This window comes from Mercenaria mercenaria, chromosome 8 (assembly GCF_021730395.1).
Source record: "Mercenaria mercenaria strain notata chromosome 8, MADL_Memer_1, whole genome shotgun sequence".
Classification (NCBI taxonomy): domain Eukaryota; kingdom Metazoa; phylum Mollusca; class Bivalvia; order Venerida; family Veneridae; genus Mercenaria; species Mercenaria mercenaria.
Window position 1 is genome coordinate 31705728 of NC_069368.1, and position 111946 is coordinate 31817673.

At 36.4% G+C, this 111946-nt stretch overlaps 4 protein-coding genes across 6 annotated transcripts; 2 read left to right on the forward strand and 2 right to left on the reverse strand.

The window, feature by feature from the left end:
• Nucleotides 1-6085: 6085 nt before the first annotated feature.
• Nucleotides 6086-69434, reverse strand: LOC123566648 (DNA mismatch repair protein Msh6-like). Of its 2 annotated transcripts, none has more exons than XM_053549678.1 (33): nucleotides 69188-69434; nucleotides 58507-58675; nucleotides 55670-55866; nucleotides 54967-55037; nucleotides 54076-54190; nucleotides 53601-53719; nucleotides 52960-53184; nucleotides 51429-51511; nucleotides 42080-42167; nucleotides 41710-41769; nucleotides 40897-40971; nucleotides 40323-40458; nucleotides 39382-39521; nucleotides 37393-37461; nucleotides 35733-36015; nucleotides 34337-34406; nucleotides 32607-32848; nucleotides 29459-29621; nucleotides 29026-29103; nucleotides 25684-25779; nucleotides 24917-25007; nucleotides 22637-22691; nucleotides 19435-19535; nucleotides 18482-18711; nucleotides 17516-17648; nucleotides 16665-16763; nucleotides 16129-16254; nucleotides 14795-14882; nucleotides 13813-13902; nucleotides 12694-12848; nucleotides 11466-11600; nucleotides 9997-10064; nucleotides 6086-7843 (listed from the first exon to the last, which is right to left on the reverse strand). In XM_053549678.1, exons 1-33 carry the CDS (start codon nucleotides 69348-69350, stop codon nucleotides 7786-7788), a joined length of 4071 nt encoding a protein of 1356 aa, XP_053405653.1. In that variant the 5' UTR covers nucleotides 69351-69434; the 3' UTR covers nucleotides 6086-7785. The 2 variants fall into 2 exon arrangements, with proteins under 2 accessions (XP_053405653.1, XP_045216870.2); XM_045360935.2 differs by having other exon boundaries at nucleotides 55676-55866; nucleotides 69188-69433.
• LOC123566649 (tigger transposable element-derived protein 4-like) lies at nucleotides 65451-67754 on the forward strand. The gene is made up of 2 exons (XM_045360936.2): nucleotides 65451-66281; nucleotides 66678-67754. The coding sequence occupies exons 1-2, from the start codon at nucleotides 65729-65731 to the stop codon at nucleotides 67703-67705; spliced, it is 1581 nt and encodes a 526-aa protein (XP_045216871.1). The 5' UTR covers nucleotides 65451-65728; the 3' UTR covers nucleotides 67706-67754.
• A 7346-nt stretch (nucleotides 69435-76780) lies between the features above and the next one.
• On the forward strand, nucleotides 76781-85529 carry LOC123566647 (BTB/POZ domain-containing protein KCTD7-like). The gene is made up of 2 exons (XM_045360934.2): nucleotides 76781-76919; nucleotides 80877-85529. The coding sequence occupies exons 1-2, from the start codon at nucleotides 76893-76895 to the stop codon at nucleotides 81576-81578; spliced, it is 729 nt and encodes a 242-aa protein (XP_045216869.2). The 5' UTR covers nucleotides 76781-76892; the 3' UTR covers nucleotides 81579-85529.
• On the reverse strand, nucleotides 85465-106679 carry LOC123566646 (rRNA N6-adenosine-methyltransferase ZCCHC4-like). Of its 2 annotated transcripts, XM_045360933.2 has the most exons (12): nucleotides 106525-106679; nucleotides 95863-96067; nucleotides 95104-95293; nucleotides 94678-94769; nucleotides 93525-93609; nucleotides 92391-92604; nucleotides 90565-90668; nucleotides 89031-89152; nucleotides 87702-87777; nucleotides 86964-87087; nucleotides 86147-86228; nucleotides 85465-85587 (listed from the first exon to the last, which is right to left on the reverse strand). In XM_045360933.2, the coding sequence occupies exons 1-12, from the start codon at nucleotides 106637-106639 to the stop codon at nucleotides 85527-85529; spliced, it is 1470 nt and encodes a 489-aa protein (XP_045216868.2). In that variant the 5' UTR covers nucleotides 106640-106679; the 3' UTR covers nucleotides 85465-85526. The 2 variants fall into 2 exon arrangements, 1 of the variants encoding a protein (XP_045216868.2); XR_006689459.2 differs by lacking the exons at nucleotides 85465-85587; nucleotides 86147-86228 and having other exon boundaries at nucleotides 87572-87777.
• Nucleotides 106680-111946: the final 5267 nt, after the last annotated feature.

Genomic DNA, 111946 nt, shown 5'->3' on the forward strand with positions numbered 1-111946 from the left:
AACTTGTGTCACCATAAGATCTTGGTTCCTTTTTTAAACCGGCCAGATCCCTTAATGGGTTCCAGAGTTATGGCCCCCGAAAGGGCCAAAATTAGCTATTTTGACCTTATCTGCACAATAGCAGCTTCTTTTATGATTTGATTTTAACCAGACTTGCACACAAGTTGTATTTCCAAAAGATCTTAGTTCCTTTCTTGAACTGGTCAGATTCCATCATGGGTTCCAGAGTTATGGCCCCTTAAAGGTCCAAAATTGGCTATTTTGGCTTTTGCAGCCATATAAATACTTCATTTATGGTTTTATTTGATACAAACTTCCAAAATATCTTCAACAACAATAAATCTTGGATTCCATGACAAATCAGATCCAATCGTAGGTTCCAGAGTTATTTTATATCTGATTACCTCCCCAGATTGTAATCAAAATGGATTTATATCAGTAAGTACTTATAGGACTTATTTGAAATTTCATTATTGTCATTAGTTGGACTGAGCCAAATAGGGTAGATAACTATGGACTGATTTTATGTCAAATTACCTCCCTTTATTTATCCCCCCACCAAAGGTGAAGGGGATATTAGAAATGCTCTCCGTCCGTCCGTCCGTCCGCAACGATATTTGTCCGGAGCATAACTCCAAAAGTACTTGAGGGATTTTCTTCAAACTTCATACACTGATAGAACACATTGGGAGGAAGTGCAGTGTGCAAGAACAATAACTCTGCCTTGCCTATTTTTTGAGTTATTCCCCTTTATCTTATTTTCTTAAAAAAATTTGTCCGGAGCATAACTCCAAAAGTACTGGAGGGATTTTCTTCAAACTTCATACACTGATAGAACACATTGGGAGGAAGTGCAGTGTGCAAGAACAATAACTCTACCTTGCCTATTTTTTGAGTTATTCCCCTTTATCATATTTTCTTAAAACATTTTGTCCGGAGCATAACCCCAAAAGTACTGGAGGGATTTTCTTCAAACTTCATACACTGATAGAACACATTGGGAGGTAGTGCAGTGTGCAAGAACAATAAATCTACCTTGCCTATTTTTTGAGTTATTCCCCTTTATCATATTTTCTTAAAGAACTTTGTCCGGAGCATATCTTCTTCATGCATGGAGGGATTTTGATATATCTTGGCACAAATGTTTACCACTACGATGCGGAATGTCATACGCAAGAACTAGGTCCCTAGGTCTAAGGTCAAGGTCACACTTAGAGGTCAAAGGATACAAGAATAAAAACCTTGTCCGGAGCATTTCTTCTTCATGCATTGAGGGATTTTGATATAACTTGGCACAAATGTTTACCACCTTGAGACGGAGTGTCATGCGCAAGATCCAGGTCACTAGGCCTAAGGTCAAGGTCACACTTAGAGGCCAAAGGTCAGATACAAGAATGACTTTGTCCGAAGCATTTCTTCTTCATGCATGGAGGGATTTTGATGTAACTTGGCACAATTATACACCATCATGAGACGAAGTGTCATGCGCAGTTCCCTTCTTTAGAATTACTTCCCTTTGTTGTTACTTTAAATAGCTTTTATTGTAACTTTTTCATTACTAGTCGTAGGGAAAAATCGAGACCACTTTTCTGTAGTACAACAAACATGCTAAATCCAGTTTTGAGGTGTATTTTGACCAGTCTCTTCCTGATAAAGATTTTTGTGTGGACTTGCAATTTTTTTTTTTTTTTTTTTTTTTTTATATAAAGATTAAACTTCCCTTAGTTGTTACTATAAATAACTTATATTGTAACATTTTTATAATTGACCCTAGGGAAAAAACAAGACCACTTTTCTGTGGTACAGCATAGATGTTACTGTCCAGTTTTAGGTGTATTTTATTAATTTTATTATATATAAGGTATCTCTACCTAGTAAGGAGTTTTTTTGTGGACTTTAAAAAACAAAAGACTTACAATGATTACTAAACAACCACAAAATTAACATGCCATTTGCAAATACAGCTGCTAGAGTAAAGAAATTTGCTTTGACGGGCATATATTGTGACATTCTGGCACTCTTGTTCCCTGTTAGCTTTCCATTCCTTCTTTTTACAGTAGCCATATAGAAAAACATCATAGTTATACTCTTCATGAAAATTAATAAAATTTAGCAGTAAACCACCTCACTACTGACTTATTCTTTCTTCCACATCTTAAAACCCCTGATGCGGACCACATCCTTCAATTATGATATGCCCGGTGGGGGGATTAGCCATGTCTGACATGGCTCTTGTTTCAAATTAAAATGGGTATATCTCCGTAACTAATGAAGATACTGATCTGAAATTTCATTTATGTCAACAGATTTATTTGGCAGATCCTTCTTTTGTTCACTTACAATAATTTTTTTTTAATTACTTCCCTTTTACGTTACTATAAATAGCTTATTTTTAGTAACTTTTTTATTATTGGCCGTAGGAAAAAACCGAGACCACTTTTCTGTGGTACAATATGGATGGTACTTCCAATTTTTAGGTGTATTTTGACATATCTGTACCTTATAAGAAATTTTTTTTTCTTTTTGGTTAAATTTCTTCCCTTTGTTGTTCCTGTCCTTTGGACTTAGATATTTTTTCTGAGGACCTTCTTGTCCTCAAGTGCAATGATAACAGGTGAGCGATATAGGGCCATCATGGCCCTCTTGTTTTGAAATCACTCCGTAGATTTCAGAGTTTGAAACACCCACCCACTTAGCTCAATAAAGAGAGCGCAGATCTACGGTTCATGGGGTTGCGAGTTCAATCCTCGAGAGAGCTGTAACTATGTTCTCAGTGACGATTTGCTAAGACACTGTGTCTGAAATCGCCCCATGTGTTTCTGGGACGATCTGTGTATGAAAAGAATTGGAACCACTGCCTTACCCTTGCATGATCGTAAGAGGCGACTAATAGGGTCTTAACACTTGGTTTTGCAGTAACTCTGTGATTCCAGCTGGTATGCAAATTTTGATTCCATACCTCATGTTTTATTTCGATGTAAATGAGATGTGGAACCAAAATTTGTAGTCCTGTTCGGCGCCATATAGCCTATACTGTGTTGGTGCGCCATAAAACCCAAATAAATAAATAAATTAATGTGTCTGAAATCATTCGTCCTTCACCTCTGATTCATGTGAGAAAGTTGGCAGTTACTTGTGGAGGACAGGTTTGTACTGGTACAGAATCCAGGAACACTGGTTAGGTTAACTGCCTGCTGTTGCATAACTGAAATACTGTTGAAAAACTGTGTTAAACTCAGTTGCTTACTTGAACAAATTTCTTTGCCAAAGCTTCAAAATTGAAAAACTAGGCAAACGGGTCATGGTAAAAATTATGCAAGATAACTACCGTACTGAAGTCTGTTAAAGAATTACACAAGTGGTCCGAATCTCTTTGCTGTAGCTTCAAAAACAAGACGAGATAGAGTGATCTTGGCGCCCACCATTGAACCATTTTTGAATGTTCCAAATTTCAAGACTTGCTCAAGGTCAATTTTCATTTCAGTACACAACACTGTGCATGTGGTACAAATTTGAAAGCTGTGGCTTGAGAAATGTGAAAGTAGGTCACTAGATCAATTTCAAAGTCAAAGTTCATTTCGGTAGACAGAACTATGCATGTGCTTCAAATTTGTAGGCTGTAGCTTGAGAAATGTGAAAGTAGGTACCAAGTAAGAATCCATGTCAAATTTCAATTCAGAACACAAAAATATGCATGTGGTCCAAATTTGAAGCCTGTAGCTTCAGAAATGTGAAAGTAGGTCACTAGGTCAATCTCAAGATCAAAGTTCATTTTGGTACATAAAATTATGCATGTGGTCCAAATTTGAAGGCTATAGCTCGAGAAATGTGAATGTAGGTCACTAGGTCAAAATCAAGGTCAGATTTTATTTCGGAACACAAAACTATGCATGTGGTCCAAATTTGAAGCCTGTACCTTAAAAAAATGAGAAAGTAGGTCACTGGGTCAATATCACGGTCAAAGTTTGTTTCAGTACACAAACTGATGCATGTGGTCCAAATTTGAAGGCTGTAGCTACAGAAATGTAAAAGTAGGTCACTAGGTCAAGATCAAGGTCAACTAGTGTCAAGGTTCATCTTGCCACTCAAAACTATACATTTGGTCCAAATTTGAATGATGTAGGTTATGGACATGAAGATTCTAAAAGTTTTTCCCTATACAAGTCTATATGAACCATGCGACGCCCAGGATGGGGCCATATTTGACCCTAGGGGGATAATTTGAACAAACTTGGTAGAGAACCACTAGATGATGCTACAGTACAAATATCAAAGCCCTAGCCTTTGTGGTTTGAACAAGAAGATTTTCAAAGTTTCCCTATGTAAGTCTATGTAAACCATGTGACCCCCAGGGCAGGGCCATATTTGACCCTAGGGGAATAGTTTGAACAATCTTAGTAGAGGACCACTAGATGATGTCATATACAAAATATCAAAGCCCTAATCCCTGTGATTTTGGACAAGATGATTTTCAAAGTTTTTCCCTATATAAGTCTATATAAACCATGTGACCCCTGTGGTGGGGCAATATTTGACCCCAGGGAAATAATTTGAACAATCTTGGTAGAGGACCACTAGATGATGCTACATACCAAATATCAAAGCCCTGGGCACTGTGGTTTTGGACAAGAAGATTTTCAAAGTTTTTCCCTATATAAATATATGTAAATTATTAAAATAAACAAAGGGCCATAACTTACTCCTAAATTGATGAACCAGTCTGATTTTCAGGGGGACACATCTAGGGTACCAATACATCATTCTGACAAAGATTGGTCAAAATCCCCCCAGTAGTTTCTGAGGAGATGCGATAACGAGAAATTGTTAACGGACGGACCACGCATGCAGTAATTTGAATAGCCCACCATCTTATGATGGTGGGCTAAAAATTGGTAATTGTTAAGAATATTGAATATGAGCATTGAAATAGTTATCAAAAGTTGGTCCAAATTTCTATGCTGTACCTTCGAAACATGAAAGCGGGTTAGTATGTCAAGACTATTAAAGTTGAGTAATGAAATCTGCATCAATCATTATACAGGTGGTCCAAATTTCTAAGCTGTACCTTCAAAAACAAGATAGCAGGTCATGATTAAGAAGAGTGTTGAAATCTGTATCAAACATTATACATGCAGTCCAAATTTCTTTGCTTTAACTAAAATCAAGGAAGTAGGTCATGATTAAGACTATTCAAGATGAATATTAATATCTGTACTGTATCAAACATTATACAAGTAGTCCAATTGGTGACAATGTTTGTGGGCATAGTATCTCGGCCAAGTTCGATAACCAGCAAAATCCCCTTCAGGCTTTCTGGAGTTATGGCCCTTTAATTACTCAAAATCTGCAAATTTAGCCTTGTCCGCTCTCTAAGTCAAACAGTTTTCATCCGATCTTCACCAAACTTTGACAAATTGGGCATAGTATCTCAGCCAAGTATGATAACCAGCAAAATCCCCCCGGGCACAATTTCTTTCAAGTCAAACAGTTTTCATCAGACCTTCCAACTTAGTGACATTGTGGGCATAATATCTCGACCAAGTTCGATAACCAGCAAAATCGCCCTAGGCACTCTTGGATTATGGCCCTTTAATTACTCGAAAATCTGCAAATTTAGCATTGTCTGCTCTCTTAAGTCAAACAGTTTTCATCCGATCTTCACCAAACTTGCCGACAATGTTTGTGGGCAAAATATCTCAGCCAAGTTCGATAACCAGCCAAATCGGCCCAGGCACTCTTGGATAATGGCCCTTGAATTAGGCCAAATTTGATGACGGACGTATTTTGTGACAGTCTGCCACTCTTGTTTAGAAATTTAGCAGTTACATAGGTTAAAGGTCAGTTACTGGGCAGTTGTCAGCTAATGTAGTTTTCAGCTACTGATCAGTTGTCAGCTAATGTAGTTTTCAGCTACTGGTCAGTTTTCAGTTACTTAGCAGTTGTCAGCTAAAGGGCTGTTGTCAGCTAATGTGGTAGCTACTGCAGCTGTTGTCAGCTATCAGTAGAATTGAGCTCGTTTGAAACGAAGGAGTATTTGTTATTCACTTTGATCACTTTTACAATACTAGTACAACAGAACTCGCACTGTTTATAAATCATTTATTTTATACCAGAAAACAATCAACAATTCATAGCACATTGTGTACTGAAAGCACAGATATATCATTAAAAATCTTAAGCAACTTGATAAATGCATTTAAGGTATGACAGATGAAGAAAAAAAATGAAATCATGAAAACAGTATACGAAAGTAATGAATGAAAAATTTATATCCTGAAGTCAGTGGCATCTTAAACTAGAACTAGAGACTGCTTCAAGTAGAAGCACATGTCTCCCCATACTTTTTCGTTGCTGGACATGATCGAGTCTGCCTTTACGACCAGTGTACATCATGATCAGACTGCACTGTTCGCCATTCAGTATCTTTCTGGTAAGCACCCCTTTTAACAGTAAATGGCACTGGCAAAATTGAAAGATGGATAGGTTTATTGTAGAAATTCAGCAAGGTAAGGGTTAACTGATAAGCAATACCCAGCCATTTGACATTTTGTGAAAATAGAAAGAGAAATTACCGAAATTGTACATAATCTCAACTAATCAACAATATTAAACAACAGCTGTTTGTAAAAACATACCAGTATGCCACCTCAAAGGAGACAAGATCCTTTACCATGCTAAATTTCTAAAACTGATCGGTCTATCATTCAATTTGGTTAGTACCATTTATTGTTTGAAGGGGTGTTCAATGAAAATGCAGACCATAATCCGTGCAGGCTGGTCTTGGTTTGCATTGGTCGCAAAGGAAAAATCGTTTACTGCCAGCAGACGAAAGGTTAAGTATGCTGTCAGCCTTAAGAGAACCATAACTCATTCAACAGGAAAATACTGACAAGTACACAAAACTAGCCATGACACTATACCTCACTAGGGAGATTTATTATTTATGGGACCGGAAGGCTCCAGTATAACTACATAGTTCAAAACAACATTGAAAACTGTCCTTCAACAGTAAATTAAGTTCTCTTTGAGTTGAACACAAATGTAATTTTAAATTTAACTAAACAAAAATATAAGTCTCCTTCATCTCATAAGATTTTCCTGCAGTTTTTAATATTTATGAAAAGACAATTTGACTCGGAACTCACTACTATTAATAATTTTAATGTTTTGTAATTACATTACCTCCCTTTATTAACTTTTTGGGGGTCAAAGTGTATCATGCTATTAATCTAGAAGCAGATAGCAGTAGCAAAACCGGCATCTAAACCAAAATGCACTGTTTCAAAAATAACAGTATGCATAATTAGCCATGATACTGAGCATCCCTAATAAGTTGGGTTGAAAGCCAACCAGTAGTTACACAGGAGTAGTTTGTACAAACTTGTGACAGACAGGACAGAGACAGACAAGACAAATTCAATATATCTCCCCAGAATCACATAATCAGTTGATTTTGTCTTTATATGATATGTAAGGCTGCTAGCGTGCATGGCAACTCTACAAAAACTTTACTTTTAACCTCCATCATTTATACATTCCAGAAACACATTCAATGTGTAAATATACATGCTTAAAACAAGTACTCGCAGCAGCCTTTATTAAGAAAACTAAGTTTAGTGCACCAATCCTGGTTCCTTAACATACATCAATGTTCAGTATGTCAACCTTTATAAAATGCAGTATGTATATAAAGTTTGCATTCTTGCAACACAAAATGGCAGTGGTAACTATTATGTGTCATGGTACAATCTTCACGCAGGACCTTTTCCCCCCTCCTTTATTCGATCACGCAGGTGTCTGTATGGCCTGGAGTTTCTCTTTTGTGCTGTCTTTCCACAAGTTCCTGTAGGGAAATAAAACAATTTCACTTTCTTGTTTGTTATATTTAACCAATATTTAAGCTCTCACTGTATAACTGTTTGGCATTTAAATTTCCATGAAGTTCTTGTTTAAATATAACAATTTGGGGAAAATCTTTCTGGACGGCAAGTCAACAAAATTGCAACAATTTGTGAACTGCATAAACAAACAAGAGGACCATGATGGTCCTGAATTACTCACCTCTTCCCACATGACCCAGTTTTGAGTATGACGTCGGTTTTTCTATTATTTGACATAGTGACCTAGTTTTTGAGCTCATGTGACCCAGTTTTGAACTTGACCTAGATATTATCAAGATAAAAATTCTGACCAATTTTCATGAAGATCCATTGAAAAATATGGTCTCTAGAGAGGTCACAAGGTTTTTCTATTAATTGACCTATTGACTTAGTTTTCGAAGGTACGTGACCCTGTTTTGAACTTTACCTAGATATCATCAAGGTGAACATTCTCACTAATTTTCATGCAGATCTCATGAAAAATATGGCCTCTAGAGAGGTCACAAGGTTTTTCTATTTTTATATCTACTGGCCTAGTTTTTGACGCAGGTGACCCACTTTCGAAACTGACCTAGATATCATCAAGGTGAACATTCAGATCAATTTTCATGAAGATCCATTGAAAAATATGGCCTCTAGAGAGGTCAAAAGATTTCAATAATTTTAGACCTACTGACCTAGTTTTTGACCGCAGTTGACCCAGTTTCAAACTTGACCTAGATATCATCAAGATGAACATTCAGACCAACTTTCATACAGATCCCATGAAAAGTATGGCCTCTAGAGAGGTCACAACGTTTTTTTATTATCTGACCTACTGACCTAGTTTTTTAAGGCACGTGACCCAGTTTCAAACTTGACCTAGATATCATCAAGTTGAACATTCTGACCAATTTTTATGGAGATCCATTCATAAGTATGGCCTCTAGAGAGGTCACAAGGTTTTTCTATTTTTAGACCTACTGACCTAGTTTTTGACCACACATGACCCTGTTTCGAACTTGACCTAGATATCATCAAGATGAACATTCAGACCAACTTTCATACAGATCCCATGAAAAATATGGCCTTTAGAGAGGTCACAAGGTTTTTCTGTTATTTGACCTACTGACCTAGTTTTTGAAGGTAGGTGACCCACTTTCGAACTTGACCTAGATATCATCAAGGTGAACATTCTGACCAATTTTCATGAAGATCTCATGAAATATTTGGCCTCTAGAGAGGTCACAAGGTTTTTCTATTTTTAGACCTACTGACCTAGCTTTTGACTGCACGTGACCCAGTTTCAAACTTGACCTAGATATCATCAAGGTGAACGTTCTGACCAATTTTCATGAAGATCTTGTGAAATATATGGCCTCTAGAGAGGTCACAAGGTTTTTCTATTTTTAGACCTACTGACCTAGTTTTTGACCACACATGACCCTGTTTCGAACTTGACCTAGATATCATCAAGATGAACATATAGACCAACTTTCATACAGATCCCATGAAAAATATGGCCTTTAGAGAGGTCACAAGGTTTTTCTATTATTTGACCTACTGACCTAGTTTTTGAAGGCATGTGACCCAGTTTCGAACTTGACCTAGATATCATCAAGGTGAACGTTCTGACCAATTTTCATGAAGATCTTGTGAAATATATGGCCTCTAGAGAGGTCACAAGGTTTTTCTATTTTTAGAACTACTGACCTAGTTTTTGAAGGCACGTGACCCAGTTTCAAACTTTATATAGATATCATTAAGGTGAACATTCTGACCAATTTTCATGAAGATCTTGTGAAATATATGGCCTCTAGAGAGGTCACAAGGTTTTTCTATTTTTAGACCTACTGACCTAGTTTTTGACCGCACGTGACCCAGTTTTGAACTTGACCTAGATATCATCAAGATGAACATTCTGACCAACTTTCATAAAGATCCCATGAAAAATGTGACCTCTAAATTGGTCACAAGCAAAAGTTTACGGACGGACGACGTCGCCGCGCGATCACAAAAGCTCACCTTGTCACTTTGTGACAGGTGAGCTAAAAACACAATTACTCCCCACATTGTAGCTTACCACATATATTTAAACAAAGGAGAATTTGCCAGAAATACATGAAATGTTACCTACCTGAAGCACCTAATAGTATCCACTGAAGATTCAAACTCCTTTGCTTTTTGAACAGCCACTTTGATCACCTACAACAGTATAAGTAAATTTTGTATTTTTCTGAATATATGGCAAATATGCTAACAAATATCAATAGGGAGGTCAATAGTTCTGGGTCTTCCACAACCATTCTAAAACATATTGCTTTTAATGTCACATCGACACAATAATGGGTCATTTAGCAACTTTCCAGCTTTATATGTTGGTTTTTGTTTGTTACAACTTCCCCACATGAATCAGAGGTGGAGGACTAATGATTTCAGACACAATGTCGTTTAATAGTCGCGGAGAACATACGCCCTGCCCGAGGATCGAACTCGCGACCCTGAGATCCGTAGACCAACACTCTACCTACTGAGCTAACCAGTGCCCCCATGGGCATTATTTCGCCACAAGTGGGGACTTTGGATAAATCACTGACCTTCCATAAGCCAGCACTATGCCCAAAGAGAGGCTCAAACCCACCATGTTGAGGGGCAAATGATTTGAAATCGGCACTTCAACCACTTGGCAACAGAGACATCTCTTAAATTAAAACTTCAGGAACTTACATAATATTTTTACCTCAAGGTCAGTTATATTCAAACAGAACAGATCAGTAAGCGAGTTTCCATGATCCTGCTTTTTACAACTACAGGCAGATGTGCAATGTTTCTATATACGAGTGCTGCTGCGTTAAAACCAACATCAGGACTTTGCGACCTGGGCCCAGTTGTTCAAAACTTTAACAGGCGATTAAGATAATGGTCAATTAACTTTTAGAGTTTTATTTCGTCATTTTAGAAAACTTAGGAAAACTAATGGTTGAGTTAATGAATATGAACACTAAAATGTGTTTACTGTAAAACTATTAAATCGTACTAGTGTTTCCCAACATGACCAGTATTTTGAATCAAAATTTAACAGCCGGTTAGTTTAATAGCCTGTTAAAGTTTTGACAACTGGGCCCAGTAACGTTTCAGATCAGTGAACATCCATACTTTTATCAATTTCCATACTTGTATGCAACTGATAAATGAAAATAATGGATTCAGATCATATTGTACAAATTTTCAAGCTGGTCTGGATCAGTTATGATTGCAAAGACCCTTACAGTTTTCACATATTTATTTAGCACAGTTAAGTCCAAGTTTCAGTCTGTAATTGTTGAGGAATACATTTAACAAGGTAAGAACTTTCCTTAATTTTTGTCCTTTCAAAAGACCTTTAGATACTAAAGGCATTTGAGATGATTTTGGGGTAAAAAAAAGAGACTAAATTCAAAGACTCAGGTCCCAATCTTTCTGTTACTACACACTAGCATTGAAGGAATCAGTTCAGCAGCATTGTACATTTCGTTACTTAGCAGAGGTTTTCAGAATTTTCAACAACCCAGATGAAAAGTCTCAAAACTGGCACAAAAGAAAAGACTTTACAACAAAGGGGAGTACCTCTTCTGGTAGATTAGCCAGCCTGGCAGCATTGAAACCATAACTTTTAGGACACGCCCCTGAGGTGAACTTGTACAGAAATGTGATCGTCTCCTGTGTGGGGTCCTCTTCATCCTCATTCTCAACCATACATGCCTGGAAATACAAAATTAATCAGTATTATTTCGCAAAAATATGTTATAAGACATTATTAAGTCCAAATCATGTTTAATTGTAAGACTTAAACCCGGCCATGGAACTTCACAAAAGGAGGCCATAAATGCCTCAAGTTCTAGATTAAATGAAAAAGTAAAATTTAAAGAAACTTTGGGTTAGCATGTGGGTGGTTGTGTATGTGTGTCTGGCAGTGTGTGGTGGTAGTGACAGAAAATTGAGCCTTAGCATATGAAATCAAGTGGATTTATTTTCTTTTCTTTTTTTTTTTTTTGGTGGTGGGGGTGGGAGAAGCAGTAATGTAGATATTTTGAGAGAGGAGTAAAGTGGATTGGTGCAAAGCTTAAATCATCCTTAACCTGCTGGCGGCAAGTGACTATGCCTTTGCAACCAGTGCAGACCAAGATCAGCCTGCACATCCATGCAGTCTGATCATGGTCTACACTGTTCGCTATTCAGTCAGTAAATTTTCAGCGAACACTCCTTTTAACAGTTAATGGTTCTGTCCAAATTGAAATATGGACAAGTTCATTATAGAAATTTAGCAGGGTAAGGGTTAAAATATTTATTAAGTCATGCTCTGGACACAAATTATTACAGACGTATGTGCCATCATCACAAAAGTCCACCATTTTTCCAAAATGGACACATAAGAAGTCAAAAAAGCCCTTTCATGGCATTAAGGAAATTTTGCATGTACATGTTTCTCAGTAATCACTTGACTATATACTTCCAAACTCAAGATTTTGACACCATGAAAATACTGAAGCTACTTTATAAAGCAAGGTAATGTAAGTGCTACTTTATACTCTATGCTACTACAATAAAATGAACTCATTGGCCAGATTTTGTAACTCTGTCTCACATTTTAACTAAATTTTAAAGTTTGATAAGTAAGCTGGTTTATCAGACACTTCTGAACCACATGCTGTCAAACTGGACAAGTCTTGGACATACTAAAATCACTTAACAGAGCTTAACTCTGACAAACTTTTAAACAAAACTATGAACGACTAGATATAGACATAGATGGAAACTACTTAAGTGTGAACTGATACAATACACAATGAATTACCATATGTCCGAGCCGAATGTTTGGGTCATGTGAGAATTCCTCAACGAGACTGTGGTAGTGTGTGGAGAACAAAGTTCTACATGTGACATTCCTCGACAGTTCCTGAACTACTGCACAGGCTATAGCTGTACCATCATAAGTCGCAGTACCTCGTCCTGCAAGAGAAGTAACATAAAGGGAACATTTTTAGTGTAATAGTTTTTAAAACATCATTAGTTCCTATTGCTGTATTGCATTCAATCAATCAATATATTGTGACATCATTAAGTTTAGTGGGTATGGAATTTCATTGTGTTATAGGATTTCAAGTTTTGAATAAGAATGAATGGGAATTTTAATAACTCATTTGGATCCCAATTCGCGAATTGATACAACCACAAAAATTAGTCAAACAGGCATTGCACATAGTATTTCTATTAAGAAACTGAGAAGGGCATTATAATGGCAAGTCACACTGGAAGAACAATTCACATTGTACCCCTTAAATTCACTGATGTTGGAACATTCGTGTTTGTCGCATAAAACTGATACTATTTCAATCACAAGGTGAGCAATTTTCGCTTGTTTGAAAACTCGTTTCATAACACCTCCACATATATCTTTATGTAATCCTTGATACTGTGAAATCATTTTAATTCGCTGGCATGAAATTTCGCGCAAACATGAAAAAGGACTGTTTCCCGCCGGCTTTAATTCGCGCATTTTCAATAATAATGACGCGGTCTTAAATTCGCGCATCGGTCCTAGCGCGAAATCCGCGAAAATTCGTCCTACGCGAATAAAAATGATTTCACAGTAGCATCTGCATCAGTTTCTATTTAGGTTTGTTTTGTGTAGCAATGACATAAGTGTCAGTCATATGGCAACTGTCCAGCTTTTAATAATGGAGGAAGGCTCCAGATTATGTCAGCTGCAGGCTAGCACCTGATTGGAACCACCAACCCTCTGCATGCAAGCAAGTGGTTGGCTTCAATTCTACATCTAAAGCTTTAAATTTTATGAACCCAGTGGCTGAGGTCAAGGGATTCAGTTAAGGACCATCATTATTCACATACAGAGGCCCTTATTTCTAGTTAATAGTAACTTGTGTGTCTAAATTGAAGGAAAAACTGTACATACCAAGTTCATCTACAAGGACAAGAGAATGCCGTGTTGCATGTTGAAGTATGGCTGACGTCTCACTGAGTTCTACAAAGAATGTGCTCTCACCTAAAAGAGAAATGCTTCCTCATTATTTTCATTCGAATCAGCTTCAATGTGAATAACCAGAAATACACAATCCCCATCTTTCATTAATGTCGAAAAACTTTATCATATGTGTTTTAAATTCTACATATATGAATTAATTGTGTATGTGGAACTATATTCTTGATTGAATGTCAGGCAGTAACAGCTGACTGTTAGAAAATCCAGTTATTTTTAGTGGTTGTAACCATTTTTACTGTGTTAGCAATTTGTATTAAGTGAGTTCTATTTTACACTTATTACATAGTACTTTTCATACACATAAACATGTTTAATTCAATGTCTACAAAAACTGTACATAGAGATTGTTCATATTTACAATTACGAGATTTGGGTTTAATCTGCCTTTAAACGAAATACTGAACTAGATGCTTTTGTAGAAAAGCGCATGTCTCCCCCCATGCATCGTCATATAGGTAGGAAGACAATAGGGGAGAGGAGAGACACTGATGGTTGGTTGCAATAGGGATCATCTACTTGGCATGTCTAATCATCCAACTAAGTTTCAACATTCTGGGCCTAGTGGTCCAACATTTTATTAAGTTTCCTGTGACCTTGACCTTTGATAAAGTGAACGCAAAAACACTAGGGTTGTCCACTCTATACGCCCTGCCAGCCTATGAAGTTTGAAGGTTCTCGGTAAAATGGTGCTCCAGTTATTGATTGGAAATGAAGTGTGATGGACAGAAGGACGCCTTTACTCAGTACCTATGAAATCTCAACCACTAAATAAATTTATTTCCTTCAGGATAAGTGTGCATTCAAATACCACCTGTTTACTAACACATTATGAAAAGTTGATCTAAATCGTCCTATGTATTTTGATATGGCAGCTAAAACATTTTCCATTTCTTACCAGCCATGATTCTGTCACTGGCACCAAGCCGTGTAAATACCCTGTCTACTGGTGTTAACCTACACTTCTCTGCTGGTACATAACAACCCTGAAATAAACCTTTATACATAAGCTTCAGGAAAGGGCCACACAAAAGAGGCATCACAGACTGGAATTTTTCTGCGAGACTTAATTTAATATATAAAGTCTTCAAACTAATTAGACAACTCTTGCTTTAGGCAGAGAGATATATTTGTTTCCTTCCCTTGCAATTACACAACTGAGTGGAAAATGAAAAGGGTTTTAGACATATCATATTTTTTTTTACCACAAAGACAGTAAGGATATATTCATATGTGTCTGATTTATCCTTAAGAACTGCTTTAGATGCATTTGTCAGCTTATTTATGGTAAACAAGAGCTGTCTCCGTAGGATGACACATGCCCCCGATGGCACTTTGAATGAATAGTTATGGCCGATGTTAGAGTTTAGGACCTTTGACCTACGGACCTGGGTCTTGCGCGCCACACATCGTCTTACTGTGTCACACATTCATGCATAGTTATTTTAAAATCCATGCATGAATGACAAAGATATGGACCGGACATGCCCATCAATGCACTATCATGAAAAATGATCTTTAACGTCTAATGTGACCTTGACCTTTGAGCTACGGACCTGGGTCTTGCGTGTGACACGTCGTCTTATTGTGGTACACATTCATGCCAAGTTATTTGAAAATCCATCCATCGATGACAAAGATATGGACCAGACACGCCCATCAATGCACTATCCTTTAACGTCTAAGTGTGACCTTGACCTTTGAGCTACGGACCTGGGTCTTGCGCATTGCACGTCATCTTACTGTGGTACACATTCATGCCAAGTTATTTGAAAATCCATCCATCGATGACAAAGATATGGACCGGACACGCCCATCAATGCACTATCCTTTAACGTCTAAGTGTGACCTTGACCTTTGAGCTACGGACCTGGGTCTTGCGCACTGCACATCGTCTTACTGTGGTACACATTCATGCCAAGTTATTTGAAAATCCATCCATCGATGACAAAGATATGGACCGGACACGCCCATCAATGCACTATCCTTTAACATCTAAGTGTGACCTTGACCTTTGAGCTACGGACCTGGGTCTTGTGCACTGCACGTCGTCTTACTGTGGTACACATTCATGCCAAGTTATTTGAAAATCCATCCATCGATGACAAAGATATGGAGCGGACACGAAAATTGCGGACAGACCGACAGACTGACAGACCGACAGACGGTTCAAAAACTATATGCCTCCCTTCGGGGGCATAAAAATTAACCTTCACAACAAATTGCCCTTACCATCTGTGCCATAATAACCACCAAGCCAACTTGTCTCATCAATGTAGATTTACCTCCCATGTTTGGTCCTGTTACCAAGACAACCTGACTGTTCCCATGGCCGTCATCAGCGTCATTTTCATTTTCCTAAAAATTCAAAATAGGAACTTCTTTGCTTTTTTTATTTTAAGTTTTAATATTTCAAAACAACATTTCCCAGACATACCGGTATATCACATTTTCAAAGGAATTCAATTTTTTAAAGCCTATTACATGACCTACATTCCTCTAATTCTTTGTCAGCAGAACAAGTCACAGCAAGGACAACTTTCACTCTAAGTAAACAGCTGAAGTCATGACTGAAACTTCATAATCTGAACACCGTGATATTGTATAAAATTTTATAATTCTCTCACAAATCATAGGTAGGAGGAAAGCCTACAACAGTGAAATGTCTTTAAACATCTGAAAACTATAAACTGCACATGTGAAATATGGTTCAGAAATAGCTTCAGAGGAAGTACAAATTACTTGTATCATACAGAACTTATTCTTACATCTTTTATTCCTATGACTGTATCATTAGGTATAAAATCGCCTCCAGTAAAGGTCCGGCAAACACAAGGATGTCTCGCATCGCGTATCTCAAGGAAGGGCTGAAATGCAAGAATGTACATGGTAAAACATTGGGTGCATTTGAAGTTTGCACTTGCTAGATTTGTTTCTACAAACTTTTTTTGCATATGACTTTTTGTTGGGTTTAAAATGACACCGACACTTAACTTCAAAGAATGACTTTGGCGTTACTGATTAAGATCCTAGGTGCCATTCTGAGGATTATTTCCACCAAGGAACTGCATTTCAGTAGAACCACCGACTTTCTGTAAGCCAGTGAGCAGGATGGCTTATACAAAAGAATTAGACACCTGTTGTGCAATGTGAGTGAATGACCTGCAAGCAATAACTTATCAATCCACAGCTACTTCTGCACAAGTTTAACTGGGAACTTGCATAGTTAAAATCAGAATATAATCTCTACAATGGCAGCTTTTCTTATTCAGAGTACATGGTCGGTTTGTTTGCTTTAGGTTTAAGTCAGACAAACACAGTTCCAGACTTGTCAGCTTTTGATGGTAGAGTAAGAGCCCAATGCATGTGCCTCCCAGGGCATTATTTCAGGCAGATGTAGTTGTGTAGAACCATAGAGCCACCGACCTTCCATATGCCAACATGATGGCTCCTTGATGTAAGAATTCTACAAAGCGAGATTTCAAGCCGACTGCGGTGACAGGCAGGTGAATTAATCAGCAGCTTTTAACTATTTTGCAATGAAGGTCGCCTTCCTGTGTTTTTAGTCGTCATTTTTATTTAAGATTTAAATGGGACTTAAAACTGTTTTTTAACTAACCTGTTGGTCATCATCTGGTACAACTATCTCTGGCCTGCAAACCACTCCATCAGCACACCGACTGTACTGAGCCATCGACAATAACACATCCAACACGGACATACACTGCACTGCAGTATCCCACATTTTATACCTGATCAAACACAGAAACTATATAACAAAACTGCTACAGGCAATGTATGTGTTTATTTACATGATATCCTTGAACATGTTCCAATACCTGACCCGTCTTACAGTATCTATGCAGTTAGCTTACATAGAACATGTATTGAATAGTGTGGTAGGTTAAATGATCTTAAGATAGTTCTGCATGTCTGATGAAATGAAAGTGATGGTGTAACACCTGTAACAATACCCAACAGCCGTTATATCAGTAGGATATATGTTGCCAGGAATCTTATATCCCACGTATTAAAAGTTTAAGAGTTTGTGCTACTGTTTTTCTTAACCAAATATCAAGCAAATAACCTCATCTTTCTTACTGGCTAAATTTTCTTCTGACACAATGCTTAAATTTTTTTTCTCTATTATAGAACAACATTTGTTTAAAACGAGCAGATCTACCTTAAGATACAATGTTACAAGTAGTTGGTGACTCTTCAAACGGAAGGGAAATCAAAATGATTATCACAAATATTTGAGCCGCGCCATGAGAAAATCAACAGTGGCTTTGCGATCAGCTTGGATCCAGACCAGCCTGCACATACGCGCAGTCTGGTCAGGATCCATGCTGTTCGCTTTCAAAGCCTATTGCAATTAAAGAAATCGTTAGCGAACAGCATGAATCCTGACCAGACTGCGCGGATGCGCAGGCTGGTCTGGATCAATGCTAGTCACAAAGCCACTATGCTGAAGTTCTCATGGCGCGGCTCATTTACATCCAAAGTAAATTACTTTAATAATAACAAGCTGTATTGTAATGTCTAAAGTATTTTTCACAAAAAATCAGCAAAGAAAAAAACTGACCGTTTATCAAAATTATGAAAAATTCTTCTCATCACATCCTTCAGTGCTGCGTCTTTCCTTTCCTCAGCATCAACCAGTTCCGCTAACATCTCTTCTATATCAGTTGTTCTGAACCTTTTAGCTCCCTTCTTTGATGACATCAGCTGAAACTCATTTGGCACATTCCGTACTGCACTCTCTGGAATTTCCATCTGGTAACGATTCTTTCCTGTTCCCCAGTATACTATCGACTGAAAACATATGTGACATTTCAATAATGAATTCCTAACTCAATTCTTCTAAATCTAATCAAGAGCAAAACTGTAGGCACTGGTACCTGTTTGGTTCACCCGATCTGTAACAAGAGCTTTTCTGTTAACTGCAGCTTTTTTCTCTTTTTTTGCAAGATAAAGATGTAAACTACATATAATTTCTAAAGGTCTCTGGCGTAGTAGTAAGTGCTGTTTAATTTTTTAAAATATCTTTAATAATGTCAATTTTATGGCTTTAAATGTGTTTTTCCCTAAATAAAAACCTGGAGAAATAAAAAAGTTTCGAAAAGTTTTTTCCCAGCAATTATACCCCATCAAAAATACTTTTTTTCTTAAGATAAATTCATTCAGAATTATGTATAATATCAATGGTATTGCCTTATATTCAAAGACAAATCAAGGAAAAACCTTAGTATGGAAAAGTGAAATCACACAGCAGGATGCATAGAAAAAAAGTTGCCAGAAACATCAACTTTTAACAAAGTTGCTACCTACTGCATTCATCAACTATGACAGGATTCATTGATGATGGGCAAGTATTTTAAAGACAGCAACATTAGAAACCCCCTGAGTCATCGAAAGCTCTTTAAGCAACACCAAGCAAAACTTAAAAGGACTAATATTTCTACAGTATACAATCTTACTCTTTTAAAGCAAGTAATGCACATTCTAACATTAGAAATTCTATACATCTATACATACCCTACATCCTAACCTAGTTTTTTGTTTATCGAGATACTGCTGTAGACTACTCTGTGTTGATTCTATATCTCGAGTGGCTTTATCATAATCTGGATCTACTCCTAAAATTGTAAAATAAAAATGTGATCAAATGTGCTGAGTATGAACAACATCCCTCTCATCATTTTATTTCATGGGCACAAAATATGTGGTTTTGGTCAAAATGGCTATCTCATGGGGATATGAATTCGTAGATTTCAGCTTTTGAACATAAAATGAATTTGAATTTTACTTCTTAACTGGAATTAATTTTTTTTTTTTTGACTGACTCTGCCGTATGATGCGGGAAAATTTGGTCCCCCATGAATATTCACGATTTCATAGTAGCTAGGTGGTCAGAGGGATAGCACTGAAGAATCTGTGACCAAGCTTGACAGTAACAAGAGCTGTCTCCATAGGATGACACATGCCCCCGATGGCACTTTGAATGAATAGTTTTGGCCGATGTTAGAGTTTAGGACCTTTGACCTACGGAGCTGGGTCTTGCGCGTGACACGTCGTCTTACTGTGTCACACATTCATGCGTAGTTATTTTAAAATCCATGTATGAATGACAAAGATATGGACCGGATACGCCCATCAATGCACTATCATGAAAAATGACCTTTAACGTCTAAGTGTGACCTTGACCTTTGAGCTACGGACCTGGGTCTTGCGCATGACACGTCGTCTTACTGTGGTACACATTCATGCTAAGTTATTTGAAAATCCATCCATCGATGACAAAGATATGGACCGGACACGCCCATCAATGCACTATCCTTTAACGTCTAAGTGCGACCTTGACCTTTGAGCTACGGACCTGGGTCTTGCGCATGACACGTCGTCTTACTGTTGTACACATTCATGCCAAGTTATTTGAAAATCCATCCATCGATGACAAAGCTATGGACCGGACACGCCCATCAATGCACTATCCTTTAAAGTCTAAGTGTGACCTTGACCTTTGAGCTACGGACCTGGGTCTTGCCCGCGACACGTCGTCTTACTGTGGTACACATTCATGCTAAGTTATTTGAAAATCCATCCATCGATGACAAAGATATGGACTGGACACGCCCATCAATGCACTATCCTTTAATGTCTAAGTGTGACCTTGACCTTTGAGCTACGGACCTGGGTCTTGCGCGCGACACGTCGTCTTACTGTGGTACATATTCATGCCAAGTTATGTGAAAATCCATCCATCGATGACAAAGATATGGACCGGACACGAAAATTGCGGACAGACTGACAGACCGACAGACGGACAGACGGTTCAAAAACTATATGCCTCCCTTCGGGGGCATAATAAAAGTTGAAATGTGAAAATAATAAAGAAACAGTTTATTTTTTTCCCGAAGATTTTATTATTCAAGGGAAACATTCTGACCAACTGAAGTAAGATTGGGCCAAAACCTCATTGTGAGTGCTTAGAGTATTAACAGTAAACTGTTCATGCCACACAACAGGTGACAGACATAGGGCCATCACAACAAGAGCTGTCGGAGGACAGCAATGCTCGACTATTCAACAGCCTTGTCGATTGAATGAATACTAAAGTCGAAAAAGGGGCATAGTTTAGTAAAAAAGCAAAATAGGGTTATGGAACCTGCATAGTGCTTATCAGCTCATGACAGTGGACAAGTGTGTGAAGTTTCAATCTATTCCCATTAGTGCGTACTGAGATACCAGCTCACATATAAGAATTTAACCCAAAACTCCTAAGTTGAAAAAGGGGCATAATTTTGTAAAATGTGAAGTAGAGTTATTGGCCCTTTGCACTGCATGTCATATCATGACAGTGAACAAGTGTGTGAAGTTTCAATCCTTTCCCATTAGTGGATACTGAGATACCAGTTTACATACAAAAACTTAACCAAAAATTTCTATGTTGAAAAAGGGGCATAATTTTGTAAAAAAGCAAAGTAAAGTTATGGGACCTGCTTTGTGCATGTCAGATTATGAACAAGTGTGTGAAGTTTCAATCCATTCCAATTAGTGAGTACTGAGATACCAGCTTACATTAAGTCGAAAAAGGGGCATAATTTTTGTAAAAAAGCAAAATAGAGTTATGGAACCTGAGCAATGTAAGTCAATTTATCACAGTAAATAAGTGTGTGAAGTTTCAATCCATTTCCACAAGTGGTTACTGAGATAACAGCTTACATAAAAAACCTTAAGGTATAGATCCATGTTTCAGAGAAAAAAGTTTGAACGTCATCAAATCATAGAAAGAAAGCATTGTTTTACTTGAAAATATAGCGTATAAAACATTTATATTATTCTACAAAACCAATGTCAATTTACCCATATATGTATTGAATTCTGGAAAGGGACTGCATGAAGGGGCCACACTTCTGGACAGTTCAGCGCCTTTAAAAACTCACCATTTTTTAAAAGCTGCTTCACGTCTTCGTTTTGATCGTGCGAGTGTTTAAACTTTACATAATTAGGTAAAACATCGTTTTTGACAATTGTTTACATTTTTTCTTTACAAATGGCATTCTTATTTAAAGGGGGACAACTCAATAAGAATATTTTCAGTATCCAACTCTGTGGGACAGAACAGTAAAACATGTATTGGACAGTTAAGTTGTGTGTCAAGATGCTGTTCATTCGTTAAAAAAATCTGTTGTTTTGTGATATACTGCTAAACCTTAACCAAAAATTCTAAGTAAAAAAAGGGGCATAATTTTGTGTGTGTGTGTGTGTGTTCGGGTTTAACGTCTTTTTCAACAATTTTGTAGCAGTGAGCACAATGCCCAACTTTATAGTGCTGCCTCACTGGAACATCACGCCGTAGACACGTGACATGATACCCCACCCAGTCACATTATACTGACACCAGGCTGACCAGTCCTAGCACCATCCTCTTAGTGCTGAGCGCCAAGTGAGGAAGCTTCTAGTACCATTTTTAACGTCTTTGGTATGACGCGGCCAGGGATGGCATAATTTTGTAAAAAAGCAAAACAGTGTTATGTAACCTGTGCAATGTAAGTCAGTTTATCGCAGTGAATAAGTGTGTGAAGTTTCAATCCATTCCCACAAGTGGTTGCTGAGATACCAGCTTACATACAAAAACTTAACCAAATCAGGACGCGGACGCATGGGCGATTCCAATAGCTCTACTATTCTATGAATAGTCAAGCTAAAAATTGGAGAAAAAAAAAAAATCACAAACCTTTACTGGGTACAATGACTCCATCTTTCTTTGCCTTGTTGTGATCAAAAGCATGCTGAAAAAAATACAATTACCAACGTCATGAAAAAAAAAAAAATTTAATGCCCATTCTTTTTATGATTGTGCAGAAACATCATGAGCTGTTACCGTAATTTGTGATACTGTAAAATCATTTAATTTCGTGGGCATAAAATTTTATGGTTTTGGTCATTATGGCAATTTTGTGGAGATATGAATTCGTGGATTTCAACTTTTGAACATAAAATGAGTGGGAATTTTACTTGTTTGTTGGGATTAAATTTCATGAATTGTCTCAACCACAAAATCCACAACAAGTGGACCATGATGGTCCTGAATTGCTCACCTATCCCCACATGACTTAGTGTTGACTGAGTATGACGTCGCTATTTCTATTATTTGACATAGTGACCTAGTTTTTGAGCAACTGACCTAGATATCATCAAGATAAAAAATTCTGACCAATTTTCATGAAAATCCATTGAAAAATATGGCCTCTAGAGAGGTCACAAGGTTTTTCTATTATTTGACCTAATGACCTAGTTTTTGAAGGCACGTGACCCACTTTTAAACTTGACCTACATATCATCAAGATACACATTCTCACAAATTTTCATGAAGATCTTGTAAAAAATATGGCCTCTAGAGAGGTCACAAGGTTTTTCTATTTTTCGATCTACTGACCTAGTTTTTGACCGCACATGACCCAGTTACGAACCTGACCTAGATATCATCAAACTGAACATTCTCAACAATTTTCATGAAGATCCATTGAGAAATATGGCCTCTAGAGAGGTCACAAGGTTTTTCTTTTTTTTGACCTACTGACCTAGTTTTTGACCCCACGTGACCCAGTTTCGAACCTGACCTAGATATCATCAAGGTGAACATTCTGACCAACATTCATGAAGATCTCATGAAAAATATGGCCTCTAGAGAGGTCACAAGGTTTTTCTATTTTTAGATCTACTGACCTAGTTTTTGACCCCACGTGACCCAGTTTCGAACTTGACCTAGATATCATCAAGGTGAACATTCTGACCAACATTCATGAAGATCTCATGAAAAATTTGGCCTCTAGAGAGGTCACAAGGTTTTTCTATTTTTAGATCTACTGACCTAGTTTTTAATCCCACGTGACCCAGTTTCGAAATTTACCTAGATATCATCAAGGTAAACATTCTGACCATTTTTTATGAAGATCCATTGAAAAATATGATCTCTAGAGAGGTCACAAGGTTTTTCTATTTTTAGACCTACTGACCTAGTTTTTTACCGAACGTGACCCAGTTTCGAACTTGACCTAGATTTCATCAAGGTGAACATTCTGACCAATTTTCATGTAGATCCATTGAGAAATATGGCCACTAGAGAGGTCACAAGGTTTTTCTATTTTTAGACCTACTGACCTAGTTTTTAATCCCACATGACCCAGTTTCAAACTTGACCTAGATATCATCAAGGTGAACATTCTGACCAATATTCATGAAGATCTCATGAAAAATATGGCCTCTAGAGAGGTCACAAGGTTTTTCTATTTTTAGACCTACTGACCTAGTTTTTGACCCCACGTGACCCAGTTTCAAACTTGACCTAGATATCATCGAGGTGAACATTCTGACCAATATATATGAAGATCTCATGAAAAATATGGCCTCTAGAGAGGTCACAAGGTTTTTCTATTTTTAGATCTACTGACCTAGTTTTTAACCCCACGTGACCCAGTTTTGAACTTGACCTAGATATCATCGAGGTGAACATTCTGAACAATTTTCATGAAGATCCATTGAGAAATATGGCCTCTAGAGAGGTCACAAGGTTTTACTATTTTTAGACCTACTGACCTAGTTTTTGAAGGCACGTGACCCAGTTTCGAACTTGACCTAGATATCATCAAGATGAACATTCTGACCAACTTTCATAAAGATCCCATGAATAATGTGACCTCTAGAGTGGTCACAAGCAAAAGTTTACGGACGCACGGACGGACGACGGACACCGCGCGATCACAAAAGCTCTCCTTGTCACTTTGTGACAGGTGAGCTAAAAATTAGGACCCCCACCCCCCAAATATTAATGATTTCACAGTATACAAGTAAATTATCTACCTGCAAATATATACATCTGCTAAAAATTATACAATGGAAATATCCAATGCATTCCAAATCTTCTTCCAGCTTTCTATTACTTTATCAGCATTTGGTCATCCTGGATCTATTAATATCTTCAAGCATTGAGATATCTTGTCAAAATGTTACTTACATCAAAGAACTTCAGTTCATCAGCTAGATCTGGAAATAAGCCACCTTCACTTTTTCCTTCGATGCCCAAAGTTTTTGAAAGAAGTTGTGCTCTGTAAAATCAGCAAACCCAAATTGAGTGAACTTGGAGTTACTTTCAGTTGTAAACAATATAACATAAATTCCACAGTTCCAAAGAAAGTTATAGTTTCAAACACAAAATTGCAATAAAGTTTGGCACTGTTACATGTGCAACTTTGATATGGCTTGTGTAATAATCACCATGTAATATATCTTACAGGTATCGTTTAATTCTTAAATATGTGTTTAATTTTTGGCTTTCAGTAGGGCTGGGCTTTTTTGTTGGGTATAACATCACACTGACACAATTATAGGTCATATGGCGACTTTCCAGATTTTGATGGTAGAGCTAGACCCCTTGCACCCCATCCATGCATCACTCCATCATGAGCGGCACCTGGGTACAACCACAAGCCTCTTAGCCAGCCGGACAGTTTCCTCACATGAAGAATCCAAAATAGTGCACAACATCACATCCTCAATGTCAAATGCTCTTTGAAATATGCAAGACAAATCTGGATGGACAGACGAACTGACATACAATGGCAAATACAAGTGCACCGTGCCATCATGGCACAAAAATGGTAATTGTAAAACTAACAACAGAAATGTTTGACTGAAAGGACATATTTTGGCCCTTTATCAAATCATATACCAAACATTAACAGTCTAATATGGCCACTGCTACAAAAGCATAATGCAACTTACTTGAAGTTTGCCACGGCATTCCCGAATTTCTGTGCTATTTTTGCAGCCACTTTAAAACCATCTAAGGTTGCCAAGAAGTCTTCTATCTTCCTTTTACTGTTTAAAAGTAAAATGGTAAAATATTACTGAAATCTTTCCTTTTACTGTTTAAAGGTAAAATGGTAAAATATTACTGACATCTTAACTCGAGACATCTCCAATAAAATACCTCTTTCTCTTAATCTACCATGAAGCCATTTTACTAGCATTTCAAAAGGCACGAAATAATGAACTTCTGATCACAAAGTCATTTCCAGGAACATGAATTCGAACTGCTGTGAAGATAAAACTAGAACTGTCACAGGAGTGACTCATACCCCCACCATACAGTCTTGTCACAGAAGAATGGCAACCATAAGAAATCTTAAAAATACTAAGTCTTAGTCTTTGGAGTACTTCATCCTGGGCTTCCACATGTAAGTAATACTAGTATAATACTAGCATAGTAATACTAGTAAATATATTAAATCTCTAATATTAGAGATACACTAAAAGTGAATACAAAAAAGTGTCTTACCGACCCATGTTACCACAGAAAAATGTATTTACTTTTTACATAGGACTTATAATAAAAAAGTTAGAAAAATACCTAAAATATTGAAAATCTAAAAATAGGATTTCTAAAAATAGACTAATTCCTGGAATTTCAGGTGAAGAAACTCCATACAAAAGTTAAAAAAAGGTTACTTCCCTTTGGCTCTAAGCCAATCAGAATGAGATATAGTGAAAATACATCAAAGCTAACCTTAAATTCTAGGTAAAAGGGGACACAATTCAAGAAAAATTAGTGTCAGAGTTATGCACCTTGTGTCACATGATGTGGGTGATGAGGTGGAACATCTATTTTAAGTCTGAATCAAATCCATTCAGTAGTAACTGAGATATAGTGAAAATACATAAAAATTAACCTTAAATTCTAAGTAAAAAGGGGCATAATTCATGAAAAATTGGTGTCATAGTTATGCACCTTGTGTCAGATGATGTGGGTGATGAGGTGGAACATCTATTTTAAGTTTGAATCAAATCCATTTAGTAATAACTGAGATATAGTGAAAATACAACAAAATTAACCTTAAATTCTAAGTAAAAGGGGACATAATTCATGAAAACTTGGTGTCAGAGTTATGCACCTTGTGTCACATGATGTGGGCACATGATGTGGATGATGAGGTGGAACATCTATTTTAAGTTTGAATCAAATCCATTCAGTAGTAACTGAGATATAGTGAAAATACATCAAAATCAACCTTAAATTCTAAGTAAAAAGGGGCATAATTCATAAAAAAAATTGGTGTCAGAGTTATGCACCTTGTGTCACATGATGTGGGTGATGAGGTGGAACATCTATTTTAAGTTTGAATCAAATCCATTTAGTAATAACTGAGATAGAGTGAAAATACAGCAAAATTAACCCTAAATTCTAAGTAAAAGGGGACATAATTCATGAAAACTTGGTGTCAAGAGTTATGCACCTTGTGTCACATGATGTGGGTGATAAGGTGGAACATGTATTTTAAGTTTGAATCAAATCCATTTGGTAATAACTGAGATAATAGATTTCGGGACGGGACGGGACGGGACGCAACAAAACTGACTCCTATATACCCCCCTCAAACATGTTTGGTGGGGGTATAATAAATGGTATGGTCTGTTGGAATTTTAACTTAAAAGAACTTGTAACTCCAGCGAAATCAAACAGTAGCATTCCAGTGTTATACACAACTAGATGTGGCAGTGATCCATCCTGTGAAGTTTTGTAGAATTCAGCAGTATAGACACAGCACAGTCCCAGAAGAAAATTATCAAACCGAAACATGCAGGTGATTATGCACTACTACACTTCACACTATTCACTAGTGACGTCAGGTGAAATTCAGTCAAATGGTTAACAGAAACTGTAAAATGCAACAAATCACGGACCACAACCTGATACAAATCTCTGAACCAGAATATGTGCATATATAAGCTTGCCAATGATAACTCAAGTAAGGTTTGGTGAAAATCTGCATAATGATGTAAGCAAAATATCATAAAATTAACGAATATAATGCCATAATTCTCCTAAAAATTACCGAACCAGAACATGCCAATAGTATGCACAATAAGACTTGTGGAAACCTGCCCTATTAAATGAGAAAAGTGGCCAAAATATCATAAAGTTTGATGAATCAAGGGCAATTTCTCTGTTGAAAATCACTGATCCTGAACATGCTAATGATATGCACAATTAGGCTTGGAAATTGTCACTTTTGTGAAGTTTGGTGTAATTCCTCCAAGAGGTATTGCAGTTTCCTGAACAAGGTAATATATGATAAATCAAGGGCCATACTCCACTAAAAATCACTGAACCAGAACATGCAAACAATATGCACAATAAGGATTGGCAATGATCACTACTTCACGGTTTGGTAGAAATCTGCCCAAGGGTATAAAAGAAGTGGCAAAAAGATCATAAAATTTCTTGAATCAAGGGCCATAACTCTAATGAAAATTACAAGAGCAGAAAATGCTGATGACATGTACAACTAGGCTTGGCAATGATCATTCTTGGAAAGCTTGGTGTGAATCCGCCAAGTGTTGTCAAAAAAGTTGCATGGACAAAGTTTGTGACAAACATGCAGACGCACAGCACTAAATCAATGACTCGCCAACTGCATGTGGGAAACAAGTATTATACATTATACCCATTCTATATTAACAAAAGCTATTTGCAAAACACGTATGCGTTCCATGATGGCCTGTCTGAGACCATTAGGTATGTAATTTTGTATACTATGACCTTGACCTTTGACCCATGAAAATAACACGTAATCTACTTATTACAGACACTCATCCTACAGTTTTATCACTAAAGGCTAAAGTGTTCTCCAGTTATTGATCAAATGATTCAGCTGAAACAGTTTGTCTCAAGTCACTGTGACTATTACCTTCTCTATACGATAGGGTTCATCTACTGACCAAAGGTAATCTTTCTATGAACCAACAGACCAGCAATTGGACCTTAGCAAAACAATATATCCCCTCTTCTTTGAAGTGGGTGGGGGCATACCTTAACCCTTTCACTGCTAAATTTCTATAATGAACTTGTCCATCTCTCAATTTGGATAGTACCATTGAATAGTAAAAGGGGTGCCTACCAAAAAGATACCGACTAAATGGCAAACAGTGCAGATCTTGATCAGACTGCTGAGATGTGCAGGCTGATCATGATCTACACTAGTTGCAAAGACAGAATAAATCGTATCCAGCATTATAAGGGTTAACCATGCAAGTTGCAATGTAATGTAATGAACTACTTCCTACCTGTATGTGACCTCCTCGTACAATATAGCTCTACCATCAGGATGCTTTTTGCTCTTTGCTGTACCAAGTGTGTGAATCCTGGAATCAAAAGAAACTCATTGAACACTATCAGAAGTATCAGGCAGTGTATTGTGGAATCATTAATAATCATGTGAGAGGAAGAGGGTAGGGGGCTAACTTTCATGGTGAATTCAATCCATGTTATTCTAACCTTAAGCCTCCTGGCGTCAAGTGATTCTGCCTTTGCAACTAGTGAAGACCAAGGTCAGCCTGCAAAGGCAAAATCACTTGCCGCCAGTAGGCTAAAGGTTAAATGTTGATGCAACCATTAAGTCAACAAAAATTAGTACCCCATGAAAATTGACACTTCCACATACAGTCTATTTCATAAAAGGAAAATTCAAATGACAACAAAAGAAATTTGTCAGCTTACCTGCTTAATAATCTTTCCAGGTCAGGTAATTTTTTCATTTTTTCAACAACTTCAGCGACCACATCCTGACAACCAATCAGATCTTCAACAGCATCCAGTCTGTCATTGATTGATGCTGGATTACAGAGCGGAGCACATAACCACTGCCTGAACAAACGCTTCCCTGTATGAAAGCAAAACATCACTGATAATAATACTATAAATACAGGTATCATAATATACAAGCAAGAAGATGGTTGAAAGTAGTAACAACATTGTTGTGTATTGCAAAGGAGTAACTAGAGCTATCACTAAAGGGGACAAATACCCCAAGACAGAGCTTTAATACTGGGAAAACAAGAGCTTGTAGAACACAAAATGCCCCCTTTGATACATTCAATAATTGCGCAAGGAACAGAAATTATTTGGTCACTGTGACCTCTGTATCAAATGTGAACTTAGACCAAAGCATTCTCTAGTTATTTGGCAAAAAAATAGTTCTACTGTTCTGGGTCAATGTAACCTTGACCTTTGAGCTACTGATCTCAACAAGAGGACCATGATGGTCCTGAATCGCTCACCTCTTCCCACATGACCCAGTTTTGAGTATGACGTTTTTTTCTATTATTTGACATAGTGACCTAGTTTTTGAGCTCATGTGACCCAGTTTTGAACTTGACCTAGATATTATCAAGATAAAAGTTCTGACCAATTTTCATGAAGATCCATTGAAAAATATGGTCTCTAGAGAGGTCACAACGTTTTTCTATTATTTGACCTATTGACCTAGTTTTCGAAGGTATGTGACCCTGTTTTGAACTTTACCTAGATATCATCAAGGTGAACATTATCACTAATTTTCATGAAGATCTCATGAAAAATATGGCCTCTAGAGAGGTCACAAGGTTTTTATATTTTTATACCTACTGGCCTAGTTTTTGACCGCACGTGACCCACATTCGAAACTGACCTAGATATCATCAAGGTGAACATTCAGATCAATTTTCATGAAGATCCATTGAAAAATATGGCCTCTAGAGAGGTCAAAAGATTTTAAAAATTTTAGACCTACCGGTACTGACCTAGTTTTTGACCGCAGTTGACCCAGTTTCAAACTTGACCTAGATATCATCAAGATGAACATTCAGACCAACTTTCATACAGATCCCATGAAAAGTATGGCCTCTAGAGAGGTCACAAGGTTTTTTTATTGTTAGACCTACTGACCTGGCCCCGTGTTCACAAAACATTTTCAGTCTCAGCTGAGTTTGATAACGAAGCTTTATTTGTTATTTATATCTAAATAGCATGTTTAAAACTAAGTTTGAAGTTAATAATTATTTCCAAGTGATTATTCAGTATTGATGATCAGATTTAGTTGGAATTTAACCTTGCAGTTTTAGTAATACTGATATCAAAATTTCAAACTCAAACTCAGCTGAGACCGAAAAATGTTTTGTGAACACGGGGCCTGGTTTTTTAAGGCACGTGACGCAGTTTCAAACTTGACCTAGATATCACCAAGGTGAACATTCTGACCAATTTTTATGGAGATCCATTCACAAGTATGGCCTCTAGAGAGGTCACAAGGTTTTTCTATTTTTAGACCTACTGACCTAGTTTTTGACAGCACATGACCCTGTTTCGAACTTGACCTAGATATCATCAAGATGAATATTCAGACCAATTTTCATACAGATCCCACGAAAAATATGGCCTTTAAAGAGGTCACAAGGTTTTTCTATTATCTGACCTACTGACCTAGTTTTTGATGGCACGTGACCCACTTTCGAACTTGACCTAGATATCATCAAGGTGAACATTCTGACCATTTTTCATGAAGATTTCATGAAATATATGGCCTCTAGAGAGGTCACAAGGTTTTTCTATTTTTAGACCTACTGACCTAGTTTTTGACCGCACGTGACCCAGTTTTGAACTTGACCTAGATATTATCAAGATGAACATTCAGACCAACATTCATACAGATCCCATGAAAAATATGACCTTAAGAGAGGTCACAAGGTTTTTCTATTATTTAACCTACTGACCTAGTTTTTGATGGCACTTGACCCCTTTTCCAACTTGACCTAGATATCATGAAGATGAACATTCAGACCAACTTTCGTACAGATCCCATGAAAAATATGGCCTCTAGAGAGGTCATAAGGTTTTTCTATTATTTGACCTACTGACCTAGTTTTGATAGCATGTGACCCACTTTCGAACTTGACCTAGATATCATCAAGGTGAATATTCTGACCAATTTTCATGAAGATCTCATGAAATATATGGCCTCTAGAGAGGTCACAAGGTTTTTCTATTTTTAGACCTACTGACCTAGTTTTTGACCGCACGTGGCCCAGTTTCAAACTTGACCTAGATATCATCAAGATGAACATTCAGACCAACTTTCATACAGATCCCATGAAAAATATGGCCTTTAGAGAGGTCACAAGGTTTCTTCTATTATTTGACCTACTGACCTAGTTTTTGATGGCACGTGACCCAGTTTCGAACTTGACCTAGATATCATCAAGGTGAACGTTCTGACCAATTTTCATGAAGATCTTGTGAAATATATGGCCTCTAGAGAGGTCACAAGGTTTTTCTATTTTTAGACCTACTGACCTAGTTTTTGACCGCAGCTGACCCAGTTTCGAACTTGACTTAGATATCATCAAGGTGAACATTCTTACCAATTTTCATGAAGATCTTGTGAAATACATGGCCTCTAGAGAGGTCACAAGGTTTTTCTATTTTTAGACCTACTGACCTAGTTTTTGAAGACACGTGACCCAGTTTCGAACTTGACCTAGATACCATCAAGATGAACATTCTGACCAACTTTCATAAAGATCCCATGAAAAATGTGACCTCTAGAGTGGTCACAAGCAAAAGTTTATGGAGGCACGCACACACGGACGGACGGGCGACGGACACCGCGCGATCACAAAAGCTCACCTTGTCACTTTGTGACAGGTGAGCTAAAAACAATAGGTGTCATCCACTCCATAAGCCCTATCATATTCTTAAGTTTGAAGGTTCTAGAATGAATGGTTCTCCCAATAATGATCAGAAATGGTGTGATAGATAGACCGGGCAAAAACAATATGGGGGAGTGGGGAGAGAAGACATAATTAAGCACATGACACTAAATCATAAATACCAAATGGAGTGTAGCACTGGTCCAGTCGTTCCAGGAGAGTGCCCTCTAACGTGCCTGAACTGCTGTTTTCTGTCACGTCCAAATTAGACAATGATACTCCATCTAAAACCATATGTTTTGTACCAAAGTCAAAACTGGTTTTGCAAGATTTGTCAGCTGTTTTAAGGTTATCCAGTGGCTCATATTTTTCAAAGGTTTTCATGGACAGCAATTCCTCGTCTAAGAGAGAGTACTGTAAATACCTGAAGCATAAAACCAGATTAACTTTAAACTTCATTGTTTAGCAATCCCATGTTATTAAACTGGTATTTTCGACAGTATTTTTTCTTTTTAATACATCTGCATCAGCACATGTGACTTGACTTTTGAACAGGAATATTAATTTTTAGGAAATAAATCATAGTACCCACATGTATAATAAAGATACAGGCATCTGTTTCATAGTGCTTCAAAAACAAAAGTTTGGCACAACATGGACATAAACTTTATTCCATCAGTGCACAGAACTCAACTTTATTCCATCAGTGCACAGAACTCAACTTTATTCCATCAGTGCACAGAGCTCAACTTTATTCCATAAGTGCACAGAACTCAACTTTATTCCATTTGTGCACTGAAGTCAACTTTATTCCATCAGTGCACAGATCTCAACTTTATTCCATCAGTGCACAGACCACGACTTTTTTCCATCAGTGCACAAAACTCAATGCACAGAACTAAACTTTATTCCATCAGTGCACAGAACTCAATCTGGTTTAACCAACTGATAAACATTCATTAAATATTTGACGAAAGACAATTTCTATGATGAAACAAGAGCTGTCTCCATAGGATGACACATGCCCCCAATGGCACTCTGAATGAATAGTTATGGCCGATGTTAGAGTGATTGTGAATGAATGACAAACATATGGACAGGTCACGCCCATCAATGCACTTTCATGAAATATGACCTTTAAAGTCCAAGTGCCTCCTTGACCTTTGACCTACGAACCTGGGTCTTACTGTGCCACACATTCATGCGTAGTTAATTTAAAATTCATGCATGAATGACAAAGATATGGACCTGACATGCCCATCATTGCACTTTTATGAAATATGACCTTTAAAGTCTAAGTGTGACCTTGACTTTTGAGCTACGGACCTGATTCTTGCGCGCGACACATTGTCTTACTGTGGTACACATTCATGCCCAAGAATTTTAAAATCCATGCATGAATGGCAAAGATATGGACCGGACACGCCCATCAATGCACTATCATGAAATATGACCTTTAACGTCTAAGTGTGACCTTGACCTTTGAGCTACGGACCTGGGTCTTGCGCGCGACATGTCGTCTTACTGTGGTACACATTCATGCCAAGTTATTTGAAAATCCATCCATGGATGACAAAGATATGGACCGGACACGCCCATCAATGCACTATCATGAAAAATGACCTTTAACGTCTAAGTGTGACCTTGACCTTTGAGCTACGGACCTGGGTCTTGCGCGTGACACGTCGTCTTACTGTGGTACACATTCATGCCAAGTTATTTGAAAATCCATCCATGGATGACAAAGATATGGACCAGACACGAAAATTGCAGACAGACGGTCAAAAACTATATGCCTCCCTTCGGGGGCATAAAATCCACTTTAACAGCTTTTACGGTGGCATAGGAACAGCAGGACTAAATTAATGCTCTAGTCAACCTTTTACAAAGCAAGAACCTTGACACAACATACCAAGTGAGAGCTCCTAGTGAGCTGACAGCCAGACTGTATTCTTCTGATGCTGTACGACCAAGGGCATCACCTACAAATTAAGAAAATAATATTCACTCAATGTAGAATTGTATATTTAAATAGTAGTCGAGCCTTCAGTCCACAGACCTTTATACGAGTTTTCATTTGCCTTTTAACAGAGGTTACTAGACATAAAAGGCAAACCCATGTAAAGACCTTTATTTCATCAAAAGTTAAAACATCTTAATCTAACAACACTCATATGGGGTGAATGCAAAATAAGCAAAAGCATGTAAAAATAAAGAAGCACTTTAGACCTCACACTCATCCCTGGAAATTTATATCTTTTATAAAACATCATTTTAGGCATACCACACTTTCTAATAAACTGCATTAAGGTTTCGATGGAGGCCTTGAGAAACAAAAATCAAACATCACCAAATCATAGAAAGAAAGAGTTGTTTGACATGAAAATTGAACAGCATGTAAAACATGTATATTACTTTACGAAACAAGTATCAGTATACTGATATAAACATTGAATTCCGGAAAAGGGCTGCCTAAAGGGGCTCCACTTCCGGACAGTTAAACGGCTTTAAAAACTCACCATTTTCAAAGAACTGTTACACATGTTCGTTTTGATGCATTTGCAATAGCGTGCGAGTGGTGAAATTTCGCGTAACAAGGTGGAACACAGTTTTCAGCAATTGTTTATCATTATTTCTTTACATATGGCATTCATTTTCAAAGGGAAACAACTGTTCCCGATTATTTTAAGTACAAATGGCATTCATTTTCAAAGGGAAACAACTTTTTTCGATTATTTTAAGTAATCTTTGAGAAAAAGTTGTCTCCCTTTGAAAATGAATGCCATTTGTAAAGAAAAAAAGATAAACAATTGCTGAAAACTATGTTCCACCTTGTTACGTGAAATTTCACCACTCGCACGCTATTGCAAATGCATCAAAACAAACATGTGTAACAGTTCTTTGAAAATGGTGAGTTTTTAAAGGCGTTTAACTGTCCGGAAGTGGAGCCCCTTTAGGCAGCCCTTTTCCGGAATTCAATGTTTATATCAGTATACTGACACTTGTTTCGTAAAGTAATATACATGTTTTACATGCTGTTCAATTTTCATGTCAAACAACTCTTTCTTTCTATGATTTGGTGTTGTTTGATTTTTGTTTCTCAAGGCCTCCATCGAAACCTTAACATTAAAACACCACTTGCTTGAAGCTGCCAGAGAATGAGTAAAATGCTCAAGATATCTTGGGTTTTCAAGCGAACCAAACGTGGAATATATCAGGAAAACAGCTGGGGACCAAATGAATTACTCTAGTTAGCCCTGCCGCCTGAGCAATCGGTGACAGAGTGACAGGCATTTCACTATACTTACTATCAGCCATCATAGCTTTCAGAACCTCTGGCCACTCCACATCGCTACTTTCCTCTTGCTTGAAATAAGTTTCTTCAGATAAAACACGCAGCGTTTTACTACTTTCCCAGAATTCAGTTTTTGGTGTCAATGCTTCTTTCATCACAGATGTTAAATTGTTGTTAATCACTTGTAGCGTGCGAGGAGACAGATGACCTTTCTCGTAAAGTATCTGGACTGGTGGGTAGTGTGCAAGCAGTGTTCGTAATCTAGAACTATGCCTGTCATCCAGAAACTGGCCTATCTGTATAGAATAAAGCAAACATTATAATTTTACCAACCGTCAGATAATTATCTTACATATATGTATACAGTGCCCCTAAAACATCTAAAGGCAAATGAGAAATATGTTTTCGTAAAAAATAGACGCCCTTATAAATTATAACACTGAAAAAGGATCTAACAGCATAATCTTATACAGTAAAGATTTGATTGTGAAATTAATATCAATTGGTTAGTCACAAAGAAAAAACATTCTCTGTTTTTGCTTTAGTTTGTTCAAGAGTAAACAAGGCAGAATTTTGGTCATAGGGCAACTTTTCTATAACTTTTATACAAACTAGAATCACTGAGATACAGCAAAACCAGACCATATATTTATTGCCTCTGCAAATCAAGCAAAGGTAAGGCAAAGGTTCCCAATCTTTTCATACACAGTGTCTCAGAACCACATGCGACCCTTTGCCACACAAATTTAGTCTGGTATATTGTTTAACAGTCAATTTTTGAAGAGACTATTAGACTACAAAGAAAAATTCATTTAATCTTTATTCTATTCCATTCTATCTGACTTTTAAAAGAGAAACAATCAACTTTTTTTTTGACTCTGTAATGTTCTCACCTGTCTATATACATATTTTATTCTAAACCAACATGAGTAAGTCCTTGGTGTTATATTTGCTTCTGTTCCACAGTATGCACCACCACATATTTCAGATCTTAGTTTACAGATATTAATTCATCCTTAACAAGAATATAGTCTTAAGTAGCTCAACTTTAGCAACATATTATCAAGATATCTCGCTGTGTGTTGACACTGTTTGATATGACTGAGGTAAACTTGGCAATATTTCATTTTTCATCAACTGACAAAACAATTCATATTGTTTAGTCAAATTTTATTTGAAATTATGTTTGAAAGTACCTGTATTCTAACTTTTAATATGGATATTAACGGAAATATCAAAAATATTCTGGTGCACATAGTAAGTATTTCAGCATGTCCTGTGAACAATAACACTGGTAATACCAGTACAAACCAGAAAATATTAAATCATTTTGATGGGTTTAACGTCACACCGACACTATTATAGGACATATGGCAACTTTCAAGCTTTGATTCATCATGAGCAGGCACCTGTGTAGAACCACTGACCTTCCGTAAGCCAGCTGGATGGCTTCCTCACATGGAGAATTCAATGTTCTGAGTGAGGCTCGAACCCACATCGATGAGGAGCAAATGATTTGAAGACAGCGACCTTAACCACTCACTCGCCTACGGAGACTCACACACCAGTTAACAGGAGTATCCCTAATGACCTACAATAATACCATCTGTATGCTACAGGATATTCACTGTATCAGCTATTACCGAGATGGAAATTTTAAACACTTTACTTACATGAAATTTCCCTATCGATGTATCAACAAAACAGACACCATAAGTACTGCAACTGTCAGCTTCCATCTCCTGTAATCCATGCAACAACAAATAACATGCTTGACTATATAATGACAAAAGCCTTTAGGTCTTTTTTGGTATTCATATTTCATGTATGGTGTATATGGTTTTCATCACAAAGCCTTTATTTCATTAACTTTTATACAGGAATACTGAATCTTTTGGAACACAGAATTCTGCATTTTCTTGACATTTTACACATTTCCTTCTTCATTTTGATTGTTCATTTTGGGTTAAACGCTATTTTGCCACAGCATTTTATTTCAGTTATTTAACAGCGGACAGCTAACATAACCAGTTTTCCTGCATTCTGTACCAGTAAAAACCTGTTCTCCACAGGTACCTACCAACATGAATCAGATGGATTTGTTTGTTTTGTTTTGGGTTTAACGCCGTTTTTCAACAGTATTTCAGTCATGTAACGGCGGGCAGTTAACCTAACCAGTGGTCCTGGATTCTGTACCAGTACTAACCTGTTCTCCGCAAGTAACTGCCAACTTCCCCACATGAATCAGAGGTGGAGGACTTATGATTTCAGACACAATGTCGTTTATCAAATAGTCACGGAGAACATACGCCCCGCCTGAGGATCGAACTCACGACCCCACGATCCGTAGACCAACGCTCTACCTACTGAGCTAAGCGGGCTGGCTGAATCAGATGGAGGACGACTGATTTCAGACAAATAGCCTAGGAAATATGATCTGATAATTTTTAAGCATTTTTTTCAAATATAACTCATTTAACAAGTGACACCCAGGGCGGGGCCTCTTTTAACCCAAAGGGCATAATTTGAACAATCTTGTTAGTGATCCACTAGGCAATGCTTCATACCAAATATCAATGGCCTAGGCCTTGAACTTTCAGACAAGAAGATTTTGTTTTCCTATATATATCTATGTTAAACTTGGGACCCCCAGGCCTCTTTTCATCCAAGGGGAAAAATTAGAAAATTTTGGTACAGGAACACTCATCAAGGCAACATACCAAATATCAAAAGCCTATGACTTGCAGTTTCAGGCAAGAAGATTTTTCAAGTTTTTTTCTACTTAGTCTATGTAAAACTTGAGACCCCCGGGGCAGGGCCTCTTTTTACCCCTGGGGTATAATTAGAACAATTTGGTAGAGGACCACAAGGCAATGCAAAATACCAAATATCAAAAGCCTAGGCCTTGCAGTATCAGCCAATAAGATTTTTAAAGTTTTTTCCTATACAAATCTATGTAAAATTTGAGACTCCCCTGGGCAGAGCCTCTTTTCACCCCTGGGTAATAATTTGAACAATTTTAGTAGAGGACCACAAGCCAATGCTAAATACACAATGTCAAAGGCCTAGGTCTTGTGGTTTCAGACATAAAGATTTTTATAGTTTTTTTCCTATATAAGTCCATGTTAAACTTGTGACCCCCCGGGACGGGGCCTCTTTTCACCCTAGGGGCACAATTTGAACAACCTATATAGTGGCCCATTAGATGATGTCACATGCCAAACATCAAGGCTCTAAGCCTTCCAGTTTTGGACAAGAAGATTTTTTAAGTTTTTCTTTTTGGTTGCCATGGCAACCAGAGTTCTGATGGAATTCAATTCTTTGAACAATTTTGAAAGGGAACTACCCAAGGATCATTCCTGAGAAGTTTGGTGTAATTCTGCCTAGTGGTTTTCAAGATGATTTTTTTTGAAAATGTTGACGGATGGACAACACATGACTGACTATGGACATTGCGGGGTCACAAAAGCTCACCATGATCCTTTGGCTCAGGTGAGCTAATAAAAGGGAACTGTATGTTTATTAGCTTTATATGGATTGAGGTAACTATAAAATCCACAAAAAAAATATTTAAGAATAACAGCATGTCATTTCAAAATTAACTTTTTTACTTGATAAGATGCTCAGATAATAATTTTAGACAAAAATGTTTCCCAAAATACCTTCTCTGCAATAGCCATTAGATATGTACTCTGTGAGTCAGCACATTCTCCTGACAGGAAGCTGAAAGTTTTAGTCCCCTTTGTTGTTATCCTACACACCTCTCGTTTTACAACTTTATCAAACTTGCTCGGCTTGCTCACTATAAATAGTTATATTTTTGTAAAACTAACTGTGTAAAGTATATCAGCACACCAGTACAAAACAAATCTACATTTAATACTAATTATCTGTAGGGCTGGGACGATTTCAAAATTTTGGAACCGGTTAATCATTTGTTTGAAAACGAATCAAACCGGTTAATTGGCCTCCATATTGAAAATGCTGTTTTCTTTCCTGACGACCATATCAAGGTACTTCCAGCAGCTGACTTCATTAGGAACTTACCGACTTTATCGTTTGCAAGCAGTGTGACAATTAATAAGTCATATTTTGGTGTATTTTATTTTAAAGATATCACGACATGCAAATCCAAGACTACTGATTATGTTCCGAGTTGATGTGTTTTAGCGGTTATATACTGTGGATCTATCAGCTTTTCAAAGAAATGTATAAAGATAAAGCACGACTCTTGATGTTTATTGTTTGAGAGCAATTACCGGTTTTGCAAAATTAAAACCGGTTTCACCTTGTAATCAAATTGGATCCAATTAACCAAGTAATTGTCCCAGTCCTAATTATCTGCTGTGTCAAAGACAAATTTCAATCTCTTGAATCTTTATTACATCAAGGATTAGAACCATTAAAAAAAGATCAAAATTAATAAACTGTTTTTTAATACACCTTGAGAATAATGTCCACTATTCTGCTCTCCGCAGAGAGGTCTTTACATACAGATTTTTCGGCTGTACCTCTAAAACAAGCAACAACTTCAAAATAACTACCGCTCAGCTAACCAGCATGTTCAAGTTTATCACAGTACAAAAGTACAACAATAACTTACAATTTTTACACCTCTCATTCATCATATCCGGTGTCTCGGTTTGTTCTATTCTGGCAACTTTATACCCTCGCTGTACCAACGTGTCTGCGTAACGTCCATACGCAATCTCTGGAAATCCTGAATGAGCATAATCACCCTGTAACAGATAATCATGTAAGCCTCAACTTATCTGTCTGTATGCAGCTGTCTCATTTCAAAAACATTAAGATTATTGTGTTTTGAAATATTACTATAAAAAATATTTCTCTATGTTCATTTAACAAAGAATAAATATATTTTGCAAAACAAAAACTGTGAAGCAGTCACTTGTTTTTCAGTCAGCTTTTGCAGTCACTTGTTTTTCAGTCAGCTTTTACAATAGTTCTAACACTACCTTAGGAACTTATAACCAGTCTAAAACTTTGGTTGAATTAATATTATGTATGAGGATTTTATATCAATGTCTTCAGGAATGCTGAGCATTTCAAACATGTTACTAGTCCAGAGTTTCAGTAATTTCTATCAAAGCATTTGAACCACGGTCTTATTTTCTAACTCCACTTTTTCTAAATTTAAAACATGGTAAAGCACAAACCTTCATGTAAATAAGTCCAAGTTCATTGACAGCTATTGTGGCATCCATGTGAAACAACTCATAAAATTTTCCCATCTGGAAAAATAAAATGGCTTGATTTTAACTATTATAAACAGACATTTCACTGGTTTACAATCTGTAAATAAAGATGTCTAAAATCCAAATATCTTTTTTTTACAGTAATTTCTTTAAAAATCAGTTCAAACAAACGGTGAAGGCATCATACCACTGCTTTCTTTACACACTTGACGAAATATTTTTGTTTAGCTGCATGACTAACTTCTCACAATTAAAAGCCTTATCCAAATTTTTCTAGACAAATTTAGGTCCAATAAATCACAACTTTTTAATACCTTTGAGCATTATTTCAGGCAAAGACGGGCACCTGACAAGAACCATCTACCGTCCTAAAGTCAGCATTATAGTTTCACATGAGAAAGTTCTACATTCAATGCAGTGTTTCAAACCAACAGAAATGAGGGCTATGAAATTCTGAGTCAGCAACCACAGAGGCTCCTTAATTTTTGTCAAATGTTTTATGTAACAAATATAGGTGGTTAAGTACTTAGGACTTAACACTCATACTTCTGTAGGACTTCAGGGAAATTAGACCTGAGATTTCTTAAGGAATGGAAAGCTTGAAAATCTACTTTCTAAAGCCTGAAAAATGTTGGTTTTTTTTGCCTGAAAAATATTTTCTTCAGAGATAATTATGGAAATCAAAAGCATGAAAACAGGATCATAACTGGAGAATTACAGGCCTGAAAATGTGTGTTAAGTTAATTTTCAAAAAAAAAACAAAAAAAAACTGACCTTGAAAAATAACACAGTATCAAAATGGTGTGACTTTATCTCCCACCACTGCCTCATTGCCTGAAATGTAACACATTGAAATATCAATCACTTTCACTACCATCCAGGTACAATTAAGGCCTTTATGTTTTCAACATACTTATTCTTTTGAACTTAAATTTCAAGCATAATTTTAAAAGTTAAGTAATTTTCTGTGAAATACAAAGCATATAGCAAGTCTTTAAAAATCTGAAATTTAAATTCCTTGTTTGAAGACATCAATTTAAACATCTTTTGTCTCACAAATATATAGAATTTTGGTTTAAATAATAATCAATTGACATTTTTCTTATTTAAAAAGTTCTGCAAGAAAATACCAGTAACGACTTACAGGTGTGAATTTAGACTTCTCACTTTCGGGTATATACAATGTTCTAGGATCATATCCCTCATCTGTCTTCAAACGCTTATTGCCATCTCTGTAAAATATGAAACAAACATACTGTGAACTCACTTTATAGGCAGGTGACTAACAGAGAGATTCCACCACTGAATCAATCTAAAAAATTATACATAAACAAAAATAAAATTGCTATTTGTTTAACCTACACTATGTCCCAACAAAACAACAACAAACTAGAACTGTCACAGAAGTGACTCATACCCCCACCATACGGTCTTGTAACAGAAGAATGGCAACCATAAGGAATCTTAAAAATACTTTGGAGTACTTCATCCTGGGCTTCCACATATAAGTAATACTAGTATAATACTAGTATAGTAATACAAGTAAATATATTAAATCTCTAATATTAGAGATACACTAAAAGTGAATACAAACAAGAGGACCATGATGGTCCTGAATCGCTCACCTATCCCCACATGACCCAGTGTTGAACTGAGTATGACGTCGTTATTTCTATTATTTGACAAAGTGACCTAGTTTTTGAGCATATGTGACCTAGATATCATCAAGATAAAAAAATTCTGACCAATTTTCATGAAGATCCATTGAAAAATATTACCTCTAGAGAGGTCACAAGGTTTTTCTATTATCTGACCTAATGACCTAGTTTTTGAAGGCACGTGACCCACTTTTAAACTTGACCTAGATATCATCAAGGTGAACATTCTCACTAATTTTCATGAAGATCTCGTCAAAAATATGGCCTCTAGAGAGGTCACAAGGTTTTTCTATTTTTCGACCTAATGACCTAGTTTTTGACCGCACATGTCCCAGTTATGAACTTGACCTAGATATCATCAAGCTGAACATTCGCACCAACTTTCATGAAGATCCAGTGAGAAATATGGCCTCTAGAGACATCACAAGAATTTTCTATTTTTAGACCTACTGACCTAGTTTTTGACCGCACGTGACCCAGTTTGGAACTTGACCTAGATATCACCAAGATGAACATTCTGACCAATCTTCATCAAGATCTCTTGAAAAATATGGCCTCTAGAGAGGTCACAAGGTTTTTCTATTTTTAGATCTACTGACCTAGTTATTGACCGCATGTGACCAAGTTGAACCTGACCTAGATATCATCAAGGTGAACATTCCTGACCAATTTTCATAAAGATCCTATGAAAAATATGGCCTCTAGAGAGGTCACAAAGTTTTTCTATTTTCAACCTACTGACCTAGTTTTTGACCGCACATGACCCAGTTTGAAACTTGACCTAGATATCATCAAGGTGAACATTCTGACCAATTTTCATGAAGATCCATTGAGAAATATGGCCTCTAGAGAGGTCACAAGGTTTTTCTATTTTTAGACCTACTGACCTAGTTTTTGAGCCCACATGACCCAGTTTCGAACTTGACCTAGATATCATCAAGGTAAACATTCTGACCAATTTTCATGAAGATCTCATGAAAAATATGGCCTCTAGAGAGGTCACAAGGTTTTTCTATTTTTATATCTACTGACCTAGTTTTTGACCCCACGTGACCCAGTTTCGAACTTGACCTAGATATCATCAAGGTGAACGTTCTGACCAATTTTCATGAAGATCCATTGAGAAATATGGCCTCTAGAGAGGTCACAAGGTTTTTCTATTTTTAGACCTACTGACCTAGTTTTTGACCCCAAGTGATCCAGTTTCGAACTTGACCTAGATATCATCAAGGTGAACATTCTGACAAATTTTCATGAAGATCTCATGAAAAATATGGCCTCTAGAGAGGTCACAAGGTTTTTCTATTTTTAGATCTACTGACCTAGTTTTTGATCGCACGTGACCCAGTTTCGAACTTGACCTAGATATCATCAAGATGAACATTCTGACCAACTTTCATAAAGATCCCATGAAAAATGTGACCTCTAGAGTGGTCACAAGCAAAAGTTTACGCACGCACGCACGCACTGACGCACGGACGACGGACGACGGACGCCACGCGATCACAAAAGCTCACCTTGTCACTTTGTGACAGGTGAGCTAAAAAGTGTCTTACCGACCCATGTTACCACAGAAAAATGTTTTTACTTTTTACGTAGGACTTATAATAAAAAAGTTAGAAAAATACCTAAAGAACTGAAAACCTAAAAATAGGATTTCTAAAAATAGACTAATTCCTGGAATTTAAGGGGAAGAAACTCAGTACAAAAGTTAAACAAGAGCACCGCCTTGCGGGTGCTGACGCTCATCTGATTTTTTTTGTGCAATAGAAATATTGTCCTACCCATGATTTTCTAAGTCTAAAAAGGGCCATCATTCTTGCAAAAAGCAGGATAGAATTATGTTTCTTGATGTACAGTGTCCACTTATGATGGTGAAAAACTGTTGCAAGTTTTAAAGCAATAGCTTTGATAGTTTATGAGAAAAGTTGACTTAAACATAATACTCAACCAAGAAAATGATTTTCTAAGTCCAAAAGGGGCAATAATTATTGCAAAAAGCAGATGGAGTTATGTTGCTTGCTGTACAGGGTCAGCTTATGATGGTGAACAAGTGTTGCAAGTTTCAAAGCATAGCTTTGATAGTTAAGAGAAAAAGTTGACCTAAACATAAAACTTAACCAAGAAATCTGATATTTTTTAAGTCCAAAAGGGGCCATAAATCTTGCAAAAAGCAGGACGGAGTTATGTTTCTTGCTGTACAGGGTCAACTTATGATGGTGAACAAGTGTTGCAAGTTTTAAAGCAATAGCTTTGATAGTTAGGATAAAAGCTGACCTAAACATAAAACTTAACCAAGAAAACTGATTTTCTAAGTCCAAAAGGGGCAATAAATCTTGCAAAAAGCAAGATGGAGTTATGTTTCTTGATGTACAGGGTCTGCTTATGATGGTGAACAAGTATTCCAAGTTTCAAAGCAATAGCTTTGATAGTTTAGGAGAAAAGTTGACCTAAACATAAAACTTAACCAAGAAATCTGATATTTCTAAGTACAAAAGGGGCCAAAAATCTTGCAAAAAGCAAGATGGAGTTATGTTTCTTGCTATACAGGGTCAGCTTATGATGGTGAACAAGTATTCCAAGTTTCAAAGCAATAGCTTTGATAGTTTAGGAGAAAGCTGACCTAAACATAAAACTTAACCAGGCAACGCCGACGCCGACGCCGACAACCGCTCAAGTGATGACAATAACTCATCATTTTTTTTCAAAAATCAGATGAGCTAAAAAAGGTTACTTCCCTTTGGCTCTAAGCCATTCAGAATGAGATATAGTTAAAAAAAACATCAAAAAAAACCTTAAATTTTAGGTAAAAGGGGGCCCAAAAATTTAAAAACAAAAGGACCATGGAAGGGCCGAATTTACCAAACCCCTTCCCACTTTACCCCTTTTGAGTAAAGACGCGTTTTTCCCATTTTTTGACATAGTGACCTATTTTTTTAGCTCATGTGAAAACCCCCCTTTTAACTTACCCAGATTTTTTTTTTTTACAAGATAAAAATTCGACCAATTTTTTAGGAAAATCCATTGAAAAATATGGTCTCTAGAGAGGGCAACCCCAAAGGGTTTTTTTACTATTTTACCTATTGAAACCCAGTTTTTTAAGGGACGTGACCCTTTTTTGAACTTTTCCCAGATATCAAGGGAACAAAATCACTAATTTTTATGAAAATCTCATGAAAAAAATGGGGCCCCTAAGAGGTCACAAGGTTTTTCTATTTTTTTACCTACTGGCCTATTTTTTTACCGCACGGGCCCATTTTCGAAACCGACCCCAGATATATCAAAAGGGGAACATTCAGGGTCAATTTTCATGAAGATCCATTGAAAAATATGGGCCCAAAGAGGTCAAAAAAATTTTTTTAATTTTAGACCTACTGACCTACTTTTTACCGCAGTTGACCCAGTTTCAAACAAAATCCCCAGATATCATCAAAGATGACCATTCAGACCAACTTTCATACAGATTTCCCCTGGGAAAAATAGGGGCCCCTAGAGAGGTTTTAAAAAAGGTTTTTTTATTTTGACCACTGCCCAAATTTTTTATGGCACGTGACCCAGTTTCAACCTTGCCAATATCATCAAGGGAACATTCTGACCAATTTTCTTAAGATCCATTAAAGGGGTATGGCCTCTAGAGGGTCAAAAAGGGTTTTTTCCTTTTTCAAGCCCTATGACCTATTTTTTTGACTGCAGTGACCCAGTTTAAAACTTGACCTTATTCAAAAGATAAACTTTCAGACCAACTTTCATACAATCCCATGAAAAATTTTCCTCTGAGAGGTCACGTTTTTTTCATTATTTGACCTCTGACCTCTTTTTGATGGCACGTGACCCCCTTTCGAACTTACTTAGATACAAAGATAAACATTCGCCCAAAATTTTTTGGAGATCCTTCCAAGTATGGCCTCTAGAGAGGTTAAAGGTTTTTCATTTTAGCCCTACAACCTATTTTTTGACCGCACATGACCCTTTTTCAAATTAAACCTGATATCATCAAGATGAACTTCAGACCAATTTTCATATGCCCATGAAAAATAGGGCCTTAGAGAGGCCAAGGTTTTTTTATTTGACCTACTGACCAGTTTTTGAGGGGCACGTGACCCACTTTGAACTGACCTAGATGTCATCAAATGAACATTCAACCAACTTATACAGACCCATGAAAAATAGGGCCTTTAGAGAGTCAAAAAGGTTTTTATTTTTTACCTACTGACCTATTTTTTTGATGGCACTGACCCACTTTAAAACTGCCCCTAGATATATCAAGGTGAACTTTTGCCCAAATTTTCAAAAGATTCATGAATAAGGGCCTTAGAGGGTCAAAAGGTTTTCTTTTTTTTAGACCTCTGACCTAGTTTTTGACCGCCGTCCCCATTTCGAACTTGACCTAGATATCACAAGATGAACATTCTGACCAACTTTCATACAGATCCAATGAAAAAAATGGCCTTTAGAGGGGTCACAAGGTTTTTTCTATTTTTTTGACCTACTCCCCTATTTTTTTTGATGGAGTGACCCACTTTCGAACTTGACCAGATATCATCGATGAACATTCAGACAACTTTCATCAGTCCCATGAAAAATATGGCCTCTAGAGAGGTCAAAAGGTTTTTTTCTTTATTTGACCTATGCCTAGTTTTTGAGGGCAGTGACCCACTTCAAACTTGACCTAGATATCATCAAGGTAAAAATTCTACAATTTTCATGAAGATCTCATAAAATATAGGCCCTTAGAGAGTCACAAGGTTTTTTCATTTTTGAGCCTATGCCCATTTTTGACCGCACGGACCCAGTTTCGAACTGACCTAGATATCATCAAGATAACTTCGCCCAAACTTATCAACCCAAAAAAATATGGCCTTTAGAGAGGCCAAAAGGTTTTTTCTATTTTTTGACCTATCCCTAGTTTTTGATGCTGTGCCCATTTCGAATTGACCTAGATATCATCAAGGTAACTTTCTGACCAATTTCAGAAGATCTTGTAAAATATATGGCCTGAGAGGGTCACAGGTTTTTTTTTTTTAGACCTACTGACCATTTTTTGACGGCACGTGACCCATTTCGAACTTGCCCCAGATATCTCAAGTTAAATTTTTGCCCAAATTTCATAAAGCCCCATAAAAATGTGACCTTAGGTGGTCACAAGCAAAATTTACGGCGACCCGCACGCACCACCACGAGGACGACGGACACCGCGCGATCACAAAAGCCACCTTGCACTTTGTACAGGTGAGAAACAAGAGCTGTCCATAAACAGCCAAGTCGACTATTCGAAATATTTCACAGAACTGGAAATTATTACCCAAAAATTAAATACAAAAGAGTTTTTTAAATTAAAGGGGGGCATACAAGTTTGGACTTGATGCATCAAATAGTTTTAAAACCCCGAAGAAAAATGTTAAGTTTTCAATTTAATATCGCATTTGTTTTGGGGATAGTAACTTTCATGTAAAAATTTAACCAGAATTTTCTAAGTCCAAAAGGGGGGATAATTTGCTCAAAATACATGTTAAGAGTTATGGAACTTGACCCAGTGAGGTAGGTAATTGATCTAGAAAAAGAATAAATAAGTTCCAATCTATATGCCTTTTAGTAATAGCTGTATGTACTTGCACGCAAAACTTTAACCAGAATTTTCTAAGTCCAAAAGGGGGCATAATTTGGCCAAAATACATGCCAGAGTTATGGACTTGACCCAGTGAGGTAGGTAATTGATCTAGAAAAAGAAAAAATAAGTTTTCAAATCTATATGCCTTTTAGTAATAGCTGTATGTACTTGCACGCAAAACTTTAACCAGAATTTTCTAAGTCCAAAGGGGGCATAATTTGGCCAAAATACATGCCAGAGTTATGGGACTTGACCCAGTGAGGTAGGTAATTGATCTAGAAAAAGAAAAAATAAGTTTCAAATCTATATGCCTTTTAGTAATAGCTGTATGTACTTGCACGCAAAACTTTAACCAGAATTTTCTAAGTCCAAAAGGGGCATAATTGGCCAAAATGAAGTCAGAGTTATGGGACTTGGTGCTATCAACTAGTTTTATAACCCCGAAGACACATGTGAAGTTTCAATTCAATATCTGCATTAGTTTTGGAGATAGTAACTTGCATGTAAAACTTTAACCAGAATTTTCTAAGTCCAAAAGGGGGCATAATTTGCTCAAAATACATGTTAGAGTTATGGAACTTGACCCAGTGAGGTTGGTAATTGACCTAGAAAAAGAATAAATAAGTTTCAAAGCTATATGCCTTTAAATGATAGCTGTATGTACTTGCATGCAAAAACTTAACCAAGGTGTGACGCCGACGCCGACGCCAGGGTGAGTAGAATAGCTAGACTATTCTTCGAATAGTCGAGCTAAAAATTAGTGTCAGAGTTATGCACCTTGTGTCACATGATGTGGGTGATGAGGCTGAACATCTATTTTAAGTCTGGATCAAATCCATTCAGTAGTAACTGAGATATAGTGAAAATACATCAAAATTAACCATAAATTCTAAGTAAAAAGGGGCATAATTCATGAAAAATTGGTGTCAGAGTTATGCACCTTGTGTCACATGATGTGGGTGATTAGGTGGAACATCTATTTTAAGTTTGAATCAAATCCATTTTGTAATAATTGAGATACAGTGAAAATACATCAAAATTAACCTTAAATTTAAAGTAAAAGGGGACATAATTCATAAAAAATTTATGTCAGAGTTAAGCACCTTATGTCACATCATCTGGGTGAAGAGGTGGAACAAATATTTTAAGTTTGAATCAAATCCATTTAGTAATAACTGAGATATAGTGAAAATATAACAAAATTAACCTTAAATTCTAAGTAAAAGGGGACATAATTCATGAAAACTTGGTGTCAGAGTTATGCACCTTGTGTCAAAGGATGTGGGTGATGAGGTGGAACATCTATTTTAAGTTTGAATCAAATCCATTTAGTAATAACTGAGATATAGTGAAAATACAACAAAATTAACCTTAAATTCTAAGTAAAAGGGGACATAATTCATGAAAACTTGGTGTCAAGAGTTATGCACCTTGTGTCACATGATATGGGTGATAAGGTGGAACATGTATTTTAAGTTTGAATCAAATCCATTTGGTAATAACTGAGATAATAGATTTCGGGACGCGACGGGACGGGACGCGACAAAACTGCCTCCTATATACCCCCCTCAAACAAGTTTGGTGGGGGTATAAAAATTGCCAATGAAATTAAATGATTCACAGTGATAAGACAGAAATTTGCTGCTTCACACTGCTAACAAGACTTCTCTATTAAGCTTGAGGAACGGTCCTTTCATAACCACTAACTATCGTATCTATTCGCTAATTTACATTCAATGACAAAGCTAGGAGGAAAAAAATTGAAATTTATAGATTTACCTGAAAGTAGTCATTTTATAAGATAAGTGTCAACTAGAGCTGTCTCTAAAGGTGATGAATGTACCCCCCGCATGCACTGACACAGTACATTGCAATCTGACGCACACAAGACTGCATAATCATGTGGACTGTATGTATATAGACTGTATGTATACAGTATAGTAACAAACAAGAAAGGCGGCAATGCCACGAAACCAGGTTTTCAACACTTTTCATAAGAATAAAAAAGTATACTGAATCACAGTGCACCACTTTAAAGCACAACCCTAACCCTAACCCTAACCTAACCCTATTTTTAGTAACAATGACCTTGACCTTAATCCCAGAAACCCCAAAATCAATCCCAAGCTACAACTTTATATACACCAAGTTTCATCATGATAGCTCATTCCTAAGTTAAGTTATTGACCGGAAACCCTTTTTCTATTTTAAGTAACAGTGACCTTAACCTTGACCCCAGAAACCCCAAAATCAATCCCAGCCTTTGTCTTGATATAAGCTACAAACATACCAAGTTTTATTCAAATATCTTTACCGAAACAAAAGTTATTGACCGGAAACACCAGTTTGACGCCGCCGCCCATCCGCCCGCCCGACCAACGACATACCCCAATCTAATAACTCAGGTTTTAACAAAGTCCCATAACTATGCAGAATATTTATCTAAAAGAATGTAACATGCACCATGCACAACTAGGGTTGGTACTGATCACTTGTGTGAAGTTTCATTAAATTGTGTGCAAGGGTTTGGTAGATTAGGCACGCACAAGATTGCATATGCAGACTGTATGTACATAGTATGTTAACAAGAAACAAAGTCCCATAACTCTGCAATTTTTGTCGCTAAAGAACCTAACATGCCCCATGCACAACTACTGTTGTTACTGATCACTTGTGTGAAGTTTCATTAAATTGTGTCAAGGGGATGAGGAGAGATGGTGCGCACAAGATTGTGTCTATGTATATAGTATAGTAACAAAAAAACAAAGTCCCATAACTCTGCAAATTTTTTTTCTAAAAGAACCTTACATGACCCATGCACAACTACTGTTGGTACTGATCACTTGTGTGAAGTTTCATTAAATTGTGTCAAGGGGATGAGGAGAGATGGTGCGCACAAGATTGTGTCTATGTATATAGTATAGTAACAAAAAAACAAAGTCCCATAACTCTGCAAATTTTTTTTCTAAAAGAACCTTACATGACCCATGCACAACTACTGTTGGTACTGATCACTTGTGTGAAGTTTCATTAAATTCTGTCAAGGGGATAAGGAGAGATGGTGCACACAAGATTGCGTCTACGGACAGACGGACAGACAACCTGAAACCAGTATACCCCCCCTTAAAACTTTGTTGTCGGGGGACACAATAAGGAGACAGAAAATATACTTCTTTTTTACAAAATCCACTGACTGTGGCAAATATGTAGTCTCGAAAAAGCCTTACTTGATTTTATCTGGTTGTAACCATTCATATTTACAGTGCTGGTAAACTATTTTGTCTTCTGCACTGTCACCATTCTGTCCAACCTGAAATAGGAGGTAAAAACTTGTTCTATCGAAGCAAGAATTTGTTAAATCTGCTGCCTAGTTTCCTTTAAGTCAGAACAAGCTACTACTGATGTCATTTTTGATTTTGGTATGTTTTGGTTTCTATCAGTTGTACGTATTATCAGTATATATTGTCCAAAACAACATACCAGTTACAATTATAATCTAAGCTTCCTAGACAAGATGCAGTGGTCCGCTTAACAATGACCACGAAAAGCAAGGGGCTGTCAGTCCGAGCCGCCTGTCTTCCAGCTAAAAATATTAACACTGGGATTAAATTCCAATCATGGTGCTTTATGCCTGGCACTTTACAAAACCAATACCCCTGTAGCTTCTAGAACTGAAGTACCTTCTGTATCTTTCTCTATCCTCCAACTAATCATTACCCAGTAACAATCTTCTGGAGGAGTCACCCATATAGGTTTTGGCGTTGACAACAAATATTGTCACAACCAAACTTCTGGTTTCCAGTCTGGATATCACTGTGTTTCAGTGTAACAGACTTAAGAAATCATCATTAGGGACTATATTCAGTGGAACACAATCAGACTCGGGTACTAAACTTCAAATGATCCATTCCATTTATATGTACAAAATATGAATTCCTTACAGTTATTTTTCAACAACTAAATGATGTACTATAAAATCTCATTTAATTTCGTGGGCATGAAATTTCGTGGTTTTGGTCAAAATGGCAATTTATTGGGATATGAATTCATGGATTTCATCTTTTGAACATAGAATGAATGGGAATTTCACTTGTTCCTTGGGATTAAATTTCGTTGATTGACTCAACTACAAAAATTAGTTCCCCATGAATATTAATGAGTTCATAGTACATCAAGTCAGCCACTTTTCCTTACTGTTAACAAAACCTAGATCTTCACTATAATACTGAGACAAAAGAATAAATAATACTGAGACAGAAGTATATATATGAGTTGCGAATGAAGCTTGTTTGCATACACTGGCCTTCCAATGCTGCCTTGGGGGGATATCGGTGTTTCGATCCTGAAAAGCTTCTACGTGGAATTTTCAGCAACTTGTCTCAGGTTTCGCATCCCACTGAGGTGTAGCTGTCAAAACCCAGGCAATCTCGCATGATCAGATACTATACAATGGGGTTCAAAAATGCTGTCTATGAAAGAGCTACAAGTAGCCGGATAAGCCTGTATCTGATTTCTGATCTCTCTGTCGTGGGGGCTTTGTCTCACTCTGTCCCTCTGGTCAGATCGCTCTGTGTCTGTACTAGTAGAGGATGAATTATGCGCCCTATGTGGCTGCATTTGAACTATGTAAAGCGCCTTGGGCGCTATATAAATCTGGTAAAATTTAATGTACAACGCCAGTGAATATACTATGTGTAAAATTAGGCGTTTAATCAAATAAAGCAGTTTCAGTTTCAGAAGTATACAAAATCAACTTACAGAGTCACTTGCTGAGAATGCGGCAAGCTTTGATTTCGTAACATCACTAACTTTTGGAGATGCCACTTCCGATTTTAAACTGCTGCCTTTTGGTGGGGATTTATCCGGACTGTTATCTTTAGAGAAGCCTGACAATGCTTTCTGAACCGACTTTGGTGCAGATTTTCTTGCAGACTTTGGTCCCCATGCAGGTTTTGGTGCTGGTCTTTTTCGCTTCTGAGGTAGCTGTAAAACAGGCATATCATTTTTCAACTGACAAATACCTTGATAGAATAGTTAGGGTTCAAAAATGCTGTTTTATGAAAGGACGTCTATAACATCATCCTCATAATCACATAATAAACTACATGCCTTGACAGGATGACCTTGATCAAATGAAATTACTAATCCATAAAATATCATCATTTTATACACATGTATCTGGACCAGAAAAATCTGGTTCAGAAACATTTAATGAAATATCATCAATGCAACTGCTAGCATCATCATCATCATTTAATTAACAACATGCCTTGACTGAAGAATCTGGTTCAGATTTATCATATGGAAAAACATTATCTTCATCAATGCCAATGCTATCATCATCATCATTATCACAATTTATCATGATCATCATCATCATCATTTTTTACACTACATACCTTCATTGGAGAATCTGGTTCAGAAGCATCATCTGATGAAACATCATCTTCATCAACACCACTGCTAGCATCATCATCGTCATCACTCCCTTCCTCAGCATCTGGCTTAAATTCATCACCTACATGTACAGTAAATTACATTAAATAAAACTTCTGGTGGAAACATTTTTAACGTATTACCACAGCTTTATATACCCAAGAACGAGCAAATACCTCTCACACTATGTGCTACAGATGTAAATATGACTATATACAATTACTGCATAACAAATTCAGTTTTTAGTACAAAATGATTAATATCAACTAAAGAACAAAGCATTACAAAGTTTGGTGTTGTTCTAATACTTTTTTATGTAAAGTCTTCCTTGTCTTTTTCTGTTCACAAAGTATCAGTGTCTCCTAGACCTATATTAAGCAAAAGAGCTACTTAATTTTGAGCAAAATGTCAAACGGCCAATAAAAACTCAGCACTTACCCGAGTCGTGTGCTTCACTATCTTCATCATCCTCTACAATGATTCTCCGCCTCTTGGCACGGTTTCTTTGTGACCTTCTACCTTTAGCGGGCGACTTGCGTGGTGTTTTCTTCACCTAAAAAAAGGATAACATCCCTTTTCACTGTTTTCTTATAAATGTTGTTTCCAAATTAGAAAAATAATGAGTTACTTTTCGATTGGAAAACAACCAAATTTTGGCTCCTGTAAAAAACAACTTTTTACCGATAGAAAAAACGCCCTTTTTCAGTAAAAATACCCTGGACTCATTACTGCACGTGGACTTCCCAATTTGAAAGGCAATGTCGCCTCTGCAAAAATTATTTTTCCAAATTTTTAACAAATCTTCCCTCCAAAGATAAATATCTTTTAACATATTCTAACCAAAAGTGTTAGTAAATCCTCATAATTATGTAAACCATTCCATTGACAAAGTGCTTTTCAACTACAAATATGTGGATATTACTGTTTTTCATTACAACACAGTTCCCTCATTTTTAGTTATTACAGCCCATAATTCCCCTCCTTAACCTTTAGCCTGCTGTCGGCAAGTGATTCTGCCTTTGCAACCAGTGCAGACCAAGATCAGCCTGCACATCCAGTGCAGACCAAGATCAGCCTGCACATCCATGCAGTCTGATCATGGTCTGCACTGTTCGCTATTCAGTCAGTAAACTTTCAGTAAACACCCCTTCAAATAATAATGGTACTGCCCAAACTGAATGATGGACCAGTTCATTATCGAAATTTAGCAGGGCAAAGGTTAAGATTCCTACCATCCTTCCCCCAAAACTGAAAGAAAACCGTCTGTATTTATAACAAGTCTGTCTGACACCTTCAACACCAAAACTCTAAGTGTAAATTGTAACATACCTTCTCTTCCCCTATATCCATGTTCTCTTTGCTGTTATCTTCATCGCTCATTTCATCATCAAATATTTCTGCTACAATACACAAGAGAAAATACTCAAAGTGAAATCTTACCTCATGCTGCTTACCTCAAACTGGTTACAGACTTTTTAATTTTTACATCTTTATAGTCAAATTTACCATGGATCTAGATTTATCCCATTCAATCCAAGTCAGCTGTAGATTTTCAAAAAAATCAAACTTCATCACAAAACTAGTTCTATGAAATAAATTCTAGTTGAATAATACAATAACCAAAGTCATACATATGATCGACGAAACAGTGCGAAAATGAATCTACCACACCTTTTTTCAGACAATTGACAGCTTTGGAACTGTTTTCAAATCCTGTCTGTACAATTTTGGATTGGGGCAGTTTTTCAAAAAGGTAACGCGAGTCAGTTAACCCAACTAGCATTGTTGGGTTATATACTAGTACCTCTCTCCAAGCTTTAATCAGAGGTAAAGGACAAATGGCTTCAGGTATATCGTCTCCTGTCATGACAGAGTAGTCCGACTCTGGGATTATACCTCCAACCTCTTTATTAACTGTTACCGACTCTACCTCCTGCGGTAATGTGGCTTGCACTTGAGATTGATCATGAAACTACTGGTATGTTATCAGCAAAGTTCAGTTATGACCCGATATATTCATTATATTTATTACACTTACGATCTAGATCCATTTCATCCTCTTCATCTGAAGGCTGTAGCTCTACAACAAGTCCAAGACGATCTTCTCGGGAGAGTTTCATAGCTTCATCAGCTGCCTCTGCACCCTTAACAACCGGCGCACTGTTGGTGTGGAACATTCCACCTTTCTGAACCTGTGCATCCTCTGATCCCTTGTATTCATGACAATTCCTGTGATTGTTTAAAATAATACAGAAGTGTTTTCACCTTATGTTGAATTCATATTAAGAGGTTCCTGGCTTTTTTTCCCTAAGGAAACCTTTCATTTACAGAAAAAATGCTTTCTTTCAATAGTGACCTTACGCTACAGAAAGCTGTAGAAATCCTACACTCCTCATTAAAAACAAGAGCTGTCTCCATAGGATGACACATGCCCCTGATGGCACTTTGAATGAATAGTTATGGCCGATGTTAGAGTTTAGGACCTTTGACCTACGAAGCTGGGTCTTGCGCGCGACACGTCGTCTTACTGTGTCACACATTCATGAGTAGTTATTTTAAAATCCATGCATGAATGACAAAGATATGGACCGGACACGCCCATCAATGCACTATCATGAAAAATGACCTTTAACGTCTAAGTGTGACCTTGACCTTTGAGCTACGGACCTGGGTCTTGCGCACGACATGTCGTCTTACTGTGGTACACATTCATGCCAAGTTATTTGAAAATCCATCCATGGATGACAAAGATATGAACCGGACACGCCCATCAATGCACTATCCTTTAACGTCTAAGTGTGACCTTGACCTTTGAGCTACGGACCTGGGTCTTGCGCGCGACACGTCGTCTTACTGTGGTACACATTCATGCCAAGTTATTTGAAAATCCATCCATGGATGACAAAGATATGGACCGGACACGCCCATCAATGCACTATCCTTTAAAGTCTAAGTGTGACCTTGACCTTTGAGCTACGGACCTGGGTCTTGCGCGCGACATGTCGTCTTACTGTGGTACACATTCATGCCAAGTTATTTGAAAATCCATCCATTGATGACAAAGATATGGACCGGACACGCCCATCAATGCACTATCCTTAAATGTCTAAGTGTGACCTTGACCTTTGAGCCACGGACCTGGGTCTTGCGCGCGACACGTCGTCTTACTGTGGTACACATTCATGCCAAGTTATTTGAAAATCCATCCATCGATGACAAAGATATGGACCGGACACGAAAATTGCGGACAGACTGACAGACAGACGGACCGACAGACCGACAGACGGTTCAAAAACTATATGCCTCCCTTCGGGGGCATAAAAATGTTTTCTACAATAAATAAGGCCACATTTAAAAAAGCCTTTGTTTGCTGTCTCCCGACCCTACATTTTAAAGTTGGGTAAGTAGGTACCGTATTTTGGTGTGTATAGGTCGCACTTTTTCTACCCATTTTGCTGCCTGAAAAAGTTCCTGCGACCTTTACGACAGAACATTGCCAGCAGTTTTTTTTTCGGGCCAATTTTCTGACCGTAGCTCTCGCAAAATTACGTGCATCTGTTACGAACGAACAAAATGGATAAAAAATATCAATATCGGCGGCTTTTCAACCAATAGCGGTTACTTTCAATAAAATATATCAAAAATAACCCATACAGACTATTAAAATTACGAATGACTTTAATTCAAAGATGTTTTTGCAGTCTGAATTACGTTTGTTTCTACTTTCGTTTTACTGGACGCCATTGACATGTACTCCGGGTTGGATAAAATCCGGACAGATCCGTCCTCCATTCCAAGCATTGTTTATACTAATTCTTAGCGTATTAAAAAACTTGAATGATTATTTTTTACTTTTGATTTTTAAATAAAAGAAAAAAATCCAAAAAGAGATATTTTGTTAATCTTTTTACTCAGAATCAAAAGAACGCGGTTAATTACATGACACGGAAAGGTGTTGTAATTGCTGTGCAAACAATTCACACTTAAACTTGCATGATAACAGAATGTAAACGCAAGCCGTCTGCTGCCAATTAGTGTCAAAAAGCCGCTTTTCTTTGATGTAGTTTGTTACCGATACTACTGTTGGTACGAAACGGTTGGGAACGAAAATAACACAGTCCGATTTCCACCAATCAGGTTCTGATAATAATTCAGTCCGCGGCATCAATATGGCCGCCGCCATAACTTTTTTGCCGGTAAATATTAAATATTGCTGGGGAAAAAATCCGAAATTTAACTGCGACTAATACGCTAGAAGTCAAATTTTCCGACCATTTCCAGAGCAAAAATTAGATGCGGACTATACATTACCGCGACCTATACACACCAAAATACGGTAGGCAATTTTTTTTTTTTTTTTTTTTTTTTTTTTTTTTTTGGTGGGGGGGATTATACTTTCACCAGTAGATATATAGGATTGTTTCGAACAGAATATTTGTTCTGTAAAATTAAGACAAATCTGTATATGTTGTATAAAAGGATGAAATTAAATAATACAATTTAAACTTTCTTACTTATTATTTTGCTTACTTTAAATCTATGCGGCACGTCATATCGCAACTTAAAAAAAAAAAAAAAAATGACCAGCATTGTCCAATAAAAACTTTTGGGGCGCAGCATTTTAAGTGGGTAGGTAAGGAGACAGCAAACAAACATATTTTTAATTTTGACCTAATGCTAATTCCCATTTTTTAATGACAATGCTTTTTTCCTTCGAGATTTGATGCCAATAAAGATAAAGTTGTATTCCTGCAGCTCAGATAATGTATGAACCAAATCAATCAAGAAAACTAGTGCAAAATACAAAATTTATATCTCATGCATGCACAAATCACCCGACCATTATATGATACCTAAAACATTTCTTACTTTAGTTTGATCCAGGCTCTAGAGACAGGATTGTCAAAGAACTGTACATGTACTTGTGGATTTTTACCACCTTTGAAATGAGTGTTCTGAGTAGGATGGTTACAGATGAGGCTCGGCCACCATGGATACCCCTCTAGTTTACACCACAGCAAATCACCAACTTCATATGCTGAAAATGGCATTAATATTACACTTTTTGGACTAAATAAAACACATGCTATCATTTTAATTCATATAAAACCACTGTTCTGACTATGCTATTTGCTGAACACTAAATGCTATAATCCTTCGGCTTCAAGGTGTGCTCTACACAAACAAGCTTCTGGCCGTGCGCATTTCTCGAAAACATTCATAACTTCATGTAAAACTGGAGCTGCTTTTGAGAAAAGTGCATGTATTCCACAACTGCCTTATCATCTAGATTGGCATTTCTTCTCCATTATGTATCTGAGTCAACCATGCATCAATACATGTATCACTGGCATCTGTGTATAGAGCAATTTTCAGTAATTCAAGGGCCATAATTCTGAAGTGCCTGGGCCGATTTGGCTAGTTCTTGAACTTGGCTGAGCACTTATTGGCAAACACGTTTTGTTCAAATTTGGTGAAAATCAGATGAGAAATGTTCAAATTAGAGCGTGAAAAAGATATGCGACAGACAGACAGACATACACACACACAAAGACAGGAGTAAATCCATATGTCTCCCACACTACTGTGTGGTGGGACCGTGGGAGACATAATAATACCAAAACTGCTCAATGCTTGTTCAAGGCACAGCTCTGGCAACAACAAGACTCAAGTATGACCTTTTACTTTTACTCTAACTGTGCCTGTTTAGCCAATGAAATCAGATGTATCGGTTCAATTCCTGACTGAAAATAAATTTAAGGAAGTTCCAACCAAACTTTCCTCAACAAACCGAGACCAATATTTTTTTACATTTACATAGAAATGATTTTAAAGGTCCAATACTAAGGAAAGTGAACATTTTAATTTCTTTTAAAAAGCACAGAAACTATTTCATTTTATTGGAAAATGAAAGTTGGTATGTAGAAATTCGAAATAAATCGCAGTATATGTACAATTATTTTTCTATGAAGTATGAAGAAAGTTAAAAAGACCTGGGGGGTCATTCTGTCGATTCATTGAAATTTCAACATAATACACATACATTTCTTTGAGTTCCAAAGACCTTCTGTAAATTTTGACCTGCCAATCTTCATTATTTAGTGTCTTGCAGAAGTCTATGCACTGGCTATGAAAAAAATTGCCAACTCACTTTCCCTTAGTAATGGACCTTTAAGGTCTCTCTTTTTTTAAAATAATTTTCTACTTTTTGACTGCTGATTGTACACCATCATGAATCTTTTTGTCTTTTCCATACTGTAGCACTCCATAGACAAACAGTTCTGAAATTTTCTGTGAACATTTTCTGCAATATGAATACAGTGAGTCACTATAGTAGTACTAAAGTCATGTTTAGAAAAAGGACATGATCTAGTAAGAGGCACAGAAGCAGGTACCTAAAATTCGTCTTTTTACATCACCGGTGTAGATAAAATCGGCACCTTATTTTTTTGCTGATATTTTTTAAGTTGTTAACAGTGGCTTTGTGCATATCTGAACCCTGTAAATTAATGCATTTACTTGTATGGTCAGCGTAGTACAATAGCAAACAAACATTCTGCCAGATAACTGTATTTGATGGGTAAATCACAAGTTCACTTAAAGCATACCTGGGATTGTTTCTTACCACTCTATGCCTGCTTGCCTAGTTGGAAGAGCATATATAATAGAAACCCATGGGTGCCTTCTCAAGACCCAAGCATGCATGACAGAAGCAGAATCCCTCTATCATTTTGGAAGCTATTTTTGTAAACAAATAAAATTTCCAAGTAAAAGTAAATACATTAAATACTTGTAGACTTTGAGTTTGATAACATTTTCAACCATTTTTGAATCTGAAGCTTTCTGACCAATGATAATTTTCATTATAATTATAACAAAACTGCACGGTTATCTGTGCAGCAATTTTATCTCCCCAACCAGTAAGCTGCCAAATTACAGAGCTGTAGTCCATCCTAGGATATATTGTGTCATACTTATGGGCAATATCTCCAATCACATCAAACACACTAAAAACCAAAATAGTGTCCAGAGGAAATGTCTGATGAAATTGTCATCGCTGCAGATTTAAGTTAAAATGCTGATTTTGTTGTGAATATGAGATAAATTCAAAGTTTAAATGTATCAAAAGGGGATTCAATTCCTCATTGATTTATTTAAAAAATATCATATATAATTTCAACAAGAGGACCATGATGGTCCTGAATCGCTCACCTATCCCCACATGACCCAGTGTTGGACTGAGTATGACGTCGTTATTTCTATTATTTCACAAAGTGACCTAGTTTTTGAGCATATGTGACCTAGATATCATCAAGATAAAAAATTCTGACCAATTTTCATGAAGATCCATTGAAAAATATGACCTCTAGAGAGGTCACAAGATTTTTCTATTATTTGACCTAATGACCTAGTTTTTGAAGGCACATGACCCACTTTTAAACTTGACTTAGATATCATCAAGATGAACATTCTCACTAATTTTCATGAAGATCTCATGAAAAATATGGCCTCTAGAGAGGTCACAAGGTTTTTCTATTTTTCGACCTACTGACCTAGTTTTTGACCGCACATGACCCAGTTACGAACTTGACCTAGATATCATCAAGCTGAACATTCTCACCAATTTTCATGAAGATCCATTGAGAAATATGGCCTCTAGAGACATCACAAGGTTTTTCTATTTTTAGACCTACTGACCTAGTTTTTGATTGCACATGATCCAGTTTCAAACTTGACCTAGATATCATCAAGATGAACATTCTGACCAATTTTCATGAAGATCTCTTGAAAAATATGGCCTCTAGAGAAGTCACAAGGTTTTTCTATTTTTAGATCTACTGACCTAGTTATTGACAGCACGTGAATAAATTTCGAACCTGACCTAGATATCATCAAGGTGAACATTCTGACCAATTTTCATAAAGATCCCATGAAAAATATGGCCTCTAGAGAGGTCACAAAGTTTTTCTATTTTCAGACCTACTGACCTAGTTTTTGACCGCACGTGACCCAGTTTCAAACTTGACCCAGATATCATCAAGGTGAACATTCTGACCAATTTTCATGAAGATCCATTGAGAAATATGGCCTCTAGAGAGGTCACAAGGTTTTTCTATTTTTAGACCTACTGACCTAGTTTTTGACCCCATGTCAGTGTTCGAAATTCACGGTAGTCCGACAGCCCGTGGCTACCAAATTTCAGCTCGGGCTACCGATTTTCCACAGGTACAAGCCCGACTGGGCTACCGAATTTTCCTCATTTGTTTAAAAAAAACATTCTAATTAAACGAGTACTGCATCGTGATTTTCCAGACTGAGAAACGCTTATGGAATTATTGGTTTTTGCACTCTTACTTGTTGACAATCAAACACAGTGCCAAAGACGTAACCGCAGCTCTAATTGGCTGAATACAATCACCTCTAGCGTAACGGATAATTTGATTAGCTTTCACACTTCTCGCGAAAATCTCACAAGTCCCTGCAGTAGGCAGAGCTTAAATTATGCTATCAGCGTGTGTGTAAATGTGTATTCAGCACTCGGTATTACATCTTACAAATTGTCAACAGTCCGAGTTGCAGTAATTGGCGAGTGCGGATCCTAAAAAATCGGGCATAACAGTTTATATTTCGTTTTGGCAAGGAGTGTCATGTCCGATGCTTTTGGACTCTGACGATGCTGATCTGGACTGGAGTATTTCGAGTTAAAATTTTTCAAAAACATGGCAAACATATACTGTATGTCTTTTTTATTACTTCAAACATGCATAGAGATGTTTGTAAAACAATATGTTATATGGTGCAAAAATTATGTATTTTAAGGTGTTAAAAGTTCGGGCTAGTGAAATTGGTGTCGGGCTTGGAAAATTTTTAATCTGGTAGCCCCAACGGGCTATTGGATTCAAATCTGAATTTCGTACACTGCCATGTGACCCAGTTTCAAACTTGACTTAGATATCATCAAGATGAACATTCTGACCAATTTTCATGAATATCTCATGAAAAATATGGCTTCTAAAGAGGTCACAAGGTTTTTCTATTTTTTAGATCTACTGACCTAGTTTTTGACCCAACGTGACCCAGTTTCGAACTTGACCTAGATATCATCAAGATGAACATTCTGACCAATTTTTATGAAGATCCATTGAGAAATATGGCCTCTAGAGAGGTCATAAGGTTTTTCTATTTTTAGACCTACTGACCTAGTTTTTGACCCCACGTGACCCAGTTTCGAATTCGACCTAGATATCATCAAGATGAACATTCTGACCAATTTTCATGAAGATCTCATGAAAAATATGGCCTCTAGAGAAGTCACAAGGTTTTTCTATTTTCAGATCTACTGACCTAATTTTTGATCCCACGTGACCAAGTTTCGAACTTGACCTAGATATCATCAAGGTGAACATTCTGACCAATTTTCATGAAGATCCATTGAGAAATATGGCCTCTAGAGAGGTCACAAGGTTTTTCTATTTTTAGACCTACTGACCTAGTTTTTGACCGCATGTAACCCAGTTTCGAACTTGACCTAGATATCATCAAGGTGAACATTCACACCAATTTTCATGAAGATCTCATGAAAAATATGGCCTCTAGAGAGGTCACAAGGTTTTTCTATTTTTAGATCTACTGACCTAGTTTTTGACCCCACGTGACCCAGTTTCGAACTTGACCTAGATATCATCAAGATGAACATTCTGACCAACTTTCATAAAGATCCCATGAAAAATGTGACCTCTAGAGTGGTCACAAGCAAAAGTTTACGCACGCACGCACGACGGACGCCACGCGATCACAAAAGCTCACCTTGTCACTTAGTGACAGATGAGCTAAAAATTCTGACCAATTTTCATGAAGATCCATTGAAAAATATGGCCTCTAGAGAGGTCACAAGGTTTTTTTATTATTTGACCTACTGACCTAGTTATTGACTGCACATGAACCAGTTTCGAATTTGACCTAGATATCATCAAGGTGAACATTCTGACCAATTTTCATGAAGATCCATTTGAAAGTATGGCCTCTAGAGAGGTTACAAGGATTTTCTGTTTTTTGACCTACTGACCAAGTTTTTGACCGCAGTTGACCCAGTTTCAAACTTGACCTAGACATCATCAAGATAAACATTCAGACCAACTTTCATACAGATCCCATGAAAAATATGGCCTCTAGAGAGGTCACAAGGTTTTTTTTATTATTTGACCTACTGACCTAGTTATTGACCGCACGTGACCCAATTTCAAACTTGACCTAGATATCATCAAGCTGAACATTCTCACCAATTTTCATGAAGATCCATTTGAAAGAATGGCCTCTAGAGAGGTCACAAGGTTTTTCTATTTTTAGAACTACTGACCTAGATTTTGACCACAGTTGACCCAGTTTCGAACTTGATCTAGATATCAACAAGATGAATATTCAGACCAACTTTCATACAGATCCCATGAAAAATACAGCCTCTAGAGAGGTCACAAGGTTTTTTTATTATTTGACCTACTGACCTAGTTATTGACCGCTAGTGTCCCAGTTTCGAACCTGACCTAGATATCATCAAGTTGAACATTCTGACCAATTTTCATGAAGATCCATTCAAAAGTATGGTCTCTAGAGAGGTCACAAGGTTTTTCTATTTTTAGACCTACTGACCTAGTTTTTGACCACACGTGACCCAGTTTCAAACTCGACCTAGATATCATCAAGATGAACATCCAGACCAATTTTCATACAGATACCATGAAAAATATGGCCTCTAGAGAGGTCACAAGGTTTTTCTATTTTTTGACCTACTGACCTAGTTTTTGACGGCACGTGACCCAGTTTCAAACTTGACCTAGATATCATCAAGGTGAAGATTCTGACCAATTTTCATGAAGATCTTCTGAAAAATATGGCCTCTAGAGAGGTCACAAGGTTTTTCTATTTTTAGACCTACTGACCTAGTTTTTGACCACACGTGACCCAGTTTCGAACTTGACCTAGATATCATCAAGGTGAACATTCTGACCAATTTTCATAAAGACCCCATGAAAAATGTGACCTCTAGAGTGGTCACAAGCAAAAGTTTACGGACGGACGGACGCACGGACGACGGACGCTGCGCGATCACAAAAGCTCACCTTGTCACTTTGTGACAGGTGAGCTAAAAATTATGAATTTTCTGGTGATTTAAACCTATGTAAATTTACTGCACACAATTCAAGTTTAACATGCAAAAACACGTCTTCAGGGCAATAGGAGAAATCGCCGCAACGTCACGCATTAACACCTGTTTATCTGGTGGTGGGCTAAACAAATGTTTTTACATCGTTTGTGTATGGGATCCGAATTTTTAATAACTTTCTCGTTAATTTATGGATTTTAAAAATTCGAAAAGTTTTGAAATGCTTACAATTTTCATATTTAAATATCTTTTTAAAATGAAAAACCATTTTAAATGACATATGATTTAGTAGCGGCGTAACGATGCTCCAAACTTTTAGAAAAACACTCTAAAGTCAACTGTTCATAATTAATTCATTTTATTTCGAAAAATAATTAAAAGTAATCAATAAATTGCTTGTTTTATATCCTTTCTATTGATCAAAAAATTACAGTCAATATTGTGGATGCGACCACGTGTCCTCAGCGACCATTTGTCTTTAACGACCACTTTGAATTCCCCCCGAACAATTTTACTATTAAAATATTTGTGCTAAACGACTTTTGTCTAACGCGACCAGCGACCGCTGATTTTCGGCAAAATTGACTGATCTTTTTTTGTTAAGCGACCGCTAAAATTTAACTATGTCCATATTAAATCATCTTTACATCAAACACTGCCGCCGATTAATTATGAGAACGTGTTGACACTTAATTCTCGATTGCAAAAGGTGAGAAATGTAAGTAACATCTGATGGGATCCCGCAATCACTGCATAATTATTAGCGAGAGACCGATATGACCAATCAAATTCGTCGTTGTTTTTAAGATCCGCCCATTTTTTCTAAAAATATTTTGACCTTGATAAATATGGAAACTCGCATATCGTGTTATACATGTTTTTGTACTCAATATTGAAAGCTATCCTATGTGTAATTGATTGATCTTGAATATGTCTAAACGGAAAGTGTTAACGTTGGATGATAGAGCTCGTGTGTTGGAATTAAGTAAGAACAAAAGTGCTCGTAAAATAGCTGAAGAAATGGGCGTAGGAAAAACCCAGATCCAAAATATTCTGAAACGGAAAGCGGAAGTGTTAGAGGATATTGAAAACAATGTTTCAGGTGACCGTAAACGTGCGAGGAGAGTAACTGTTCACGAGGATGTTAACAATTTGGTATATGAGTGGTTTAAGGACGTGACTGCTAGGAGATTGCCCGTGTCTGGGCCTATCTTGTGCACTCAAGCTCTTAAGTTCGCGAGTGATCTTGGGGACATTAACTTTAAGGCATCGACGGGATGGCTTGCTTCGTTCTTGAAACGTAATAACATTGTGTTAGGGACAATGTCTGGGGAGAGGGGAGATGTCAATAAAGACACGGTAACTGACTGGAAATCAAAACTCCCAACAGTGTGTGATGGATATGATCCGAAGGACATATTCAATATGGATGAGACTGGTTTGTTCTTCCGAGACACAACAAGGAAATCGTATCATTTCAAAGGTAAGAAAAAAAAAACACTCACCAATCGTTTAGGAAATACAATGTTTTATCTGCAAATTTATGCATTTATCGAAATAATATCATTTAAAATAATATCTTGACATAGATACGAAAATGTACGAGGTCACTGCTTCTCTGACGTACCTTGTGGGCGAATAAACGTAAAAAATTCATTTTATTGAGCATGTCAATAGAATGTTGTAAACATTCTTTCTACTGTATTTTCTGATAAAAAAAATGTTCAGTCTGGTAAATATTTAGGCCTTGCCTGTCCAAATGTCATGCCAGTCTCACCTACACTTGAGATGTCTAGTTGCCATTAATATTTTTAACCTCATTCATATTTTTAATCTCACAATTCTTCTTGTAGACTAAAGCTATTTTTTCATTTTATAGATTCAGAACTGGTTGGTGGAAAACGCTCTAAGGAACGCATTACTGTTTCGCTGTGTGCTTCTATGACCGGGGAGAAGCTCAAACCACTAGTGATTGGTAAAGCTGCACGTCCGAGATGCTTCAGCAAAATAGATCCGGAAAAACTACCTGTGACCTACAGAAACAACAAAAAAGCGTGGATGACCGGTGAACTCATGACAGAATGGCTAAGGACGGTTGACAAACAAATGAAGAAACAACGCAGGAACATCTTGTTATTCTTGGACAACGCGCCTGCACATCCGGACTTGAAACTTAACAATGTTAAACTTGTCTTCTTGCCACCTAATACAACTGCTCTTTCGCAGCCAATGGACCAGGGTATCATTCAGGCTCTTAAGTTGAAGTTCAGGAATCGTCAGCTCTCGTACATTGTGTCACAAATGGAACGTACGGATAAAGTTGGTTCACAAGTGTTAAAGGAAATTTCCATTCTAGATGCTATTTACTGGATTAACGGTTCGTGGAAGGAGGTGACTCCAACCACAATTCAGAAGTGTTTCGCAAAGTGTGGATTTGATCAGATAAGTGAAAGTGATCTTGTTGTTAATGAATGTGATAGTGATGATGATAGTGATGATGATGATGATGAAGTGCCCTTAGCTGTCTTAAGAATGTCTCATGAGTTGTTCGGGTGTGAATACCACGAATTGGTAGATTTAGATAAATCTGTTCCGACGTGCGACGAGAATAATTCCATTGTTGACTGGGATAAGAATGCAGGTGATATCTTAATTGAACTGCAGTCAAGCAAAGATGTTTGTGATAATGATGAGTGTGATGATGGTGTTGACTCAGACAGACCTGAAACTGTGATCACAATGTCTGAGGCTAGTGATATGCTTGATAAACTGAAAATGTTTGCTCTCAGTAAAGGACAGGATAAGTGGCTTGATAACATTATGGATTTGCAAGACATGTTTGTAAGTTGCCGTGCAGAGACTCAATGTAAGCAGACTAGAATTCATGAGTTTTTTGAAAGAAAATAAAAACTTGGAACTGACATAACTAACAGGCAATTGCAAGTTTGAAATTCAACTTCATATGACATGAAAACTGTTGTGTAATGTAATGAAATCATTTTAGATAGAAAATGGTGAAATTCAGTTGATTTTATCACACACTTTATTTATAATTACACTTCAAAGTTTTATTGATGTATGTAATAATGTAATGTAATGAAATCATTTTAGATAGAAAATGGTGAAATTCAGTTGATTTTATCACACACTTTATTACACTTCAAAGTTTTATTGATGTATGTAATTATGTCATGCATATGTTAATATTTCTTTTGAAACACTTGCATAAAATGAAGAAAATTTTAAACTATTAAACTGATATTAATAACATGTTTTTTATCTGCATCCTTACCCAATGTGTCTCTTACATACACCACGTGAAAACCGAGTGACAACTTAAGTCCAATATATTATGCCCAATTTCCGTACTTTGTCTTAAGAGACCGTTGTCTTAAGAGACCACTTTTTGCCTGTCCCTTGGGTGGTCTCTTAACACAAGATTGACTGTATTGATATCATTTGTGTAATAAGAAAGTTTAAGCCATTAGAAAAATATCACTGTTGACAAAAAAAAACATGGACGCTAGGCGTCTGCCCACCCGACCTTTGTCTTATCAGTTCTAAAAATACAACAGATTTGTATACAAACACGATCTCTCTTATATGCGCAAGCAATTAAGCCAATAACTTTACATGAGGGAGTACTGTGATTTATCCTCCATTACTTTTGTCCATAGAAGTTGATGGTTAGATTGCCCGTCACAAAAATATAAAAGGTCCCAGAAAAGTCACAAATTAGCTATATATCTTAATCTAGCTATATATAGCTAGAAGTAGCTATAAAACCAATACCAATAAGGCAAAATATGTCATAATAAGATGCAAAATGGTCATAATCACGTCCAAAAGGTTTGTAAGATGAAAAACATTAACACAAAACCAAGATAAGATCTTTGTAGTCACATTTTCAATAACTGCAGCAGTATTTTGCGATAAATCATCACTGAATTTTTCACATGTGTTAATCATCTTGTATATGACAAATTCATAAATGACTAATCGCAGAAATTCGCAACATGTGTTGAAACTGAATCTGCATAGATCTCCATTCTTTGTGATTGTCTTATGTCTCATAAACCATTTGAATGGGATAATAACTATTTTATATTTGATATTCACATATTTTGCCTTACTGGTATTGGTTTTATAGCTACTTCTAGCTATATATAGCTAGATTTAGCTATAGCTAATTTGTGACTTTTCTGGGACCTGTGTAACACAATTAAAACTGTTAAACTGTCAAATTATTTTTGACCAACAGAGCCGCAGACAGTAACTTGAACACTCCCCCATCCTCCTACCAACCAATGTCCTTCAGACCAGAGCCAATAAAACGAACAGCACACCTGGCAGGCAACAACAATAAATAACTTATGTCAATGAAATTACCCTTCTGTGACACTGAATCCGACACCAGTTTCGTTTTGTTTGGAGATTTCTTGGGTGCAAGCACATCGCCTGAACTCCGATCACATTCTTTCGGAGTGGAACCTTTGGCGAAGTATGAAAACAGAGTGTTCTTTTGCTTTGCGGGGGTTGCTTTGGGTCCCATTTTATGTTTTATTTACACTTTTGCGACATGCATGGAAATTATCCCGCGAAATGTCCGGTGTGTATCATGAGAACTTAATCACCGTGACAAAAGTGAAATTCAAGGGTCGTCTAAAATGTACGTATCTACAGGGTAGGGATAGAGTGCGAAATGGACTCCATTTCGCAAAATGGACTTTACGTCTACGAAATGGACTTTTATTTTCTTAACTGTGACTTTAATGAAAAAGTTATAGTGTATTTTCTTCCATAGACATGATAGATAATAGGTAAAACTAAATATTGATCACCTTTGAAAAATCATTTTTCTAATTTATAACCAAAATATTGCAATTTATCAAGACCGCGTCCTCCGCAAATTCTACAAAATGGACTTTTATTTTCTTAATTATGGGTTTAATTTTGATGAAATATATATTTTTATAAAACGATATGATAGATTAGAGGTAATACTAAATGTTGGTCACTTTTGATAATATATTTTTCTAATTTTTAACCAAAATATTACAATTTATTAAGACCACGTAGTCCGAAATGGACATTTTCGTGCCAAAATTCAACGAAATGGACTTTTATTTTCTTAATTGTGGGTTTAATCTTTAAGATTTTTGTATTTTCATAAGAAGATATGATAGGTTAAAGGTAAAACTAAATATTGGTCACCTTTGATAAATTATTTTTCTAACTTATAACCAAAATATTACAAGTTATTAAGGCCGCGTCCTCCGAAATGGACATTTTTGCGCCAAACTTCTACGAAATGGACTTTTATTTTTTTAATTGTGGGTTTAATTTCTATGATTTTTATATTTTCATAAAAGGATAAGATAGGTAGAAGGTAATACTAAATATTGGTCACCTTTGATAAATTATTTTTCTGATTTATAACCAAAATATTACAAGTTATTAAGACAGTGTCCTCCGAAATGGACATTTTCGCGCCAAACTTCTACTTTTATTTTCTTAATTGTGATGTAATAGGAGAGATCGCCGTGACGTCACGCGTTAACATCTGTTTATCTGGTGGTTGGCAAAACAAATGATTTTAACACCGTTTGCGTATTGAATCAGAATTTTTAATTTTTAATAACTTTTTTGCTCATTTATGGATTTTCAAAATTCAAAAAGATTTGAAATACTAACAATCTTCATATTTTTGTATCCAAATATCTTTTTTCAATGAATAACCGTTTTAAATGACATATAATTTTAAAAGCGGCGTAGTGATTTTCACAACCTTTAGAAAAACAGTGTAAGTTAAGCGTTTCATAATTAATCCATTTTATTTCGAAATAACAATTAAAAGTAATAAATAAATTGCTTGTTTTATAACCTTTCCATTGATCAAAAAATTATTTATGTTATTTGTGTTTTAAGAAAGTTTAGACCGTTAGAAAAACATCACTGTTTACAAAAAACATGGACGGTCGGCTTCTGCCCACCCGATCATTGTCTTATCAGTTCTAAAAATAGAATTTGTATACAAACACGATCTCTCCTATTATCAATGTTATCAGTATTTCCATAAGAAGATATGACAGGTAAGATTAAATGTTAGTCACTTTTGATAAAATATTTTTCTGATTTATAACCAAAATATTATACTTAAGACCGCGCTAAAGTTCTGTGAAAAAAATTACGAAACGGACAATTATTTTCTTAACTCTGGTTTTAATTTCAATGATATTTAAGTTTTACTTGCCATTGGATAAAAAAAAAATTCGAGGGAGGCGCTTCTTAAACAGTGGTCATTTTAATTTGTTAGTGGGCGGGATTGAGTAAAGCCTTGAAAATTAATCCGTCATATCTTTTAATAATAAACGTGTTAGGAGAATTGAATGGTACTGCATGTGAATATCGAATATTTCTTGTATAGATTTTTTATCACAACTCGGAGGAATCTTATAAGTAAAATTATATTCCATACATCTACAAATTGATAACGTGTAATATTTAAGGACGATATATTTTGTAAACACATATCTCGAACGACAGTGCTAAATTACATATAATATTAACGTAACTAATAGGTAAAAAGGAACATTGTCTGTACTATTTGAATGTGTGTTCTTACTTTTTTTTCTCAACTATATATTGAGGAAATATATGATGTCGGTTACTAGGGTGATCAGTATAAGCTTCCGTGATACGGGGCGTACTTGAGGGCTTTAATAAAAATAAAATTTGTAGGGAAAATTAACCATTTTTCGCGTGAATACCCCTGGATTTAATGTGCCATGTCTTACAGCTCAAAGGATTGTCATTCAAAGACTAGATTAATGAATAAGTCCGTCCGCTTTGCTCAGTAGGGAGAGCGTTTGTCTAAACCCAAACAAACAAAGAATAATGAATAACACTTGTTGACAAATACGAAATAAGAATGCACTTCTAAAAACAATAAATTAATCAACATGATAATTTTAATGGAAGCGATCAGATTATTTTTTTTTCTCTTTTATATGTACAACAAAATAAAGAAATATATCATAGATATTCACTTGTTTGTTATTAATGGCACGTATAACAGGCGGACTATTTTTACTAATTCTTAGCAATGAAAATTGAAAAGTGTTTGTAACTGGACGAAGACTATTTTGATTATAAATTCTATATATTTAACATACTAAACTCAATGTCTTCCGTGGCAGCGGGAAAGTTTTTTACGGCTAGCATTTTTATGATTGTTCATCTTCTGTTATGATTTTATTTAATTGGCATTTCTCAATTTTATAATTGTTGTTATTAAACTTACCTTTGACTGTTTTGATGTCGGAGTGAACAGACATCCATGCCGCTCTAATCAACGATAATTAGTAAGGTGACAATAGTAAAGATACACATGTGGTCATGCAAGAGGCACTAATAATATACACGTGCATGCACTGATTAGTAAGGTGTGATAATCCAATCATCGGGCAATTAACGCGAGAAAGGAAAAAGAAAAAGAAATAACTGCAGCAATTCAAATTAATAGTAGTTTTTATAATTACAATTAAATAAACTCTTTATGACTTGGAAAAACACCGTCGATAAATTTTGAAAGTATTTCTTTGTAACTTATAAGGGACATATCTATATCATAAAAAATAAAGTCATCATTTAAACTATCTAAACTGTTCCGTATAAAATATCATTGAAATTAAAACCACAAGAACACTATAATTCGTACAATATTTTGTAAAATAATTGTCCGTTTCATATGGTGTTATTGATATATGTGGGCTTTACAATATGAGAAGATAATCTGTGTTTTATTAAGGTAAAACCGATATATACTTGAAATTAAAACCAAACTTTACATTAAAAATATATTTTTGGCACACATTGCGTGATTCAAAAATAATCAACGTATAGGTTTATCTTTTATGTTTCATATCTATTTCATGAATTACCAATATAATTGCAATTTAAGACACAATGAAGAATATATAAGTCCATTTCGTAGAAGTGTGGCAGGAAATGTCCATTTCGCGAGGAGTGGTCGCAATAAATAGTAATATTCCATTGAAAAATTAGATCGACATATTATTAACAGAGCCAAACATGTACCTTAAACTCCAGTCTATCATATCTGTTAAAGATAATACCGATATCATCAACATTAAAGTAACAGTAAAGAAAATACAAGTCCATTTCGTACAAGTTTGGCACGAAAATGTCCATTTCGTTAGACACGGTCTTACTTAATTTTTATTATTTTGGTTATAAATAAGATAAATATATCATTTAAAATGACCAATGTGAAGGTCTGTCTATTATTTGAAAAATATCTTCAAGAAATTTCATATATCCTTGAAATTAATGCCGCAATTAAAAAAAATAAAAGTCCATTTTGTATAAGATTTTGCATGAAAATGTCCATTTCGTAGGACGCGGTCTTGATAAAACGTAAATTTTCTTTTATTAACCTGACCAATATACCATCAAAAATAAACATCACGTAGGTTTAACTCCCCTCTATCATATTCATTTAAGAAAATACAGATATATTTGAAACTAAAGCCGTAATTTAGATAATAAAACTCCATTTCGTAGACGTAAAGTCCATTTCGCGAAATGGAGTCCATTTCGTACTCTATCCCTACCGGTATCTACACGATACTGCCTCAGTGCACGGAATATTTCCTTAGTGGAAAAAAAAAACAACAACAAAAACATATAATGTTACATTAGGCCTACTAACAAGAACATTACTAACAAGAGACTACTTTTAAAAAGTGCATGCCCCCATACTGCTTCATTTTGACTGGAAGTGGTAGGCTAACTCATGAAATGTATAAATATCTGGGTAAATATCCAATCCATCCATGACGGGTTCACACGAAATCTTGATAGACATTAAATAAATGAAGACAATTTAAAAAAAGTAAGAAGGTAAATTAAGGTCAATGTATATTGGACTTCGTTTAAATGTACTTCGATATAATCATTGTGTGCAATTTGCACCTACTTCCTAATGTAGTTTTAGAGTTATGTCCTGAAAAAAAGAACATAATTAAAGAGAAATAACTCAAAAAAGGAAGAAGGGTAGATTTATCGTTCTTCCACAAGACACATCATCATGTCGTGCTTATCATAGCCGCCAAGTCTTTTTGAAATCCTCCCATGAATAACAACGTTACAGACCTGACACGAAATCGGGATGAATGGGCGGAGAGACACTGCAATTACAATATGCCGCCCTCAGGAGGGGTGCCACCGTGGGGGTGCATAGAAAGTAGTTAAACTCCCTTCACCACCCAATCTTTTTGCAGTATCACTCGGTCATACATCACTTATCCAGACAATACGTCTATTCAAAGTGTACAAGTAAAGGACTTTTGTAAAACCTCGATTATTTAGAAGACCGTAACTCGTTAGTTTGTGGTCAACGTTCACTTCATACAGGTCGTTTACTTCATACAGGTACACTTCTGTATGTTTGAACTAAACCTAAATGAAAGCGGCGTAATCTGCAAAAACTTTTAATCTTATCATGGAAAATATATTGATTTGTAAAATTCAAAAGAGTTAGTATTCCTCAACAAGGCAAGGCCGAGTACATGTGTGTGTCTTCACAATTACACAAGTTTATGAAAACTAAGCTGTCAGTTTGTGATAGACCCCTTTAAAATTGTACGAGTTAACTGAATACTGGTAAGCCATTCATTTTATCTATCTATTCATACTGCAGCACTCCTCTTTACGAGTATTATGTGCAGCTGCGCGCCTGTACAAGAAATTTAAAAGACGAATGGATAGGAGGATAAAAGTAATACACGATGTGTATTGCAAGCATGAATACAGTTGATAGTGTTAAAAACAAGAAGGATTTACAAATAAAAGCAGTTTAAAAACAGGTCTATCATGTTAAGCATTGTGTGCAAGTTTGGTCACACCCTGCTTAAACTGGTTCAGGGTGGGGGTTTGCACAAGTTGTACTGGAAGGGAATTCCAAAGCACTATGGAGGGAGTGGTACAGCAACCAAACCATTCACTATTTTGTAGAACATAAGGAGGAGTGAATCAGATCTCCTATCTTCAAGGGTACGCCATCTCAGCTGACATAGCATGTTTGTGACACTGCTGTAAGGGGAGTAGTCACGATTAACCCATCGCGTTGGCCTCCGCTGAATCATTTCGATCTGGGGGTGTTTTGTTGGGTATAAGGGTTCCAAACACAGCTAGCATATTCCAGCTGTGGCCTGACTAGGGCTTTATAAGCTACTTCTCGAACTTTTAGGTTTTTTGCATGGGATATTTCGCTTGACGGAGTTACGTGTTCGGGTAGCTTTGCATGTGACTAAATTGATGTGTTTATTCCACTTAAGATCTGAGGATATAGTGACCCCAAGGTACTTTGCATCATGAACTGTTTCCAAGACTTGGCCATGGAGTGTGTACTTTGATTTGAAAGGTTTTTTTTGACCTTGTTATGTTCATAACTGTGCATTTTGAGGGGTTAAACTCCATGTCCCACTTACTTTCCCATAGCTGTAACCTATTTAAGTCTTGCTGGAGGATGTTTTCTTGGGCAGGACTATTTACAGTTAAATAGACAGCAATGTCATCGGCGAATAAGCGAACCTGTGAAATCAGATTTTCAGGCAGGTCATTAATATAGAGTAAGGACAGAAGGGGGCCTAGGACGGAGCCCTGTGGGACTTCGGGCGTTACTGGAGTTTCCTCTGATGTTTCACCATTCACAAGGACAGATTGGCGCCTGCCAATCAAGAAAGACTTGACCCATTGCAACGTGGTGCCCTAAACACCATGTTGATGAAGTTTCTATAGAAGTTTCAGATGGTTAACCTTGTCAAATGCTTTAGAGAAGTCCAGAAGGATTAAGTCCGTCTGGTGGCCTTGAATTAAGTTTCGAGATAGATCTTCTACAAGTTCGAGTAACTGAGTTTCGCATGACCTTTTCTCTCTGAACCCATGCTGTAGGTCATAGAGGACATTGTTAACCTGGAAGTGCTTGGTAATATTAGAGGCTATGAGGTGTTTCAGTAACTTACAGAGAATACAAGTTAGGGAAATAGGCCGGTAATTTGCATGATTGCTTTTGTCGCATTTCTTTTAAACAGAGGAGTGACATTGGCTTTGGACCAGTCAGCTGGGATAGTGCCCGTGTCAAGGGACCTTTGAAAGAGCTTAGTGACTAGTGGTGAGATTTGTTCATTAAGATTTTTAAGAAGGATAGGCTTTAGACCATCGCGACCACATGCTTTATCTATTTTGAGGGACGAAAGAAGTTTCTGAACACCATTTATGCCTATAGTGACCTTTGGCATTTAATATTTTGGCTGGTAATCAGTTGGTATGGAGAGTACATTTTACAGAGTTGGCCCAATTTAAGTGGTGACACTGAGGTGAACACAGATTGGATTTGACGATTGAGGATATTGGCCTTCTTTTTATCATCCGTATAAAGTTGACCTTTTTCCAGAAGAGGGGAAATGCCTTGGGAGTCTTGCTTGGCATTTTTGGCAAGAGAGAAAAGTTCCTTACGAGAGAAGTTTTGAATGCAAAATTTACAGCGAGCAATAACACCTAAACCAAGCAAGGTACATGTTTGTACTTCAAAAATAAACAAGTTCATCTCGTACACTGACACATTTTTGAATGTTGGGAAATACCCTGTGAGAAATGTTAGAAGTTTTCAGGATGGACTGAAAAGATAGGTGGAAGAACAAGCTAACCGCAAAAATCCTTGTTATCCGTGCTCCAAAGTATACAGACAATAAATACCGTTGCCTAAATAGTGCAAAAAAAGACAAGAATAATGGCGTACTCAAATAGTTATCTTTTTTGTTGTTGTTGTTTCAGTAGAGCTATTTCATTTTACTCGACATTAAGGTAGCAATTTGCTGCGTTGAATGCAACAGCAAACTTGGCCGTATCAACTACATTAATTTTGTAATGCCCCTCTCCAAAGAACATTCCGTGATTTTCCGTAAGTTACGGAAAACCGCGATTAACTGAAGTAGGTCAATACTTGTTTGTAAACAAACTAAAAGGTTGGAGAAATAGTCTATTAACCTAACGACTCCAGTTGGAGGAAATGGAGGAAATAGACGAAAATTCGAAGGTAATTAAGATTCATAAAATATATGTAATTTTGTCACAATTTGTAGGGGAATATTTTGAGTTGCAAGTGAACAATTGGTATTATAAATCATTTAATGCATATACAGTACATGTACACTAGTTGTAAATTGCAATACACTGTTGATACACAACTGTAACCTAGGGCGGTTTGTTACATACCATTAAGGATTAGTGCAAATTTGACAATAAACAAATTTTATGGCAAGCACATGTCAAAGCAGCTTTGTGGACTGAGAAAAAAACGTACATTAGAAATAAATGATCAGTTTTGGCTGTTCTTCAGATTCTGGCATCATGCCAATGTACACCACTCAATGTACATGTATGACTGATAAGCTGCTATCAATATTATATTATTCAACAGATGAAAGTTTTCAAGGTCTCAGCTCAGTCAAATGTATAAATAAATGTATTAATACACATAAAAGACATATATGATTTTTATAATATGAATGAAAATAGCTATAAAATGATTACAAAATTCTTTGATTCATAATGATTTAATAGATTTTTTTTTCTTAGTCAACATTCTACAGTATTTGGATGGTCTTGTAGTCAATGTGTTTCTGTGTAGTGCCATTTTACTATTTTGGTAATATCATGTAGTCTTTTTATACGCCCGTTTGAAAAACGGGACGTATTATGGGAACGCCCCTGGCGGGCGGATGGACGGTTGGGCAGGCGGCGTCCACAGACCTTGTCTGGAGCATATCTTCTACATGCATGGAGGGATTTTGATGAAACTTGGCACAGTTGTTCACCATCATGAGACGGAGTGTCATGCGCAAGAACCAGGTCCCTAGGTCTAAGGTCAAGGTCACACTTAGAGGTCAAAGGTCAAATTCAAGAATGACTTTGTCCGGAGCATATCTTCTTCATGTATGGAGGGATTTTGATGAAAGTTGGCACAATTGTTCATCATCATGAGACGGAGTGTCATGCGCAAAAACCAGGTCCCTAGGTCTAAGGTCAAGGTCACACTTAGAGGTCAAAGGATACAAGAATGAAAAATTCAAGAATGACTTTGTCCGGAGCATATCTTCTTCATGCATGGAATGATTTTGATGTAGCTTGGCACAGTTGTTCACCATAATGAGAGGGAGTGTCGTGCGCAAGAACCAGGTTCCTAGGTCTAAGGTCAAGGTCACACTTAGAGGTCAAAGGATACAAGAATGAAAACTTTGTCCGGAGCATATCTTCTTCATGCATGAAAGGACTTTGATGTAGCTTGGCAAAATTGTTCACCATCATGAGACGGAGTGTCATGCGCAAGAACCAGGTCCCTAGGGGTAAGGTCAAGGTCACACTTAGAGGTCAAAGGATACAAGAATGAAAACTTTGTCCGGAGCATTTCTTCTTCATGCATTGAGGATTTTGATACAACTTGGCACAAATGTTCACAGCATGAGACGGAGTGTCATGCGCAAGAACCAGGTCCCTTGGTCTAAGGTCAAGGTCACACTTAAAGGTCAAAGGTCAGATACAAGAATGACTTTGTCTGGAGCATTTCTTCTTCATGCATGTAGGGATTTTGATGCAACTTGGCACAATTGTACACCATCATGAGACGGAGTGTCATGCACTGGTCCCTTCTTTAAAATTACTTCCCTTTGCTGTTACTATAAATAGCTTATATTGTAACTTTTTCATTACAAGTCGTAGGGAAAAATCGAGACCACTTTTCTGTAGTACAACATGCATGTTACATCCAATTCTGAGGTGTATTTTGAGCGATCTCTACCTGGTAAGGATTTTTGTGTGGACTTGTAATTTTTTATTTTTTTTTCTCTTTAAAGATTAACTTCCCTTAGTTGTTACTATAAATAACTTACGTTGTAACTTTTTTATAATTGACCGTAGGGAAAAACCAAGACCACTTTTCTGTGGTACAACATTGATATTACTTTCAAATTTTGGGTGTATTTTAAGGTATCTCTACCTGGTAAGGATTTTTTTTGTGGACTTAGAAAAATAAAAGAATTACAATAATTTCTAAAAAAAACAACATTGTAAACAACTAGAAAATTAAAATTCCATTTGCAAATACAGGTGCTAGTGTAAACAAATTTGCTGTGACGGGCGTATATTGTGACATTCTGCACCCTTGTTTTTATATAATTAATTCATTATTTTTGTAAAATCATTAATTCATTCATTTATGGATATCACAAATTCCTTTAATGATAACATTATAATTAATTCATGAATATTTCAAGTTATTCATTCATTTCGTGATACCATTATACATGTAGGTACCGGTAGTCTATTACATTTAAGCAACATTTTATGACATTTTTCATTTTTTATTCTTTCAAAAGGATAAAAAGGACAGTTACATAGAACAATATCCTGATAAGAAAAGTTATTTTTGTAAACAGTAATGTTTTATAAATTTTATTTAAAAAAAGATAACCCCTACCCCCTTTAAAATGAAAGGATTTAAAAAGTTGGGTATTTCTTTTTATTTCAGTATAATTTCTTGTTTTATTTTTGCATTTGATAGATATATACCAGGTATTGTGATCTTTTAACAATCTGAACAAAACAGCAAGTTTTAAAACTATGTGCACGTTCTTAATTTGGTTGCGCAATCAAGATAAGGCTTAAAAAAAAATTTCTTTGTTTCCTGTAACATGCTCAAAAAATTTTTTTTGGGAATTTTTTTTTATTAAGGGAGACTTTTCGGAAATTATTTTTTTGTCAAAAAATGATTACAAATAAGGGGGTTATGCCTTTAGAGCATCACTAAGTTGATTTCTAACATCACTGGGCATATTTAGCATAAAAAGTGCAGTTTTGCATCTTTTTGTTAAAAAGTTGAAAAAAATATTCTCCAAGGCCATAAAAACATTTAGGGTCGGGCCGAAAATTTAGGGTAGGTCGGGATACCGGAAACAAAGAATTTTTTTTTACGCCTAAGCAAACTTGACGAAATAATAATTTTTCAAACTTTTCCATCGTATTTGGTCCACTGAAATTGTAAATGTAAGCCATGGTCATTCCTTGACAAAACTGTCAAGTTGATTTGCAAGAATTGCATGGCTTCGTTTTAATAGAAATAAATGAAAAACTTTACCTACCGATTTACAGCTGGGTTACATTTCCAGCTGGGTTACATTTCCAGCGGGCGTCATGATAGCAGGTTATCCAGTGTGATATAGGTAGCAGAGATTGGTATCTTTCAAGCAGTAGCTTTTTCAACTTTTTTTTCTACCCTGTGAAATTCTGTGGATTTCAACATTAAAAAAAAAATTGTGTGTTTGTTGACACATTTCACTACAAAAATGTCAGACTTTCCCAAGGGCATTTTTTTTGGTTATCGTTACATAAGTCACCTAAGCCTACAACAAAGTTTTAGCAGAATTGCTTCCATTTTTTCAAATATTTTACCCAGTCAGCTCAAACAAGACTCAAAAAAAATTCAGAAATTGATACATTCATTATTTTGTTAGACTGAGCAATGTGAGCACTGATGCAGTTATTAAACTGTTTGTAGTTTTAGTTCCACTGCCTACAAGACAGAAATTTGGAACCTGTGTTTTGCATGTAAGATCATCATAATGAGGTTTCAATCCATTCCAACCCAACATACATACAAAAACTCATGTCAAAAATGGAGAAAAACACTGTAAAAATGTTCATTTGAGTAGAGTTATGAAACCTGCACATTCCATGTCAGATCAGTGTAACAGCTAGTGAAAAAAGTGCGTGTTTTAAAAATAGTCTGATCAAATGTAACCAAGTTGCTCACTAAAAGTAAATGTACATAATAAACTACATTTACCTTTAGTGAGCAACTTGATTACATTTTATCAGGAGTCTGATGACCCGCTGGCACAGCAGTGTATATTAACTAATTTCTATGCATTTTAAGTCTGCATACAATGTATACATGTATGTAATATTGGCATAAAACTGCATCTTTTCTCTTTTACAGTTTCCACCAATAATAGAGTTGAATGTTGGAGGGAGGTTTTTCACTACCACACATTTAACGTTAACCAAATGTCCCGACAACATGTTGTCTGCAATGTTTAGTGGAAAGTACTCAGTTATCAAAGACAAAGATGGAAGATTTTTTATCGACGCAGATGGGGAAAATTTCATCCATATCCTCAACTACCTCAGGTACGGAGATCTTCCTCCACCACAAATTGCCGAGACGGTATACAGAGAAGCGGCATATTTTGGAATCCATGGTCTTGTAAAAGAGCTGGAAAAATTCCCGCAAATCATGGCAAAAATTCAGAGAAACAATTTCCGGAACCAGTTTCCTGGCTATGCCGAGTGCTTAGATTTAATTGTTAAAGCTGCTAGTGTTGAAACTTCGTCCCAAACATCGGAAGTTAAAGTACTTATCTATTCAAAACAAGTTGTCCCTCAAAATGAAAATTTTGATATGAATCATAAATGCACATGCGAAGGGATGAAAGATACCACATATACACCAGATGCCAAGCTGGGGCCTTGGAAAGGAAATAGCACTGAAAAAGATGTTTTGAACTGTTTAATATTTGACCTAGAATCACAGGGGTTCACAGTAACCTCAAGGTTTCATGGGCCATGTACATACGTGTGTGAAAGGATATGCTGCAACAGATCATTTTACAACATCTGTTTTCATTGGTGGAGATCCTGAAGAGCCAAATTCTGTGATAATACATGTAGAGACGTTGCAACTTCATACTTGTATATGTGTATAGACATGTGAGTTGTTAATACTTTTAAGACAGAATAAAAAGCATGATTGTGGTAAGCATTATGGGTGATGACGTAAATGTTTTTGTTGCAACCAAGAGAGAGCGCTACTATATTTTATCTTCTGTTTAAGATGAAGCCAAGGGCATACAAGAATTGAAATAATGTATAGCAAACTTGTGTTTTTCTTAAATTAATACACTCAAAATCGGTTATACGCCGCTAGAATAATTCACAACGGCTACTGTGGTATGCCATTGTGAAATTATTCCGCGGAGGAGCGGACGTATAACCTCTCGTTTATTAATAATGATGAAACATAATTTTTCTATACATTATTTCTTAATTCCATAAATTTACTTTAGTTGCTTGTTGCTGGTAAATCTGCATTTTTAATAGTTTTACAAAACCATCAGTTGAATGTACATGACTTCCTTATATTATGTTAATAACTTGAAAAGGTCTAAGGTATCAAAAATACCTCAGATGTTTTTTGAATGAATAAGGAAATCCTACTAGATATTATCTAGTACCCATACATGTATGGAATCACAACTTTCCAGTTGAAGAAGAAAATTTCGTTTTAAAGAAAATTTAGTAAAATGAGACCTAAGAAGTAGTTTAGCCTAATACATTTTTGCTGTTTACTTTTTAATGGTTATGTTAAGAATATTTTTAGATTTGCTGCTTTTCTACTTGTTGGTGTTAAATATCAGAGATTAAATGAATGCTAGTAAATCTTAGTCTTTTAAGGGTGTATATGGGAGAATTAGCTAGGACAAAATCATTAAAGAGGATAAATTTAACTTAAAATATTTCCTGGCAGATTTTGCTCAAAATACGTTCAACCGATATAAAACCTATGTTGCATTTGCAAAACTTTGTAATTACATGTACATCTCATTTTGAAATTTCCTGAAAATGTTATAGATATCAAGAAAGACTTAAGGGTATCCAAGAAGTGATATCATTGAACAAATACCTTTCTTATCCTATCTGTACCAAGGTATAAATCACAAGAACTCATTTACAAAATTCAGTATTCGAGATTTAATCCCCCTAGTATATCATTTCAATGTTAATCTAATCATAGCTCTGTTAGGAAGATTTATTGTTAGACATAATGAGCCGCGCCATGGGAAAACCAACATAGTGGCTTGGCGACCAGCATGGATCCAAACCAGTCTGCGCATCCGTGCAGTCTGGTCAGGATCCATGCTGTTCACTTTCAAAGCCTATTGCAATGAAAGAAACCATTAGCAAACAGCATGGATCCTGACCAGACAGCGCGGATGCTGGTCGCAAACCCACTATGTTGGTTTTCTCATGGCACGGCTCATATAGTAAATTGTACTGCTAAGCTATAAGGCAGGACTGTTTGATGCATTCAACTATAATTTATGGTGTTCATGTCCAATTTTGTTTTTATTTGAGGCAAAACTTTATTGTACTCAGCTGTTGAAATTTTCTTAATTCTGTCTGCGCACATATTGTTATACAAACTAGATATATTTTAATCTAGTTCTGGTTCCTTTGATCTCAAAAGATTGATTTTTATGCCCCCAGTGTCAAAGACCAGGGTGGCATATATAGTTTGAACTGTCCATCCATCGGTAATTCTGTACATCCATCAATCACACCTTCTGTTGTACACAACTCCTCTTAGTTTTCTTCCAATTCAAATGAAACTTGGTATACATGATATGAATCAAGTGGAAAATTAATGTGCATATTGTTGGGACTTTTATGCTAGAATACCTTTTTTTGAGTTATGCCCCTTTTGAAATACAACTGCACTGTGCAGCTCCAACTGAAATGAAATATTGTACATTTTGTATACATTGCCAGCATTAAGTGGACATGTTCATATTGTTGGAACTAACCTGTCTAATTAGGATTTTTTGAGTTATGCTCCATTTTTTGACTTAGGCATATTGCCAGTACTTCTGTACTTTGTGTACTCTTAGTTCCTCCAAAAATCAAGTAGCTTTCTGGAAGTTATTTTAAAGTTGATATGCTGAATACATGACACAATTAAGAAGTACATTGTATTCTGTAATTATTCAAGTTTTCCATTAAAAGACACCAAGTAGGATATCTTATAAGTTATTTGTCTGTTCGAAATACTTTAAGCTAATAAAGTTGTGGTGAAAAAGCTCTACTTTATAACTTGTTATGATAAATCATACACAAGGGGAAAAAATGGTTTCTAGCTTTTATCAGGTATCTTGATATACATTGTAATTAACTTCAAACCTAACTCGGGAACATTTTTTTTAACTATCCCAAGACCATATTCATCAATGATTTAAACCTGAAATCAAGACTTATATTGTTTTAAAGGGTCTAATTTCAGACATGTAGAATATTGATGAATACAGGTCCTAGGCATATACATTTTGTATTTTAAATGCAGCTTTTTCTGCAGATTGTTTCATTGTGTTAAAGCAACTTTTTATACATGTAAATATTTTCGAGTCACGATTGTTTTTCTTAGAGTCTATGATAAACAGTTTGTACCTGTGCTAAAGTTTTATACTGTTATAGATTTTATCCCTGATTTTCCTATTTTGCATTTTAAAGTAGTTTTAGTATTGTTAGATTTTAATAGTTGACGTTTTATGTAGATTTAGAATTGAGGAGTTCCAGTCATTGTTACTTGATTTGTTATTGTTTATGATGCAGATAATGTTTCTGACATTCCACTTTATTATTGCTGCACTATTTAGTTTAAAATATGAGCTGCGCCATGAGAAAACCAACATAGTGCATTTGCATCCAGCATGGATCCAGACCAGCCTGCGCATCCGTGCAGTCTGGTCAGGATCCATGCTGTTCGCTTTCAAAGCCTATTGCAATCTGAGAAACCGTTAGCGAACAGCATGGATCCTGACCAGACTGCGCGAATATGCAGGCTGGTCTGGATCCGTACTGGTCGCAAATGCACTATGTTAGTTTTCTCATGGCGCGGCTCATATGATTATTACAGTACATTTTCAATCGACAGCCAGCCATTTGTATTTGAAGTTGGTAACAAAGATATCCTAGAGAAGTTACAATTTATTACCTGTACAGGTTTGTATACACGTAACATTTCATGTGTTATTTCAGTAAATGTCTCGGGCATCATAATTTAGAACTCTGCAAATTATTTTGAGAAGTTCAAGTGTACCTGTACTTATAAAAATACAATTACAAGTTTCAAACATGTAGTCTCACTTGAAGCGAGAAACTCAGTTTAAATCAGACAATTTTCAGCAGATGCTTGCTCCTAGTTATATGGATTTACCGCACATGCATGTATATGTACGGGTATGAAATCATTAACCCCCTATTGTTAAAAGATGGTCCAGCTTCTGCAGTTAAAAATACTGAACAGAATGAAACCAGGTAACAGGGAGGTTGTGATTTCAATACTGGTATATGTATGAATGTCTGAGTATTAATTCCCTAAACATAAAAACAAACTTCTGCTAAAAAAATTCTGATTTACTCTCTACAAGTAAATCTTCATGTTAAAAACTTCAGATTTTGGTTTTACTAGTACTCTTTGAACATTTACAGCTAAACTGTTTGAAAATCATGTTTTGAATTTCCACACCTCAGATGCTTATTGAAATAAAGAACAAAATTCTATATGTGTACATACAATTACATGTATAGAATTATCAGGTGTCCAATAAGAACACTTTAACAACTTAAATTGAGTTTGCAAAACATAGCTTTTAACTTTTACATATACCGGTACCATAGTTCAGAAATCTTGTGTTCAGGTTATTATTTTTTCAAATCTGTATTAAACTTAAATCTAAGAGCAACATAGAAAATTACTATTACAAGAATTTTATTTTACCCAGTATTTTGATACAATAAAAATCATTCTCATAATTCACTTTGTTTTCTTCTTCTTTTTATGTAGTGGTTGATGACTTCCTTTTCTTTTGATTGGTCTGAAAAAGAAGTGAAATAGATCCAGTTAGTACATGATATAGGGGACATATATTACTGAAGGGTCACCATGTCTGTACTGCTGTGGGATTGAACTCTACCAGATGTTCTCATGTGTGGAAACTATGGCCTAGAGACAGTCAATGGTTTTATCAAGTGTCCACAAAATTGAATACTGGAAGTGGAGTGGTACTTGCCGTCTTTCATGATTATTAAAGCTAGAAAACTTACAACTTAAATTATCACTGCCTTTGTAGGCATCAATAAAAGAGGTTACACTATATTAACCCTTACCCTGCTAAATTTTTAAAATGGACGGGTCAATCATTCAATTTAGGCAGTACCATTTATTATTTGAAGGGTTGTTCACTGAAAATTTACTGACTGAATAGCAAACAGTGCAGACCATGATCAGCCTGCACAGATGTGCAGGCTGATCTTGGTCTGCACTGATCGCAAAGGCAGAATTACTTGCTGCCAGCAGGCTAAAGGTTAAAATGAATACAACTATAGGAAACAGTCTGAGCATCTGTATAGTCTTTGAACAAGACCAACAGTTACCTGGGATTTGAACTCTCTGTAAGTGATTTCTTATTTGGACATTCTCTTCTCTTATGGTCCATCGCTCCACAAATATGACAACCTGAAATTATAATCAGTACATGTAGGACAAGCCTGCTGACATTTTCAGTTCAAGGATGTAATACTATATTTGAGCCACACCATGAGAAAACCAACATAGTGCGTTTGCGACCAGCATGGATCCAGACCAGCCGGCGCATCCGCGCAGTCTGGTCAGGATCCATGCTGTTCGCTAACATTTTCTCTAATTGCAATAGGCTTTGAAAGCCAACAGCATGGATCCTGACCAGACTGTGCGGATGCACAGGCTGGTCTGGATCCATGCTGGTCACAAACGCACCATGTTGGTTTTCTCATGGTGCGGCTCATTTATATATAGGAGATAACATTTCGTTCCTTCTACATTCATAACACTGAATTTTTAGACGAAATTCTTCACAGTCAAGTATTTAACACATACCTTCAGTCACAGACTGTCATCATTTGTGTTCCAAAAGATCACTGATGCCAACTTAAATTTAATCATAGACTGTCCTTTCTTGTGTTCTGGGAGATCACATACGTTCACTTACCTTTAGTCAAAGACTGTCCACATTTGTGTTCTGGGAGATCACATACGTTCACTTACCTTTAGTCACAGACTGTCATCATTTGTGTTCCGGGAGATCACATACGTTCACTTACCTTTAGTCACAGACTGTCCACATTAGTGTTCCGGGAGATCACATACGTTCACTTACCTTTAGTCACAGACTGTCCACATTTGTGTTCTGGGAGATCACATACGTTCACTTACCTTTAGTCACAGACTGTCCACATTTGTGTTCTGGGAGATCACATATATTACAGGTTTCACAATGAACACGGGATGGTTTTACACATCTGCTGCATTTATCACAGTGAATATAGGTGTTCCCATCCTAAAGTAAAGAAAAATACCGAAATTCATTAAATGAAATTCACCCAAATAACAGTATCAATGTAGAGGTCATTGGTTTGAATTCTTCTGACACTCTACCATCAATAATGATTTAACAACAGTGAAAGCAGAGGTGACAATGAATCAAATATAAAAAACAACAACTTTTATTACAATCCAACTAAAAAGTTAAGTATACAACAAATTAACTTATAAGTTTCATTTTATGATTCAAAGAATTAGGAAGTATTCAAATCAGTTAGCGTTTCATTTAAAGCAAATGACATGTATTTATATGTGTGTACGTGCATGTGTGTGTATGTGTTTAAGTTTAGTGTCCTTTTCAACAATTTCTAAGTCATATAAATGACAGTGCCTACTTGTTTGTAACAGTGAACACAATGCTCTATTTTATCAGGCTGCATAAATGGAATATCACACAAAGTCACATGGCCTGATGCCTCACCCAGTCACATTATACTAACATCGAGCTGTCCAGTCCTTCAGCTATCCTCCTAATGCTGACAGCCAAGTAAGGAAGCTTTCAAATCCATGACCTCCCACAGAAAATGGTGTTGAATCCAGCAAATGTTACATAGAACAGGATTTACAAACCTTTGTAGGACATGTGCTGCATTTGTTGCAGTGCTTATTCTCCAGTGCACGGTATTGTTCACATTCCTTACAATAACTAGAAAACAGAAAAAACATGTCTACAGTACGTCATTGTTTCAAAGCAATTTCTACACATCTTCTGAACAAGTAAATAGAAACCTTAACACATTTTGTATGTATTTTGAATGTACTCTGAGGGCTGAGCATGAGTGCATGTAAAGAACAAAGTACAAGATATTCATGCTCAACCCTCAACTTGAGAATATGATTATCAGGTCTGCATCATCAGTTAAAATGTACTCCTTCTCCTTGGCCGAGTGGTTAAGGTAGCTGACTTCAAAGCACTGGCCTCTCACACCAATGTGGAGTCGAGCTTTGCTCGGGGCTTTGAATTCTTCAAGTAAAAAGCCATCCAGCTGGCCTACAGAAGGTTCTATCCAGGTGCTCGCAACGAAATAATGCACAGAGACGCATCTAGGGTCTTCCTTCACCATCCCAAAGCTACGAAGTTGCTATATGCCCTTTAATTGTGTTGGTGCACTTGAAACCCAACAAAAAGCCGTACAAGATGGTTCACCTGCTTTTATCACAAGACAATCTACAGAGATGATCTGAGATTGCAAATTCAATCTTCAGGCAACTGGCAGTTCAATTAAAGACTATATATATATCACCTCCACTTCACCTCTTCATAAAACATATTTTTGGGGTTGGAGACTGGTAAAAGTATGGCTATGAGATATAAGCTAGAGAGAGTTTTTTTTGTTTTTGGGGTGTGTGTGTGTGGGGGGGGGGGGGGGGGGGGGGGTCGTGCAGAGTGTAGCGGATGGGGAGAGGAGTAGAACTTGAGACATGAGGGTACCCAGTACTATGAAACATTATAAGTTTAAGAAAATACAGTGAAATTGAGAAGCATGCAATAAAAGAGACCTTGACCTTGAGGTAACTGACCCAAAACCTAAAGGTGTCTGCCCATTACTAATATCAACTGATATGTAAGCTTTGATGATTTTGGGGGCAGTAGTAAGATACAGAGAAATTGAGGAGCACGTCATAAATCTTTAACCAGCACTACTACAATACTTGATCCCGGTGCCCTTGACCTTTGACACACCTCGCACTGAACTTGTAGATGTCGGCCCCTTACCAAAACAAATCCTTATATGAAGTTTGATAATGACAGGGACAACAGTTAAGGTGATGTAGTAAAACTGAGGAGCTTGTCATAAAACTTTAAAACAATGCTGATGGCAACACCAAGGCATGTACAACAGTCCTCTCCATTCTTCATATAGTCAGGTTAAAGTTACTAAAGTTAGAAATATTTACCAATAACCCTCTGATGCTGGCAATGCAATCATTTTTGGTGAGAGGTTTGTGAAGATTCTGACTGGCGAGCCTTTCTTCCTGCCTTTTTCTCCACGGAACAGGTCATGGTTATCATAGTCAACCTGAAAAAAATCCTCTGAAAGTTACATGGTTGTACAAACATATTTGAGCCGTGCCATGAGAAAACCAACATAGTGGGTTTGCGACCAGCATGGATCCAGACCAGCCTGCGCATCTGCTCAGTCTGGTCAGGATCCATGCTGTTCGCTTTCAATGCCTATTGGAATTAGAGAAACTGTTAGCAAACAGCATGGATCCTGACCAGACTGCGTGGATGCGCAGGCTGGTCTGGATCTATGCTGGTCGCAAACCCACTATGTTGGTTTTCTCATGGCACGGCTCATTTATAAACTGAACACATTAAATTTATAAATTACATGTAAGGTTGGTGATGATGGGTTTTTGTTAGTTATAAATAACAAAATGCCAAATCCTCAGCATGATGACCCTATGTTGTTCACTAGCATTCCAACAAAAACTATCTGTAAGACACCATGCTAGACTTTTCTCAGTGCTTGACTCTGAATTTGAGCTTTGCCAGTAAAAGGGGCTTAACTCAATCAAATATATAATCAGAGTCAAGGTGATTGTTTCTCTTGGTGTAGACTTTGATAGTAAATAACGATTTTAAGTTTTAAGTCAATAGCTTTGATAGTAACAGAGATATTTGACTTTATCAAAAGTTTTAAGTTAATAAGGGCCATAACTCTGTCAAAATTCATTCAGAGTTATGGAAATTGTTTCTGCTGGTGTAGACTTTGATTGTAAATAAACATTTCAAGTTTCAAGTCAATAGCTTTGATTGTAACAGATATACATGTATTTGGCTTTATTAAAAACTTTAACAAATGGTGACACCGGCGCTGAGGCCAATGCAATAGCTTTACCTCTTCTTCGAAAAGTGGAGCTAAAAACAAATTGCAGTCCCCATGTAACCTTTAGTTGGGTCACAAAGTAATGCGAGTGGACACATAATTGATCTTACAGCTGTGTAATGACATGGTTTTGTAGAACTTTCTCAAACTGACAAGACACCATTCTAAATCCCAAGGCCTCTTTGAGCTTAACCTTTACCCTTATTTCTCTAAAAACAATACATGTCATCTATTGACCACACAAACTTATCCTACAAAAGGTTGTATACTAAAATATGCCCAATTTAATGAAACCTTATAATCTAACATTGTGTAACTCAAACTTGGTGTAACCACTCTTTGCTTGTGTGTTATTCTACCTCATAATCTAACATTGTGTAACTGGAACTTCGTGTAACCACTCTTTGCTTGTGTGCAATTTCTTACTGTACCTTATAATCTAACATTGTGTAACCACTCTTTGCTTGTGTGCAATTTCTTACTGTACCTTATAACCTAACATTGTGTAACCACTCTTTGCTTGTGTGCAATTTCTTACTGTACCATATAACCTAACATTGTGTAACCACTCTTTGCTTGTGTGCAATTTCTTACTGTACCTTATAATCTAACATTGTGTAGCTGGAACTAGGTGTTACCACTCTTTGCTCCATGAAGTAAGGAAAAAACCAAAACACTGGCATCTCATTGGCATCTTCACAACCTGAAAAGAATAAAAACATTACATTTTAATTCCTTTGATGACAGTAAAATACAGTACACTTACTTTACCATGAACTTTTGTTCATACTTACTTTGCTTACACACAAAGTACCGACCTTCCGTAAGCCAGCTGGATGGCTTCCTCACAAGAAGAATTCAACGCCCCGAGTGAGGCTCGAACCCACATCGATGAGGGGCAAGTGATTTGAAGTCAGAGACCTTAACCACTCGGCCACTGAGGCCCCCACATTAAACTTTAGAACACAATTATAGATTAATGTAAAGTCATTTCGTAAGCACTGAATTTCGTCGTTTTGGCCAATGTGGCTGTTTCACAGGTATATGAATTGTAAATTTTTACTTCTGAATACAAAGTAAATTGTTCTTTGGGAATTAACGTCACCAAAAAATTCATGAAATCCCCCAGCTTTCACAGAATTAGATTTATATTGAGAAATATACGAGACTTCTGCAGTGGAGATACAAAACAAGAGCTGTCGGAGGACAGCAACGCTCGACTATTCAACAGCCTTGTCGATTGAATGAATACGAAAGTCGAAAAAGGGGCATAATTCAAAAAAAGCAAAATAGGGTTATGGAACCTGCATAGTGCTTATCAGCTCATGACAGTGGACAAGTGTGTGAAGTTTCAATCCGTTCCCATTAGAGGGTACTGAGATACCAGCTTACATATAAGAATTTAACCCAAAACTCCTAAGTTTAAAAAGGTGCATAATTTTGTAAAATGCAAAGTTGAGTTATTGACCCTTTGCACTGCATGTCATATCATGACAGTGAACAAGTGTGTGAAGTTTCAATCCTTTCCCATTAGTGGATACTGAGATACCAGCTTACATACAAAACTTTAACCAAAAAATTCTAAGTCGAAAAAGGGGCATAATTTTGTAAAAAAGCAAAATAGAGTTATGGAACCTGCTTTGTGCATGTCAGATCATGACAGTGAACAAGTGTGTGATGTTTCAATCCATTTCAATTAGTGAGTACTGAGATACCAGCTTACATACAAAACCTTAACCAAAAAATTCTAAGTCGAAAAAGGGGCATAATTTTGTAAAAAAGCAAAATAGAGTTATGGACCTGTGCAATGTAAGTCAGTTTATCACAGTGAATAAGCGTGTGAAATTTCAATCCATTCCCACAAGTGGTTACTGAGATACCAGCTTACATACAAAACCTTAAGCAAAAATTTCTAAGTCAAAAAAGGGGCATAATTTTGTAAAAAAGCAAAATAGAGTTATGGGACCTGTGCAATGTAAGTCAGTTTATCACAGTGAATAAGTGTGTGAAGTTTCAATCCATTCCCACACGTGGTTGCTGAGATACCAGCTTACATACAAAACTTAACCAAATCGGGACGCCGACGCCGACGCATGGGCGAGTGCAATAGCTCTACTATTCTATGAATAGTCGAGCTAATGACTCGAGTGCAACATTACTGCGTGAAAGAACAAATGCATAGCTAATAGTCTTTTTATTACATATGCATTTACACTGCAAGTGAATTGCAACTTTTTTTTTTGGCATTCCTTCTCTATTGACAGTTCAATAACTTTATAACACGTTATTATTTTCTTGTGTAACAAACCGAACGTTTCACCATTATTTCATTTATAAAATACAGGAAAATTTTATTCATTCTTAACTTCTGAATTAGAAAATGTAAAAAAAATTCAAACAAAAATTAGTTTAGAACTACATATACCTCTATTGTCCCTCGAATCTTCCTGTATTCTATTTATAGTAATATTAAGTGCATCAACCATAACCCCAAAAGGAGGATCTATCACCATGGCAACCTTCTTCCCAGCATTCCCTGCGATGAAATCATTATACGTCTGCCTATCTGTGTCCCCACCAAAGAAATGATGATTCAGCATATTGTAGCGGCAAAACTGGGATTGAGGAAACACCTGCAGCTAAAAATTATGGATAACACAGATTAACCCTTCAACTGCTACATTTCTAAAATGGACTGGTCGATCATTCAATCTGGGCAGCATCACTTATTATTGAAAGGTGTGTCCGCTAAAAATTTACCGACTGAATAGCAAACAGTGCAAACCATGATCAGTCTGCACGGACATGCAGGCTGATCTTGGTCTGCACTGGTCGCAAAGGCAAAATCGCTTGCCGCCAGCAGGCTGAGGATTAAATGAACTTATTTCTATAACGTAATTATTGTAGAAAATCCAAGAAGTAACCCATCTATAGAAGAAATCATTTTGAATTTTAGTTATGATTCTAACACAACTAACCGATATATTTCCCCTTTTAACTGATAAAACTGTGTGTTATTATAAAACACATTCACTGTTTGTATGTCACAATAGAACGTCCAACATCATAGCGGTACACTGGAAGAGAAAATCATACAAAACCGGCAAATGCCCTCTCGACATAATTCCTTCTTATCTATGCTCCAAACCATGAATTTGTTCAATGACAAATCACTGTTTGGAATATATTATTTATTAATTAAATACCACCAATGAAAGACCACTCAGCTTTAAAGACCAATGGCGTCATTCCCAAATTAAACAATTTTGCACTGTATATGTTTGGCCAGCAAATAAATAAAGACCACCTTTTGGCTCTCCTACACACAGGTTTGATGGCAGAGGATTTGTTTGGAAATACACATGATAAGCAGATGGATAAGGACAAAGCTATCTGGTACTATTCACATTCAGTTCGGAATAAAAATATTACATAACCCTGCAAAGTTAAAATACATATAACAGAACAGGAGCAAAATAAATTTACTGTTTGTGGCAGTGTCATATTACAGATTTTCTTATTTCTGCTATACACCAAGATATCCTGTCTATTTACTTACAAATCTATGATCCAGATCCAACAATAAACTTTGCAATTGCTGGGACGACTCATCTTTGCATCTGATCTGTACAGCCTCATGAATTCTGTAAACAAACAGAAACAGTAATGGCAAAATCTTTAGAGACACAAATCAGGGCTTTTAAACAGGAAAACAGGAAGATGACTGGGATTTTAAATGTACATTCACATGGTATTGCCTATTTTGAGAAAAGGGCATTTTATCGAAATGGAAGTCTTTTTTGTTTTGTAACAGAGAACTGTAACCTTCACAGCGGTCAAAATTTGTTAGCTTCATGAAATTATGACATTGGCTCTTTGATTCCAAAATGTAAAAGTAATCATTACTCTTCTTTTTACATGATCAAACTCATGACCCCGCAATCAGTAGACCTGCGCTCTCCCTATTGAGCTAAGCAGGTGGGCATATACTGTGAATTAATTTTACTTTAAACTTATTTTACATTGGTTGTTGGGAAAGTTCTCATAACTGATATGAACAGCACTCGAAATAATGTACCAGAAATTGTGACCTTGGTATAACATGTATCTATGTATAACGTGTGTATCTATGTATAACGTGTATCTACATATAACATGTATCTATGTATAACATGTAGTGTATAACATGTAGTGACAGGGTTGCCACTTAGTTGAGAAAATGAAATTCCCTGACTTTTCCCTGACTAAACCATACTTTTCACTGACCAATACCATCATATTTTTCGGCCTCCTCCTCCCCTAAAGCCATCCAATCAACCCTTTTATATGCATTTTGTTTCAGATATTACTAACTTTCATCAAAATTCCAAAGTCAACATAAAAAAATTGATTCAAACACATTTAAATCATGTTTATACACAATTACACCAAAATGTATAAATACTGCTTGAAGACTGCCATAGCCACTGAACATTTTAAATATCGACGCCCGAATTTCATATTTCCCTGACTTTTCTAAAATTTCATTTTCCAATGACAATTATTAAGATTTCCCTGACAATTCACTTACCTTGAAAAAAATCATTTTTTTCCTGACCTTTCAAGGTAAGTGGTAATTAAAGCCAATTAATCATAAAGGCAAAGTAATTTGACTTTACAACAGATGATAAATTATGACAGTACATAAGTCCCTTTACCAAAAATAGACTTACCTTGGGCATCCAACACACAGGATGTGAGTCACATTCAGAGAAGATAATGTGTCCAGTATGAAATCAACTGTTGAGGTGGAAAAAAGGTATTGCTGAAAGGAAGTTGACAACATTGTTTATAACGATTATTTGTAATCAGAAATACCCACCTCAGATAATGAGTCACATTAAAATCTTTATTTCTGAATGCTATTTTTTTTTCAAAAGTATGTTTCATTCTCCAAACAACAAATTTAACTTGCAAAGAAATGAAAAATCTGTTAACCTTGCTAACATGCTTACCAGTATTTACCAGTTTTATGACCTTAAGAAATTCTGCCTCCTTCATTAAATTAACAATTTGCTTCCCTTGAAAATTTATTTTAAATTTGCTTAGTTTGTCACTTGAATAAAATGCATCATCATCAGAAAAAAATGCTATCTTACAGCAAATGTTTTGTTGTTCTCTAGAGGTGTGAACAGCTGGGTTGGTTTAACAAGCATTTCATTGGAAATGTTTGACCTCAATTTGTGACCTTGACCTTCATGAGATGTACGTTCCCCTGGCAACAACAACAGACCACAGTTAGTACAGATATATCTCTCAGATTCTTTCAATTTCTTGAACTCAGAGAACCTGAAATAAATTCTGAAATTACATATTTGCTTGCCATTTTTGCAAGAGAATTAAATAACCAAAGTTGAGGTATAGTTTACACTGATTATCAGTAATTAATAAGAAAGCTCAATGAATAAATCTTGCATATTTTTGGAAAAAAATTTAAAATACCAGTAGTAGTCACATTTGTGGCAGTGTATTTTGTGGCATCATCAGAGTTAAAACCCCTGACCTCTGAACTGAAAAGCTCTAATTCCTTCGGGGCAAAAATATATCATAAAAGAACGACTATTTAAGTCAACTTGAAATCTGGACATAAAATCGATTTGTCAAAGTTCGCTCACAGGCTGCTTAACCTTTAGCCTGCTGGCGGCAATTGGTTTTGCCTTTGCACCCAGTGCAGACCAAGATCATGGTCTGCACTGTTTGCTATTCAGTAAGTAAATTTTCAGTGAACACCCCTTTGAATTATTAATGGTATTGTCCATATTGAATGATGGACCAGTCCATTTTTGAAATTTAGCAGTGTAAAGGTTAAGGCAACAGATGGCTACTAAGACAGGTTCAATTATTAAATGATGATGTACCTTTTCCTCATTGCTGCATGACTGTATGAAGGCCAAAGGCCAGTCTCTCCAGTGTGATACACTGGCCTGTTTTTGTTTGAACCTTTCACTTCATCTGCCCATTTGAAGAAAGGACACGCTTTGCGATCTCTAAATGCTGAACAGGCAAAGAATCGTCTCTCTGAACCATACTTCTTGTCAAATCTTGAAAACATTAATGCAGGACCTATAAAATTAAAATAGACTTCATAACTATGGAGATTAAATTCAGTAAAGGAGGGGGGAAGGGGGAGGTCTTGGGTATAACTAAATTGTGGAGACATCTTGAGTGGGGGATGTCTACGTAGGTATTTCAATGACGGTGACCCCTAGTGTCAACAAAGCTCTTTAAAGTGGAAAGTGGAAAGCTTAATCAGTAATAGATAAATGTATCCCAGACACTATGCTTATTAATCTTAACAGCATTCTAAACTGGGTGATGCAATTTTGCATAAAAACTTTTTACCCAAAATAAAGAAAAAATTAGAACAAGAGGACCATGATGGTCCTGAATCGCTCACCTATCCCCACATGACCCAGTGTTGAACTGAGTATGACGTCGTTTTTTCTATTATTTGACAAAGTGACCTAGTTTTTGAGCATATGTGACCTAGATATCATCAAGATAAAAAATTCTGACCAATTTTCATGAAGATCCATTGAAAAATATGACCTCTAGAGAGGTCACAAGGTTTTTCTATTATTTGACCTAAAGACCTAGTTTTTGAAGGCACGTGACCCACTTTTAAACTTGACCTAGATATCATCAAGGTGAACAATCTCACCAGTTTTCATGAAGATCTCAAGAAAAATATGGCCTCTAGAGAGGTCACAAGGTTTTTCTATTTTTCAACCTACTGACCTAGTTTTTGACCGAACATGACCCAGTTACGAACTTAATCTAGATATCATCAAGCTGAACATTCTCATTAATTTTCATGAAGATCCATTGAGAAATATGGCCTCTAGAAAGGTCACAAGGTTTTTCTATTTTTAGACCTACTGTCCTAGTTTTTGACCGCACGTGACCCAGTTTCGAATTTGATCTAGATATCATCAAGGTGAACATTCTGACCAATTTTCATGAAGATTTCTTGAAAAATATGGCCTCTAAAGAGGTCACAAGGTTTTTCTATTTTTAGATCTACTGACCTAGTTATTGACCGCACATGACCCAGTTTCAAACCTGACCTAGATATCATCAAAGATAACATTCTGACCAATTTTCATAAAGATCCCGTGAAAAATATGGCCTCTAGAGAGGTCACAAATTTTTTTCTGTTTTCAGACCTACTGACCTAGTTTTTGACCCCACATGACCCAGTTTCAAACTTGATCTAGAGATCATCAAGGTGAACATTCTGACCAATTTCTTTGAAGATCCATTGAGAAATATGGCCTCTAGAGAGGTCACAAGGTTTTTCTATTTTTAGACCTACTGACCTAGTTTTTGACCCCCACATGACCCAGTTTCAAACTTGACCTAGATATCATCAAGGTAAACATTCTGACCAATATTCATGAAGATCTCTTGAAAAATATGACCTCTAGAGAGGCAGGCCCTTCCCCAGCCGCATAAGGCGCCGCGCTACCGCGGCGCTTAAAACACGAAATATAGCTTCCCGCAGCGCTTAAATATCCCGCGCGGTGCCTCAATTATTAGCGCAGCGTCTTAAATCAGTAAGCGATTTCATCCCCGTGAGATACCTCAGGTAAAATCGATCGGGGTAGTTAATATGAATACACAGTGTAGCTAGCTGTTTACCGTGTACTGGTTGGGAACCATTTTCCGGACACATTTTCATATTTCGGCTCCATTAATTCTTAAAAAAAATATTTGACATAAATGAAGTCCACACTGCACAAACTTCAGCCCCTTCTGCCTCCGATGTTGTAATCAGCATCGCGTTGTGACGTAAAATATGGGTTCCGTGGGGCCTCAAATGGGGTCACTAAAATGAGGTATTTTTCCCGTCAGGTAAACCAATTTCCGGACAAATATTTTGACGGTGTTTTGTTGTTAATTTGATATCAAAATAAGTAATTAAACTATTTCTACACATCTTTTAATCATTCATCTCTTCAAAATTGCACTTGAAACATAACCCGACGTTCAATAGCAGCTACGAAAGCAAACCGAGGTTGACTATAAAAAACTCGAATTTCGTCTAACACGAATCCTTGATAATTCCAATAGAAATAGAATAAAATTAGTGCAAAAATCGACAGCCCTGCATTTTACGTAACATTTAGCGTGAAATTAAAAGTAGAACAAGTTATCAGCAGACAATCATTATGTAGTTTGATTATTTCTTCCACACTTGATATCTCGGCATGTGTGAACTACTGCGCATGCGCAATGCTATCTTCATGCCCCGTTAAGACAGAAAGTTATTTCGTAAACGCAGGTGAGTTATCATCAAAAACCCAAACATTATACAGCCTTATAAAATAATGGTTTGTTGTAGACATGAAGAACAAACATCTAAATGTTCTAGATAAAACAATAACATTAATAACAACGAAATAAAGCGGATATTGCATGTGTCCGGAAACTGGTCCTGTCCGGAAAATGGTTCCTAACCAGTACTGATAAGGGTTTAAATACGACATGTGTTGATGAAAGTCTGTGTTTTCACAAGTTTGGGAACAGGAGTGATTGGAATATAATTAGTTAAGGATTATAATTAGTCTATGCAAAGAAATGGGATAACAGTTGGTGGCGGCATGCATGGGTAAGTTGATTGTTATCGAGTAATAATTAGCAGGGAAAGGCAACTGTATTAAAATGACCAGTGATTCTTTGACTGTTTGAAATCATTGTTCCCGATGAACTGAAGCAAACTTTTTCGAGGATGTTTAATTACTATTGTTTAAGGTGCTAGTAATTTCTAAATAGATCTATTAAACTTTATCTACTATGATATTTTTGTTTCACTTTGCTTTTGTAGATCTATCTCTCAAAGTAAACATAAAAAGACCAAATGATACAAGTTTCAGTGGAATAACAAAAGTAAGGGCAGGTTACCTAACCATCGTTCCTGGGAAAGACCAGTTCCAAATAAACTGCCTACTTTCTCACGTAAAGAACTGGGCTAGTCGGTAAAAGGGATCAATGAATTCTCTTCTGCTGTATTTCAAGGAAGTCAATAGTCTATTTCTATGCTAAATAAACATTTATTTATTTAGAATCTCTGTTTACAGTACTGAATATATTTACAGCATCATGTATGGTCCAAAGAATTTTAGAAGAAAAATAACAAAAACAAGAAACTTATCAACAACAAAAAAGTTATGATTCATTTTTTTCAAGTCATTGAAACATGTCATTGTAACTTATGTTTCATTTCAGGCTCTTTCATCACACTTTTCCCTTGAAGAAGACTGGGCGGTTATTGAATGGGCACAGGCGAAAGCCACCCTTACCACAGATGAACACTTTGAGCACAATGGAGTGGATTATTGGTAATCTGTCCAAGTCTCACCCAAACCTGTGCAAAGTCGCTACAGTGGGACTGCTTCTACCAACCTCCACAGCTGGTGTGTATACATGTTCTTTCTGAAACTTGCTGCTTGCAGTAAAATACATAGTTAAACTTGAAATACAGAACCTGCTTCTGTGTGTAAAAAAGCTGCAATGGTGTTGTTAACACCCACAAATATTTAACAGAAATACTGTTGCAATTCATTGTGCAGAAGAACACAAGATAAATGTCAAATCTTAGGAACTTTTACAATATAAATCCATCCTTGGTTATCCTTGCTCTGGGAAAATAACAAATACATTTTTTTTGTACTTTCAGATTGTGAGAGAGGTTTCAGCAGTTGAATGTGTAAAGACCACCCACCATTGACCAGTGAGTATGAAAGTGCTTAATGCCTTACTCAGGTGTCCATGCAGGGACAAAAAATGAATGACTTTAATTTCAGTGATGCAGTAAAGGAATGGAACAGTGCCAAAGACAGACACTTATATGAAAAAAAATGCCTATGTGTTGTTAGTGTTAGTACAAAAGATGTGGAAGGACATACGTGTTGTTCGAAAATACTTATAAAAGAAGTGGACATCTGTGTAGTGTATATGATATATTGATGGTTATATGATTATGTGAAAATGTAGAAGTAATGAAATACATGTTGTTGTTTTTTTTTGCATATGGTATACTTAAAAAAGCACCATTTGGGTTCGATTTTTTAAAAAAAAATCGAACACGGGAGGGGAAACCCCTCCCGCACCCACCCCTTATCCCGCCACGCAAACTTTACCCCAGCGCCTTAAAAAATTTCTGGGGAAGGGCCTGAGAGGTCATAAGGTTTTTCTATTTTTAGATCTACTGACCTAGTTTTTGACCCCCAGGTGACCCAGTTTCGAACCTGACCTAGATATCATCAAGATGAACATTCTGACCAATTTTCATGAAGATCCATTGAGAAATATGGCCTCTAGAGAGGTCACTAGGTTTTTCTATTTTTAGACCTACTGACCTAGTTTTTGACCCCACGTGACCCAGTTTCGAACTTGACCTAGATATCATCAAGGTGAACATTCTGACCAATACTCATGAAGATCTCTTGAAAAAAATAGCCTCTAGAGAGGTCACAAGGTTTTTCTATTTTTAGACCTACTGACCTAGTTTTTGACCCCACGTGACCCAGTTTCGAACTTGACCTAGATATCATCAAGATGAACATTCTGACCAACTTTCATAAAGATCCCATGAAAAATGTGACCTCTAGAGTGGTCACAAGCAAAAGTTTACGGACGGACGGACGCACGGACGCCACGCGATCACAAAAGCTCACCTTGTCACTTTGTGACAGGTGAGCTAAAAAATAAAGAAAAATTTATAAAAATGTGGCCACTTCCAGTAATTCCTTCTTTATCTATATGAAAATTTCTGAGAAACTGCTAACTCTTGGAATAACTAGAGCTATCACCAAATGTGATTCATATCCCCACCAAAAGCCTTGTTTGAAAAAGGTTACATTTGAAATTAATGACTTCAATGGTGGATGAATATTGCACAATAGCTTGAGGCTGTGTTAAAAAATGTCACATAATAAGAGAGGTACAGATAAAGTGTATCAAAACACTATATATAAGTATAATTCTAAGCAAAAAGGGGGCATAACTCATGAAATATTGTGCAAGAGTTATGCACCTTTTGTCATATGATGTGGGTGATGATGTGGAACAACTACTTCAAGATTTCGTAATAACTGACATATAGTGAAAATGCATCAAAATGTTAGGGGAGACCGGGGCACCTTGGGACAAAAATTATATTTTTTCTATTTTCTAAAACATCTTGAATAAACTTTCTGTAATTGTCATACTATTTTAAAGTACAATCCTTCATGTACCTGAGGGGTAGTTAATGGTCATGTTTTGTGCTATCGTTTCTGAGATATGCATCATAGAAGACTAGCACTAAAATGTCCCATTGTACCCCGAAACCGGGGCACCACGGGACACATCCTGGCAACCATGGGACACTGACAGAAATAAAGATATCTATAAACTCTATTTCATTTGAACTGCAATGATAACATTTGCTTAAACATTCAACATCAAGAAAAAGGCTAATCAGATGCCTTTAATTACAATGACAGACCTACCTTTAACTTGAAACAACCTTATCTGTTTATTAACTGTTCAAAATGTGTAAAATGACACACTCAGTTAAAATATAAACACATCTATAATGATTCCTTCATCTTGAACTGCAATGACAATTCTAAAAGATCATCATCAACGACACACACAGATCAAATGCCATTTACTTACAATACGATGGTAAAATTCAACAACAACACGTGAATATTTATCTTTTATCAACGTTTCGGCGCTTACGCCTTCATCAGGATAAATACATAATAAAACAACGGACATGACGTCATGAAGTAAACGTTACGTTGAATGGCGGAAAAAGCATATACTGTTTTTTTCGTTTTTGTTTTTTTTGTTTTTTTTAAATATTACATAAATTAATGTGAATAACAGGTAGCAAGTTTAGTACATTACGGATATAAGAATACAGGATTTCCTATAGCAGTATATATAAAAAACCATAAATAGGAAAAAACGCAATAGAACTAAACAAACACATATATATACATGTAAATTTCATTACACATTAAACAATGTTTTTGAATTAAGTCCATCAGGATTGAGTGTTTTTAACTTATGAATCCAGAATGTTTCCTTGCATAACCGGTTAATTTGATTATTATTTTTTTTTTTATTATTTACTTACAATGACATACCTACCTTTAATCTGAAACAACATTTATGCCTTATGTATAAAACAATACAAAAGTATATATAATTATGTTTATTAACTTCTCAACTTAAAGTATAAACTGACTTCTGATCACTGATTTATCCAGTAATGGCGTGTCAACAATATAAAAATATGCCTTTACTCAGAAATTGTGAGTTAGGCCGAGGTCAAACCTCAGCTATTTTTCAGCTTTTGCAGTGCCTGCTTTATTGCTTGGCTGAGGCAATTTCATTACAATGTCATCATATTCCACCTCATCAGTTTCCTTGTTGTTTGGTATAATGAACACTGAAGCCATATTTTTCATAGGTTGACATTTAAAAAAAAAAAAGGTCAAGTTTTCTACATTTGTATGCATTTATTAACCAGAGTTATGTAAATGTAGTTGCATGATGTGGGTGATTTAAGTTTGAATCAAATCCATTTAATAACTGAGATAGAGTGAAAGTGTATCAAAACTTTAACAGTTTAACTGAAATTCTAAGTAAACAAGAGCTGTCGGATGACAGCGCGCTCGACTATTCGAAGAATTGATTGAAGAATGGGGTCAAAATTGTTCCATAGATTTTCAGACAAAAGAAAAAATGGTTAAACAAAAAATGTTCCTGTATTTGTGGATTTCAATTAGTCTTGCACTAAGTTGCAATGTGTGACCATGATGGCAAATATGTTATTAAGTTATATGTTAGGCAAAATATGGACTTGTATGAAAAGTTTAACTAATTTCCAAGTCCAAAAAGGGTCATAATTCAGTCAAAATAGTTGACAGAGTTATGTACACTTGCCTACAATAGGAAATCATGTTGATATACTAGTGTTAAAAGTTTCAAAGCCACAGTTCAAGTAGTTTTGACAAAAATTTCAAAGTCCAAAAAGGGCCATAATTCAGCCAAAATAGTTGTCAGAGTTATGTACTCTTGCCTACAGATGGAAATCATAATGATAAACAAGTGTTTAAAGTTTAAAAGCCATATGTCAAATAGTCTTGACAAAACATGGACATATACGAAAACAGAACCAATTTCCAAGTTCAAAAAGGGCCATAATTCAGCCAAAAAAGATGACAGAGTTATGTACTCTTGCCTATTGATAGAGACAGTAATGCTGAACAAGATATAAAAGTTTCAAAGCCATATGTCAAACACTTTACACAAAATATAAACTGGTACGAAAAACTTAACCAAGATTTCTAAGTCAGAAGGGGCCATTATTCAGCCAAAATGCTTGATGGAGTTATGTACTCTTGCCTACAACTGGACATGGTGATGGTAAACAAGTGTTGAAAGTTTCAAAGCTTTATCTCAAAAGACTTTGTCAAAATGTAGACTGGTACGAAAAACTTAACCAAGATTTCTAAGTCAAAAAGGGGCAATAATTCAACCAAAATGCTTGATGGAGTTATGTACTCTTGCCTACAACTGGACATGGTGATGGTAAACAAGAGTTGAAAGTTTCAAAGCTTAATCTCAAAAGACTTTGTTAAAATGTAGACTGGTACGAAAAACTTAACCAAGATTTCTAAGTCAAAAAGGGGCAATAATTCAACCAAAATGCTTGATGGAGTTATGTACTCTTGCCTACAACTGAACATGGTGATGGTAAACAAGTGTTGAAAGTTTCAAAGCTTTATCTCAAAAGACTTTGCCAAAATATGAACTGGTACGAAAAACTTAACCAAGATTTCTAAGTCAAAAGGGGCCATAATTCAGTCAAAATGCTTGACAGACTGCAGACATCCCAACTTTTTCTGAATGCCAAGTGGGAGTTTTTGCTTTTCAAAGTGGGAGATTGAGGTGTTCAAGTGGGAGATTTTATACCGCGGTAATTACCGGTATGTTCATGATAACGAAGCTTTTAACAAATCTAATGATAATATAAACTTATTTGCCCTTATAAAATCACTAGTCTTAAAAAAATTCACTTGTCTGTATCTTATTATTCATGCATTTTTAATGTTTTGGAACAATAATACATGAAGCCTTCTGTGCAAAATTAAATAGTTATGGCACTTTAAGCACTATGTCTAAATTCAAAACACCACTGAGAATTAAACCTGCACTTCCCCAGGTGAATTTTACATGACAAACAGTACAGCTGTTAGAACTGTAAAAACAAAATGTGTATAGCTAAAAGAATAAAAGTTCAAGCAATAGAAAATTTACTGTTTGATTCTCATCCCTGTCAACCAGTATTTAAAACCCCTGGCTCAAATACTTTTATTGATCAAAATTCTGTTATCCAAAATTGAATGTCCGGGTATTGTTACACTTTCGTAGATTTGCCTTAATCTCCAGTTAAAAGGATGTGTTTGACAAATTGTTATGATGCAAAGACAGTTTAACAGCATTTGATAGTAAGTGATATTAAAATTTACTATGACATTTCCTCTTATCAAAATAATTTAAGAGAAATGTTTTTTTAAAACCTAGCAGGTTGACTCGGCGACCATCTACTTTCGATTTCAAAAAGTTACAGAAAAAGGTAAAGCCAGTATAATTTCTAATCTAAATTTGATTGAATTTAATTAGATATCTAATGTCTGGATTTAATTTCAACTGTGACACATTAATCAACACCTGGCTTTGTTAAACCGTGTAATAAACAATAATCAGCACGGGTAGAATAAGGTGCGAAAATATCTGAAAGCTGTTGTTTACAGACTCGTCAGTAGTGATACAGTATCAGATAGGCGCAAAGAAGTGGATTATTTCATAATTTTTGTGTTTTTTTTTGTTGTTTATGTTGTTTTGTTGTTGTTTTTTTTTTTTTAATCGGGAGATTGAGACTTCTGATCGGGGTGATCGGGTTTTACAACCAGAATCGGGAGGAACCCGATCGGATCGGGAGAGTTGGGATGTCTGGACAGAGTTATGTACTCTTGCCTATAACTGGACATGGTGATGGTAAACAAGAGTTGAAAGTTTCAAAGCTTAATCTCAAAAGACTTTGTTAAAATGTAGACTGGTACGAAAAACTTAACCAAGATTTCTAAGTCAAAAAGGGGCAATAATTCAACCAAAATGCTTGATGGAGTTATGTACTCTTGCCTACAACTGAACATGGTGATGGTAAACAAGTGTTGAAAGTTTCAAAGCTTTATCTCAAAAGACTTTGCCAAAATATGAACTGGTACGAAAAACTTAACCAAGATTTCTAAGTCAAAAGGGGCCATAATTCAGTCAAAATGCTTGACAGAGTTATGTACTCTTGCCTATAACTGGACATGGTGATGGTAAACAAGTGTTGAAAGTTTCAAAGCTTTATCTCAAAAGACTTTGTCAAAATGTGGACTGGTACGAAAAATTTAACCAGGGTGTGACGCCGACGCCGACGCCGACACAGACACCGACGCCGTGGTGAGTAGGATAGCTCTACTTATTCTTCGAATAGTCGAGCTAAAAAGGTGGTGGTGTGGGGGGGGGGGCATAATGTTAATGAACACATCTGCATCATTTTTAAAAGAAAAGTCTTTATCGATAAAGTCACTGAAATACCTAGTCTACAGGGATGTTAGTCAAAACGTCCACTAGTCAAAATGTCCCCTAGTCAAAACACCCCCCATTTTGGTCAAAACGTCCCCCTTTTCTGGTCAAAACACCCCCCTTCCAAAAATTACCAGGTCAAAACACCCCCCTTAAGTGTTATAATTATGTAAATACAATGTTATTTAAGTTAATTTGGTAAACATTATTAAATTAAAATGTTTTTAAATTGTTTTACATGCATAGATTTTAATTAGAATAGTGTAAACCATTAATTGTTTTAGAATGTTATATGTTGTGAAATTATCTGGTGTTTATATTGTTTTAAAGTGATGAGGACAAAGTGATAATGGATCAAACAAGATGTTTGTAAACAGGTGCCCCATGTGGTTCTGGGACGATCTGTATATGAAAAGAATTGGAACCACTGCCTTACCCTTGCATGATCCTAAGAGGCGACTAATAGGGTCTTAACACTTGGTTTTGCAGTAACTCTGTGATTCCAGCACGTATGCAAATTTTGATTCCATACCTCGTGTTTTTAATAAAATATATATGAATTAATTAAAAAGAATTAAGAATTTTACAAAAATATATTTGGGGGGTGTTTTGACCAAATTCTAAACTGAATGGGGGACGTTTTGACCAAAATGGGGGGGTGTTTTGACTAGAGGAAGTTTTGACTAGGGGACGTTTTGACTTGATACCGTCTACGGTGTATTGGGGATTCCCTTGGGTGTGTGTGGTGGGGGCGAGGGGGTCCTGAATTCGCTTTTAAAATGTCATTGCGAAATCTAATGACAAATGTAATTAAATAAATAATTCGAGACAAACAGCACAAAGATTTATGATAAATAGTTTTTGAGATATTTTGTTACCATGTTCGCATTCTGGTATGTTTATAATGTCATGTTGAACGACTACATCAACATTTCCACTATTGACAGCCATCTGAAATACGGAAATAGTAACTTCCCCTGTAGTGTTGGTCATAGACGTCTAAGTTCTTCATGGTTGGCCGAACTGCCAAACGTAGCTAGACCAATTGCAGAGAACAAATCTTTGCCTCATTAATTATGATACTACTGACATCAAACGTCACACTACTGTGACCTGGTACTTTAGTAAAGTCCTATAAAAATGGTTTCCTGCAATAGCCTCAATTTTATCTACAAAATACCAGTAGTTCACATATATCACTACTGTATGCTGCTTTCTCCTTGATTCGAGCCTCTTAAATCTTTTAGGGTTGTGCATATTTTTGTAAACCTGTTCACTTAAATAATTTTTGTTTTTTGTTTAAAAAATATTTGCATTTAACAATGGGCAATAAGAATTACAATTTTATCATCTTTTATATGTATTTTTTTGCACAAGACTGAAGGAGGTCAAACTCCACATCATTTTAAAACTTTCTCATCGATTCGAGCCCTTTGTTTGGAAGGTCATTAAGTGTTAATGTTTGCATATTCTATTTCCATAAAGCAAATTTCTATCAAGATTGACTTCTTGTTCACTCGTTACAACAGTACAATATGCTCAGGACGCTTTTAATTTGAAATTTGGGCTCACAATATTACCCACTATGTAATTTTCTTTTGAAATCAGCAATTTTTTATGCAAAAATATTAAAACAGGTATTTACTCATTTTTTTCAGTGGTTTCATGACTAATATTTTCCAAGGAATTTTAAAATGTAAATGACACAAGTTTCTGATAGAAAAACATGCTCTATGAACATGAATTTTACTAAAACACAAGGGCTCGAATCGATGAGAAAGCTCGAATCGACGAGAAACAGGCATATAACAAGTTTCAGCTTGATAAAAGCATTTTTCAAGGTTTTATAGCATTGTCAGTAATGCATGTCTCTGTGTCAATTTTCAAAATAGCTGTTGTGATATAATGTTGACCGTTTCTCTTTACTTTTGCCATAAATGGCCCATTTTCTGTCCAGTTTGCCAGGAACCTAAAAAGGACAAATAGCCAACAGAGAATGCCACGTTCTAAAAACGCAGCCTCCCCAAATTGCAACTCCAACAATGTGGATGTGCACACGACTCACACACACGTACACACACACGCACGCACGCACGCACGCACACACACACACACACACACACTGGAATGGTCAGTGGCCAAAACCCGGCTGAGGAGCTTCACTAGTTTTTGATGCGCACCTAACCTGGCACTTATCCAAAGCAAAGAGCTATAAAAATAAATAGATTGGCAACTTGAAAGGCATATAGAGCAAATCTCGCCAACCTCCCGTGACAAAAAAACGAGATCTCGTTTACCGGAAGTGGCGCTTTCTCCACGCACCATTTTGTATGCGAAAACAATTATTCATCGGTAAAATAATTATCACCGTATGACCACGCTTCTTTCGATGGCAAAAAAAAACGTGTACTTCGTGTCTTAAGACCATTTCACATTAAACTAATTTTGTTTTAGAAGCTAACATGTATTTTAAATGTAGTTTTAAAGGTACAAATTGTAACTCCATGCCCGCCGATGTTTGTTTTTAGTAAGATAACGCCGAATCACGCTCTGACACGAGCTCACGCGAGATTACAGCCAGTTGCCATTCTGTGTATTTTATACTTCTTTGTCCAAAGTCACTGGAACAGTGTAAATAAAAGTAACCCCCACCAGGTGAATCCCTAACACACGCAATGGCAACAAAAAGCATGGCATATAAAACACAAAAATGCGCTTGTAAATTTAAATAAAACGCAAAACTTAAGGACAAAAAAAAACGCATGTACTCAATACCTTTGCAGAACACAGACCATCAATAAAAACACCCTTAAGGGCCAGACAAAACAGGTCAGAAGACAAATCAGAACAACTAAAATAAAAATCATCCTTCTTGTTATGAATTTTGGTATGTGTCATAATGTTACAAATAGAGAGAAGTATATCTAATAAGAGCTTCTCAGGAGACAGCGCTCTTGACTATAATGCTGGATAGTGAAATTGGGTACATCTGAGGAAGATGCAGCTGTCACTGTAGTGTTTAATGACTCAAATGTGGATGAAGATATTGGACGATAGCTTAAGTCTCAAAACATTATATTCAGCTGGCTTCCGGAAGGTCGGTGATTCTACCCAGGTGCCCACTCGTGATGAAATAATGCACGGAGGGGCACCTGGGGTCTTCCTCCACCATCAAAAGCTGGAAAGTCGCCATATGACCTATAATTGTGTCGGTGCGACGTTAAACCCAACAAAAAAGTATAACAGGAACATTATTCATGGAAAACATCTGCAAAAATAATGCTCCATGTGTCATATCATGCAGCTTTTAATTCGAAACAATTATTTTAAGTTTGAATCAAATCTGTTTAGTAATACTGGAGATACAGCAAAAGTGCATAGCAACTTTAACCGGAAATTCTATTAGTAAAAAGAGGGCATAACTTGAAACATACTGGTGCCAGCATTATCAAACCATAAAAAGAATCAAAAGTAAACTGATATTGAGCCATATGATGAGGATGAGGATCTGGAAAAACTAATTTAAGATTTAATCCAATTCATTAAGTAATGACAAAGATAGAGTGAAAGTGCATCAAAATTAACCTGAAATTCTAAGTAAAAAGGGGACATATATCAAGAAATATTGGTGCAAGAGTTACGACCCTTGTATCATATGACGTGGGCGATGATGTAGCACAACTATTCTAAGTTTGAATCAAATCCATTTGGTAATAACAGAGATAAAGTGAAAGTGCATCAAAACTTTAACCTGAAATTTTAAGCAAGGAGGGGGATAATTAAAAAAATATTGGCGCAAGAGTTATTGACCTTGTGTCATATGATGTGGATGTTGATGTGGTTCAACTGTAAAAAATCAAATCCATGCATTTAGTGATAACTGAGATAAAGTGAAAGTGCACCAAAACTACAACATGAAAATCTAAGTAAAAAGGGGAATAATTCATGAAATATTGGTACCAAAGTTATGACACTTGTGCCGTATGATGTGGGTGGTGATGAGGAACAACTATTTTAAGTTTGAAGCAAATCCATCAAGTAATAACAAAGATAAAGAGCATAAAAACTTTGACCAAAGTGCGGCCGCGGAAGTCATGTCACAATTCACGTGACCTTGCGCGGGTAAAATGGATATAATTGGGCTAAAACCATTCAAATTACATGAAATGAAAAGAAAATTACTTTGTTTTGTATGTAAAATCGTAAAATCTTTCACTTGTAACTCCGCATCTTCACATTTTCAATGGTGGTTTTGATACTCCTGAATATATTGCATCTGGTGTTCCAGACATCCCAACTTTTTCTGAATGCCAAGTGGGAGTTTTTGCTTTTCAAAGTGGGAGATTGAGGTGTTCAAGTGGGAGATTTTATACCGCGGTAATTACCGGTATGTTCATGATAACGAAGCTTTTAACAAATCTAATGATAATATAAACTTATTTGCCCTTATAAAATCACTAGTCTTAAAAAAATTCACTTGTCTGTATCTTATTATTCATGCATTTTTAATGTTTTGGAACAATAATACATGAAGCCTTCTGTGCAAAATTAAATAGTTATGGCACTTTAAGCACTATGTCTAAATTCAAAACACCACTGAGAATTAAACCTGCACTTCCCCAGGTGAATTTTACATGACAAACAGTACAGCTGTTAGAACTGTAAAAACAAAATGTGTATAGCTAAAAGAATAAAAGTTCAAGCAATAGAAAATTTACTGTTTGATTCTCATCCCTGTCAACCAGTATTTAAAACCCCTGGCTCAAATACTTTTATTGATCAAAATTCTGTTATCCAAAATTGAATGTCCGGGTATTGTTACACTTTCGTAGATTTGCCTTAATCTCCAGTTAAAAGGATGTGTTGACAAATTGTTATGATGCAAAGACAGTTTAACAGCATTTGATAGTAAGTGATATTAAAATTTACTATGACATTTCCTCTTATCAAAATAATTTAAGAGAAATGTTTTTTTAAAACCTAGCAGGTTGACTCGGCGACCATCTACTTTCGATTTCAAAAAGTTACAAAAAAAGGTAAAGCCAGTATAATTTCTAATCTAAATTTGATTGAATTTAATTAGATATCTAATGTCTGGATTTAATTTCAACTGTGACACATTAATCAACACCTGGCTTTGTTAAACCGTGTAATAAACAATAATCAGCACGGGTAGAATAAGGTGCGAAAATATCTGAAAGCTGTTGTTTACAGACTCGTCAGTAGTGATACAGTATCAGATAGGTGCAAAGAAGTGGATTATTTCATAATTTTGGTGTGTTTTTTTTGTTGTTGTTTATGTTGTTTTGTTGTTGTTTTTTTTTTTATCGGGAGATTGAGACTTCTGATCGGGGTGATCGGGTTTTACAACCAGAATCGGGAGGAACCCGATCGGATCGGGAGAGTTGGGATGTCTGGTGTTCACTGAAGAGATTGCAACATTTTCGTTTCTGTTGTGTTGAGCGACCTGTGGAGTTTCCACTTTTTCTATTTTATTATCACAGCAGCGTTGTTTGTGCCGTGTGGCGGCCGTAAAAAGTCTCCCCGTACATTCATTCAGGGCTGTTATATTTCGATCTTCTCAGATCGTTCAGCACGACTTTTATGTCATGTTACTGGTACTGTTTAATTTCTCAGCATGAACATTTCGGCCTGGGTGGTTCCAATACTCCCGCTTTCATAGCTTTGGGTATTGTTTAATCACCCCTTGGATATGGTGCCTGCTTTTTAATTCTGTCTTTTTGCAGTTCCTGTGATATGCAGGCTCCATAACCTCAGATCCCCTTTCTAAATTCCAGTTTGTTTAGTTCTGCTCATTGTTTTCTTGTTTAGGGCAAACGCATTATTTTAACAGGGGACCATACGCCGCTTTTCATGGAATTACACGCTAGTGTAGCATTGAAGGTTCCATGTGCACCGCCGTATGAACACATCTGCGGATGTCTCTAAATTGTTTTTTTGTACTTTTAGCATGTGTAAATGTTGAGTTCTGCTCAACCTGGGGCTAGAGGGCGTGGACGGTAGCATGCATTTTAACTACCGTCCATGAACAGGCTCAATCAAACCGAGCCTGCAACATTTTCGTTTTTGTTGTGTTGAGCGACCTGTGGAGTTTCCACTGTTTCTATTTTGGATATTACACTGAAAAGAAAACAGATAACTTGTATTCATTTCTTAAAATGTGGTATATATAGAGCTATCAGTTCATTCCAGCTGAGATAAAACGAGATATCTATAGCGTAGCTTTAGTGTGTCAAAGTTTCAGTAAAAGCCTCGGCCATATGCCACAGGTAAAAATCC

Excerpts from the sequence above, each read along its gene's own strand:
- LOC123566649 (XM_045360936.2), top strand. The coding sequence starts at position 65,729 with ATGTCTAAACGGAAAGTGTTAACGTTGGATGATAGAGCTCGTGTGTTG. Across the intron at positions 66,282-66,677 it reads GAAATCGTATCATTTCAAAG|ATTCAGAACTGGTTGGTGGA; the intron begins GTAAGAAAAAAA and ends TTCATTTTATAG.
- LOC123566648 (XM_053549678.1), bottom strand. The coding sequence starts at position 69,350 with ATGGGACCCAAAGCAACCCCCGCAAAGCAAAAGAACACTCTGTTTTCA. Across the intron at positions 53,720-54,075 it reads TAGTGAAGCACACGACTCGG|GTGATGAATTTAAGCCAGAT; the intron begins GTAAGTGCTGAG and ends CTGTACATGTAG. Across the intron at positions 14,883-16,128 it reads TGGTTATTATGGCACAGATG|GGTTGTTATGTACCAGCAGA; the intron begins GTAAGGGCAATT and ends GGTTTATTTCAG.
- LOC123566647 (XM_045360934.2), top strand. The coding sequence starts at position 76,893 with ATGGAGGAAATAGACGAAAATTCGAAG. Across the intron at positions 76,920-80,876 it reads AAATAGACGAAAATTCGAAG|TTTCCACCAATAATAGAGTT; the intron begins GTAATTAAGATT and ends TCTCTTTTACAG.
- LOC123566646 (XM_045360933.2), bottom strand. The coding sequence starts at position 106,639 with ATGACCAACACTACAGGGGAAGTTACTATTTCCGTATTTCAGATGGCT. Across the intron at positions 92,605-93,524 it reads TGGATCTGGATCATAGATTT|CTGCAGGTGTTTCCTCAATC; the intron begins GTAAGTAAATAG and ends CATAATTTTTAG. Across the intron at positions 86,229-86,963 it reads TGGACAGTCTGTGACTAAAG|GTTGTCATATTTGTGGAGCG; the intron begins GTAAGTGAACGT and ends TTATAATTTCAG.